Raw genomic sequence first — 142,131 nt, 5'->3', positions numbered from 1 at the left:
GTAAGCGCTCAATAAATAAAATTGAATGAATGAATGCCCACAGTGAGTTTACGGTCTTGAGGGGAGCAAGACAGAACAACTAGTAGTAAAGTGTCAGCGTAGTAAAAGAGTGTAATAAAGAGTGTAACCAGGGTGAGCCGGAATTCATTCATTTATTCAGTCGTATTTATTGAGCATTTACTGTGTGCAGAGCACTGTACTAAGCGCTTAGAGAGTACAATTTGGCAACAGATACAGTTCCTACCCAACAATGGGCTCACAGTCTAAAAGCTGTTGTGGATGGGTAGTGAATAGTGAGGGTGGCGATTTCTTTCAGGCACACGTCAGTCGGTCAGCCAGGCTGATGATGACTGCTTTTATTACCATCGTCTCCCTCTGACAGCTCTGTCTTCACTGAAGGAGCAGAGGAGCACCAGAGATGTGTCAGGATGAATCCCAAAGGAGTGGGAGTGGGATAGACACCCCACCCTAGTCAGCCAGGGGCGGCCCGGCCCCTCCCGGGCAGCGAGGGGCCACCCCCAACCCAACCAATCAATCAGTTTGCACATGGTAAATGCTTAACAAATTAACAAATGCCATCATTCATTCATTCATCATTCATTCAGTTGTACTTATTGAGCGCTTACTGCGTGCAGAGCACTGTACTAAATGCTTGATCGGCATTGTCGTCATCGTCAGTGATATTTATTAAGCACTTACTGTAGTAAATGCTTGGGAGAACGCATTACACTAATAGGTTGACGCATTCCCTGCCCATATGGAGCTGACAGTCTAGAGAGGGAGATGGGCATTAAAATAAATTATATTCTTCCAGGCACACATAATGCAAATGGCAGGGTATAAAGCTATGGCCCTGTAAGTGCTGCGGGGCGGGGGTGGCGTAAATATTAGATGCTTAAGGAAGCAGCGTGGCTTAGTGGTTAGAGCACAGGCCTGGGACAGAAGGACCTGGGTTCTCACCCCAGCTCCACCACTTGTCTGTTGTGTGACCCTGGGCAAGTCCCTTCACTTCTCTGTACCTCAGTTACCTCATCTGTAAAATAGGGATGAGGCTGCGAGCCCCACGTGGGACAGGGATTGCGTCCAACCTGTATCTACCCCAGTGCTTAGAACAGTCCTTGGCACCTAGTTAGCGATTAATAAGTACCATAATTATTATTATTATTGCTATTATTTAGGGGTCCAGTCACCTAGCAGGAAGTTGCTGCCTTGTAGGTTGGGAGCTCAGCTTCTCCCCGGGGACGAAAAAAGCCCGCCTCCAGCCTGTCTCTCTACACCCTTTTCTGGGATTTGGGTGGAGTGTCGGCCGCGGGAGCCAAACGGCTCCCGGAACGCCGGTCACGGGAGCCATGCAGCCCCAGAACGCCGGCCTCGGGAGCCGAAGAGCCCAGCTGTCGGCAGAGCCGGGCCCCATTTATCAAAGAGTCGGGTGACCTTAGAAACCATGGGCCAGGCTCCATGCGGCCCTGGGTTTCCTTCCCCTCTCTCTCTCTCTTTCTTTCACTCACTCTCTTGCTGCCTCTCTTTTTTTCTGTTCAGGCCAAAGCACATTACTGGTGATGTGCCGTGTCGGTATGAATAAATCTTTGAGATCAAATTCCACCCAAGGGCCAGTTCCCTCCCTCCTTCCTCCGGGTTTCCCTGGACCGCATCTCCTCTCCGGGGCTGCCGGACTCTAACAGGGCAGGCAGGTGGGACGAGAGGGATTTTCACGTGTCCTTGGCGGCAGGCACGCTTTGGATCTGTCCGGGTCTCTCGGGTGGGGTGAGGCGGGTCTTTCTGGCCCTCCCTTGGGGCCCCTCCAGCCCGGCGTTGGCCTGCCTGTCCTTCGCCCCCACCGAAACCCGCCCTAGGCCCTTGGCAGTAACCGTGATGGTTGGCAGTAAGATGGACTCACCCTGCACTATACTAAGCACTGGGGAGAGGACACGTTCTTTGTCCTGACGGCTCCGGGGCTGGCAGACCATATTCCCAGCCAGCTGCTTCCTGGGGCGTCTCGCCACGTTCTTTCATGTTGCATGAGCTTTCATTTCCAGATATTTTTGTTTATTGTCTTTGCATCCCTGATTGGGGTAGACGAACATTCTTCCAGTCACAAGTAAGGACGCACGTGCGTTTGAGCCGGACGGCGGGACCACATGGCTCTGGGCTCGGCCCTGCCGGTGCCCCACTGGGGCACAGGTTCCGTGGGCATTTGTGGTGCTGCCGCCACAGGGGTAACCCAAAAAGCAGCGTGATGTAGCGGTTAGGGCATAGGACAGGGAATCAGAAGGACCTGGGTTCTAATCCCAGCTCGGCCAGTTGCCTGCTGTGTGACCTTGGGCAAGTCACTTAACTTCTCTGTGCTTCAGTTGTCTCATCTGTAAAATGGGGATGAAGACTGTGAGCCCCGTGTGGGACAGGGGCTGCGTCCAACCCGATTTGCTTGTCTCTACTCCAGTGCTTGGAATAGTGCCTGACACATGGTAGGAACTTAACAAATGCCGTCATCATTACTATTATTATTATCAAAGTTGAGAACCCACCTAAAGGGCTTGGCAGCACTCACCCAGTCACTCGTTTGTACTGAGGGCCTCGGGTGTGCTGAGCACTGTACTAAGCGCTTGGGAGAGTATCAGAGAGTTAGTAGACACCGTTCCTTCCCTCAGCAGCCTACCACAGGAGACAGTCACAAAATCATATTCAAAGAGGAGGAAGAAGAGGGCCAGCAAGGATCCGGGGGGCCCCCCGGATGCCCACCCTCGTCGGGAGGCGTCAACTGTTCAGAACGCCCCCCACCACCAACCCATCTCTCCCGCACAGACCCATCTCCCCCAGATGTGTCCCCCGCAGCACGTAGGGGCCGCCTGAGTCCAGGAATCTCTGGAGTCCAGAAACCGAGCCAGAGACACCTCCTGTGGCAGCATCCTGGCCTCTGAGGGTATCATGGAAATAAGAGCATCATCCCCTGGCCCATTGCCACTCATCCATTGAGAGCTTCCAGGCTGATCATGCTGGACTAGCCAAGCCTTCCAGGCCTAAGAACCACCTGAGGGGGACGGGAGGCGGGGGAGAGGCCAACAAAAGAGGAATCGAGCTAGTCAACTGGGCCACGGAGACACAGCTTGGGGCACAGGAAATGGAGCTTGGGTCCAGGAAAGCCCCTGTGGGCCTGGATCAAGGCCACCGGCCGGCAGGGCAGCCGCCAGCATCAGGCCCGAGGAGGGAGAATCTGGTGGTCCAGAGCCGTAGCCCAGGCCCCCGCGGGGGAAGGCCAGTCATCATCATCAATCGTATTTATTGAGCACTTACTATGTGCAGAGCACGGTACTAAGCGCTTGGGAAGTACAAATTGGCAACATATAGAGACAGTCCCTACCCAACAGTGGGCTCACAGTCTAAAAGGGGGAGAAAGGCCAATCACCCAAGGCATTGGCTGCCTTTCAAGTGAAGTATTATTTTTCCCCCTGAAACAGATTTTCTCAATTTTCTTCCTGCGGACAAACTTTGAACTTTCTCTTTCTTCAGTACAGTAAATTCTCCTTCCGGTGAAAAATTATATCCTGTCTCAGTTTCTCAGGGAGCTGGGCTGAGTAGCCGCCGGGAGATTTGGCGATGTTAGTTGCAGTCATCACCGTCCTAAGATGGGCGTGTGGGTCTCAGCTCCCTCCTCCTTCGCCTCTCCCAAAACCCGCCCTAGGCCCTTGGCAGTAACCGTGACGGTTGGCAGTAAGCTGGACTCACCAGTCGCCCTGCACTTTACTAAGCACTGGGGAAAGGACGTATTCTCCGCCAGCCAAGAGCTTCCGTGCCAACAGAGAGGCAGACTTAAAAAGCTCTGCCAACAGGGTCATCCGAATAAACAGTAGACGGCACAGGTGGTCATACAGTTGATAGAAGCAGCGTGGCTCAGTGGAAAGAGCATGGGCTTTAGAGTCAGAGGTAATGGGTTCAAATCCCGGCTCCATCAATTGTCAGCTGTGTGACTTTGGCCAAGTCACTTAACTTCTCCGGGCCTCAGTTCCCTCATCAGTAAAGTGGGGATGAAGACTGTGAGCCCCCCACGGGACAACCTGATCACCTTGTATCCCCCCAGTGCTTTGAACAGTGCTTTGCACATAGTAAGTGCTTAACAAATACCATCATCATTATTATTATTATACACGTTGACCCACCTGCCAGGAGACGGAACCAATAAGTCAGGAAGAACTAGAGGCAGCCGGTGGACTGATGCTGCTGGGAGCTAATCAGGGAAGGCTTCCTGGAGAAGGTGGGATTCCAGGAGGGTTTTGAAGGTGGGGAGGGAGGGACTTGCAGGCCTTGTGGGGGCGGTTGCAGGAGAGGTATAAGGGCCCAGCTCCCCAAGAAACTGAGGCAGGATATAGTTTTTCATCAGAAGGAGAATTTACCGTACTGAAGAAAGAGAAAGTTCAGGAATAAAATGAAGAAAATCTGTTTCAGGGGGGAAAAAAAATACTTGAAAGGCAGCCAATGCCCCGGGTGATTGGCCTTCCCCAGCGAAGGCCTGGGCAGATTCTCCTTCCTCGGGCCCGGAGCTGGCGGCTGCCCTTCCAGCTGGCGGCCTTGATCCAGGCCCATAATGGGCAGGGATCACTTCTCTACGCTATTGTATTGTACTTTCCCAAACCCTTAGTACAGTACTCTTCACACAGTAAGCACTCAATAAATACCCCTGATTGATCAACCGAGGCACTCCCGGCTCAGCCCTGTGACTTTGCCCATGTGTGGCTAAGGTTGGGTGAGGGTCCACGGGCGCCTGGGGGATGTCTTACTGGCTGTTGGCTCTGCTGCAGGTGTTCCACGCCCATTACAAACCTCTGGAGTTCACCGTGGCGGACCGGGATGCCTCTCAGTGCTATGTAAAGGTGAGTGAACCCGAGGCGGCCCCTTTCCACGATCGCCCGCCGGTCGGAAGCCGGGCACAGATTTGCCTACTGGGGACCGGGTCTGCCGGGGAGAACGACGCTCCTGGAGACTAAGTCTTCCAGGGACCAAAGCCTACCAGGGATTGGGCCTGGAGCCTTCCGGGCCCAGAATTGCTGTCCAGGAACCAAGCCTTCCAGGGACCGGGCCTGGAGTCGGCCAGGTCCAGAATTGCCTGCCGAGGACCAGGTCCAGATCTTGCCCGGATTAGGCTGCCGTCGCTTCCAGCGCAGCTGTGACCGACCACCCCCCGGGACCCCATTTTTGGGGAAGATCATGCGATGGGGACGTAGGTGCGGTTCCTCCTTGTGATCCCGGCCGGGAACCATAAGGTGACAGGGATGGAGGACCCTGCCCTCCTCTCCCATTCCCAATTCATTCGTTCACTCGTATTTATTGAGCACTTGCTGTGTGTGGAGCACTGTTCTAAGCGCTTCAAAGTACAATTGAGCAATAGAGACAGTCCCTACCCACATTGGGCTTATAGTCTAGAAGGAGGAAGACAGACATGAAAACAAGCAGCCTTCCCTCATGCTCCCCGGCCACTCCCTGGCACCCATCGTGTTCCCTGGCCTCCCTCGTGCTCCTCCAGCTTTCCCTCATGTTCCCTCATGTTCCCTTCACATTCCCCAGGCTGCCCCACGCACCTTGACTTTCCATCATGCTCCCCGGCCTCCCCTCCCGCTCCCGCAGCCTTCCCTCACGCTCCCTGCCTGCTCCCCGCCCGCCTCTCACCTTACGCTCCCTGGCCTCCCTTCTCTTCCCCCCGCCCCGGCCCCATCTCGGCTTCCCGCCCGATGAAGCCCCAGAATCCCCAGGCCGCTCCGCCGTGGCTCCCTGACCCTCAAAAGGCATCTTTCAACCGGGAGCTGGGTGACGACCGCCCTGCCCTAGCCGCCGAGTGGACGTCCCCCCCCTCCCCCTCGACCCCCCATCCCTCCAGGCCCAGGGGAGCGGAGAAGCTGACCGGCGGGGTGGTGGGCTTTGCGTCAGCTAGCCTATCTGTCAGCACTCTCGAGCCCAGCGTGAATGCCGAGAGCCTCCCAAAGCCCCTCCAGGGGCCCATTCCGGCCTCCCGGCCTTCCAATCCAGGGAAGCGAGTTCCCGTTACTGCCTCGGGGCCTGCTGGCTGGTTCTTTGAGTCAGCTCCTGAGGCTCCCTCTCCCCAGCCCCTCGCCTGGCGGGGGCCGACCCACAGCTCCCCACAACTCCCCACAACTGGATGGCCAAGGCCGGCTCTCCGTCGCCAGGCTAGGGCCAGCTCCCTGCACCCCCCCGAACAGCCCCCTGACCCTCCCTCCCCTCTTTCTACCCCACCCCCCTGCAGGGCAGGTCCAAGGCAAGCCAGGTGGTCGGCCCTAAAGTCTGTCCCCCGTCAGTTCTCCCCTCCCTGGGCCCAAATGTGGGTGGGCTCCTCAAGGGGGCTTCTACCTCCCCCAGCCCCAGGCCAACTGGGACCCCATTTCTCGTCCCAACAGCTTCAAGAGGAAAGGCTGGGGTCGGGATTCTTGTCCCCATTTGACAGACAAGGACCTGGCCTCCCCCCAAACTTGGAAGGTGGCAAGCATGGGCAGAGAACGTCCCCCCTGTCAGTTAGTCAGTCTCTGTGTGTGTGTGTGTGTGTGTGTGTGTGTGTGTGTGTGTGTGTGTGTGTGTGTGTGTGTGTGTAAAATCAATTATTTCTTTATGGCATTGACTAAGCCTTTCCTATGTTTACTATTTTGTTTACTATTTACTTTGGAGTCAGAGCTCATGGGTTCAAATCCCGGCTCCGCCAACTGTCAGCTGTGTGACCCTGGGCAAGTCACTTCACTTCTCTGTGCCTCAGTTGCCTCATCTGTAAAATGGGGATCAAGACTGTGAGCCCCCCGTGGGACAACCTGATCACCTGGTAACCTCCCCAGCGCTTAGAACAGTGCTTTGCACATAGTAAGTGCTTAATAAATGCCATTATTATTATTATTGTGTGCCAAGCACTATACTAAGCATTGGGGTAGATAGAAGATGATCTGTTTGGACACAGTCCCTATCCCACATGGGGCTTGGGAATAACGTGCACTCGGATTGTGCAGCCAGCGTAAAAGGCATGTCAGCCTCCCCCAGAGGGGTCTCCTCAGGGGTCGTGAAGAGAAAGCTCCCAGACCCCTGCCCATCTTTCACACTGCCCAAGCCCCCGCTACTCATCATCATCATCATCATCAGTCGTATTTATTGAGCGCTTACTTTCTGCTGCCTGGGCACATCGGAGAATGCCAGGGGTTGTGCCCTATCCCCCTCAGGGCCTGGGTCATGAAGCATCACTCTCCCCCCGCGACCGGGCTTGGCCCCGGTTGTCTGATCAGACCCAGGGAGAGAAACGTTCACAACCCCCGTCGGGCTTTGCGTTCTCTTCGAGGCTGGCGACGAGAAACTACGGCCTCTGAGGGCTCGCCCGCCAGGCCCACCCCCGTCGGCCCGGCCCGGGCCGTGGGACCCCGGAGCCCCGCCTGCCTGCCTGCCGGCTGCTTCCGCTCGGCCCCCCGGGGGTGGCTCCCAGGAGTCCCAGCCCGGAGGAAGCAACTCGAATCAAGTTTCCCGCCCGTCTGTGTTTTCTCCCCTACCGAAGGGTCCGGCGGGCCCGGCTCTGTCCCTGATTGATGGCGGCCTTATTGTTTTCAGATGGTCTGCCTGCAGGAAAGGGACCTGAAGATTGTCGGCCTCCACTTCGTTGGCCCACATGCCGGTGAAGTGATTCAAGGATTTGCTCTCGGAATAAAGTAAGTACAAAAGAATGTCTTCGGTTTCGAAGCCTGCCTTTAAACGATCGAAAGATTCTAAAGTCGAACCGCTTAATTTTGGCACCACTACAATTGAAAGGGCTCCACGTTTTATGTTACTTTTATGTAGCATTACCCAGATTTTCAGCAAAAGCAGTTCAGGCCTTGATGAAGACAGACTGGGTTTAGTTCAAGAAGACTCCAGCTTTCTTCTCGAGCCAAAACCTTGTTGAGGCGACAAAGTCCTAGGGTTTGGGAATGGGCGGGGGCTGGCGGGGGGAGGTCGTCTACCTGCGTGCAGAGACTTCCTTCAAGGGAAGGTGGTGAGGGGCTTCCCGGGCATACCCCCTGGAGGGCAGAGGGCTGGCGTCCTCCTTCCCCGTCTGAAAACACGGCTCATCTTGAGGGACAGAAGGAGGAGAGGGGCTGGGGGAACACCCAGTTGTCCAGGGAGGAAGCCCCCTCGCATTGCGGCCCACCATGACCCGTGGACAGCATCCTTGCTGTAGTGGAAGGCGTCCAGTTGGGATCTTGTTGCATGATCTGTCGTGGCCCCCGAAGCAGGCGTCTGTGAAGACCCTTGGACCAAGGAGGGGCAGCCCCAGGGAGCAGTTTCCTGCCGTCCCCACTTTTCCTGAGCCAACTGAGCCTCCTCAGTCTTCGGTTCAGAGACCGGTTCAGCAGGCAGCCAAAGGAAGGGTCAGTGAGTAGCCCATAGTTGGTCAGAGGCCGGTAAGGATCAGTCAGTCATTTAGTCAGTGGTGTTCATTGAGTGCTGTGTGCAGAGCATTGTACTGAGCACTTGGGAGAGGACAGTACAATGGCATCGGTAGACACGATCCCTGACCTCAAGGAGCTCCCAGCTTAATGGGGTCATTGAAAGGCCAGAGAGAGGGTCAGTGGTTGGGCCATTGGGTGATTAGTGGATGGTCAAGAGAGTGGGACAGCATGGTCCTTGAGTGGCCAGAAAGCAGGTGAGCAGAAGGACCGGAGGACTGGTTGTCAGTGGGGGCTAGGCAGGCGGCCTTCTCTCCCCAGCAGGGTGGGCTCACACTGCCTATAGGGGCTTCCCTCCCTCCCCCCCCCGCCCCGCGTCTGTGGAAGGATGGCAGCGCTGGCCTCCTCGCACCCCCTCCCCCCCAGCCCCTTCCCCCTATCGAAGGCGATGTCAGCGGCTCCTTATAAACGACCTCACCGCCGAGCGATTCCGTCCTTTCTGTCAACTTCCCGCCAGGAGGGGCCGGAGCAAATGAGGAGCAGGCCTGGGTGGGGTGGGGAGCCGTGGGCTCCCCAGGGAGGGCCCCCCTGGACTGCCGGCGGGCGTGGCTTTCGCGTACATATTTGGGACATGTGTTTGCCGTGTTTGGTGGCCGGCCCCGGGCTCTGGGACACGTTCTCGCTCAGATGTCCAAAATAACCACCGCGGGGAATGGTATGAGATGGGTGGCCCCCATTCTGGGGGTGGGGTGGGGCAGAGCCCGCCGGCCGACCCAAAGCCTGAGCCCGTCTCCGCCCCAGGGCCGGTGTTGCCCCCTTGCTTTCCCGGGGACCCCTGGGTCCTCACAGACAAGGAACATGCCACCTGCAACGTGACATGGCAATCAAGTCAGTCAGTTATATTTGCTGAGCTTTCAGTCATTCATTCAGTTGAATTTACTGAGCGCTTATTGTGTGCGGACCACTGTTCAGAGCGCTTGGGAGAGCACACTATAACAATATAACAGGCATGTTCCCTGCTCGCTGTGAGCTGGGCCAGGCCCCTGGTGGGCCTCAGTGGGCCGCAGTCATCGTTAGAGTATTTGTTAGGGTGCCAAGCACTATGCCAAGCACCGGGGTAGATACAGAATAATCAGACCGATATCTGGCAGGATTCCACCCACCCCTTCCTTGGGGAGTCTGCCAGGTCTTGTGGGTGGTGGGGAGGAGGAGGAGGGGAGGGCACAGCCCCTTCACTTTTTCTAAGTCCCAACAAGCAGCCTGCCCCCGCTTGTTTCCCTCATCCGGTTGGAGAGTGGCTCGTTGGAGGCCGGCCTCAGTGTCCCCGGAGACACTTCCGGAGCCCCAACAGTCCAGTGGGAGCTTGGGGGGCAGGACCCGAGACCACCTCGTGGTCCCTCCGAACAGGAGAGAGAGGCAGATGCTGAACTGCCCTGGCTCAGCCTCAAGGCGGTTGGTGGGTTTGGGGCCACGGTAACAGCCGGTCTGTAAATGAGGACCCTCTCCCGGCTGCCTCCTCGCCGTACTGGACGCAGGCGGGGGGCCTGCAGGGTGGGCAGACCCCGGGCTGGCCGACTCACTGGGATTGGCCGTCGGCAGGTGCGGCGCAACTTACGCCCAGCTCATGCAGACGGCCGGTATCCACCCGACGTGTGCCGAGGAAGTGACTAAACTTCGCATCACCAAGCGCTCCGGGCTGGATGCCACGGTCACGGGCTGCTGAGGGTAAGCCCCCGGCCGCCCCCAGCCGAACAAGCAGAGCGCCCAGATACCACCCGTCCGCCCATCCATCCCAGTAAGTCTCCCAGTGACCGGCCACCCCATCACCAAGCGCTCCGGGTCGGACGCCACGGTCACAGGCCACCTCGGGTAATCCCGCAGCCGAGCAAGCGCACAGCATGTGGACTCTGCCCATCCATCCCAGGAAGCGGACGGGTCCCCCCATCCCCAGGCAGTTCGGGCTGGGTACCACAGTTCCGGGCTGCCGAGGGTCAGCCTCCGGCCGATCAAGCAGAGAGTACGTGTCCGCCATGTACCCGTCCGTCCATCCGTCTTTCAGTTCCAGGAAGGCCCGGGTGATGTTCCCCCACGGCTCGAGCCCCCAGTTTGGGGCAGTTGGGGCCCCTGATCTTGAGGTGCCCTTTCCCACAGTACCGCACCGTCACCCCACGGTCAGTGACCGTCCGCCGAGAATGGCCACGCTCTGACTGGAGTGGCACTCCCCTGCAGACAGGCAAGCTCGCGACCCAGGCCAAGGCCAGCCCCGGACCACCCGCGGGAAAGTGGATGCCAGAGCTGGGGGCGGAGGAACGTGTCCAGATCCTGGTGGGATGAGCCAGTCTGATCCCCGGAATGCTAACGGGGCCCAAGAGGCTCTCGGGGCTGGGAGAGGACAGGGCCCCATCTTGCCCTAGACCCGCCCCACACTGGCAGCGGGTCTGAAGCCCAGGCGATCCACCACCGTCGCCGGGGCCCCTCGGGCAGCGTCGGAGGGGGCACCGGGGCCGAGACCAGTGGCCAGCGGCCGGCGAGCAGAGAGTGGCCGTGGCCAGGAGGACCAGACGCTGGCTCTTTCCGTATTTTCCAGAAGGGGGAGGTGCTGCCTCACGGGTGGAGGCCGGGAAAGGAGCCGGACTGGAGTCCAGCGAGGTAGGGCCGGACTGGCCACGCCACGGCCTTCACGGGCTCCGGAGTTTAGAGCCCAGGGGGAGACCAGGAGGCCCCCGCTCATTCCCGTGCCATTCCGAACTTGCCCTGCGGTCTCGGCGAGGACTCTGGGAATGGGGGCCTTCCCCTCTCCGTCTGGCGACGGACGGACGGACTGCGTTTCTTCGGGTCCCCGCGGTCTCCCTCAGCGGACGTTGGGACGTGGCGGGCCGGGAGGGGAAGGGGGTGTCAGCCCCGGGATGGTGCCTTCTGTGAGGTCCTGGTGGAGCGTGCTGGGAAAAGAATCGTGCCGGGGCTGAAGGGTTCGCCCTTTCCCAGGATTTTTCAGCGTTGCGATGCCGAGGCCTCTCCCGGCTCCCCCCGAACCCACGTGTGCGCGCATGGGAATGCGGAAGGGCCGTGGAACGTGGGCGGAAACGGCTGCTTCCTGCCCCCCTCACCTGGTGCCGAGGGCCGCGGTTAGCTCCCAGTCAGGCCGCGGGTCTCGGTGTCGCTTCTCCCGGCAAGTTGCCCTCCGAACCCGGGCATGTTGGTCAAGGATGCCGCCTCGTTGCCCGCCAGGCTTGTGGTGGGGTGATGTCACTGAAGGGTGACCTCGCTAGGCGCTCCGTGGGGGTCCATCCCAGGGGGTGGGTAGGGAGGCATGACAAATTCACTTCCTTTCCGCCGTGCTCGCTTGTGCTGCTGCGGCCAGCCGCGTGCCCAGGACCGCCCTGGAAGTGGCAGAATCCACACCAGAGCGGGCCGGGAGTGGAGCCTTAATTTTCTGTGGGTTGGGTGCCCACCAACCCCGGGACTGCAGATCCCAGGCACGCTAGAGCGGGACGGGAGAGATGGGTGGCGCGGCCCCCCCGAGATGGTCCTTCCCTGGCCGACGGGCGGGCTCAGTGTGTGCGCTTCACAAGCCGACCCAGCTCGTGCCCTTGGGCCACCTGGTCTGAGCTGCGAGGTGCCCCCAGACTCGGGCGGAACTAGCTTGTGACTCGTTGGCTAGCCCAGCCAGCTCCTTGAGAAAGCCAGTTAATGACGCCTCGTCCGGAAACCCACCCAGTGGGCCGGGCGAGGCTGAGCGATCCTGGCATCCGTGAGGTTGTTTGCTGCTAATAAAGAAGAGCGTTAACAGAACCGACTCCATCTCTGGAGAGGCCTCTGCCGCCGCCACCCTCGTCCCCGGGCACCTCTGCCGTTGCTCCCTCACTTCACCCCTGATGCCACCACTGCCACCCTCTCCGGAGATCACTGGGGTTAACCTTGGGGAAGGTCCATCCCAATGTCCGTCCCACCAGCCCACTCCCTGCTTCTCACCACCTCTCCCAAATCTTTCCACCCGGAGGGCCCCTCCCCTGCTGACCGGTGGACGTGGTGAGCGAAGCCCCGGGCCCGCAAGAAAAAGGGCACGTGGCATGTCATCCTCTCCCGAGCATTTAATACCGTGCCCTGCACGCAGTAAGCGCTTGATAAATGCCGTTGATTGTTGGCGTGGGACGGGCACGGCTGGCACAGCCAACAAGCCGTAGGTGATGGAACCCACCGGATCCTGCGCTTTCTGCCCGGCCCGCCAGCTTCTGGCCATTGGCCATCTGTGCCCCTGGCATAGCTCTGCGGGCCGCCCGCCTGCTGTCCTCCGCCCCGTCAGCAGCCTCTGCCCACCGCAATCCAGAGAGTCCACGGAGCCTTCCAGCCGCCTCAGCAGTTGCCTGCTTCATCAGAAGCCTCGGCCGGTGAGACTAACAAACGCGTGCGCACACACACACAGACACCCCCCCCCGCAGACTTTCCGCACATTCTCACAAACCACACACTCACACTTCCACAAACTACACTCACACCCACTCATCATCATCATCATCAATCGTATTTATTGAGCGCTTACTATGTGCAGAGCACTGTACTAAGTGCTTGGGAAGTACAAATTGGCAACACTCACACTCATTATTATTGTTATTATCATTACCCAGGACTGGAGCCTAAAACAAGGATGAAATTGACCACATCTTCTTCAGACAGTGCGGGGCTTGTCTCTCCTGTTGGGACCTTCTAGCCTGTGAGCCCGTTGTTGGGCAGGGACCTTCTCTATATGTTGCCAACTTGTACTTCCCAAGCGCCTAGTACAGTGCTCTGCACACGGTAAGCGCTCAATAAATACGATTGAATGAATGAACCCCCCCACATTCAGAAGCAGCGTGGCTCAGTGGAAAGAGCCCGGGCTTTGGAGTCAGAGGTCACATGGGTTCAAATCCCGGCTTCACCACTTGTCAGCTGTGTGACTTTGGGCAAGTCACTTCTCTGGGCCTCAGTTACCTCATCTGGAAAATAGGGATGAAGACTGTGAGCCCCCCGTGGGACAACCTGATCACCTTGTAACCTCCCTAGCGCTTAGAACAGTACTTTGCACATAGTAAGCACTTAATAAATGCTATTATTATTATATATTATTATTATTACTTCCACAAACTACACACACACTCAGAAACCACACTCCCTCACACCCTCACACCACATGCACTTCCGGAAACCACACATATCACCCCCACGCTCACCAACCACACAGTCTCGCTTACACACTCTCGCGCCCCACTCACACTTCCACAAGCCGCCCACACCACACACAAGCTCTCACACCCTTTGCACCCACTCCCACAAGCCTCCACTCTCACACCACTCACACACCCTGGCACCACACTCTCCCAAACCATCAACCACACACACCCCCCTTCACACAAGCTCTCACGGACACACATGCGACCCCCCCCCCGCCAGGTACCACATCCTCATAAATCACACGCACCACAAACCCTCACACATCACCCACCACTTTCACCACTTCCCCTCACACGCTGTCACACACCGCACGCTCTCAGCACCTCTGGGCCCGTGCTCCCTTACGCCACGTGGATCCGCACGTGAGCTCACATGCGCGCACACGCAAGCAACTCACCCACACTCCAACCCCCACGGCCTTGTTCCGAAACGGCGCGCGGAAGATTCGGGGTAATTATTTTAATTGGTATGAGTGTTCGAGTATTCCTGTCCACTAAACGTCAGGTACCTAATTATGTTTGCATTGTGGCACTCGAAGGCAATATTGTCAGCTATTCTTCGCCTTAATCCTCCACATTGAGGTTTGATGGGCCCCGGGAAGCGGAGCCCGCCCCCCTCCCCGCGCCTGTCAGTCAGCTCTTCCTTGAGAAAGAAGCCGCCACTCACAAAAATCCCTGGCAGCCTCTGCGTCTTCTGCGGGTGCCCCCGCCACCCCTAAGCTGATATGCATTTCTCCTTAAGAAAACATCACCTACTCAGCTGGTGCTGGGTAGACGTGGATGGGATCTTACTTGTCGGGGAACAAAGGAAAATTTTTTTCACCTGATGGGAATAATGAAAGCCTTAAGACACGTCAATAGCGAAGCCTGCGAGACCCGGCGTGACTCCCTGTTACCGGGCGAAGCTCCGGCGGAGACCTGGCGCCCGGCTTTGGCGAGCCGAGCGCTGAGATTAGCCAGGCCTCATCTGGAAGGGGCAAACGCTCCAGAGAGGGCCGGGCTCGGGGTGCCAGGGCCGGGGAGCGCCGTTTGCGGCCCCCAACCTCGACCCGGCCGGACCGGGCCGCCCCGGCAAAGCCAAAGTTGCGCCTCGGAACCGCGGGCCGGAAAGAGCAAGGGGGGCCGGTCTCGAGGAGGATAATAGTTGTTGTGGTATTTGTGAAGCGTTTAGTGTGTGCCAGGCTTTGGACTAAGCCCTGGAGTGGATACAAGCAAATAGGGTTGGATACAGTCCCTGTCCCATATGGGACTCCCATTTTACAAGCAGACGAATGGCGGAGCCGGGATTAGAACCCACGACCTTCTGATTCCCAGGCCCGTGCTCTAGCCACTAGGCCATGCCGCTTCTCTCTATGCCTTGCTGCTTTGATGGCACTGATTCGGCGCTCACTAGGCACCCAGTGCGGTGCTGAGCACTGGGTCCAAGCGGGACAATCGCACAAAAGGATTTTGGAGGTGTGATCTTTAGGAGGTCTTTGAAGGTGGGAAGAGAGGGGATCTGTCGTATACGAAGGGGGACGTGGGCAAGGGGGTGGCAGCGAAATGAATGAGATCGAGGACTAGAGAGTAGGTTGGCGTTACAGGAGCGCAATGCGTGGGCTGGACTGTGAAAGGAGATGGGCGAGGAGAGGTAGGAGGGGATGAGCGGATGAACTGTGGGTCCGGTTCCTGCCGGGATGGAACGTCCATCTGGCCTCACCCTCTGAGCGGAGCCTGGGTAAGTCACCTGACCACTCTGGGGCACACACCGACTGCCCCCCACAACCTCGCCTGTGTGGGAGAGCTCCTGCGGGGCTGGGCAGTCATTCCCGGCTGGAAGATATGTTCCCAACATTGCTGATGAGATTCCAGGGTCCTGAGGGAGAACGTGCCATCCCTCTCTGGAGAGGCTGAGAGGCGGAGCACAGCCAGCTCTGCCAGAGTGGCTCGGGGAAAAGGCGGGCGTCGCGGAGAGGGGCACCAGGGGATGGCGTCATGTTGGAATGGGCTGGGGGCTGGCCTTCCTCAGGGAGATTCCCAGCCTGCCTTCCCAAGGGCCAGTGGTGCCCATGGTCCTGCCCTAAACCCCTGGGGAGCTGAGGAGAATGAAAGCCCTGGGTGGGGGGGCCCCAGGTCGGAGGATGGAGATGTGGCAGTGTGTCACCCACAGAAGGGAGAGACAGGCTGCCCTTTCCTGGTGCCAGCAGAGCCGGGGCCGGAGGGGGCGAAGGTTGGGTCTCAAGAGTTTGAGAAGTGACAGGCGCCTCTGGTGGGTTTTCCCCGGGACCAAAGCTTTCCTCCACAGAAACAAGTTTCCCTCGGAAGGAGGAGGTGGAGGGCTGAGGTGAGTCACATCCCGGGACGGTGAGGGGTGTTCCTAGAGGGTCTCGTGTCTTCACCCCAATGGGCTCCCCTCCTTCCCAATTTCCTCCCCTCCTGGGGCCCGGAGAGCAGACCCAAAGGAAAACCCAAGACCGGGCGGGCGGGTGGGTGGGTGGGCTGGCCGGCCGGGAGTTGGCCCTGCTCTCCCTCCTTGAACTCGAGCCCCTGGACCTGGCTTCCACCCAGTCCGGAGTCCACTGTTCTCCCAGCATCCGGGCCGGGAAGCACCAATGCAGCAATGGGACCTGGCATCCGGGCCTGGGAGCACTGACGTAGCCAACTTCATCAGTCTTGGAGCTGGGAGTGATTCAAGGGGGAATGTCAGAGCAGCAGTATGGACTAAGGAAAGGAGCTCAAACCTGATAGAAGACGGTGGCTTGCCCTCCTGCGGCCACCCCCAGGCGTCTACCCATCTTCCCTGGCCTGGTGCCCAGAGGGTGCCCGGTGCCCTATTCCCACTTGGTGGCCGGTACCCGGGAAACACCAGGTCAGTGTGATTCAGCTCTCTCCAGCACCCCATCCCGCGATGCCATTCCGCGGGTCCGCCCATCCGCGGGGCAGTCCTCGCGTCGCCTCCAGGACCACCCTGTGCTGCCCACAGCTCGGTCACGGGCGCCGGAGTCGGTCAACCCCATCCTCGTCACGGCCGAGGGAGAGAACGCGGTCCCCGCAGACTGTCTACCTCCCCCTGGCCGGCCCCTCTCTGGCCTTGGGATGTCATCCCCTTAACGCGAGACCCGCCGTCAAGCGTGGCGAGCCGAGGGACATGGACCCGGGGGCTCGGCCCGATGCCAGGTAGGAGGGTGAGTTCACTGACCCATCTTGGGCCCAGCCCTGGGATTTAGGGAGCTGCTGGGTGGAGGCGGCGATCCTTGGAGCAGAACCGGACAGGGCCTAGCTGAGTTCCCAGCGAGGCATAGTGGTTAGAGCTTGGGGCTGGGAATCCTAAGGACTGGATTCTAATCCCGGTTCCGCCACTTGTCTGCTGTGTGACCTTGGGCAAGTTACTTCGCTGTTCTGGGCCTCAGTTCCCTCATCTGTAAAGTGGGGATTAAGACTCTGAGCCCCACGTGGGACCAGGACTGTGTCTAACCTGATTTGCTTGTATCCACCCCAGCGCTTAGTACAGTGCCCGGCACATGGTTAAGCGCTTAACCAATACCACTATTATTATCATTCCCAGTCAAGAATGGAGAAGATTGGAAGTCGGTGGTGGGGGGCTGGTAGGAGAGACAAGAAGCGATTTGGGAAACGCCACTGTACTCTATCACATGCAGCTGGGTCCTTGGGGCAGTCCATCCCATGCTCCTGGTCCGAGCACTGAGAAGCAGCATGGGCTGGTGGTAGGAATGGGACCCCGGAAAACAGGAGGAGTAGCAGCATGGGTATTTATTAAGCTCTTTCTGTGTGTGCAGCACTGTACTTGGTGCCGGGAGAAAATACGCAGGTGAAAATTAGACCTATGGTCCCTGTCCCTTGAGAGGCTGATTATCTAAAAAGGTCCGAGTTCTAGTGCCAGTGCTGCCCCGGCCCTCTGTGTGACCTCAGACGTGTCACTTGACCTCTCTGGGCCTCTGCTTTCCCATCTGTAGGGTGGGGAGATAACCGTGCCTACTCCCAGGGATGTGGCGTGGATCAGATCGGGTCACTGAGAAGAAAACCATGTGGGAAAATCAGTCAAACCCTCTGGAAAATTCAGGGAGGCTGAAGGTGACTCCATGGGGGATGGGGCCCATCCTCTCGGTCCGAGGACCTTGGGTAGCACCCCCGATCGCCCAGCTCCTCAATGGGGCCGCAGTGCCTGAGGTCAAGGGTCACTGCCCCACAGCATTTGTGGACATATCAGTAATTTATTTATTGGTATTGATGTCTGTCTCCCCCACCCCTCACCCCGTCTTGACTGTAAGCTCGTTGTGGGCAGGGAATGTGACTATTGTTGTAGCGTAGTCTTCCAAGCACTTAGTACAGTGCTCTGCACACTGTAAGCGCTCAGTAAATACCGTTGAATGAATGAAGCTCAGTGCCCGTGCAGAGGAGAGGCTGGGGTGTTGTCCAGGCCGGAACTCCCAGGGCTCCCCTCCCCGGCTGCATCCTCGGGGTCTTGGGGGTCCATAGTGAGTTGGGCTGGTGGGATATGTTAGGGAGAGCGGTGATGGGGTGGGGTCTCCACCCATTTCCCAGTTGGCCCCCTGCTCTCAGGAGTCGAAGCCCCATGTCGGCTTCTTGCTCCGGACACCCCTCCCGGGCCTTCCTGCCTTCCCCGGCTTGGGGAGTGGGCCAGAGTCCCGGGGGACCCTCCCGTGTCGGTACCCCCGGTGAGGCTGGGGGCGGGGGTGACCTGGGGGTGGGACGAGCCTGGGGAGGGGGCGGGCGGTGGTGGCTGCGGCTTGGGGGCCCAGGGCACTGGGTCCCGGCAGCTGGAGGGAGAGATTAGGGGGAGATTACATTTCCTGAGCTGCCCCCAGCTAAAAGCTTCCCTAAGCTTGCGACACGGAAAACCAGTGGAATTGCGAGCGGCCCCCGGCCTAATCTAATCCCTCCGCGGGGCGATTGGTCACGGGGCAGGGCCGGGCGGGGCGCATTCCCGGGGGCCGCCCCGTGCCCGCACCGTGCCCGCTTTGAGCCCGCACCGCCCGACCCCCTGCAGCAACAAGAGCAGCCCCTCATCTGCCTCACTCTGTCCTCATGGCACCTCCAGGGCCTGGAGGAGCATGGGGCCTGTCCTCGGGGAGAGGAGATAGAGACTCAGAGAGGGTGCGTGCCCAGCCCAGGGGCCACCCAGCAGGCCAGTGGCTGGGCAGGATGGAAGTGGGCCCCGGGGAGTTTGGGCCGGGGTGAAGCCAAAAACCCCTCCGGTCTCCTGGCTTCCAGACCACGCTGCCGTGGGGCCATCTCTCCAATTTGCAGCCAGGAAAACTGAGGCCCGGAAGGAGGTCTGAGCTCAAGCCTGGCAGTGGGGACATCGGGGTGGCTGGGACTCAGAGTGGGGTTCAGGCCTGGACAGGGTTTCCTCAGACCGAGCCCCAGCCCTGGTGATCCGCAGGACGATGGGCAGAGGATGCGTGGACAGATATGGGTCCTTGTGAGCTTGCTGTGGTCAAGGAATATGTCTGTTGTTGTATTGTACTCTCCCAAGTGCTTAGTACAGTGCTTTGCACATAGAAAGCACTCAATAAATATGATCAAATGAATGAATGGGGTCTCCAAGGGGCAGGGAGGGGATGCTGAGTTCCCTTTCCATCCCCCCTTGCCAGCAGCTACGGCTCAGGGGACCGAAATCTCATGCTTCACGGTGCCCCCGTGCTCCCTGTCAGGAGAGCGGGGTAGAGTCAGGGGTGTGGGATGGTCCGTGCTGGGTCATTCGGGGAGCATCAGGGATGGAGACGGAAGAGTAAGCGCTTAGAACAGTGCTTTGCACATAGTAAGTGCTTAATAAATGCCATTATTATTATTATTATTATTATTATTATTATTATTATGGGGTGTGGAATGGTCCATGCTGGCTCATTAGAGTCAGGGATGAAGAGGGGAGAGAAGCAGTGTGGCCTGGTGAGAAGCAGCATGGCCTAATAATCAGAGCTGAGCAAAAGAGGAGCTTAGTCTGGGAAGATTCTTGGAGGGGGTGGGCCTTCAGTAGGGATTTGAAGGGGGGAAAATGTGATTGTCTGACGGATTTGAGGAGGGAGGGCGTTTCAGGCCAGAGTTAGGACTTGGGCCGGGGGTCGACAGCGAGACGGGTGAAAACGAAGCCCAGAGAGAAGGTTAGCGGCACCAGAGGAGCGGTGTGTGCGGGCTGGGATGGAGAAGGAGAGAAGGGAGGTGAGGTAAGAGGGGGCAAGGTGATGGAGAGCTTCGAAACCAATAGTGAGGAGTTTTTGTTTTGATAATGGAAAGAGCGCAGGCCTAGGGAGTCAGAGGACTTGGATTCTAATCCTGGCTTCAGCGTAGCTCGGTGGAAAGAGCCAGGGCTTTGGAGTCAGAGGTCATGGGTTCAAATCCCGGCTCTGCGAATTGTCAGCTCTGTGACTTCGGGCAAGTCACTTCACTTCTCTGGGCCTCAGTTACCTCATCTGGAAAATGGGGATTGATTGTGAGCCCCGCATGGGACAACCTGATCAGTTTGTATCCTCCCCAGAGCTTAGAGCAGTGCTTTGCACATAGTAAGCGCTTAACAAACACCAAAATTATTATTATTATTAAGTCAAGGCCAGGCAGAGATCCTGAGCAGGCCGAATCACCGAATGGCTTTGATTTTCCTCCAGACTCTGGGTCCCAGAGCGATCCCATCCTCACGGCTAGTGTGTGTATGTGTGGCCCCTCCGCTGTCCCAGCCGGACCACCTCCCACATCCCCCGAGGTGGGGGGAGGCCGGAATCTGAAGAGGAGAGGAGGAGGCCCAGAGAGGGTTAGGGCCTGGCCCAAGGTCACACAGCAATCCAGGACCAAAGCTGCCACTAGACCCCTCTCTCCAGGGACTTCTCGAGAGGCAGCACCCTGAGCGGTTATCACTCAATCATTGGTATTTATTGAGACCTTTCTGTGTGCAGAGCACTGTCAATCAATCAATCAATCGTATTTATTGAGCACTTACTGTGTGCAGGGCACTGTACTAAGCGCTTGGGAAGTACAAGTTGGCCTTAAGCCCCTGGAAATTCCAAGTACAATAAAGTTGGAAGGCAAGATCCTTGCCTACCAAGATCACACGGTTTACTGTCTGCTGTGTGCAGCGTCTTGTACTAAGCACTTGGGTGACAACAATAGACTTAGAAGACAGGATCTCTACCCACAAAGAGTTCATTAAAATCACTGAGTTATTCTACACATCAAAGGAAATTTACCCTAATTAGAGTGGGGGTTCTGTCAAGGGTATTTAATTTTTTAATGGTATTTGTTAAGCACTTACCGTGCACCAGGCACTGTACTAAACGCCTTAGGTAAATACAAGATAATCAGATCGGACGCAATTTGTGTCCCACATGAAGCTCACAGCTTTAATCCCCATTTTACAGATGCAGTGACTAAGGGATTTACTGAGTTCTTACCTTAATAATAATAATGATGGTATTTGTTGAGTGCTTACTATGTGCAAAGCACCCTTGGGAGAGTACAGTAGCCTAAGCAAATGTGCTCCCAGACCTCAAGGAGCCTTCCATCTAGTAGGAGAGAGAGACACTAAAATAAATTTCAGGTAAGGGAAGCATCGGAGTATTAGGATATGTGCTTAAGTGGGGTGGGGTGGGTTCATTCATTCATTGTCGTATTTATTGAGCGCTTACTGTGTGCAGAGCACTGTACTAAGCGCTTGGGAAGTACAAATTGGCAACATATAGAGACGGTCTGTGTCGCAAAGTACTTAGGGAGTGGGACCAAGTCCTTGGGGAGGAAAAGGTGGATAGTTAAAGATTAGTCAGGGAAAGCTTCCTGGAGGAGGGGTGATTTTAGGAGGGCTTTGAAGGGAGGGACGGTGATAGACTGTCAGATGAATCAATCGTATTTATTGAGTGCTTACTGTGTGCAGAGCACTGTACTAAGCGCTTGGGAAGTACAAGTTGGCAACATATAGGGACGGTCCCTACCCAACAGTGGGCTCACAGTCTAGATCAATCAATCAATCGTATTTATTGAGCACTTCCTGTGTGCAGAGCACTGTACTAAGCGCTTGGGAAGTCAAGTTGGCAACATATAGAGATGGTCCCTACCCAACAGTGGGCTCACAGTCCAGATCAATCAATCAATCAATCGTATATATTGAGCGCTTACTCTGTGCAGAGCACTGTACTAAGCGCTTGGGAAGTACAAGTTGTCAACATATAGAGACGGTCCCTACCCAACAGTGGGCTCACAGTCTAGATCAATCAATCAATCGTATTGAGCGCTTACTTTGTGCAGAGCACTGTACTAAGCGCTTGGGAAGTACAAGTTGGCAACATATATGAAGATGAAGGTCAGAGAGAGGACTTGGGCAGGAGATTGGCAGCAGGAAAGATGAGATTGGGGCACGGTGAATAGGTTGGTACTAGAGAAGCCAAGGCGGGTGGGCTGGGCTGTAGGGGGAGAGGAGAGAGGTTAGATCATCATCATCAATCGTATTTATTGAGCGCTTACTATGTGCAGAGCACTGTACTAAGCGCTTGGGAAGTACAAATTGGCAACATATAGAGACAGTCCCTACCCAACATTGGGCTCACAGTCTAAAAGGGGGAGAAAGAGAACAAAACCAAACATACTAACAAAATAAAATAAATAGAATAGATATGTACAAGTAAAATAAATAAATAGAGTAATAAATATGTACAAATATAGGTTAGATGGGGGGAGAGTTGACTGCGCTCCCTGGAGATCGGCGAAATCCCCCGGTCCCCAGTCTTGCAGCATCCCAACCCCCAAGTCTCCCAGTCCCCAAACCTTCCGTTCCCCAACCTCTCATCCCCCCTTGTAACCTCCTCCCGCGGGCTTCCCGGCCCCCAAGTCTCCGGCCTGCGGAAACCGGGCCCGCGGACTCGGAGTTGCTCCCAGGAGAGGTTGGAATGAGGAGGGGGACGGAGGAGGAGTGGGGGCCCGCAGGTGTTTGTAAATGAGCCCGAGGAAGGGCTCTGTGGTCCCCAGGGGAGAGTCCCCCACAGCAGCCGTGGGTGGTCTCCAGAAGTAGGCCTTCCCTCCTGGCTAATCCCCACGGCCCGCCAAGCCCTGACAGCCCGTCAGCGGCCCCAGCCCCTCTCCTTCTGCTCCCTCTCCATTGGCCGGGGCCCCGTGGGACCCCAGGTGAGCACACGTGGGCCCGTCCTCCCCTGGGGGTCCCCACGGTTTGGGGGGGGATGGGATGGGACCCGTCTCCTATTGTTAGCAGACGTTCCCAAGTGTTGAGTAAGCAGCTGTACACGTGTGCCCGTTTCAGCGCTCCGCGTGTAGTAGGTGCCTGCTATTGCGTTCTGCACAGAGTAGGTGTCTGGTACAGTACCCTGCACGTAGTGGCTGTCCAGTACACTGCTTTGCGCACTCCAGTGCTCAGCACATAATAAGTGCTAGTAGATGGAGCAAGGGCCTGCGAGTCAGAAGGTACTAGGTTCTAATCCCAGCTCCGCCACTTGTCTGCTGGGTGACCTTGGGCAAGTCACTTCACTTCTCTGTGCCTCAGTTACTTCATCTGTAAAATGGGGATTCAGATGGTGAGCCCCACAAGGGACAACCTGATCACCTGGTATCCTCCCCAGCGCTTAGAACACTGCTTTGCACGTAGTAAGCGCTTAACAAATGCCAAAATGATTATTATCGTTATTCTCTGTGCCTCAGTTCCCTCATCTGTAAAATGGGGATTAAGATGGTGAGCCCCACAAGAGACAACCTGATCACCTTGTATCCTCCCCAGTGCTTAGGACAGTGCTTTGCACATAGTAAGCGCTTAACAAATGCCAAAATGATTATTATCATTATTCTCTGTGCCTCAGTTACCTCATCTGTAAAATGGGGATTAAGATGGTGAGCCCCACAAGGGACGACCTGATCACCTTGTATCCTCCCCAGCGCTTTGAACAGTGCTTTGCACGCAGTAAGCGCTTAACAAATGCCAAAATGATTATTATCATTATTCTCTGTGCCTCAGTTCCCTCATCTGTAAAATGGGGATTAAGATGGTGAGCCCCACAAGGGACGACCTGATCACCTTGTATCCTCCCCAGCGCTTTGAACAGTGCTTTGCACGCAGTAAGCGCTTAACAAATGCCAAAATGATTATTATCATTATTCTCTGTGCCTCAGTTCCCTCATCTGTAAAATGGGGATTCAGATGGTGAGCCCCACAAGGGACAACCTGATCACCTTGTATCCTCCCCAGCGCTTAGGACAGTGCTTTGCACATAGTAAGCGCTTAACAAATGCCAAAATGATTATTATCATTATTCTCTGTGCCTCAGTTCCCTCATCTGTAAAATGGGGATTAAGATGGTGAGCCCCACAAGGGACAACCTGATCACCTTGTATCCTCCCCAGCGCTTAGAACAGTGCTTTGCACATAGTAAACGCTTAACAAATGCCAAAATGATTATTATCATTATTCTCTGTGCCTCAGTTCCCTCATCTGTAAAATGGGGATTAAGACTGTGAACGCTGTGTAAAACAGGGATTGTTTCCAACCTGATTATCTCGTACCTACCCCTTCACTCAGAACAGTGTCTGGCACATAAGTAAGTGCTTAACAAATACCATAATTATTCATTATTATTCTAGGTGCCCAGTACAGTGCTGTGCAAACTGTAGGTAATAATAATAATAATAATAATAATGGTATTTGTTAATCGCTTACTATGTGCAAAGCACTGTTCTAAGTGCTGGGGAGGTTACAAGGTGATCGGGTTGTCCCACGGGAGGCTCACAGTTTTAATCCCCATTTTGCAGATGAGGTAACAGGCGCAGAGAAGTGAAGTATTTTACCTGTACATATCTATTCTATTTATTTTATTAGTATGTTTGGTTTTGTTGTCTGTCTCCCCCTTTTAGACTGTGAGCCCACTGTTGGGTAGGGACCGTCTCTATATGTTGCCAGCTTGTACTTCCCAAGCGCTTAGTACAGTGCTCTGCACACAGTAAGCGCTCAATAAATACGATTGATTGATTGATAAGTGACTTGCCCAAAGTCACACAGCCGACAGTTGGAGGAGCCGGGATTTGAACCCATGACCTCTGACTCCAAAGCCCGTGCTCTTTCCACTGAGCTACGCTGCTTCTCCCACTATGGTGCTCTGTACACAACAGACCTTCAATCAGTGATGATTTTGTTAAACATTTTCTGTGTGCCAGGCACTGTACAAAGCGCTGGGCCAGATACAAACTAATCAGGTTGGGCACGGCCCCTGGCCCACATGGGGCTCACTGTCATCATCATCATCATCAATCGTACTTATTGAGTGCTTACTGTGTGCAGAGCACTGTACTGTCCTAATCCCCATTTTACAGATGAGGCAGTTGAGGCCCAGAGAAATCAATCAATCAGTCGTATTTATTGAGCGCTTACTGTGCGCAGAGCACTGTACTAAGCGCTTGGGAAGTCCAAGTTGGCAACATATAGAGACAGTCCCTACCCAACAGTGGGCTCACAGTCTAGAAATGAGGCGACTTGCCCAACGTCGCACAGCAGATAAGTGGCGGAGCCGGGATTAGAATCCGGGTCCTTCCGACTCACAGGCTTGCGCTCTGTCCAGTAGGCCAGGCTGTTCTGATGATGAAGATGGCCCACTGTTGGGTAGGGACCATCTCTATATGTTGCCAACTTGGACTTCCCAAGCGCTTAGTACAGTGCTCCGCACACAGTAAGCGCTCAATAAAAACGATTGATGATGATGATGATGGCCAAGTTGTGTCGGGAGAGGAAGGGATGTGTTTCCTTTTTGTCTGCCAGGAGCCGGTGGGAGTGTGGGGCCGGGGGTGAGTTTCCAGGTCTGAGTTCGGGGGACATTCCGTCCTCACCCCTGGGCCTCGGGGCTCCCAGGCTGCGGAAGGTGGGTGGACAGAGGCTGATTTATCCGTGCCGTCCAGTTGACTCCCGCTGTCTGTCCTTCCCCAGCTCCTCCCTCCCTGTCATGGGCCACAGATCACAAAAGCCGAGAGCACACAAAGTGTGGATGGAGCCGGACAGGGAGGAGGAGGTGAGCAGTGGGGCAGGGGAGGGGGGCTTTGGGGGTGGGGGCAGGGACCCTCTCTACATGTTGCCAACTTCATTCATTCAGTCGGATTTATTGAGCGCTTACTATGTGCAAAGCACTGCTCTAAGCCCTGGGGGGGATACAAGGGGATCAAGTTGTCCCACGTGGGGCTCACAGTCTTCATCCCCATTTTACAGATGAGGTCACTGAGGCTCAGAGAAGTGAAGCGACTTGCCCAAGGTCACACAGCAGACGTGGTGGAGCCGGGATTCGAATCCATGACATCTGACTCCAAAGCCCGGGCTCTTCCCCCTCTCCATCCCCCCCATCTTACCTCTTTCCCTTCCCCACAGCACCTGTATAAAAGTTTGTACATATTTATTACTCTATTTATTTGTTTTACTTGTACATATCTATTCTATTTATTCTATTTTGTTAGTATGTTTAGTTTCGTTCTCTGTCTCCCCCTTTTATCATCATCATCATCATCAATCATATTTATTGAGCGCTTACTGTGTGCAGAGCACTGTACTAAGCGCTTGGGAAGTACAATTTGGCAACATATAGAGACAGTCCCTACCCTACAGTGGGCTCACAGTCTAAAAGGGGGAGACAGAGAGCAAAACCAAACATACTAACAAAGTAAAATAAAATAAAATAAAATAAATAGAATAAAATAAATAATAATAATAATAATAAAATAATAAATAATAATAAACAGTAATAAATAATAATAATAAAAATAATAAAAAATAAATAAAATAGAATAGATAAGTACAAGTAAAATAAATAGATAAATAAATAGAGTAATAAATATGTACAAACATATATACATATATACAGGTGCTGTGGGGAAGGGAAGGAGGTAAGATGGGGGTATGGAGAGGGGGACGAGGGGGAGAGGAAGGAAGGGGCTCAGTCTTTTAGACTGTGAGCCCACTGTTGGGTAGGGACTGTCTCTATATGTTGCCAACATGTACTTCCCAAGCGCTTAGTACAGTGCTCTGCACACAGTAAGTGCTCAATAAATACAATGGATTGATTCCTACTGAGCCATGCTGCTTCTCTAACTTGTAATAATAATAATAATAATCCAAAGTAGAGGCCGAACTTCCCATCTCTGACTGACCATTCTGGTGCTAGTGATGCCTGTCTACTTGTTGGGTTTTGTTGTTCATTCATTCATTCAATCGTATTTATTGAGCGCTTACTGGGTGCAGAGCACTGTACTAAGCGCTTGGGAAGTCCAAGTTGGCAACATACAGAGACGGTCCCTACCCAACAGTGGGCTCACAGTCTAGAAGGGGGAGACAGAGAACAAAACAAAACATATTAATAAAATAAAATAAATAGAATAAATATGTACAAATAAAATAAATAGAGTAATAAATCCGTACAAACATATATACATATATACAGGTGCTGTGGAGAGGGGAAGGAGGTAAGGCCGGGGGGATGGAGAGAGGGAGGTGGGGGAGACTGTGAGCCCGTTGTTGGGTAGGGATTGTCTCTATCTGTTAACGAATTGTACTTTCCAAGTGCTTAGCACAGTGCTCCGCACACAGTAAGCACTCAGTAAATACAATTGAATGAGTGAATGAAGACAGGGCATGGTGGGGTGTCAGTAGCTGCAGACTCTGGGATCCAGGGAAGCCGAGACTGTACTTAGTGGTTGTGAGCCCACTCTTCTAGACTGTGAGCCCACTGTTGGGTAGGGACCGTCTCTATATGTTGCCAACTTGGACTTCCCAAGCGCTTAGTACAGTGCTCTGCACACAGTAAGCGCTCAATAAATGCGATTGATTGATTGATTGGTTGGGGGCTTCTGTAGAATCTGTCCTGCGGACCCCAGGTTGTGGGGGCTGGTGAGAGAGTGGTTAGGGAGATTGGGGGTTGGGGAGCAATGGGTGGTCCTAGATAATAATAATAATAATAATGGCGTTTAGTAAGCGCTTACTATGTGCAAAGCACTGTTCTAAGCGCTGGGGAGGTTACAAGGTGATCAGGTTGTCCCACGGGGGGCTCCCAGTCTTCATCCCCATTTTACAGATGAGGGAACTGAGGCACAGAGAAGTGAAGTGGCTTGCCCAAAGTCACACAGCTGACAGTTGGCGGAGCCGGGATTTGAGCCCATGCCCCCCACCCCACCCCCGCCATATTGTCTGGGCCAGACTCCAAGCCTTGTGCCTTCACCCCACCAATCAATCAATCAATCAATCGTATTTATTGAGCGCTTACTGGGTGCAGAGCACTGTACTAAGCGCTTGGGAGGTACAAGTTGGCAACATATAGAGACGGTCCCTACCCAACAGTGGGCTAGGCTTTCTGAGCGCCCAGAGAGACCCCAACCTGACCTGTATATCTGCATATCAAAGGCACCAAGTACTTTACTCACAGTAGGGGCCCAGTACAATGCTGTGCACAAAATAAGCACCCAGAACAGCACTCCGCATTAATTCATTCTGTCGTATTTATTGAGTGCTTACTGTGTGCAGAGCACTGTACTAAGCGCTTGGGAAGTACAAGCTGGCAACATATAGAGACAGTCCCTACCCAACAGCAGGCTCACAATCTAGAAGCACGCAGTAGATGCCCAGCACACAGCATTTTGCACACCGCAGGAGCTCAGTGCAGCACTTTAATCATCACAATGATGGTGTTTGTTAAGCGCTTACTATGTGCAAAGCACTGTTCTAAGCGCTGGGAGGTCACAAAGTGATCAGGTTGTCTCACGTGGGGCTCACAGTCTTCATCCTCCTTTTCCAGATGAGGTAACTGAGGCCCAGAGAAGTGAAGCGACTTGCCCAAAGTCACACAGCTGACAAGTGGCGGAGCAGGGATTAGAACCCACGACCTCTGACTCCCAAGCCCGGGCTCTTTCTACTGAGCCGCTCTGCTTCTCCGCGTCACTCTGCATCAGTAGGAGCCTGGCCCAGTGCTCTGCACACAGTAAGCACACAGAACAGCACGCTACACGGAGTAGATGCCCAATACAGTACTCTGCACATAGTAGGCACCTAGTACAGCCTCTCCACCCTCTCCATCCTCCCCATCTCAACTCCTTCCCTTCCCCACAGCACCTGTATATATGTATATATGTTTGTACATATTTATTTCTCTATTTATTTTACTTGTACATATCTATTCTATTTATTTTATTTTGTTAGGATGTTTGGTTTTGTTCTCTGTCTCCCCCTTTTAGACTGTGAGCCCACTGTTGGGTAGGGACTGTCTCTCTATGTTGCCAACTTGGACTTCCCAAGCGCTTAGTACAGTGCTCTGCACACAGTAAGCACTCAATAAATACGATTGATGATGGTGATAGTACAGCACTCTGCTCACAGTGGGCACCCAGCATAGTACTCTGCACACAGTTAGGAGCCCAGTATAGCACTCTGCACACAAAAAGCTGTTCAGTGCTCATGAGGAACAACGTGGCCTAATGGATAGAACCCAGGCTTGGGAGTCAGAAGAACCTGGGTCCTAATCCCCGTTCCTCTACGTGTCTGCTGTGTGACCTTGGGCAAATCACTTCACTTCTCTGGGCCTCAGATCCCTCATCTGTAAAATCGGGATTAAGTCTGTGAGCCCCATAATAATGATAATAATAATGATGGCATTTATTAAGCGCTTACTATGTGCAAAGCACTGTTCTAAGCGCTGGGGAGGTTACAAGGTGATCAGTTGTCCCACAGGGGGCTCACAGTCTTCATCCCCATTTTACAGATGAAGGAACTGAGGCCCAGAGAAGTTAAGTGACTTGCCCAAAGTCACACAGCTGACAGTTGGCAGAGCCGGGATGTAAGTGCTTAACAAGTACCACAACTAGCAATATTAAGAAGGAAGGGGAGATGATGATGAGGATGATGGCATTTGTAAAGCACTTACTATGTGCCAAGCACTGTTCTAAGAACTGGGGGAGATACAATAATAATAATAATAGTGACATTTATTAAGTGCTTACTATGGGCAAAGCACTGTTCTATGTGTTGGGGAGGTTACAAGGTGACCAGGTTGTTCCACAGGGGGCTCACAGTCTTAATCCCCATTTTACAGATGAGGGAACTGAGGCCCAGAGAAGTTAAGTGACTTACCCAAAATCACACAGCTGACAATTGGCGGAGCCAGGACTTGAACCCAGACCTCTGACTCCAAAGCCCGGGCTCTTTCCACTGAGCCACGCTGTTTCTCATGTGGCACAGGGACTGTTTCCAACCTGATTAGCTCGTATCTATGCCCGTGCTTAGTACAGTCCCAGGCACTTGGGGTGTGCTTAACAAATCCCACAAAAAGAGTGCTGCTTTGGTGGTGGCCTTTTGGGAAGGGGTTGGGGAAAGCCATGATGGTGAGCTGGAAAAGGGTCCTGCTTTGGTGGTGGCCTATTGGGATGACAACCTCATTTCCTTGTGTCCCCCCCAGCACTTAGAACAGTGCTTTGCACATAGTAAGCGCTTAACAAATACCAACATTATTATTATTATTATGGTGAGGTGCAGTTGGAGGGTCAAGCGGGGGGGAACTCATCAGAGAAAATTGTTGAGACTGAGGTAAAGTGGGAGAGGACCCCAGAGCTTCATTGCATGGCACTCAACTAATATAGGAAAGTTATTGTCTTTTGGAGGTTTTTTGTGTTTTCCATGGAGGGGTGTGGGACATGGTATCTCGGTGGGACCTTTGTCTCCAGCGCTTAGAACAGTGCCCAGCGCTTAGAACAGTGCTTTGCACATAGTAAGCGCTTAATAAATGCTATCATTATTATTACCCAGATACTGGGGAGGGGCAGGGTACCCAGGTATCAAGGCGAGGGGCCTTCCCAGACTGAGCCCCTTCCTTCCTCTCCCCCTCGTCCCCCTCTCCATCCCCCCATCTTACCTCCTTCCCTTCCCCACGGCACCTGTTTACATGTATATATGTTTGTACATATTTGTTACTCTATTTATTTTACTTGTACATATCTATTCTATTTATTTTATTTTGTTAGTATGTTTGGTTTTGTTCTCTGTCTCCCCCTTTTAGACTGTGAGCCCACTGTTGGGTAGGGACTGTCTCTATATGTTGCCAACTTGTAATTCCCAAGTGCTTAGTACAGTGCTCTGCACACAGTAAGCGCTCAATAAATACGATTGATGATGATGATGATGAGGCAGGGCATTCTGCTCTGGGGAAAGCAGGGTACTTGGTGGTTGTGGAGGAATCAGGTCACCTGCTCTCTCCCCACCAGCCTGAGAACTGGCACCCCCGGCCCAGCCTGACCCCCTCCCACTCCCCACTTTTCCGGCTGTCAAGTGGGATGGGGGGGTGGGGGCTGGCAGTTTGGGCAGCTGCTGGGAGCCAGGTGTCAGCTTTCTAATTGCTGCGGTCGGAATTCAGGGTGGGGGGCCGGCGGGGTGGGAGTGGGGGGCAGGGGGCACGACTACTGTTGATTAACTGGGGCTGGGGACTCACGGATCCCAGCTGGGAACATGTGTTCCATCCTTAAAAGCCAGGCGGGCGGGCGGCGGACCGACAGTTAGCTAGGCCGGCCTGGCCGGCCCGCGGCAGCCCATTCCCTGCCCTTCCGTTCGCGCCTCTCTGCCCCTCCTTGAGTCGGTAGCCCCCCGGTCAGTTAGCCGGCCACCCGGACGCTCCCGCCAATGGCAGTCGGCTATTGCGGTGGCGATCCTGGAGGGCACCAGTCCCTGGGGACCTCGGGCACCCGTGGGAACCGGCCAGTGGGCTGGGGGCTGAGGGGGGCACGAACGACTGACTCGGGGCCTCCTTTTACCCTGCCACGTAACCCACCCTTAGTGTGACCCCCAAACAAAAATCCCTCATCTGTGTGCACCGAAGCGAACTACGTTGTCACCACGAGAGAGGAAGTTGTCCGTCAGGCCGGTCCACCATCCTGGCCATCCCCATCCCTTCGTCCACACTGGGCTTTTGGTGCCACTGAGGCCAAGTTGTGCGTTTCGGCCTGCAGCTCCCCGGGCAGGGACCGGCCCCTGTGGGGCAGGGGTAGGGACGGGGGACGGGCCTCGGGGGCTTTCATTTCATTTCACAGTGCTCAGGAACCCCGCCGCTGCATCCATATCAGCCCTCACCCCGGCCTAATCCCGGCCCTCACGGGGTTTAACGCACTCTGGTTTCACCTAATCCCGAAACCCAAGACTGGATCGCGGGCAACCCTCGGAGCCCCCGGAGCCGACCAGCCAGGACAGGGTCCTGAGAAACCCTCAACCCCCAAGGAATGGGGGCCGGGACTGGACCCTGGGAAACTCCCAGAGCTCCCGGAGCAGACCCGCTGGGACGGGGCCTGGGAAACCCTCAAATCCCCTGGAATGGACCGGCCGGGACTAGATCCTGGGAAATTCTTGGAGCCTCCCAGAGCAGATGATCGGGACCAGGTCCTGGGAAACGAGCAGATCACCCAGAGCAGATAATAATAGTAATAATAATGATGGCATTTGTTAAGCGCTTACTATGTGCGAAGCACTGTTCTAAGCGCTGGGGAGGATACCAGGTGATCACGTTGTCCCACATGGGGCTCACAGTCTTAATCCCCATTTTACAGATGAGAGAACTGAGGCTCAGAGAAGTTAAGTGACTTGCCCAAGGTCACACCGCAGAAACGTGGCAGAGCTGGGATTCGAACCCGTGACCTCTGACTCCCAAGCCTGGGCTCTTTCCACTTAGCCATAATGCTTCCAGATCGGCCAGGCCTTTCCCAGTTCTAATCCTGACTCCGCCACTTGTCTGCTGTGTGACCTTGGGTGAGTCACTTCACTTCTCTGTGCCTCAGTTACCTTATCTGTAAAATGGGGATTAAGACTGTGAGCCCCACCTGAGACAACCTGATAACCCCGTATGTCCCCCAGTGCTTAGAACAGTGTTTGGCACATAGTAAGCACTTAACAAATACCATTATTATTATTATTATTAAATACCACAATAATCTATCCAGTCCAATCGCACCAAGGCCCCATAATGTGCCTTCTGGATCATTAGAAGCAGTGTTGCCTAGTGTCTAGAGCCCAGGCCTAGGAGTCAGAAGGTCATGGGTTCTAATCCCAACTCTTCGACTTCTCCGTCCCCCCGCCTTACCTCCTTCCCTTCCCCAGAGCACCTGTATATATGTATATATGTTTGTGTGTATTTATTACTCTATTTATTTTACTAGTACATATTGATTCTATTTATTTTATTTTGTTAATATGTTTTGTTCTCTGTCTCACCCTTCTAGACTGTGAGCCCACTGTTGGGTAGGGACCATCTCTCTATGTTGCCAACTTGGACTTCCCAAGCGCTTAATACAGTGCTTTGCACACAGTAAGTGCTTAATAAATACAATTGAATGAATGAATGAATGACTGTTTGACTCTGTGCAAGTCACTTAACGTGGTGTAGTGGATAGAGCACGGTTTTGGGCATCAGAAGATTATGGCTCCTAATCCCGGCTCTGCCACTTGTCTGCTGTGTGACCTTGATCAAGTCACTCTACTTCTCTGTGCCTCAGTTCCCTCATCTTTAAAATGAGGGTTGAGACCGTGAGCCCAACGTGGGACAGAGACTGTGTCCAACCCGATTTGCTTGTATCCACCTCAGCACTTAGTACTGTGCCTGGCACATAGTAAGATCTTAACACACGCCATAATTATTATTATTATTATTATCATCAGAGGTGAGAGCCCAACTAAAGGGCTTGGCAGCACTCACCCAGTCATTCGTTTGTACTGAGTGTCTCTGGTGTGCTGAGCACTGTGCTAAGCACTTGGGAGAGTACCGATGAGAAGAAGCGTGGCTCAGTGGAAAGAGCATGGGCTTGAGAGTCAGAGGTCATGGATTCTAATCATTCATTCAATCGTATTTATTGAGCACTTACTATGTGCAGAGCACTGTACTAAGCGCTTAACCCATGCTCCACCGCTTGTCAGCTGTGTGACCTTGGGCAAGTCACTTAACTTCTCTGGGCCTCAGTTCCCTCATCTGTAAAATGGGGATGAAGACTGTGAGCCCCATGTGGGACAACCTGATCACCTTGTACCTACCACAGTGCTTAGAACAGTGCTTGGCACATAGTAAGTGCTTAACAATCAACAACATTATTATTATTATTATTAACTTCTCTGGACCTCAGTTACCTCATCTGTAAAATGGGGATTAAGACTGTAAGCCCAATGTGGAACAACCTGATTACCTTGTATCTCCCCCAGTGCTTAGAATAGTGCTTGGCACATAGTAAGTGCTTAACAAATGCCATTATTATTATTATTACTACCTAAGAGTTAGAAGACACCACCCCGTCCCTCGGGAGCTTACAAGCTACCATAGGAGACAGACACAAAATCATTTCCAAAGAGGCGGAAGAATAGAATGGAAAGATGGATATGTTTGAAATAATGACAATACTTAGGAAGTGCTTCCTAAGACTCAAAACACTGTCCTAGGAGTTGGGCTGACTAGAGAAGCAGCACGAAAGCTTCATGGACCAGTGGATAGAGCACAGGTTGGGTGTCAAGGGTCCTGGGTTCTAATTCCAGCTCCACCACTTGTCTGCTGTGCGTCACCTTGGGCACCTCACTTCTTCCACGTCTGTTACCTCATCTAGAAAAATGGGGCTTAAATCTTACTCCCTCCTACTTGGACGTGAGCCCTATGTAGGTCAGGGACTGTGTCCAACCCAATTTGTATGTTCCCCAACACTTAGAACAGTACTTGGCACCTAGTAAGGGCTTAACAAGTACCGTTATTATCACTATTACTATTATTATTACCCACCCCAGTGCTCAGCACAGGGCTTGGCCCCTTATAAGCTTCTGATACATTATTATTGCTGGGTGAAGGCCTTGTTTCCTGGGTGGATCCCAGCCCCGGGACTTGGGCATCTCCACAGAGGGGAGGGGCTGAGCTTTCTGCTGTCTTGGAGGTGGGGGACACTGGGGACGCTCATCTGTGACAGACCCTCCCTCTTCGAGGGACCCTTCCTCTTGGGCAATAACCCTGCTAATCCATCTTCCCGGTGAATGAGCGGTGGAAGTGACTGGGGGGTTGGAGGCAGGGCAGGGAGGGAGACAAAAAGGAGGAAGAAAGGTGGAAGGGAACAAAAAGATCCCAGCCCCTCCGGCTGGCCCCTGGGCCTGTCCACCTCCAACTCCAAGGGGGGAGGCTGATACCTGCCCCCCACCTCCTGCCCCGCCTTCCTGGGGTCCCAGCCTTCGAAAGACACTCTGCTCTTAAAATGTTCAGGCCATGGTTCCCCGCTCTTCGAGAAGCTCCCGTGGTTGCCCATCCACCTCAGCGTCAAAAAGAAATTCTTCACCGTCAGTTTAAAGCCCTCAATCACCTCACCTCCTCTAACCCAACTGGCACACTTCTCTCCTCTGATCTTAACCTTCTCACCCTACCTCCATCTCGCCTATCTGCTGAGCCCTAGCCCACATCCTGCCTCTGGCCTGGGATACTCTCCCTCCTCAAATCCAACAGACAATGACTCTCACCCCCTTCAAAGCCTTACTGAAGGCCCGCAAGAAGCCTTCCCTGACAAAGTCCTCCTTTCCCCTTCTCCCACTCCCTTCTGTGTCGCCCTGACCTGCTTCCTGTATTCATCCTCCCTCCCAACCCCATAGCACTTCCGTCCACATCTATCATTTATTTATTTCTATTAATGTGCCTTTCCCCCTCTAGACTGTAAACCCATTGTGGGAAGGGAATGTGTCTGTTTATGGTTATATTGTACTCTCCCAAGTGCTTAGCACAGTGCTCTGCACACAGTGAGCGCTCAGTAAATATGACTGACCTCTCCCTCCTCCCTCCCCTCTCCCTTTTCCTTCCTCTTTAATCCATCCATCAATCAATCAATCAATCATATTTATTGAGTGCTTACTATGTGCAGAGCACTGTACTAAGCGCTTGGGAAGTACAAATTGGCAACATATAGAGACAGTCCCTACCCAACAGTGGGCTCACAGTCTAATAGGGGGAGACAGAGAACAGAACCAAACATACTAACAAAATAAATAGAATAGATATGTACAAGTAAAATAAATAGAGTAATAAATATGTACAAACATATATACATATATACAGGTGCTGTGGAGATGGGAAGGAGGTAATACCCATCAGGGGTATTTACAGTGCAGAGCACTGTAGTAAATGCTTAAGGGATTCAATCAGCTTTCCACCCTCCCCACCCTTCCTTGCTGATTTCATTCATTCAGTCGTATTTATTGAGCGCTTACTGTGTGCAGAGCACTGTACTAAGCGCTTGGGAAGTACAAGTTGGCAACATATAGAGATGGTCCCTACCCAACAGCGGGCTCACAGTCTAGAAGGGGGAGACAGACAACAAAACAAAACATATTAACAAAATAAAAGAAATAGAATAAATATGATTTCCTACTTCTGCAGCCCAACCCACACCCTTGACTCCTTTAATTCATTCCATCGTATTTATTGAGCGCTTACTGTGTGCAGAGCACTGTAGTAAGCACTTGGGAAGTACAAGTTGGCAACATATAGAGACGGTCCCTACCCAACAACGGGCTCACTTTAATGCCAACCTACTCACTGTGCCTCGATCTCCTCGCCACCACCATTCATTCATTCAATCATATTTGTTGAGCACTTACTGTGTGCAGAGCACTGTACTAAGTGCTTGGAAAGTACAATTTGGCAACAGAGACAATCCCTACCCATCAACGGGCTCACAGTCTAGAAGGGGGGAGACAGACCACCAACCCCTCACCTATCTCCACCCTTTGACCTGGAACTCTCTCCTCCTCAGAAAGTCATGGGTTCTAATCCCAGCTCTGCTACTTGTCTGCTGTATGACCTGGGGCAAGCCACTTCATTTCTCTGTGCTTCAGTTACCTCCTCTGTAAAATGGGGATGAAGACTGTGAGCCCCCCGTGGGACAACCTGATCACCTTGTAACCTCCCCAGCGCTTATAACAGTACTTTGCACATAGTAAGTGCTTAATAAATGCCATTATTATTATTACCCCAGTGCTTAAAACTGTACTTGGCACATAGCACTTAACAAATACCATCATTATTATTAACTCCTCTTGCCTCAGTTAACTCATCTGTAAAATGGGAATTAAGACTGTGAGCCCCATGTGGGACGGGGACTGTGTCCAACCTGATTTGCTTGTACCCACCCCAGTGCTTAGTAATAATAATAATAATAGCCTTTATTAAGCACTTACTATGTGCAAAGCACTGTTCTAAGCACTGGGGAGGTTACAAGGTGATCAGGTTGTCCCATGTGGTGCTCACAGTCGTAATCCCCATTTTACAGATGCGGTAACTGAGGCACCAACAAGTTAAGTGACTTGCCCAAATTCACACAGCTGACAATTGGCAGGGAGCCAGGATTTGAACCCATGACCCCTGACTCCAAAGCCATGGCTCTTTCCACTGAGCCACACAGTGCTAGCCTAATAGTAAGTACTTTACAAATATCATAATTGTTGCTTATGGCCACATAGTAGGTTGGGGCAGGACTGGGGTTCGAACCCATGTCTTTTACCTCGTAGCCCTGGTCTCACTCCCCTAGGCCGTACTAGTTCTTAAATAAGAAACTGTTTGTTTGAGAATTGTATGCCCGGGGAGGTGGGGAGACACCTTCTGAGGTTGGTAATAATAATAATAATGGTATTTGTTAAGCGCTTACTATGTGCAAAGCACTGTTCTAAGCGCTGGGGAGGTTACAAGATGATCAGGTTGTCCCGCGGGGGGCTCACAATCTTAATCCCCATTTTACAGATTAATCAATCAATCGTATTTATTGAGCGCTTACTGTGTGCAGAGCACTGTACTAAGCGCTTGGGAAGTACAAGTTGGCAACATATAGAGATGGTCCCTACCCAACAGTGGGCTCACAGTCTAGAAGGGGGAGACAGAGAACAAAACAAAACATATTAACAAAATAAAATAAATAGAATAGATATGTACAAGTAAAATAAAGAAAGAAATAGAGTAATAAATCTGTACAAACATATATACATATATACAGGTGCTGTGGGGAAGGGAAGGAGGTAAGGCTGGGGGGATGAAGAGGGGGAGGAGGGGAGAGGAATGAGGGGGTCAGTCTGGGAAGGCCTCCTGGAGAAGCTGAGCTCTCGGGCCTTGGATGAGGGAACTGAGGCACAGAGAAGTTAAGTGACTTTCCGAAAGTCACACAGTTGATAAGTGGTGGAGCCGGGATTAGAACCCACGACCTCTGACTCCCAAGCCCGTGCTCTGTGACTTAGCTAAGGTCACACAGCAGAAAAGTGGCAGAGCAGGGATTAGAACCCAGATCCTTCTCACTCCCGGGCCCATGCTCTATCCCCCAGGGCATTTTGTTTCTTTACATGCCTGCGGGGTGGGGGGTGAGGTGAATATGAAAATGCTTAAGGGGAACAGACCCAAGGGTGTGGGTGATGGACAAAGGAGGGCCAGTCGGGTGGGAAAGTGAAGGCTTCATCGGGGAAGACCTCTTGGAGGAGATTTGGTTTAGTAGGGTCTTGAAGGTGGGGAGTAGAGTAGACTGTTGGATATGAATGGGGAAGGAGTCTGAGGATGGAGGCAGCGTGGCAGCGGTGAGATGGGCCAGATCGAGGTACAGCGAGCAGGTTGGCATTACAGGAACAAAGCGTGTGGACCAGAGTGAAGAAGGAGCAAGCAAGTGCCTTAAAAGAGATTGTAAGGAGTTTCTGTTTGATGTAGAGGTGGATGGGCAACTATTGGGGGGTTCTGAGGAGCTATGAACGGAACATATTTTCAGAAAAATGATCTGGGCAGCAGAATGAAGTAGGGATTAGTGTAGGGAGAGACAGGAGGTGGGGAGATCAGCGAGGAGGCCGATAAGTGCTGGATCAGCGGGGTAGCGGTTTGGAGGAAGAGGAAAGGGCAAATTTTAGCAGGGTTGTGAAGGTAGAAAAGAACCGACAGGATCCCAAGCGCTTAGTACAGTGCTCTGCACATAGTAAGCGCTCGATAAATACGATTGATGATGATGATCCCTTGACTGAATGAATACACAGTTTGAACAAGAGGAAAAGGCAAGGATAATGCCAGGTTTACAGGCTTGTAAAACAGGAAGGATAGTGGGGTTGTCCACAGTTTTGGGAAAATCTGAGGAAGGCCAGGGTTTGATTGGGAAGATGAGGAGTTCTGTTTCGGACATGTTAAATTCGAGGTGTCAGCGAAACATACAAGTAGAGACGTTCCGGAAGCAGGAGGAAATGCGAGACTGCAGAGAAGGAGAGAGCCCGGGGCTGGAGATGGAGATTTGGGGATCACCAAATAGAGATGATAGTTGAAGCCACGGGAGCAAACGAGTTCTCTGAGGGAGTGGGTGTAGATGGAGAATAAAAGGGGACGCCAAACTGAGCCTCAAGTGACTCCCACAGATAGAGGGTGGGAGGCAGGGGAGGAGCCCGCATAAGGGACTGAGAAGAAGAACGAGGAGAAGACAGAGTCAGCGAAGCTAAAGTTGGAAGTTTCCAGGAGAAGGGGGTGGTCCGCGGTGTCGGAAGCAGCCGAGAGGTCAAGGAGGGTTAGGGTGGAATAGGGGCTGTTGGATTTGGCAAAAAGGAGGCCGTTGGTGACCTTTGAGAGGGCAGTTTCCGAGGAGTGAAGGGGACGGAAGCCAGATTGGAGGAGGTCGAGGAGAGGAAGGGGAGGTAGTGCGTGTAAACAACTCGCTTGAGGAGTTTGGAAAGGAATGGTAGGAGGGAGATGAGGTGATAACTGGAGGATTCCATGGGGTCAAAGGAAGGGGTCGATCAATCAATCAATCAGTGGCGTTTATTGAGTGCTTTCTTTGTGCAGAACACTGTACTAAGCGCTAGAAAGAGTACGGTACATTTGGTAGACTTGAGCCCCATTCATTCATTCATTCAATTGTATGTATTGAGCGCTTACTGTGTGCAGAGCACTGTACTAAGCGCTTGGGAAGTACAAGTTGACAGGTGGGACAACCTGATCACCTTGTATCCTCCCCAGAGCTTAGAACAGTGCTTTGCACATAGTAAGCACTTAATAAATGCCATCATCATCATTTGCACATAGTAGGTGCTTAACAAATGCCATTATTATTATTATTATATTCATTCAGTCAGTCGTATTTGTTGAGCGCTTACTGTGTGCAGAGCACTGGACTAAGTGTTTGGGAAGTCCAATTAGGCAACATATAGAGACGGTCCCTTCCCGACAGTGGGCTCACAGTCTAGAAGGGGGAGACAGAGAACAAAACAAAACATATTAACAAAATAAAATAAATAGAACAAATATGTACAAATAAAATAAATAAATAAATTCATTCATTCATTCATTCAATCGTTTTTATTGAGCGCGTACTGCGTGCAGAGCACTGTACTAAGCACTTGGGAAGTACAAGTTGGCAACATATAGAGACCATCTCTACCCCGGAGTGGGCTCACAGTCTATAAGAGTAATAAATAGAGTAATAAATACATACAAACATATATACATATATACAGGTGCTTTGGGGTGGGGGGGGAGGAGGTAAGGCGGGGGGGATGTTCCCTACTTGGACTTCCCAAGTGCTTATATATACATATATATGTATACTTATATATACATATATACAGATGCTAATAAATGCTATCATTATTATTATTATTTTGTTGTCTGTCTCCCCCTTCTAGACTGTGAGCCCACTGTTGGGTAGGGACCTTCTCTATATGTTGCCAACTTGGACTTCCCAAGCGCTTAGTACCGTGCTCTGCACACAGTAAGCGGGTAGGGACCGTCTCTATATGTTGCCAACTTGGACTTCCCAAGCGCTTAGTACGGTGCTCTGCACACAGTAAGCGCTCAATCAATACAATTGAATGAATAAATGAATATAATAATAATAATGGCATTTGTTAAGCGCCTACCATGTGCAAATGATGATGATGGCATTTATGATGCCATATATATATATATGTATGTATGTATGTACATATTTATTACTCTATTTATTTTATTTGTACATATCTATTCTATTTATTTTATTTTATTTTATTTTGTTAGTATGTTTGGTTTTGTTCTCTGTCTCCCCCTTTTAGACTGTGAGCCCACTGTTGGGTAGGGACTGTCTCTACATGTTGCCAATTTGTACTTCCCAAGCGCGTAGTACAGTGCTCTGCACATAGTAAGCGCTCAATAAATACGATTGATGATGATGACGCACTTACGATGTGCAAAGCACTGTTCTAAGCGCTGGGGAGGATACAAGGTGATCAGGTTGTCCCACCTGTCAACTTGTACTTCCCAAGCGCTTAGTCCAGTGCTCTGCACACAGTAACCGCTCAATAAATGCGATGGGTTGAATGAATGAATGAATAAATACGAATGAATGAATGAATGAATGAATGAATGAATGAAAAGGAGAGGGAGGGGCGGTGAGGTAGGAGTCGTGTTTGATTGGCCCCCGGGCGGGGGGTTAGGGAGGGTACTGTTAAATGATTGGTCCCCAGGCGGGGTGTTGGAGGGGCTACTGTTAAATGATTGGTCCCCAGGCGGGGTCGGCTTCCGGGACTCCCAACCGGAAGTAGGCCCATCTTTGCTCGGGGCTGCCGGCTCCCGGCAGGCACCGCGCGCGCGGCCTGTGCCGGACCTGAGGCGGCCGTGACGTGGCAACGGGTGAGGCGGCCGGGAGGTCAGGGGTCAAGGGTCAGGGGTCGGGGGGCCGGGGGTCACCCCGCCTGGACACCAGCAGCGGGGAGGGGGGCCTTAAAGCGCCAGAGCCCTCACTAACAATAATAACAACAATGACCATATTTGATAAGCTCTTACTACGTGCAAAAGCACTGTTCTGAGCGCTGGATAATAATGATGACATTTATTAAGCGCTTACTATGTGCGAAGCACCGTTCTAAGCGCTGGGGAGATTGCAAGGTGATCAGGTTGGCCCGTGGTGGGGGTTCACAGTCAATCCCCATTTTACAGATGAGGTAACTGAGGCACAGAGAAGTCAAGTGACTTGTTCTAAGCGCTGGGGAGGTTACAGGGTGATCAGGTTGTCCCTTGGGGGGGTTCACAGTCAATCCCCATTTTACAGATGAGATAACTGAGGCACAGAGAAGTCAAGTGACTTGTTCTAAGCGGTGGGGAGGTTACAAGGTGATCAGGTTGTCCCTTGGGGGGGTTCACAGTCAATCCCCATTTTATAGATGAGGTAACTGTGGCTCAGAGAAGTCAAGTGACTTGTTCTAAGCGGTGGGGAGGTTATGGGTGATCAGGTTGTCCCATGGTGGGGTTCACAGTCAATCCCCATTTTACAGATGAGGTAACTGAGGCACAGAGAAGTAAGTGACTTGTTCTAAGCGCTGGGGAGGTTACAGGGTGATCAGGTTGTCCCTTGGGGGGGTTCACAGTCAATCCCCATTTTACAGATGAGGTAACTGAGGCACAGAGAAGTCAAGTGACTTGTTCTAAGCGGTGGGGAGGTTACAAGGTGATCAGGTTGTCCCTTGGGGGGTTCACAGTCAATCCCCATTTTATAGATGAGGTAACTGAGGCACAGAGAAGTCAAGTGACTTGTTCTAAGCACTGGGGAGGTTATAAGGTGATCAGGTTGTCCCATGGGGGGAGTTCACAGTCAATCCCCGTTTTACAGATGAGGTAACTGAGGCCCAGAGACGTCAAGTGACTTGTTCTAAGCGGTGGGGAGGTTATAAGGTGATCAGGTTGTCCCATGGGGGGTATACAGTCAATCCCCATTTATCTATTCTATTTATTTTATTTTGTTAGTATGTTTGGTTTTGTTCTCCGTCTCCCCGTTTTAGACTGTGAGCCCACTGTTGGGTAGGGACTGTCTGTATATGTTGCCAATTTGTACTTCCCAAGCGCGTAGTACAGTGCTCTGCACATAGTAAGCACTCAATAAATACGATTGATGATGATGATGATGATGAGGGAACTGAGGCACAGAAAAGTCAAGTGACTTGTTCTAAGCGGTGGGGAAGTTACAAGGTGATCAGGTTGTCCCTTGTGGGGAGTTCACAGTCAATCCCCATTTTATAGATGAGGTAACTGAGGCACAGAGAAGTCAAGTGACTTGTTCTAAGCGGTGGGGAGGTTATGGGTGATCAGGTTGTCCCATGGTGGGGTTCACAGTCAATCCCCATTTTACAGATGAGGTAACTGAGGCACAGAGAAGTCAAGTGACTTGTTCTAAGCGCTGGGGAGGTTACAAGGTGATCAGGTTGTCCCCTTGGGGGGAGTTCATAGTCAATCCCCATTTTATAGATGAGGTAACTGAGGCACAGAGAAGTCAGTGACTTGTTCTAAGTGCTGGGGAGGTTATAAAGTGATCAGGTTGTCTCATGGGGGGTTTACAGTCAATCCCCATCTTACAGATGAGGTAACTGAGGCCCAGAAAAGTCAAGTGACTTGCCCAAAGTCACACAGCTGACAAGTGGCAGAGCCGGGATTTGAACCCATGATCTCTGACTCCAAATAATAATAATGATGATGGCACTTATTAAGCGCTTACTATGTGCAAAGCACTGTTCTAAGCGCTGGGGAGGTTACAAGGTGATCAGGTTGTCCCACGGGGCGCCTACAGTCACTTAACTTGTCTGGGCCTCAGTGACCTCATCTGTAAAATGGGGATGAAGACTGTGAGCCCCACATGGGACAATCTGATCACCTTGTATCCTCCTCAGTGCTTAGAACAGTGCTTTGCACATAGTAAGCACTTAACAAATGCCATTATTATTATCATTATTATTATTATTGGCCCCCATTTTCCAGATGAGGTCACTGAGGCCCAGAGAAGTGAAGTGACTTGCCCAAAGTCCCACAGCTGACAATTGGCGGAGCTGGGATTTGAACCTATGACCTCTGACTCCAAAGCCCATGCTCTTTTCCTCTGAGGCAGGCTGATGGCATTTGTGAGTAATAATAATAATAATGGCATTTATTAAGCGCTTAGTATGTGCAAAGCACTGTTCTAAGCTCTGGGGAGGATACAAGGTGATCAGGTTGTCGCACGGGGGGCTCACAGTCTTAATCCCTAGTTTTAAGCGCTTAGTACAGTGCTCTGCACACTAAGCGTTCAATAAATAAATGCGATTGAATGAATCCCCATTTTACAGATGAGGTATCTGAGGCACAGAAAAGCTAGGTGACTTGCCCAAAGTCACACAGCTGACAAGCGGCGGAGCCGGGATTAGAACCCATGACCTCTGACTCCCAAGGCCGGGCTCTTTCCACTGAGCCACGCTGCTTCCCTAATAATATTAGTGATGGCATTTGTTAAGCGCTTGCTGTGTGGCGAGCACTGTTCTAAGCGCTGGGGGAGATAGAATAGTGCTGCAGCGCTTAGAACAGTGCTTGGCACAAAATAAGCGCCTAACAAATACCATTATTATTATTACACGGTAATAGGGTTGTCCCACATGGGGCTCACAGTCTTAATCTTGAAGCAGCGTGGCTTAGTGGAAAGAACATGGGCTTTGGAGTCAGAGGTCATGGGTTCAAATCCCGCCTCCACCAATTGTCAGCTGTGGGATTTGGGGCAAGTCACTTCACTTCTCTGGGCCTCAGTTCCCTCATCTGTAAAATGGGGATGAAGACTGTGAGCCCCCCGTGGGACCACCTGATCACCTTGTAACCTCCCCAGCGCTTAGAACAGTGCTTTGCACATAGTAAGCGCTTAACAAATGCCATCATTATTATTATTAAGAGAACGGTCCTGGGAGTCAGAGGTCATTCGTTCATTCAGTCGTATTTATTAAGCGCTTACCGTGTGCAGAGCACGGTACTAAGCGCTTGGGAAGTACAAGTTAGCGACATTTAGAGACGGTCCCTACCCAACAATGGGCTCACAGTCTAGAAGGGGGAGACAGGCGACAAAACAAAACATGTGGACAGGTGTCAAGTCGTCAGAATAAATAGAATTAAAGCTAAATGCACATCATTAACAAAATAAATAGGATAGTAAATCATCATCATCACCATCAATCGTATTTATTGAGCACTTACTATGTGCAGAGCACTGTACTAAGCACTTGGGAAGTACAAATTGGCAACATATAGAGACAGTCCCTACCCAACAGTGGGCTCACAGTCTAAAAGGGGGAGACAGAGAACAAAACCAAACATACTAACAAAATAAAATAAATAGAATAGCTATGTACAAGTAAAATAAATAAATAAATAAATAAAGTAATAAATATGTACAAACATATACATATGTACAGGTGCTGTGGGGAAGGGAAGGAGGTAAGATGAGGGGATGGAGAGGGGGACGAGGGGGAGAGGAAGGAAGGGGCTGAGTGTGGGAAGGCCTCCTGGAGGAGGTGAGCTCTCAGCAGGGCCTTGAAGGGAGGAAGAGAGCTAGCTTGGCGGATGGGCAGAGGGATTGGGGCCATTCCAGGCCCGGGGGATGACGTGGGCCGGGGGTCGATGGCGGGACAGGCGAGAACGAGGTACGGTGAGGAGATTATTTGTAAACATGTACAAGTAAAATCAGTAGGGTCATTCATTCATTCATTCGTATTTATTGAGCGCTTACTGTGTGCAGAGCACTGTACTAAGCGCTTGGGAAGTACAAGTTGGCAACAGTAATAAATCTGTACTAATAAATCTGTCATGGGTTCTAATCCCGGTTCCGCTACTGGTCAGCTGTGTGACTTTGGGCAAGTCACTTGACTTCCCTGTGCCTCTTACCTCATCCGGAAAATGGGGGTTACGGCTGTGAGCCCCACGTGGGACAACCTGATTTCCTTGTGTCTACCCCAGTGCTTAGAACAGCGCTTGCCACATAGTAAGTGCTTAACGTATACCATCATTAGTATCATTATTAATCCCCATTTTGCAGAGGAGGTAACTGAGGCACGGAGAAGTTAAGCGACTTGCCCAAAGTCACACAACTGACAAGTGACAGAGGCAGGATTCGAACCCACCACCTCGGACTCACGTTGCTTCCTTCATTTCTTTGCCCCCGCTCTTTCCTCCCTCACTGCACCCACCCCCTCCTCACTGCTCCCCGCTCCCCCCCGCGGAAGCCACCCCTTCCATCGCTCCCGAGTCCCAAAGCAGATCCGCGGCTTTACAGCCTTATTGGGTTGAGAAGCAGCGTGGCTCCGTGGGAAAAGCCCGGGCTTTGGAGTCAGAGGTCATGGGTTCAAATCCCGGCTCTGCCAATTGTCAGCTGTGTGACTTTGGGCAAGTCGCTTCACTTCCCTGGGCCTCAGTTCCCTCATCTGGAAAATGGGGATGAAGACTGTGAGCCCCCCTGTGGGACAACTGATCACCTTGTAACCTCCCCAGTGCTTAGAACAGTGCTTTACACATAGTAAGCGCTTAATAAATGCCATCATTATTGTTATTATTTGAGAGTCAGAGGACTTGGGTTCTAATCCCAGCTCCACCGATTGTCAGCTGGGTGACTTTGGGCAAGTCGCTTCACTTCTCTGGGCCTCAGTTCCCTCATCTGGAAAACGGGGATTAAGACTGTGAGCCCTTCGTGGGACAACCTGATCACCTTGTAACCTCCCCAGCGCTTAGAACGGTGCTTTGCACATAGTAAGCGCTTAATAAATGCCATCATTATTATTATTATTTGAGAGTCAGAGGACTTGGGTTCTAATCGCGGCTCTACCACTTGTCTGCTGTGTGACTTTGGGCAAGTCGCTTCACTTCTCTGGGCCTCAGTTCCCTCATCTGTAAAACAGGGATTAAGACTGTGAGCCCTTCGTGGGACAACCTGATCACCTTGTAACCTCCCCAGCGCTTAGAACAGTGCCTTGCACATAGTAAGCGCTTAATAAATGCCATCATTATTATTATTATTTGAGAGTCAGAGGACTTGGGTTCTAATCCCGGCTCCACCACTTGTCCGCTGTGTGACCTTCGGCAAAGTCACCTCACTGTGCCTCGGTTACCTCATCTGGAAAATGCGGATGAAGACTGTGAGCCCTACTTGAGACAATCAATCAATCAATCGTATTTATTGAGCACTTACTGTGTGCAGAGCACTGTACTAAGCGCTTGGGAAGTACAAGTTGGCAACATATAGAGACGGTCCCTACCCAACAGTGGGCTCACAGTCTACTACCTTGTATCTCCTCCAGCGCTTAGATCGGTGCTCGGCACATAGTAAGTGCTTAATAAATACCATAATTCTTACACGTGCTCCCCCGTACCCCCAAGCCTCGGGGTTTGGACCGCCGATGGGGCGTTCAAGCAGCCACTGGTATTTTTGGAGCGCTTGCTGTGTGCAGAACACCGCATGAAAGCACTTGGAAGTAATAATAATGATGATGGTATCCGTTAAGCGCTTACTATGTGCCAGGCACCGTACCAGAGAAGCAGCGTGGCTCAGTGGAAAGAGCCGGGGCTTTGGAGTCAGAGGTCATGGGTTCAAATCCCCACTCCGCCACTTGTCAGCTGTGTGACTTTGGGCAACTCGCTTCACTTCTCTGGGCCTCAGTTCCCTCATCTGGGAAATGGAGGTGAAGACTGATCTACTACTAATGATCACCTTGTAACCTCCCCAGTGCTTTGAACAGTGCTTGGCACATAGTAAGCGCTTAATAAATACCATCATTAGGCACTGGGGTGGCAATCGGGTTGGACTCAGTCCCTGTCCCACATGGGGCTCCTCATTTTGCAGATGAGGGAACTGAGGTACAGAGAAGTGAAGCGGTTTGCCCGAGGTCACACAGCCGACAAGTGGCAGAGCCAGGATTAGAACCCATAACCTTCCAACGCCCAGGCCCGTGCTCTGTGCACTACACCATGATGAGTACAATACAGCAGAGTTGGCGGACGTGTTCCCTGCCCACAGTAAGTTTGAATTATACTTTCCAAACTCTTAGTACAGTGCTCTTCACACAGTAAGCGTTCAATAAATACCATTGAATGAATGAATGAAAGTTTACAGTCTAGAGGAAATTAAACCTCCTTCCCTTCCCCACAGCACCTGTATATATGTATATATGTTTGTACATATTTATTACTCTATTTATTTATTTATTTATTTTACTTGTACATATCTATTCTATTTATTTTATTTTGTTAGTATGTTTGGTTTTGTTCTCTGTCTCCTCCTTTTAGACTGTGAGCCTGCTGTTGGGTAGGGACTGTCTCTATATGTTGCCAATTTGTACTTCCCAAGCGCTTAGTACAGTGCTCTGCACATAGTAAGCGCTCAATAAATACGATTGATGATGATGATGATGAGCCACGCAGATTCACAACAGAGTCGGGACTAGAACCTGGGCCCCGTGACTCCTAAATCGGTCCTTTTCCCAGTAGGCCATGGTGCTTCTCTAAATACCAGAAGCAGTGTAGTCTAATGGAAAGAACACAGGCCCGAGAGTCAGGACCTGGGTTCTAATCCCAGTTCCACCACTTACGTGCCGTGCTTCAGCCCTAAAAACAGTGCTTGGCACATAGTAAGCGCTTAACAGAGAAGCAGCGTGGCTAAGTGGCAAGAGCACGGGCTTGGGACTCAGACGACGTGGGTTCTAATCCCGGCTCCGCCACCTGTCTGCTGTGTGTCCTTGGGCAAGCCACTTCTCTGTGCCTCAGTTACCTCATCGGTAAAATGGGGATTAAGACTGTGAGCCCCACGTGGGACAACCTGATTACCTTGTATCTACCCCAGTGATTAGAACATAGTAAGCGCTTAACAAATACTAACATTATTATTATTATTAATAAGTGCCATTATTATTATGTGCGGTGTGACCTTGGACAAGTCACATCACTTCTTTGTGCCTCAGTTACCTCCTCCGTACCGTGGGGATTAAATCCTAATCTCTCCTGTTTCGACTGTGAGCCCCCTGTGAGGACCAGGACTGTACTCAACATGACCGTCTATTTATTTTATTTTGTTAGTATGTTTGGTTTTGTTCTCTGTCTCCCCCTTTTAGGCTGTGAGCCCACTGTTGGGTAGGGACTGTCTCTATATGTTGCCAATTTGTACTTCCCAAGCGCTTAGTACAGTGCTCTGCACATAGTAAGCGCTCAATAAATACAGTTGATGATGATGACCGTCTCGTACCTACCCCAGTGCGTAGTGCAGTGCTTGGCACATAGTAAGTGCTTAACAAGTACTATAAGCGCCCGGCCCACGTCTTGCAACTCCGGAGCGGCCGAATGTGTTTATTGACATCCCCGCGAGTCCTCGCCATCCAAACCTACATCCCAAGCCTCAGCCTCCAAACCTCGAGTGAATGCGGGAGGGCCCGTAATGACCCCAGGAAGGGCCCCCTTGGCACGCGAGGGGCCGGCGGTGGCCGAGGGGCAGAGCCCGGCCGCGTCCCCGTGGTGCCCTAGTCACATTCCTTTCCTTCGCTTTCTCTCCGCGCAGGAGCCAAGCTTTCTCCGCTGACCTTTGCTGGGATCAGCAGCGCCGGCCTGGAGGGAGCCCTCAACACCACCTGTGCCCATCTGCCCACAGGGTTCACGTGAGTCCAAGTTTGTGTGTGTTTGTGTGCGCGGCTCCCTGCCACCCTGGGCATTTATTCAGACAGGTTGCCGTTTTGGGGGGCCCCTTCTTGCCGGGGTGAGGGAAAGAGCGGGCTGGCTGGCCCCGCGGGGCAGTGCCACCCTGCCACCTTTGAGGCTCTGGGAAACCAAGAGGGTCCAGACGCCCGAGGCCCCCGTTTGGTCGTTCACCCAGGCCCCCGCACCCCACCTGACCAGCCTCGTCAGGGCCCGGGCCCAACCCCTGTCCGTGCGGATTGTATAGCCACCCTTTTAGACTGTGAGCCCACTTTTTAGACTGTGAGCCCACTGTTGGGTAGGGACTGTCTCTATATGTTGCCAATTTGTACTTCCCAAGCGCTTAGTACAGTGCTCTGCACATAGTAAGCGCTCAATATATATGATTGATTGATTGATTGATTGATTTTAGACTGGGAGCCCACTGTTGGGTAGGGACTGTCTCTATATGTTGCCAACTTGTACTTCCCAAGCACTTAGTACAGTGCCCTGCACACAGTAAGTGCTCAATAGATATGTTTGATGATGGTGATGACGGAGAGGGCCCCGGGAAGGTGGGGGAGCAGGGCGGCCCCTCCTCCTGCTCCGTCTCTGGGCCCTGGCCTTGGGGGGCCCTCGCCGTTGGGGCCCCTCTCCCGTGGGCGTTGCCGGGTGGGCGAGCCCCTCTGGAGGCCACAGTGCCTGCCCAGGGCTGGAGGAGGAGAAGGAGCTGAAGGGTGGAGGGCTAGGGTTCTGTTGCTGGGTACAATACTCAACTCCTAAGACCTCGGTAAGTCCCTTAAGCCCTCTGTGGCTGAGAGAGTCATCTGTTAATGGCAGCGCTAATGCTCGCTGCTTACCTGCCTACCTTGCAGGGGTATTGGGGAGATTAATCTGGTAAAGTGCTTTCGGCTCCTCGTCTGAAAGGAGGCATGTCAGGATGAAGCGTGGTTTGGGTGGCGCTCGGTTAACTGCTCCAACAGCCCTGGCGGGCAGATGAGGGTCCGGGAGCCCGGCCGGAGGGGGGAGAGCAGAACCCGGGGGTGGGCTGGGCTATGAGGGAAGCAGAAGTCGACTGGCAGAGCTGGAGGCGGGCCAGGGGCTGCCATTCCCTCCCTGCGCTCATCCGGGAGCTTCCCAGAACGGCCGTCCCCTCCCCTGTCCCCCGTCCTGCCTCATCTCACCTGCTTCCCCACAGCCCACCCCCCTGCCCTCTGCACCCCGCTGAGGTCAGGGTTCAGCGGGGTTAGCCGGCAGGCATCGGGACACGGCGGTGGCCCCCACGACTGTGCCAGCGGGACTCCCAGCTCCGCCTGCCCCATGGTCTCCCCGGGGCCCGAGAGCGGGCAGGGCTGGATGGTCCGTACGGCCTTATCTCTCCGCCCTTTCCCGCTGCAGAGACGGCTGACAGGATTGTAAGCGGCTGCTTGGAAAGCTGGTCCGTATGCTTCCACACCCCAGACCGGGGATTTGAGTGCTTCACATGGGGTTGTTTGGGAGGGGGCCTCTCTCTTTCACCTGGGACAGGTCTGCCCACCTGGAGGATTTCCACTTGGCCCACTGCAACCCCTCCAGTTGGGCCCTTGTGGGACCACTTGAAGAGGAAGCTGAGATTTGTGGGCAGGGGAAGGTATGAGCTGTGGGGAAGAGAGAAGGAGGGAAGGGAGCTTTTTCCCCAGGCCCGCAGTCCCCCACAGAGCCCCTTTTCCCCCCCAAGACCGGACGTCCCTCGCCCGCATTGGGCCAGCTCTGCCTGAGCGGCCGACTGAGATTCCTGGTGCGCCGATGTGAGTGGGTTTCTCATTGCTGTCCACTCTCCCCCCCGGTGCCTCTCTCTACGCCCCAAAGGTACCACATCATGGTATCGTATCCACGCTCTCCCTGCTTCTGGGGTCCCGTGTCCACCGACTGCTGCCCCCTGCTCCAACTGCCACAGGGAGAGCTGGGTGAGGGCGGTGCCGGGAGGAAGGTGAGGGGTGCCGGCCGTGAGGAGGGGTCTCGGCATGCCGCAAGGCCTGGCCTGCGGGAAACTCGCTGACAGGGTGCCCTCCGAAAACCAGGCTGGGGGTTTGGTAAACAGGGTCGTTAAGTCCCACCAGGCTTGGGACCGCCTCTGCAGCCGAGGGGCAGAGAGATTGGAGTGGGGGAGTCTGGAGGGGCGGGCGTGAAGACGGGAGGGTGAGTGGAGTCTCCGCCGTCGGCTTTAGGTGGGCTGGGAGGCCCGTGGGGCAGGGCCAGGAGTGCCGTTTCCTGTGGCCTCACCTGACCAGTGTAATGCCCTGTGTGCGCGGCAGTGTAATGCCATTTGTGGGCCTCCTTCCTCCTCAAACACACCTGGGCCACGCTGTCTCTGCCTGCAGCGGGGGCGGGCAGGACCGCGGATGGCGGTTGATCTGTGGTCCGCACTCTCAGATGGGCTCAGGGCCCGCTTAAGTATTTGCCATGGGCAGCCACATCTTGGCTTCTTCCGACCCCCCTGCCACCTGCCAGGATGCTCCATCTCCCCTGTCCTCCACCGGTATCTCCTTGCTGTCCCGTGTCCAGGAGCTGACTCCCTTTGGTCTCCATTCCTCATAGGGGTGGGCTGCGGTCCCCGGCTTTCCGGGGTCCCAGAGGTCCTAATCTAAGAGCAACCCCTCACAGGGAGTGGGCATTTGGTGAGGGGGTTGAGGATTGACTCTTGAGAGGGAGGCCCCGGAGTGAAGCGGTTTGTCCCAGGATATGGCTGGGTGGGTAAACGCGGATTAAAATCTCTGGTCCCAGGCTGGGGTGGGAGGGGGTGACCTTCCTATAGCAGAGCCTGGAAGACGGAGGCCGGCCCCGGTCCGTCCGACCCCCGCCTCCATCGTGATCCGCCACCCGGTTTGTCTCCTCCCGTTCCCTGCCCCGTCTTCCAGTCATTCCTCCGTTAGGTCTCCTCCTCCATCACTCCGGTCCATCCCCTGTTCTGCTCCATGGTCCGTCACTCAGTCCGCCTGGATACAGTGCGGGTGGGCGGCTGGGTCTGTGGTTGAGGCGGCGGCCCCCTGGGCCCGAGGGGTGCGAGAAGCGGCGTGGCTCAGTGGAAAGAGCCCAGGCTTTGGAGTCAGAGGTCGTGGGTTCGAATCCCGGCTCTGCCACTTGGCAGCTGTGTGACTTTGGGCAAGTCACTTCACTTCCCTGGGCCTCAGCTACCTCATCTGTAAAAGGGGGATTAAGGCTGTGAACCCCCCGTGGGACAACCTGATCACCTTGTAACCTCCCCAGCGCTTAGAACAGTGCCTTGCACATAGTAAGCACTTAACAAATGCCATCATCATTATTATTATTATTATTATTCCCTGGGCCTCAGCTACCTCATCTGTAAAATGGGGATTAAGACTGTGAGCCCCCCGTGGGACAACCTGATCACCTTGTAACCTCCCCAGCGCTTAGAACAGTGCTTTGCACATAGTAAGCGCTTAATAAATGCCATCATTAGTATTATCAGCGGGCAGTGACCTCCGACGGGGGTGCCCCCTCTGCCCCACCCATGCCTTACAGGACTCGAACCCAGGTCTCTGGGCTCCCAACCTTTGTTCTGTCCATTAGGCCACGCTTCCTGTTACCCCTATTATGCAGATGGGAAAATCGAGGCCCAGAGAGAGTCTTTGACATGCCCAAGGACACATCCAACTTGTACTTCCCAAGCGTTTAGTACAGTGCTGTGCACACAGTAAGCGCTCAGTAAATACGATTGAATGAATTAATAGCAGGCCAGCAGCAGAGCTGGGACTAGAACCTGGTCCCAGGTATTTCACTGCGCTCTTGGGAGAGTGCAGTACAAAGAGTTGGATAGATGCATTCCTTGCCTACAATCAATCAGTCAATCAATCGTATTTATTGAGCGCTTACTGTGTGCAGAACACTGTACTAAGCGCTTGGGAAGTCCAAGTTGGCAACATATAGAGACGGTCCCTACCCAACAGTGGGCTTGCAGTCTAGAAGGAGACTCATCTCTGTCATTAAACCCACGTATTCAACCCGTCACCAAATCCTGTCGTTTCGCCCTTTGCAACATTGCTAAAATCGGCCCTTTCCTCTCCAGCCAAACTGCCGCCACACTGATCCAAGTGTTTATCCCAAAAAGTACGTCCCCAAAAGCATCCCGGGGGGCTGGCGAGGCCCCTTTCCCGAGGGCACGGTGGCAGCAAGGTTCCTGGCATCGGCGAGGCTGGGTGGCCTTGGACAAATCACTTAATTTTTCTGTGCCTCGGTAACCTCACTTTAAATCAGTCAATCAGTCAATCGTATTTATTGAGCGTTTACTGTGTGCAGAGCACTGTACTAAGCGCTTGGTAAGTACAAGTTGGCAACATATAGAGACAGTCCCTACCCAACAGTGGGCTCACAGTCTAAAAATGGAAATTAAGACTGTGAGCCCCAAGGGGGACGTGGGCAGTGTCCAGGTTAATTAGCTTGAATCTAACCCAGCGTTTAGAGAAGCAGCATGGCTCAGTGGAAGGAGCCCGGGCTTATGAGTCAGAGGTCATGGGTTCTAAACCCGGCTCCACCGCTTGTCAGCTGTGTGACTTTGGGCAAGTCACTTCACTTCTCTGAGAAGTTAAGTGAGTTAACTGAGAAGCAGCATGGCTCAGTGGAAAGAGCCCGGATTGGGAGCCAGAGATGGTGGGTTCAAATCCCGGCCCTGCCACTTGTCAGCTGTGTGACTTTGGGCAAGTCACTTCACTTCTCTGGGCCTCAGTGACCTCATCTGGAAAGTGGGGGTGAAGACTGTGAGCTCCACGGGGTACAACCTGATCACCTTCTATCCTCCCCAGCGCTTAGAACAGTGCTTGGCACATAGTAAGCGCTTAAATGCCATAATTATTATTATTATTCTCTGAGTCCCAGTTACCTCATCTGTCAAATGGGGATTAAGACTGTGAGCCCCACGGGGGACAACCTGATCACCTTGTATCCTCCCCAGTGCTTAGAACAGTGCTTGGCACATAGTAAGTGCTTAACAAATGCCATTATTCTTATTATTATTATTATTTCCCACTGTGATTACCGCACTGCCTCCTCTCTGCCTCCCGTCTCTCCCGACTCCTGCCCATAGTTCACGCAGCTGCCGAGGTGGTTTTTCTATAAAAACGTTCAGTCCACATCTCCCCACTCAAGACCCTGCAGTGGTGGCCCGTCCACCTCCGCATCAAACAGAAAGTCTTTTCTTTAAAGCACTCACCTTGTCCCCTCCTACCTGGCTGATCTGCCACAACCCAGCACTCATTCATTCATTCAATCGTATTTATTGAGTGCCTGCTGTGTGCAGAGCACTGGACTAAGCGCTTGGGAAGTACAATTTGGCAACATATAGAGACGCTCCCTACCCAACAGTGGGCTCACAGTCTAGCACTCTCCTCTAATGCCAAACTACTCAGTGTACCTCCATCTCGTCCAATTCTCCGTCACCCTCTCGCGACATCTTACCTCTGGCCTGATACTCCCTCCCTCTTCAGCGCTTAGTACAGTGCTCTGCACATAGTAAGCGCTCAGTAAATACGATTGATATCCACCAGACGATCACTCGCCCCACCTTCAAAGCCTTATTAAAATCCCATCCCCTCCAAGCGGCCTTCCCCCATTAAACCTTCATTCCCCCTACACCCTCTCTTCTGCATCCTCCTCGCCCTTGGATTTGTACCCTTTATTCACCCTTCTTCAGCCCCACAACACTTACGTACATTTCTGTAATTTATTTTAATATCTGTCACCCTCTAGATGGTAAACTCCTGGTGGACAAGGAACATCAATGCCAATTCTGTTATAGCGTACACTCCCAAGCGCTTACTAGAGTGCTCTGCACACAGTTGGTGCTCAATAAATAGGATTGATTCCATAAGCACTTAGTACAGTGCTCTGCACACAGCAAGAGCTCATTAAATACAATTGAATGAATGAATGAATTTGAAGTTTATTTTACTATCTGTTTTCCTAATAATGATAATAATTATGCTACTTGTTAAGCTCTTAAGTGTCAAGCACTCTTCTAAGCACTGGGTGGATACAGGATAATCAGGTTGGACACAGTCCCTGCTCCATATTGGGTTCACTCTAAGTGGGAGAGACTAGGATTTAATCCCTATTTTACAGAAGAATAAACTGAGGCACAGAGAACCATTGTTGGGTAGGGACCGTCTCTATATGTTGCCAACTTGTACTTCCCAAGCGCTCAGTACAGTGCTCTGCACACAGTAAGCACTCAATAAATACGATTGAGTGAGAAGTTAAATGACTTCCCCAGGGTCACAGGGCAGACCAGTGTGAGAAGCAGCGTGGTTCAGTGGAAAGAGCCCGGGCTTTGGAGTCAGAGGTCATGGGTTCAAATCCCGGCTCTGCCACCTGTCAGCTGTGTGACTTTGGGCAAGTCACCTAACTTCTCTGGGCCTCAGTTACCTCGTCTGGAAAATGGGGATTAAGACTGTGAGCCCCCCATGGGACAACCTGATGACATTGCAACTCCCCAGTGCTTAGAACAGTGCTTTGCACATAGTAAGCGCTTAATAAATGCTATCATTATTATTATTATTATTACAAGTTGGCACTTACTATGGGTCAAGCACTGTTCTAAGCACTGGAGCGCTGATCTTTGATCGTATTGAAATTTTAATTGAATTGTATTTTCCAGGCGCCTAGTACAGTGCTCTGCATACAGTAAGCGCCCAGTAAATACGATTGAATAAATACAGATTGAATGAAATGATCATTGGAGCCGTGAGCCAGGCTGAGGTTTGGCCAGCCTCAGCCGGGCCCTGCGGCTACCGAGCGGGGCCGGAGGAAGGAGAGGACGGACGGCGGTCATTCCGTGTAGCCGGCCCTGGCGTTTGCCTCGTCACCACGGCCTCCTGTGCCAAAATAGTTTCCTAAGAAGATGCCCCTGCCAGCTGGCTGGTTGACTGGTTGGCAGGGAGGGAGGAGAGGGGTGGCTCGGTCCCGACGGAGTCAGTCCATATTGCCAAGAAAGCCCAGCGTGCCAGCGGCGGGACCTGTTCCGTCTTGCGAGCGGCAGTGGAAGGCGGCGAGCTCGCCTTTCCGCCGTCGGGCGCTTCCCCCACGGCCCCGAGTGCCCATCCCTGACCCACGCCCAATCCCGGAGCCCCCTCACCTCCCGCTTCCTGGGCGGTGGGCAGGACAGGCGGGCCCATGGCACGAGGGGAACAGCTCGGAAGCGGGCGGGGGCCAGAAGTCGCACTCGGATGATGGCTCGGTCCCTGGCCCAGTGGGCCGGCGGACCCGGGTGGCATCCTGGGGGTAGAGCCGGGAACTCTCCCCCATCCTTGGGGCTCCAGGCTGATTCCCAGAATCCCGGGCACCTCAGCCCAGCTCCCGACCTCGACACGTCCGTGTTTCATTCCCACCCTCGCACGAGTGTCTTTCTTCATTCTGCTGCTCCGTCCTGACCCTCTGACCCCCGGCTGTCGTCCCTGTGACTTATCCTCGTTTTCCCAACCGCTCCCATTGGTGGCCAGTGACTCCTGCCCGCCTGGCACTGGCAGCGCCAATCCACCCACCGATGCCAGGCCCTGCACCTTGGCAACGTGGCTCAGTGGAAAGAGCCCGGGCTTTGGAGTCAGAGGTCAGGGGTTCGAATCCCGGCTCCGCCACATGTCTGCTGTGTGACCTTGGGCAAGTCACTTCACTTCTCTGAGCCTCAGTTACCTCATCTGTAAAATGGGGATTAAGACTGTGAGCCCCACGTGGGACAACCTGATCACTTTGTATCCCCCCCCAGCGCTTAGAACAGTGCTTTGCACATAGTAAGTGCTTAACAAATGCCAACATTATTATTATTATTATTAGTGTCCTCTCCCAAACTTTCAGTTCCTTGCCTATCACTAGACTGGTGGATCGTTTGATTCTCTTCCCGATCCATTTCCCACAGTCTCTTTTCCCCGTCCACCTCAGCTCCCGCTCTTCGCTCCTCACAGGGCACCGTGCCCACTCGGCCTCATTCTCAGCTCTCAAATCACTGGTAGAATAAATGAATGAATGATTCTCACCCAAGCCCCACAGCACTTATATGCCTATCCTTATACTCTCTCTTTTCCCCCTGTCTGTAATTTATTATAATGCTTGATGTCTGCTTGATGTCTCCTTGTGGGCAGGTATCTTATCTACCAAGTCAACTGTATTATCCTCCTAAGTTCTTAGTAAAGTGTTCTTCACTCAGAAAACACTTAATACCACTGATTGATTTGGCTATCTCTAGTGGAATGTCTAATTCTTTGAATTTATTTATAGTTAGCCTTCCTGACGGCAGCCTTTGTTGAACCATTATATATGTATATATGTTTGCATGTATTTATTACTCGATTTTATTTGTACATATTTATTCTATTTATTTTATTTTGTTAATATGTTTTGTTCTCTGCCTCCCCCTTCTAGACCGTGAGCCCACTGTTGGGTTGGGACCATCTCCATATGTTGCCAACTTGGACTTCCCAAGTGCTTAGTACAGTGCTCTGCACACAGTAAGCGCTCAATAAATATGATTGAATGAATGAATTTATAGTTAGCCTTCATGACAGCAGCCTTTGAACCATTATATATGTATATATGCTTGTATGTATTTATTACTCTATTTTATTTGTACATATTTATTCTATTTATTTTATTTTGTTAATATGTTTAGTTTTGTTCTCTGCCTCCCCCTTCTACACTGTGAGCCCACTGTTGGGTAGGGACCATCTCTATATGTTGCCAACTTGGACTTCCCAAGCGCTTAGTACAGTGCTCTGCACACAGTAAGCGCTCAATAAATACGATTGTATGAATGAATGAATTTATAGTTAGCCTTCATGACAGCAGCGTTTGTTGAACCATTATGTATGTATATATGTTTGTATGTATTTATTACTCTATTTTATTTGTACATATTTATTGTATTTATTTTATTTTGTTAATATGTTTTGTGTTGTTCTCTGTCTCCCCCTTCTAGACTGTGAGCCCACTGTTGGGTAGGGACCGTCTCTATATGTTGCCAACTTGTACTTCCCAAGCGCTCTGCATACAGTAAGCGCTCAATAAATACGGTTGAATGAATGAATGACTGAATACTGTATGCAGAGCACTGTACTAAACACTGGGGAGAGGACATTGCAACACAAGGAACTGCCTCTGGCCTGGGACACCCTCCCTCTTCGTATCTGACAGACAATGACTCAACCACCAAATCCTTACTGAAGGCTTATCTCCCCCGAGAGGCCTTCCCTGACTTAATCCTCATTTCCTCTTCTCCACTTCCTTCTGCATCGCCCTTGCACTTGGATTTGCTCCCTTTACTCACCCCTCCCTCAGCCCTGCAGCACTTATGTACATATCCATAATTTATATAAACGTCCATCTCCACATTTAGACTGTCAGCTTGTTGTGGGCAGGGAACATGTCTACCAACTCTATTGTAGTGTATGCACCCCAACGCTCTGGCGTGTAGTAAGTGCATAACAAATACCATAATTATTATTATTACTTGTCTTCCCAGCACGTAGTACGGTGCTGTGCACTCAGTAAGCCCTCAATAAATGTGATTGATTTGAAGGAGCTTATAGTCTAGAGGGGGAGATAACGATGATGGCATTTATTAAGCGCTTACTTTGTGCAAAGCACTGTTCCAAGCGCTGAGGAGGTTACAAGGTGATCAGGTTGTTCCACAGGGGGCTCTCAGTCTTCATCCCCATTTTACAGATGAGGGAACTGAGGTCCAGAGAAGTCAAGTGACGTGCCCAAAGTCACACAGCTGACAATTGGCCGAGCTGGGATTTGAACGCATGACCTCTGGCTCCAAAGCCCAGGCTCTTTCCACTGAGCCACGTTGCTTCTAAAAAGATAGACTTTTTATTGTCAGTATTACTAATAACAATAGTAATAATTATTGTGGTTTTTGTTAAAGCACTACATCACGCACTGTACTAAGCGCTGGGAAAGACACAGGCTAGTCAAATTGGACACAGTCCATGTCCCACGTGGGGCTGAGAGTCTTAATACCCATTTGACAGATGAGGTAACTGAGACATAGAGAAGCGAAGTGACTTTCCCTAGGTCACACAGCAGCCGAGTGGTGGAGCCGGGATTCGAACCCAGGTCCTCTGGACTCCCAAGCCCGTGCTCCATCCACTAGGCCACACGGCTTCTCAAATAAAATAAATTCAAATATGTGATGGGTATGGACATCAGTGTGGGGCTGAGGATAGGGTGAATAAAGGCCACACACTTCCCGCCGCTGGCCTCCTGCTTAATACTTAATACAGCTTCCCTTCACATCCAACAGGCCATTCCTCTCCCAGTCTTCACAGCCCTTGTGGAATTTCCCCTCAACCAGGAGGCCTGCCCGGATTAATTTTTCCTCTGACCAGGACATATCCCAAGGATATGTGTTGTAGTGGATAGAGCACGGGTCTAAGAGTCAGAAGACCTAGCTTCTCATCCCGGCTCTACCACTTGTCTGCTGTGTGACCTTGGACAAGTCACTTCCAGTGCTTCTGGGCCCGTCACCCTCCCATTCATTCATTCAGTCGTACTTATTGAGCGCTTACTGTGCGCAGAGCACTGTACAAAGCGCCTTTTTAGACCATCATACATCCCTCTCTTCATTCTCTTCTTTCTCCTCTTTGTAATTCATTTTAGGACCATTTGCCGGGTGGAACCGTCAGCTCCTTGAAGGCAGGCATCATTTCTCCTGTTTCTGCTCTCCTCTCCCCAATCAATCAATCAATCAATCAATCGTATTTATTGAGCGCTTACTGTGTGCAGAGCACTGTACTAAGCGCTTGGGAAGTCCAAGTTGGCAACATATAGAGACAGTCCCTACCCAACAGTGGGCTCACAGTCTACAAGGGGGAGACCGAGAACAAAACCAAACGTATTAACAAAATAAAATAAATGGAATAGATATGTACAAGTAAAATAAATAAATAAATAGAGTAATACATATGCACAAACACATATACATATATACTGGTGCTGTGGGGAAGGGAAGGAGGTAAGACGGGGATGGAGAGGGCCTTGGCAGGGCCTTGAAGGGAACGAATGAATGAATCAATCAATCAATCGTATTTATTGAGCGCTTACTTTGTGCAGAGCACTGTACTAAGCGCTTGGGGAGTACAAGTTGGCAACATATAGAGACAGTCCCTACCCAACAGTGGGCTCACAGTCTAGAAGGGGGAGACAGGGAACAAAACCAAACATATTAACAAAATAAAATGAATAGATATGTACAAGTAAAATAAATAGAGTAGTAACTATGTACAAACGTATACAGGTGCTGTGGGGAAGGAATAAATAGAGTAATAAATCTGTACAAACATATGTACATATATACAGGTGCTGTGGGGAAGGGAAGGAGGTAAGACGGGGGGATGGAGAGGCAGAAGGCAGGGCCTTGAAGGGAATGAATCATTTCTCCTGTTTCTGCTCTCCTCTCCCCAGTGCTCAGCACAGTGCTGTTCACCCAAACTTTCACTCAGGACGGGGAGGGCCACCCCGAGCCGATACAGCAGTGAGCATCCCCTTCAGCCAGGGGCCTGGCAGGGGCTAGCAGAGAGGGGTCTGAGAGGAAGTTTCCGACAAGAAGCCCCTTACCATCTGCCTTAAATCACTCACTTGGCTCTCCCACTCTTACCTCATTTCACTGATCTCATATTCCAACTCAGCCCCTGTAGCGCCAACCTCATTCATTCATTCATTCAGTCGTATTTAGTGAGCGCTTCCTGTGTGCTGAGCACTGTACTAAGCGCTTGGGAAGTCCAAGTTGGCAACCTATAGAGACAGTCCCTAGCCAGCAGCGGGTTCACAGTCTGGAAGGGGGAAGACAGACAACAAAACAAAACATATTAACAAAATAAAGTAGATAGAATAAATATGTATAGCATAAATATGTACAAGTAAAATAAATAGAGTAATAAATATGTACAAACATATACACAGGTATACATAGTCGTATATGTAACACACACCCAAATATATATATATATATATAATTATTATATATATTAAATATGAGCTACAGGGAAAGAGGGGGAGGAGAGAGAGAGAGAGAGAGAGAGAGAGTGTGTGTGTGTGTGTGTGTGTGTGTGTGTGTGTGTGTGTGTGTGTGTGTGCGGGGTTATTCCCACTCCCCACAACTGTCCCATGTGCCTGCAGCAGAAGCAAGGTGTGTATGATAATATTGGTATTTATTAAGTACTTTCTTTGCACCTAAAAGCTGCACCAAGCCTGGACAAGATAGAAGATTTCCCTCTGCTTCACACTTGCACTTGGATTTGCACCCTTTATTCACCCCTCCCTCAGTCCCACAGCACTTATGCACGTATCCGGAATTTATTGATTTATATTAATGTCTGTCTCCCCATCTACACTGTAAAGTCCTTGTGGCCAGGGACCGTGTCTAGCAACTCTGTTCTATTGTCCTCTCCCAAATGCTTAGTACAGTGTATATATATATATGTATATATATATATATATATATATATATATATTTGGGTGTGTGTTACATATATGACTCTATGTATACCTGTACATATATACACATTCATTCTCTTCACTGTACCTCCTTCTTGTCTATCTCGCTGCTGACCCCTCGCCCATGACCTCCCTTTGGCCTGCAGCTTCCTCCCTCTTTCTATCTGGCAGACCACCCCTCTTCCCCAGTCCTGCCAGGTGAAGACTTGATTAGTCCAGTAAAACACTCCCTTACACTCCCACACACTCATATGCACGTGTGCTCCCCTGGACTCCTGCACGTTGCCATGACCAGGGTATTTATTGAGTGCCAGCCACTCTGCCTGACCTCTGATCCCTCTAGACTGTAAGCTCCTTGTGGGCAGGAAACGAGTCTGCCAACTCTGCTATATAGTCCTCTCTCAAGCGCTTAGTTCAGTGCTGAGCCCCCTCTTTTCTCTCGCCCCCGGCCCTACCTCCTTCCCCTCCCCACAGCACCTGTATATATGTTTGTACAGATTTATTACTCTATTTATTTTACTTGTACATATTTACTATTCTATTTATTTTGTTAATGATGTGCATCTAGCTTTACTTTTATTTATTCTGATGACTTGACACCTGTCCACATGTTTTTTTTTGTTGTCTGTCTCCCCCTTTCTAGACAGTGAGCCCATTGTTGGGTAGGAACCGTCTCTAGATGTTGCCAACTTGTACTTCCCAAGCGCTTAGTCCAGTGCTCTGCACACAGTAAGTGCTCAATAAATACGATTGAATGAATGAATGCTGTGCATATAGTACGCACTCAGTGAATACCGTTGATTGAGGTAGATCCAGAGAATCCAGTCAGACACAGTCCCCGTCCCATGTGAAGCTCACCATCTAAGGTGGGGGGAGAAGGGGGTATTTCATCCTCATCTTCCCATCTTACAGGAGGGAAACTGAAGCCCAGAGAAGTGAAGTGACTGGGCCAAGGTCACCCAGCAGACAAGCGACTGAGCCGGCACTAGAACCCCGGTCTCCTGAGCCTTCCCTGTTGGCCGCACCCCCTCTCGAGTGGCAGTGAGCCGTGGCTGTCGTGACCTCCGTCACGCAGACAGGAGTCATTCCCTTGAAAGGGACGTTTCTCTCAGGTCTTTCCTTCCAACCCCTGGCTCCCCTAGGGCAGAAAGCTGGATAGAAAAGGCAGCGGCCGGGTTGGGGGAATAGGGGGATATATCGGCGGGGGTCATGAGGTTCCGCATGACAGGAAACCTAGGGGACAGGTATCTTCATTCATTCATTCAGTCGTATTTATTGAGCGCTTACTGTGTGCAGAGCGCTGGACTAAGCGCTTGGGAAGTCCAAGTTGGCATCATATAGAGACGGTCAATCAATCAATCATATTTATTGAGCACTTACTGTGTGCAGAGCACTGGACTAAGCGCTTGGGAAGTCCAAGTTGGCATCATATAGAGACGGTCCCTACCCAACAGTGGGCTCACAGTCTAGAAGGGGGAGGCAGAGAACAAAACATAACATAACATAACGTTTCTTGGCCAACGATTCCCCGGAGGGCTTTTCGTGAGGGTCCCAGAGGGTCTTGATGAGGGGCCTGGGACCCTGCTGGCTATGTCTGTTCCCTGCCCGAGTCTCTCCTGCTCCGTACTGACCCTGACCGTAAGCTCTGGGGCAGGCGGGACACCATTCATTCATTCATTCATTCATTCAATCGTATTTATTGAGCGCTTATTGGGTGCAGAGCACTGTACTAAGCGCTTGGGAAGTCCAAGTTGGCAACCTATAGAGACGGTCCCTACCCAACAGCGGGCTCACAGTCTAGAAGGGGGAGGCAGAGAACAAAACAAAACATATTAACAAGCTAAAATAAGTAGAATAGATATGTACAAGTAAAATAAATAGAGTAATAAATACGTACAAACATATATACAGGTGCGTGGGGAAGGGAAGGAGGTAAGGTCGGGGGTATGAAGAGGGGGAGGAGGGGGAGAGGAAGGAGGGGGCTCAGTGTGGGAAGGCCTCCTGGAGGAGGTGAGCTCTCAGTAGGGCCTTGAAGGGAGGAAGAGAGCTAGCTTGGCGGATGTGGGGAGGGAGGGAGGCAATCAGGTTGTCCCACGTGGGGCTCACAATCTTAATCCCCATTTTACAGATGAGGTCACTGAAGCCCAGAGAAGTGAAGTGACTTGCCCAAAGTCACACAGCTGACAAGTGGCGGAGCCGGGATTTGAACCCATGACCTCTGACTCCCAAGCCCGGGCTCTTTCCACTGAGCCACACTGCTTCTCCACTGCTTCACCAGCGGATTCTCACCTGCTCCACTGCCCATGAAGCCCCCATCCACCACCCAGGGAAGCAGCGTGGCTCAGTGGAAAGAGCACGGGCTTGGGAGTCAGAGGAAATGGGTTCTAATCCAGGCTACACCACTTGTCTCCTGTGTGACCTCAGGCAAGCCGCTTAACTTCTCTGTGCCTCAATTACCTCATCTGTAAAATGGGGATTAAAACTGTGAGCCCCATGTGGGACAACGTGATTACTCTGTAACTCCCCCAGGGCTTGGAACAGGGGTTGGCAGAGAGTAAGCACTTAACAAATTACCATCATCATCAGGGACATGTGGGGCCGAGCTCTGACACGGTGCTCTGGCTGACCTATTTGGGCATCCCGGTGCCGTCCGCCCTCCTCTTGGGAAACCACTGGCAGAGCACAGCAGCATTGTAGTCAGCCTTGTCTGAGTGCCGGGGGTTGGCGGCAGCCCGGACCCCGAGGTGCCCCCACCCTGCCTCCAGATGCCGGGGAGGCTCGTGGGACTCCCTTGGGGCGCACCAAGGCACGGTCTGGTGTCAGTCCGGTCCAGGCCACCACGGACAGGCTGGCCTGCCCCCGGGCGACAGAGGCCTGCGGCTCGCCGGGAGGTTCTGTGCCAGGCTGGTGCCACGCTGTCTGCCGGTCTCCCACACCACGTGCGACGCTACCGGGCAGCTGCAGCGGGCGGGGTGGCTGCCGCCCGGGAATCAAGCCGAGCTGATGAGCCATCGCTCCCGCGTCGCCCGCCTCTGGGGCCTTGACAGTCAGGTTAGTCTTATCAGGGGCTGGCTCGGGGGTGACTCTCTCCCTGGCATGGTTGAGGGCCCATTGGGGCACCCTCTCTAGCTGCCTCAGTGTAGCCACAGGAACACAGTTCCCTTTTACCAGACGCCCAGGGCCCATGGGGGCTTTGGGACAAGGTAATAGAAAGGACGGGATAGGCTTCAGAGCACCATCATCTGGGGGCTTTCCAGTCGACCAGAATCCCTCAGGTGATGTGAGAGGCCCGGTCTGAGCGAGGCCCGGTGACCCGCCCTGAGAGCTGTGGGGGCCCCCCTTCCTCCTCCCCACCGAGGACCAGGTGCCTTGGGCAGGGCTCAAGCATAATCCGAAGTGGCTAAAGGCATTCTCCTGTCAGAGGCGAGGCTGCTTAGGGCTAATAATCCTTCAGGAGAGAGGGTCTTGGTGGGGAAGGGTGGAGGGGCCTACGGAGGGTCATACAGGGGCCTGGCCTGAGAGAGGATTGGGGGGATATAGCCGGGGGTCGGGTGGAAAACAGGCAATTTGGCTCGCTGGCCGGCTCCGGGCTCAGCAAAGCACGGGGACTCTGTTGTCACACCACTGGTTTCAGCACTGGCCAAATGTGTAGAGAAGCAGCATGGCTCAGTGGAAATCAATCAATCAATCAATCGTATTTATTGAGCGCTTACTGTGTGCAGAGCACTGTACTAAGAGCTTGGGAAGTACAAGTTGGCAACATATAGAGACGGTCCCTACCCAACAGTGGGCTCACAGTCTAGAAGGGGGAGACAGAGAACAAAACATATTAACAAAATAAAATAAATAGAATAGATATGTACAAGTAAAATAAATAAATAGAGTAATAAATACATACAAACATATATACATATATACAGGAACGAGCACGGGCTTTGGAGTTAGAGGTCATGGGATCAAATCCCGGCTCCACCAACTGTCAGCTGTGTGACTTTGGGCAAGTCACTTCACTTCTCTGGGCCTCAGTTACCTCATCTGGAAAATGGGGATTAAAACTGTGAGCCCCCTGTGGGACAACCTGATCACCTTGTAACCTCCCCAGCTCTTAGAACAGTGCTTTGCATATAGTAAGTGCTTAACAAATGACATCATTATTATTATTATGTGATAACCCAACACCCACACTCCCAAAGAGAACATGGCCCACCCTCCACCCTTGGGTCCCAGGAGTCCAAGCCTGGATCAGTTGCCCTGCCTGAAAAGGGATGAGGGGGAAGATCACGGCCCAGTGGCTGGGGAGGGAGCAAAGGTTAATATTAGAGGGCCATTCCATGCCCAAATGCCCACCTAAGCCCCCTCACTAATCTCCGCACACTGCAACGCCCCTCCTCGCGCCCCCACCACACCCCCAGGGCACCCTCCATGTCCTCACCCAAATGCTCTTTACCACACTGACCCAAAGGAGACTGTTAGGGGTGTTAGGTGATCTGCTCTGGGTCGAGTGTGATGAAAAATGGTCTACCTGTAACTCTAAGGAGCAGTATCACAAAGGACATTTCTCCAAGCATCCAGGATCTGGGTGTTTTCTGTTTTATCTTGTTTTTCTTTAAAGGCATTTGTTAAGGTATTATGAGGTCCCAACCACTGTACTAAGCGCTGGGTAGACACAAAATAATCAGAGTGGACATAGTCCATGTCCCACACGGGACTCACGGTCTTAGTCCCCATTTTACGGGTGAGGTAACTGACGCCCAGAGAAGTGAAGTGACTTGCCCAGAGTCACACAGCAGACAAGTGAGAGAGCTGGGATTAGAACCCAAGTCTTATGACTCCCAAGACCCTGCTGCCTTTCACCAGTTAGATTGCCTTCATCTGTCTGATAAGAGATAGAGGGGGGAAAGAGGAGAAAGGGTTATGTTGATGACATGAGTGAGTGAGTGTTGAAATAGTAGCCTTTGTACATCTATCTAAATATACATAGGGCCAGGCCGCGTGTGTGTACTCAATAGGTAAAAGAGTAAGGGAGTGGATACAAATGATGTCAAAGAATATTATATATGTATATAGGGTGTATGTGGATGTAGATATGTTGGTGTCTTTTGTGCTTGAAGAAGACACCGCTAGTGGTGAAACTCACTTGAGAGAGAGAGACAGACAGATAGAGAGAAAGGGAAGGAAGAAAGAAAGGGAGGAAGAAAAGAAAAAAGAAAGGCCATGTCCCGTTGTGCTGTTGGATGATTTCCGCGCCCGGTACTGTTTTCGCTTTTGCCTCCTCGTCTCTGGTTCCTTCCGAAGCTTCTGCGCAAGGAGAGCCCCTCCTTTCTCAATGGCAGCTCGCCACGCTGGTCTATTCTCAGCAATTGACTCAGCGATTGACAGCAATTGTCTGAGGCTTTGTCCGACCGGGTCCTTAAGCTCTCGGTCGGCCCTCCTGGCTTTATGTTTCCCAATTTCAGATCTCCACCCGGCAGCCGCCCGGGCCTCCTGCTCGTTCTCCTCACATGTCCCGCCCGGCATAGCTTGTACCGAGGGAAGCGGGGCTTCGATGCTCAGAGGCTGACATCATTCCAGAACTTCACTGTACATGATCTTTCCTCGCCATCGGATGTTGAGTCCGGCACCCCAGCAAACAGCTGAAGGAGCCAGGTGTGACATCTGGGTGGGGTCTAGCCCTCACCCAGAGAGGAGGTTGGACCTCACTCCAACTCTTTAGTCCATCATCCGGGTCAGGAGCCCAGTCCCTCGTTGCCACCTCACTCTGTCTGACCGCCCTGCCAGCGGTTGGGCCGGCCTTCCCCATTCGCTCTTCTCCTTCCTTGCCAGTCACTGCATCGTTGGGCATCGTACCGCCCGGGTAACAGAATGCTCTGACGGCGTGCAGCTCTGGGTTTCCAGTATAGGTCGTGTGAACAGTTTCCCCAATGCCAAATGAGACAGTATCTCCGTTTTTTCCGGGCATATTGTTATCCCAAAGCACCTGGCTAATTCGGGGGGAACAGTTTAGAATCATTTGCATGTGTTCGTGGGGGTGAGGCTGTAGGGTGCAATCACCTGTGAATGCAATTCTAAATTGTCCGTCTCCAGGACTTTTTTTTCCTGCGGTATTTAAGTGCTTACTATGTGCCAGGCCCCCTACTAAACCCTGGAATAGATACAAGCAAATCAGGTTAGACACTGTCCACGTCTCATGAGGATCTCACAGTCTAAATTTCCATGTTGCAGGTGAGGGAACTCAACAGACAAGTTGGGGAGTAGGGATTAGAACCCAGGTCCTTCCGACTCCCAGAATTCCAGAAAACGCCATAGAATCTGCTCTGCAGCTCAAAGTAATAGTGGTTGTGTTAAGTGCTCAATAAATACCCTTGATTGACTGACTGATTTACTCGGCCCTTCCTCTGTGCCAAGCACTGTACTGAGCACTGGACTCGAGAGAGGACAATGAAATCAGATCCAGTCCCTGCCCCACACAAGACTCCCGGACCAAGGAGGAGGCAGAGCTGGGATCTTATCCATAATTTACGGAAGTGGACACTGAGCCCAGAGCGGTTAAGTGATTTGCCCAGGGTCATTCAGCAGACTGTTTTGACTAGATTAGAGTGGAAATCGGAGCTCGTGACCGCCAAGCCCAGGCTTTCTCCGCTCTGTCCGCCTGCCTCCCCGGACCAAAACCTCAGGGGACTGCTTCCTCTCTGCCCATCCCTCCGGAGGTAGGCCTCCCTTAATTCAGAGGCTCGGCCTTGCTGGCCAAAGGCTATTTATTGCGTGGGAGTTATGAGGGTAGCCACCATCTCAATCACCTCCTCCTTCACAGATTTCTGTCCGTCTGTTGGGAAATACATGTCTGAAAACCGATGCAGCCCCCGTCCCTGGCAGGCACGGACCCCTCCTGGAAACCCTTTCTTCCGCCCACCCTCCTCACCCTGTCCACTCTCGCCCCCCGCCCCGTGGCCCCGCGTTTATCTCCCTGCCTGTCCCCCGCGTCCTTCCTCGCATCCATTCCTGCCTGCTAACGGGCCCCCGCCTCCTGCCATCCTCTGGTACCTGCAGTTCGGCTCACTAGCTCCCTGAGCCACCCTGCTCCCTCCTCTCCCGTTCTGCTTTCCCACCCGCCAAAACTTCCTCTCGGGAGCCTTCCCCGATCGCCAGGAAAGTGTGGATGCAGACACAGCCCCATCGTGTCTTGGCCTTGGTTCTCCTCTGTCTGAATGATTTCCAGGACTACCTCCTCCACTACACTGTAACCTCTTTGAGGGAAGGGCTCGCTCCAGCTTTGATTGATTGATTGATTGATTGCCGATCGAGCCTCAAATCTGCCCGTGCCTGCCCAGGGAGGGGGAGCCGCCCCAACTGTGGAGTTGAGGGCTTGTCTCGGCCAGCACAGGAGCAGCGTGGGCCCAACTCATTTCTGGGTTGTGAAGAGTTCCTGTCGCCCCAACTGTTAGACGGCTCTGTAACCTAGGCCAGGTCCTGAGGAAAGGCATGCCAAGAGAACCCATGCAAAGTGAACCTGGACCCGCCTGCGCACGCACACGCAAACACACAAACACACACGCACGCACATACATCCCAAAACCTAGCCAGGGGGGCCTGGAAAACCCCTGGAAGATCTGGTGGCCATAGGGGAGAAGATGACCCGGCCAGCTTCCAGGCCCAGCCAGCTAGGGAGCTCATGTAATTCTGCCCCAAAACCAGAGTCTTTCCTCAATCGATCCGTCATTCCGTGACACTGATTGAGCACTTACTGTGTGCAGAGTCCTGGACTAAGCACTGGAGAGCAGGCACTACAATTGAGAAGCAGTGTGGCTCAGTGGAAAGAGCCCGGGCTTTGGAGTCTGAGGTCACGGGTTCAAATGCCGGCTCCGCCAATTGTCAGCTGTGTGACTTTGAGCAAGTCACTTCACTTCTCTGGGCCTGTAAAATGGGGATTAAGACTGTGAGCCCCCTGTGGGACAACCTGATCACCTTGTAACCTCCCCAGCGCTTAGAACAGTGCTCTACACATAGTAAGCGCTTAATAAATGCCATCATTATTATTATTAGTAGTAGTAGTAGTAGGAAGCATGCAGGCTTGGGAATCAGAGGACCTGGATTCTAATCCTGACCCCGCCACTTGTCCGTTTTGTGACCTGAGAAGTCACCTAACTTCTGCGCCTCAGTTTTCTCATCAGTACCATGGGGGCTCAATACCTGTGTACTCTCTTAAACCGTGAGCCCCATGTAGGACCTGATTATCTTCTCTGTACCGTTGGACTTAGGACATTGCTTGTCACATAGAACGTGCTTAGCAAATGCCATTATTTTTACGATGATGATTGTGATAGAGTCAGTAGATTACATCCATAATTTTTTGATTTATGTTAATGGCTGTCTCCCCCTCTAGGCTGTAAGCTTGTTGTGGGCAGGGAAATATCTACCAACTCTTGTTATACTGTACTCTCCCAAGCACTTCTTGCAGTGGTCTGCACACAGTAAGTGCTCACTAAATACGATTGAATGAATGAATGAATGGTCTGCACCCAGTAAGCGCTCACTAAATACAATTGATGGGTCCGGTCCCTGCCCACAGGGAGTTTACACTACCTCCCCCCTTTCCCCATCAGTTTGGTAGTCAGGAGTGACTTTGTGACAATCCAGCGGCGAGGTGGCCAGTCCCGGGTTGATGACTTGCCTCCTCCATTCGGGGATTTGTGGGAGAATAGTCTGTTGAAGGAGGGGCCGGGGAGGGGAGGAGGGAAAAGAGAGGCGGAGGAGAGGAAGAGGAGGAGTTGGGCAGTTCTCTGGAGAGACTCTTGGGATGGGCTGTGACCTTTGCTCCCTGTAGTCGCTCTGCTTTGGCTTTCTGACCTTTGCTGCCCTTGCCTACCTGTTTTAAGAGCGGAGGTTCCACAGGGCCCTGCCCCGAAGAGCCATCTGGCTGGAGCCCACTGTTGGGTAGGGACCGTCTCTATATGTTGCCAGCTTGTACTTCCCAAGCGCTTAGTACAGTTCTCTACACCCAGTAAGCGCTCAATAAATACGATTGAATGAATGAAAGAATGCCCGGCTCCCCCCACCCGCTCCTAGCCCTCCCCCAGGGGCTTCCCTTGGAGCAGTCACGACCACAGTCCTGCCGGTCCCTGTCCCGGCCTGCACTGTTGGGGGAATCCAGCCACGGCGGAGGTGGGGGAAATGCCCCAGGAGCCCCCCACTCTGCTGGGAAGCCCAGTCATCATCATCATCATCAATCGTATTTATTGAGCACTTACTGTGTGCAGAGCACTGTACTAAGCGCTTGGGAAGTACAAGTCATGGTCCTGGCATCCGTCTCCAGTGGTGGAGGACGGGGTTTCGGGGGGCGTGGGCCCAGAAGGCAACCTTTCCGACCGGATCCAGGCCGGGCATGGCGGGCACCGGGCGCCCCGACCCCGGTCGGATGCCCGTGGCCAGCGGTCCTGGAGTGCGGGTACCGCCGGCAGCCCCCCGGGGCGCGGACAGTCCCCGGGGGCCTCTCTCGGGGGCATCTGTGAGGCCGGGGCTCCAATTACGGACCGGGCTCTGCCCGCAGTGGATACTGATGGAAGAGTCAATGAAATCGAAGGTCTCCAGGCAGGAGGCGCTGAGAGATGCCTGGCCACGATACGATTTCTGATTTAATAATGCGAAGGAGAGGCTAGCCCTTTGTAATAATTAGGACTAATTACTGAGGAGGTGTTGACAGACAGCGAAGAGGAAACAAACTGCCTTTATCCCGTGGCTTAGAGTCAGATTACGAGTCTTGTGTTATCTGTTTCTCAGAGAGTCGAAGCTTCAATCATTCACCAAGTCTTCAAAGGCAGGGGGACCCTAACAATATGCAGGATTTGGAGAGGAGCTATGAAATGCGGCTTTGACTGGAGAGAGCCAAATTAATCCCCTTTCCATAAATTATCGTTAATTTTTCAGTTTGAATTACCGGAGAGGAATCTGCTTCTCATTCTGGGAGATAAATTGATGAAATAGCAGGGGCTGCGCATGGTCGGGTTACCGGTCCCCGCCGCCTCCATCTTTCCCCCGCCGTCCTAGGGCTCCTGGGCTCGGGTTCCCTGACTGGGGTCGGGGGCTGTCGGGGGGCAGGGCAGGGAACGTTGCCGGGAGGCCGGGCGGCCACCATCTCCCTCCATCTCACTCAGGGAGAGGGAGGACGGGAGCGGGCCGGTCCCGCCGACCACCGGGCTTCCGTTCCCCAGATCCGCCCGACACCCCATCAACTCCACTAAACCAACCTTGCACGGTTCGGTCCCAGGTCACAAAAGCCCCCCATCCCCTCACCTTCCCCCCTCCACCACTTTGGCTCCCCTTTTTGCTCATCTCATCGGCACTTGGGTACACACATTGGTTCGGTGGTGGATTTGGACGGCTCTGTCTGTGGACCCTGTCTCCCATTCTAGAGTCAGTTGTATTTATTGAGCACTTACTGTGTGCTGAGCACTGTACTGAGCGCTTGGGAGAGTACACTATAGCCATGTAACAGATCCATTCCATGTCCACAGCGAGCTTACAATCTAGAGGGAGGAGGTGCCCTGCGGGCACTTGGTTTCTTGGGCTTCCCAAGTGGCTCACGCAGCGCCTGGCCCCCTGAGGTCACCGAGTCACAGCCCTGCCAGCGTCGCAAAGTCGTTGCCCCTGGTGCCACTGCAGCGTGGCACCAGGCCGGGGTCAGCCCGCGGACAGTGCTTAGTACAGTGCTCTGCACACAGTAAGCGCTCAATAAATACGATTGATGATGATGACAGTGCAGGGGTGCAACGGCCCTGGGGGAGGACTCTCTCCTCCGACCCGGTCGCCCCTTGGCGTCATGGGGCCACAGCCAGTGATCCAGCGCCTGGCCCGGGGGATCACGGGCAGTCTGCCATCATGATGCCCACCAAGGTGTCTAGGGATCAAATGTTGGGGCAGAGATGGTTCGGATGGGCACAACTGGGCATCTTGCCGGTGTTGACCCTGCCCTCCTTCGATCGAGGGCTGGCAGGGGGTGCGGGAAGCACCGGGTGAGGGCCGCTCGGGATCCGAGCTCGCGGTGAATTATTGATCGTTCACCCAAAGTCCATGCTTCAATTAGGGTTTAAATATTTATCAGAGTTTTGTTGGGCTTTTACGACCAGCCTCCTTTGATGTCAGCTTCCCAGTTTGAGTGGACGGGGGCCCGGGAAAGTCTCTCTCTAATGAATTTGGTCAGCGAGCGGTCCGGTCTGATTGGCCGCTGAAAGACCGGCACTTGGGCTCCCGCCAGCCCCGAGGGGCAGCACAAAGGGGCTGTTGAGGAGGGGGTCTGAGGCTGGGCTTCAAGGTCGGGCAGCGCAGACGATCGGGGCGGTGGGGTGGGAGGGAGTTTCCCATGTCAAGGCTCCTGCTAGAGTCGGGCTGGAAGCGGCTGGTGCCCTGGGAGTGGGGGAAACCAGCTGGGGGGTGGAGGGGGCCAGTCCATCCGGGGAGCAGCCAGGGACGGGCAGCGGGCAGCCATGAGCCCACTGTTGGTAGGGACTGTCTCTATATATTGCCAATTTGTACTTCCCAAGCGCTTAGTACAGTGCTCTGCACATAGTAAGCACTCAATAAATACGATTGATGATGACGATCCCTCCTCCCTCACAGTGTTGGGAAACGAACAGCCCCCCCCGTGAATCTGGCCGTGCCTGGGCAGCCTTGCCACCCCCACGGATCGGCCCTGGGGGCTCCCGTGGCCGGCCCGGGCCTGTCTAGGCTATGGGCAGCACTGGCCCAGTGAACAGCTGGGGCCCGGCCCGGGCCCCCGAGGGCGACAGGGATGGAGGAAAGAGGCAGAAGCCTTGCCCGCAGGCCTCGCCGGGCTGGGAACGGTTCCCGTTCTGTGCGGCCTGGGCACGGTCCCATCGCCCCCCGACATACAGGTCCAGAGGGCCCAGGAAGAGCACACTGGCATAACTCGGGGGCCCTGCGGTGCCAGCTGGGAGGGAGAGAGGGAGGGAGAGCCCAGGAGGGCATAGGGGCTCCAGCTCCTCCAAATCCCAACATTTCGAGTGGCCGTCCCAGCCAGCCAGCGCCGACAAACAGCCGGCGTTCCTCGCCGCGGGTCAGAGGGCCTGCGAGTGCGATGTCTAAAGCCTCCAATGGATTTCGTTTTTGGGGGTCCCGGGTGCTTCAGTTTGACATTTTGAAGAACTAAAAATAAAGGAGTTATCCGGTGCGGCTTAGGTTTCATGTTCCTGCGCGCTGTGGGAGGGGAAGACAAGCTATGGAACAGACAAATAAATAAACCTGCGGTGGAAACTGTGGCTCGCCGGGCGGGCAGCCGCGGCGCAAGCAGCCCGCCGTCAACGCCGGCCTCGCTCGCGGCGCCCGCGCCAATAAGATAGTCGGACCCGATTACGTGAAATTAGATTAATAAAGAGTAATTAGACATCGTAAATCAAGCCAGCCGAGGGTATTGTCATGGGAAAACTATGCAGCTAGAATTAATTAGTTTCCAAATCAAGTCTTTATTTTAATTGCCTAGAATGATGGAGGCCTTAATTACCCGTGCATCATTTTGGCCCGCGCGCTCCGGTGCTGCAACAACTGGAGAGGTTGGGTCTCTGGAATTTGGGGATCCCCAGGGGGAGAGTGTGCTTTGGCCCCAGATCCGGATGTCCACTCCCGGGCCCTGGGCTTTTCCAAGGGCGAGGCCGGGCCGTGGGAAGGACTCCAGGTGAGGAGGAAGGTAGCCTGACCTGCCCGGGTCCACCCGGTCACGCCGGATGGCGGTCGTTTCCCCCTGGCGTGAGGTGAGACGGGCCCGGCCACTCCCTCGGCACCGCGGCTTGGCCGGCGTTGGTTCTGCCTGGGAGCGGTTGTGTGAGCGGGCCTGGGCGTTTCTGTGGCAATGGCCGGGCTGCGGAGCGGGTTCATCCCCGCCTACCCCCAGCCCGCCCTACCGGGGGTCCCCAACACGTTTCTGTAGGAGTAGCGGTGGCGGTGGGCCCACGAGGTCAGCCCGTTGAGAGGGGCTGTCTCAATGGGGAAATCATAGCCATCCGTCCGTTTCCACAGGAGCCATCGGGACACCATTTGCCGGCCTGTTCCAAGCCGGGATAGATACCCACGGAGGAGGCGGGGGGAGAGGCCCTCAGTGCCGGGTCCCAGGATCCCAGTATCCCCATCCTTCTTCGGCAAGGCCGGAGGAGAGCGCGTCCTCCATCAGAGACGCTCCACGGCCCCCTCATCAATCAATCAATCAACCAATCGTATTTATTGTGCGCTTACTGTGTGCAGAGCACTGTACTAAGCACTTGGGAAGTACAAGTTGGCAACATATAGAGACGGTCCTTACCCAACAGTGGGCTCACAGTCTAGAAGGGGGAGTATGGAGGACAGGAGGCGCGCTCTTTCGTTAGAGCCGTACCAAGCCCCCCGGACCTCACCCCTAAACACTGATTGCGGATGCCGGGGACACCAAGATGGTTCAAAGACCTCCCTGCCCGCCTTGCCAGTTCCACGGAGGAAGCGAGGACTGTAGTGGGGAAAGGCTGGAGGCAGGGAAGCCCGGCAGGAGACTGGTACAGTTGGCAGGCTGTGGTGTGCGTGTATGTCTGGGGTGGGGGGGTTAGCGTGGCTGCGTGCATGGTGCGTGTGTGTCCACACCAGGTTTCTAGCCCTTGGGCTCACCTTGTCCCAGGCCGACCCGGGTTGGCCCAGGTTTGCCCGTTTAACTCAGCTCCTGGGCGAAGGTGGCAGGACCAGGGAGGGATGGGGAAGGGAGCACAGGGGAGGGACAGGGCACCGCACCCTATGCGTGTCGGGCAGCCCGGAGGGGCGGGCACTTGAGCGGGCTGAAGACTTAGGGTCAGCGGCCTCGGGGGCCCGGGAAGGTGCTCAGGCTGTCCATCTTGGAACAGGTGCCCGCGTCGGCCCGGAAGACACAATGGCCCCACCCCCACCAGACCCCCAGTTTGTGCTCCGAGGGGCAAACTCTGCCATCAACGCTCTTCATTTCTGCCAGCGAGACCCCCACGGCCCCCCTGCTCTATTCTCGGGGTGAGTAAAAACCTGGCAGCCTAAGTTCATTCCCCACTGTCTCCACCACTCATTCATTCATTCATTCATTCAGTCGTATTTATTGAGCGCTTACTGTGTGCTGAGCACCGGACTAAGCGCTTGAGAAGTCCAAGTTGGCAACATCTAGAGACAGTCCCTATCCAACAGCGGGCTCACAGTCTAGAAGGGGGAGACAGACAACAAAACAAAACATACTAACAAAATAAAGTAAATAGAATAAGTATGTACAAATAAAATAGAGTAATAAATATGTACAAACATATATATATATATATATGTATACAGGTACTGTGGGGAGGGGAAGGAGGTAAGGCGAGGGGGAGGAAGGGGAGAGGAAGGAGGGGGACAGGCATCCACTGGAAATTCTGAAGAGTTGGGTGACATGTCCAGAATGGTTTTAATAATGATAATAATAATAATAATAATAATGTTGGTATTTGGTTAGGCGCTTACTATGTGCCAAGCACTGTTCTAAGCACTGGGGGGGATACAAGGTTATCAGGGTTGTCCCACATGGGGCTCACAGTCTTCATCCCCATTTTACAGTTGAGGGAACTGAGGCCCAGAGAAGTGAAGCGACTTGCCCAAAGTCACACAGCTGACATCTTCACTGGCCACAGTCCCCACTGCCACGCCTTCCCTCCCTGGTGGTCTCTACCATCCCCCCTTACCCCAGGGCTCACCGCAGCCTCCCTCTCAAGCGTGGTCCCCAAATCTCCCCTCCCAGCCCCTCCTCAGTTCCACCCATCCCCGCCTTCAGATCGTCAGCCAAGGAATTTCTCCCCACTCCCCCCAACTCGTGCCTCGGTTTCGTCTGCAGGTCTTTGAGCGGGCTGGTCCACGTCTGGAACCTGGAGACCCGGCGGGTGGACGCCATCCTGGATGGCCACGACGGGAAGTCTGTGCAGTGGCTGGAGACACTGGGCGGAAAGAATCTGCTCCTCAGGTAAGGGGCAAGGGAAAGTTGGGACACTGGGCCTGCCGGTGGTCGGAGCAGAGCGCCGGGAAGTGGGAGCCCTGGGCTTGGCCCCAGCTCACCTGATCTCTCTGGGCCTCAGTTTCCTCCTCTGAAAAATGGGGATCAGAGACCATAGGCCCTCAGATTTAGTGCCAAGTGCTTGGGAGAACCCAACCTTGGCATATAGAATAATAATAATAATAATAATAATAATAATAATAATAATGGCATTTATTAAGTGCTTACTATGTGCAAAGCACTGTTCTAAGCGCTGGGGAGGTTACAAGGTGATCAGGTTGTCCCACGGGGGGCTCACAGTCTTCATCTCCATTTTCCAGATGAGGTAACTGAGGCCCAGAGAAGTCAAGTGACTTGCCCAGAGTCACACAGCTGACAAGTGGCGGAGCCGGCATTTGAACCCATGACCTCCGACTCAAAAGCCCAGGCTCTTTTCCACTGAGCCACGCTGCATGGTTCAGTGGAAAGAGCGCGGGCTTGAGAGTCAGAGGTCATGGGTTCTAATCCCGGCTCCCCCACACGTCTGCCTTGTGATCTTGGGCAAGTCATTCATTTCTCTGAGCCTCAGTTACCTCATCGGTAAAATGGGGATTAAGACTGTGAGCCCCACGTGGGACAACGTGATCACCCTGTATCCTCCCCATCACTTAGAACAGTGCTTCGCACATAGTAAGCGCTTGACAAATGCCATTATTATTATTATTTTGGGTACTTTCATCCTGTCCCCAGCACTTGCACAGAAGTGCAAGCTTTAGTTGATGATGGTGATTGATGATGATGAAGATGGTAACTGTGGGATTTATCATGCGCTTACTTCTGTGTCAAGCACTGTACTCAGCGCAGAGAGAGATGCAAGATAAACAAGTCCTACCTAGGGGGGACTACAGGTATTGAACCCCCATTTTACAGGTGAAACTGAGGCATGGAAAAGTTAAGTGACTCACTCAAGGTCATTACAGCCAGACTAGTGGCTGAGCTGGGACTAGAATCCCAGGCCCATGCTCTTTCCACCAGGTCACGCTGCTTCTCGACTGACTGATTTATGTGTCATTTATGTAGTTTTCTGTGCAATCTGTGATCTAATAATTTTGGTACTTGTTAAGTGCTTACTAAGTGCCAAGCACTGTTCTAAGCATTAGGGAAGATACAAATTAATCAGGTTGATTTGACACCTGTCTATATGTTTTGTTTTGCCATCTGTCTCCCCCTTCTAGACTGTGAGCCCGTTGTTGGGTAGGGACCGTCTCTATATGTTGCCGACTTGGACTTCCCAAATGCTTAGTACAGTGCTCTGCACACAGTAAGCGCTCAATAAATACGACTGAATGAATGAAAGAATGAAAAGGTTGGGCACATTCCCCTGTCCCACATGGAACTCATGGAATAATTAGGAGGGATTTAATCCCCATTTGACAAATGAAGTAACTGAGGCCCAGGGAAGTGAAGTGACTTGTCCAGAGTCACACAGCAGACATGTTGCAGAGGTAGGTTTAGAATCCAGGTCCTCTGACTCTCAGGCTCTTTCTGCTAGGCCTCAATGCTCCTGTCAGTTCAGCTGTTTGGTCCTGATGGTTGTGCGTGAGCAGCTTCCTGCTTTATCCTTGCTCCTCCTCTGGTTTTCACTGCCTGGACATCATTTCTGTCTGTGTGTCCATCTGCCCAATTAGACGGGGAACTCCTTGAGGGCAGAGGATGTGGATTTTGCCTCCATAAATCTGAAGGACAGGGCCCAGCACGACTACCTGGGTTGGGGGGACGCATTGGAGGGTGGAAGGAGGCTAACTGAGGCCCGCTTCCCAGCTCCCCCGCTCTCCTGCCCGCCCACCCTCCATCACCTCCAGTGTTTGATGTCCCGAGTCCTTGGCAGCAGCTGGATCTCGGCTCCGTCGCGGGCGCGGAGAGGGAGGGGGCGTCGGGCTGCTGAGCCCGGGCTCCCCCGCCTCATTTGCCTACAGCTTCTGCCCCAAGATAACACCGCCGATATCAGCGACAAGGGCCTCGTTAAAGACTGACGCCTGAATGGATTCTGTAGTTGCTCTTACCAGGTGATGAGTTGAGGGCGAGCAGCCCCCGGCCACTTCCCCGCGTCTGTCACGCGCCCATTGTCTCGACCCGGAGCGCGGCGGCCCCTGGACGGGCCCTCTCACCTGCCCTGAGCTGCGTCCGCCTTATATCCCCCACCTACCCATCCATCAGTCTACCCAATCTCCTTTTATAGTCAGACGAGGTGTTTGGAGAAGTACAACAGAGACAGTGGGCACGATCCCCATCTTAAAGGAGGTTCTGAGATGGTGGGGATAGAGGCAGGAGAGACGTGGGGATGAGAAGCAGAGTGGCCTAGTGGAGAGATCATGAGCCTGGGCCCACTGCTTACCAGTTGTGTGACCTTGGTCGAGTCACTTAACTTCTCTACGTCTCACTTTCCTCAACTATACGATGAGGATTCGATACCTGTTCTCTCTCATAATTAGATTTTGGGCCCTTGGAGGGACGTGATTATGTCAGGCTGGCGAAGGAGAGGCAGTGGGTTAGGGGTGGGGTGTGGGTTGGTCCATGTTGGGTCACTAGGAAAGAATCAGGGATGGAGAAGAGTGAAGCAGGGCTATTGGACGGTCCGTGCTGGGTTTCTGGGGGAGAGTCAAGGGTGGTGGATGGGTCCATGCAGGGTCATCGGGGGAGAGACAGGGATGGAGAGGGCAGAGTCAGAGGGTGTTGAATGGTCAGTGCTGGGTCACTGGGGGAGAGTTAGGATCAGCGATGGAGAGGTCAGGGTGTAGGATGGTCCATCTGCAATCACGAGGGTAGGTGACCTCGAGGGCCATCAGCATGTGGTTTCTCCCAGCATCCCAGCAGGCCTGTTGTTGAAGGAGCTGTAGGCCTGTTGGACTTCGGCTCTCATTCTCCCCGTCTTCAAAACCCTTCTGACCTCCCTTCAGGCGGTCCTGCCGGGCCAACTGCTCGTCTCCCCACCCCGTTTCCCCCCAGATCACCACCCAGCGCGTTGTGTCCCCTAAACACCCACATATTCCCCCCTCCCCGCCAGACCACATAAGTACAGACCTGTTAAACTCTTTTCCTTCCCTCTATTTAGAATTTATCTTCATGTCCATTTCCCCTGTTGGGATGGAAGTTGTTTGAGGGCAGGGTTTGGGTCTGTGCACTTTCTTGTCCTCTCCCAAGTGCCTAGTTTTTTTTTTCCCATTTGTTTTTTTCGTGGTATTTCTTAAGCGCTTACTAAGTGCCAGGTACTGTTCTGAGAGTGTGGCTTAGTGGAAAGAGCACGGACTTGGGAGTCAGAGGACATGTGTTCTAATCCCGCCTCCGCCACTTGTCCGCTGTGTGACCTTGGGCAAGTCACTTAGCTTCTCTGTGCCTCAGTTACCTCATCTGTAAAATGGGGATTAAAAGTGTGAGCCCCACTTGGGACCACCTGATTACCCTGTATCTACCCCAGCACTTAGAATAGTGCTTAGCGCATAGTAAGCGCTTAACAAGTACCATAATTAGTCATTATTCTTATTAAAAGTAATCAGGTTGGACACTATCCATATTCCCAATGGGGCTCACAGCCTTAATCCCCATTTTACAGATGAGGTAACTGAGGCACAGAGAAGTGAAGTAACTTGCCCAAGTTCACCCAGCAGTCAAGTGACGGAGCCGGGATTAAAACACAGGCCCTTCCGACACCCACACCACGCTGCTTCTGCTCTGCACACAGTAGGTTCTCGATACATATGATTGATTGATTGGGAAGCAATATGGCTTTACTGGAAAAAACACAGGACTGAGAGTCAGGAGTCCTGGGTTCTAGCCCCATCTCTTCCCAAATCCGCTGTGTGACCTTGGGTCAGTCACCCTCTCTGGGTTTCAGTTTTTGCTTTGTACAGTGAGGCTCTGATTCCTGGTCTCTCTCCCTCCCTCCCTCCGAGGCTGTGAGCGCCACGGGGGTCGGCGCTGCGCCCGATCCAGTGACCCCACCGTAGCTCAGCGACGGCCGTCCGAGTCATCGCCGCCATCCGGGCGTGGTTGAACGGTCGCTCACTTGTCCAGCCAGGGACGCGGCCTGCGGATCTGCCTGTGGGACCTGGCGGAAGGGAGGAACACGGTGGTCGATTCCTGGTCCTCGGAAAGCGTGGGCTTCTGCAAGTGTTCGCTGCTAGCCGGGGACGCCGGACGCTGGCTGCTGGCCGTGCCGGGGAAGGACATGGAGGAGGTGGGTGCTAATCGGGCCTCCCCTGCTGTGGGGGATGGTGCCCTTTTGGGGTTTGAGTCGGCTTCCCGTGCTGGCATCCGGGAGCCCTGGGGTGAGGCCAGGCGGAGTCCTGGAAGCCCAGGAGCAGCTGGGGCCAGACGTGGGGGTCTGCAGCCTAGTGGGTGGGGGCGGGCAGGGGTGGGCTTGGACACCTGGAAGGAGGAAGGCTGAGAGTCACCAAGCACTCAGCATAATGCTGCACACACAGCAGGCACCCAGTACAGTGTGCTGCTCACATCAGCTTCCTGGTACAGCACTCTGCTCACATTAGACACCTAGTACGGCGCTCTGCACATAGTTGGCACCCGGCAGACACCACCATTTGATTGATTGATTGTCAAATTCTACCCGGGCTAACTCGCCCTTCTGGCTGTTAAGTTCATTTCCCAATCAGTCAATCAATGCAGTCAGTTCACCCCCCCACCCCCCGATTCCCACCCCATTTCCTCTGGACCCGCCACTCACCATCTCCTCGCCGGCAGACCCACCACGATAAGGGGTCGGGGATGCCATCCATCCCGCCGAGCTTCCCCCACCCTGATGTCCCGAGTGCCCGAGTGAGGTGGGCACGTGCGCTCGTGACTGTGGGTGAGCACAGCAGTCACTGGCCACCGACCAGGGGAGTGGTCTCGTCTTGCAGCAGGCCCGGGCCCTGTAGATTGGGATCCCAAGGGGTGTCTGTTGGCAATCGCATTTTAAATCGCCACCCTGGAGTTCCACACACTCCTCCTGCCGATATGCCAGCAACATGTTGTGAGGCACATTAATGCGGGGAAGGGAAAGGGCGGGTTTCCTCTCTGCCCTCTGGAACCACCGGGAACACCCGTCACCTCGGGCACTGACAACCTCTTCCTCCCAAGCCGGGGCCCCGGGGCCTCCCTCCCTCCCGCTCTCCCCCCGCGGGCCGTCCCAGCCAGGCTTTTCGCGGCCCCGCTCACACGCCCCGGGTGGCGGGGTGGATCTGGGGGAGGTCACAGCGGAGCGGCAGTGTCCTTCTACGGGCACCGGGCCTCTGTCGTTTCATCCGCCCTGGAACCAGGCAGGCAGGGGTGCCCTTTGTTACAGGGCTCTGCCGCGGGGAAAAAGCGATGGCTCGATAGATCGGTCAGTCGGTGAAAGGCTTCCCGGACTCGGAGTACGCAGCCAGAGCTCCCCCCAACCTTCCCCCCGGGGTTCCGTGCACCGGGGAGGCTGACGGCGCGTCTGGAGCCCCGAGTGCCGGAGTCAGCCGCGGAGGTTGGCGTGACAGTCGGTCCAGCCCCGAAATCCGCAGCATACACCGGTTCCGGCAATCCGGGAGGCCACGGGCACTGGGGGCCGTGTGCCGCGGAGCCCCGCCGCGCGCTGCCTCAAGGCGTGTTCCGTCCTCGGACGCCACAAGCCCACGCTCGCTTATCCACGCGGTGCGTTACCTGCAGGTCCGGGCAGCGCGGGAAGGTGGAAAATCGGGCCCCGCGTGGTGGGCCGGGGGCGGGGCCGCCCTTCAGTCGACGGTCGCTTGCCGGGTGCAGGGTGTTCGCTATACCGAGCGCCGGCCGGGAGGACTGTCCAGTTGGTCAGCACGACCCCTGGCCTCAAGGGGCTTCCGGACCAGCAATGGACCCTGAAGCAATTGACAGCGTGGAGCCAAGGAGGTGGACCGTCCAGCGGTCCTCTGTGGCGGGCCACTGGGGGGGCCACTCAGCATGTCAGACAAAGTGGTCTGCCCCCCGCCAGCCTCACTGCTCCCCCCGCCCCGATCCATTTCCCCCCCCCCGCTCCCCTCAGGGGCCGGGGTAGGTCTAATTACGGGATTCCGTTCCAAGACTCCCTCGGAGTCAATAGAGGGGAGCTTGTCCCAACCCCTGCTAATCATCTTAAAACACTCTTGTTTGTACAGCAGACGCTGGGCTGGCGCCCGGCCAGCTAACTTGTTTTCCCAATGTCAGGTTCAGGTCCTGGATCTGCCCTCCAAGACGTCAGTCTGTACCTTGAAGCCAGCGGTGGGTGCCAAGCTAGGCGTGCCCATGTGCCTGAAGCTATGGCAGGTAAGGCCCCCAGCCTGCTAATTGTGAAACCCTCACCTCCCTCCTCCTTGTTCCCCGCCCCCTGTTCTCTCCCACCACCGCCATCTTCTTCCCCTCCTCCTCCTCCTCCTCCTCCTCCTCCTCCTCCTCATCCACCTCCTCCTCCACCACTCCAGTAGCCCGTGAATCACCGTCTGGAGAAACACAGGGCACACATGGGCACCTGCACGGGCACACACACAAAAGCCGATATGCACACAGATGCTGCCCCCGCACGTACTCTCGTGTGCATATCCAAGTCTTTTCCCGTCTTTTCCGAAATATTACTCCCTGGCCTCCACTCTCTGGACCTCCGCTGGTCCGACTTTAGTCTTTCAGCCCCTGCTGGTCCGGCTTCCCCGGCCCCGGCCGGCTGCGCTTCGTTCATGTGGTCTCTGCTGGCCGGGCCTCTGCTTTCCCGGCCCCCACTGTCCCAGCGGCCGAGGAAGCTGTTTGGAAGGTGGGTGGGGAATATGGAGGGCACAGCGTGGCGTAGTGGACAGACAGTTAGGAGGACCTGGGTTCTAATCCTGGCTCTGCCACGTGTCTGCTTTGTGACCTCGGGCAAGCCACTTCACTTCTCTGTACCTCAGTTACCTCATCTATCAAATGGGGATTAAGACGGAGCCCCATACGGGACAGGGACTGTGTCCAAACTGATTAGCTTATATCTAACCCATGCTTGATACCAAGTAAGTGCTTAGCAGATACCATAATTATTATTATTATTTTTACCAGAGAGGCTGCTTGCTCTTTTCCTTTTCCTTGACCCAAACCCAGGCCGCCACCGGAGCTGGGGACTAACCGTCCCTCTCCCCGGGAGTCCTCCTGAGCTCCCCAGAGAGTCGCCACTTAAGATGGGGGGGCCCTTTCCCCACACGCTTTCCCACGCAAGTGGCAGCTACAGACAGCCGTGGGTATCGCCCAGTTAACTTGTAATTCCCCCAGTGCTTAGCACAGTGTTTCATGCATAGTAAGCGCTTAATACCATTAAAAAAAGGACAGTCCAGGGCCTAAGGTGGATCAGTCCAGCAGGAGAAGCAGCATGGCCTAACGGATAGTGCCTGTGCCTGGGAGTCCTGGGTTCTGGGTTCTAATCCACTGCTTGTCTGCTCTGCAACCTTGGGCAAGTCACTTAACCTCTCTGTGCCTCCGTTACCTACCTCATCTGTAAAATGGGGATTCATACCGTGAGCCCCATGTGGTACATGGACTGTGGCCCACCTGATTAGTTTGTATCAGAGAAGCAGCGTGGCTCAGTGGAAAGAGCATGGGCTTTGGAGTCAGGGGTCATGGGTTTGAAACCCGGCTCTGCCAGTTGTCAGCTGTGTGACTTTGGGCAAGTCACTTCACTTCTCTGGGCCTCAGTTCCCTCATCTGTAAAATGGGGATTAAGACTGTGAGGCCCCCGTGTGACAACCTGATCTCCTTGTAACCTCCCCAGCGCTTAGAACAGTGCTTTGCACATAGTAAGCGCTTTATAATAATAATAATAATAATGACATTTATTAAGCGCTTTATGGCTTTATAAATGCCAACATCATTATTATTATTATTATTACAGTACCTGGTACATAGCAAATTCTTAACAAATACCATTAAAAAAATCCACCTTAGGGAGGTGGTCCCAGCCAGCATGTTATACCCCCACCACCACTGGTCCTGAGGGCATTTAACAACCCTGGAGAATCAATATTGTTGTGCTGGGTGTCTGCTGAGGGCAGAACAGTGTGCTGGGTGGTTACTGTGTGCAGGATGCAGTACTGGACGCATGCTGAATGCAGAGCAGCTGCTGTGTGCGAGGAACTCTGCTGAGCAATAACTGGAGGGCACTGTGCTGGGCGTTTACTGTGTTCAGGGTGCCTGGCTCTCTGCCACTCATGCCCACCGCGCCTGGGACAGCCGGAGATGCGCCGCTCCCTGGCAGTGGTGGTTGGACGGTCTCCCCTTGTTCTGCTGATATGCTGGCATCATCCCCAGCTGCCCAGCAGAGCCGACTTGGGGCTCACCGCTGCCTCTTCCCAGGCGGAACCCGAACCAGTTCTCACTGGGCTCCAGACCGTCAGGGGAAACGGACCCCCATCGTGGCTTCCTCCGGATAGTGCTCTGCACACAGTGGGTACCGGGGGGACCTGGTACGGCATTCTTCACCAGCAGGTGCCCAATACAGTGCTCTGCACACAGTTGGCACTCAGTACCATCCTTTGCACTCAGTACATACTTGGTGTAGTACTCTGCACACAGTGGGTACCATCTGAACCCAATACAGTGCTCTGCAGCAGTCAGGCTCCCCTTAGCGCTCCACAGATCCGTCGTCCCTAAGGTTACCAGTGATCTCCTTTTTGCCAAATTCAACGACCCTTACTCTATCCTAATCCTCTTTTGACCTCTCAGCTGTCTTGGGCACTATCAACCACCCCCTTCTCCTAGAAACATCCAACCTCAGCTTCACTGGCCCTGTCCTCTCCTGGTTTTCCTATCTCTCCGACCACTCCTTCTCGATCTCTTCTGTGGGCTCCTCCTCTGCCTCCCACTTTTTTTACTGTGGGAGTCCCTCAGAGCTCAGTTTGGACTCTCCTTTTATTCTCCTACTCCTTCGGAGAACTCATTCACTTCCACAGCTTCCAACCACCGTCTCTGTGCAGATGATTCTCCATCACCCTCTCCAGCCGTGGTCTCTCTTTCTCTGCATTTTTGTATTTCCTCCTGCCTTCAGGACATCACTACTAGGATGATCCGCCAACACCTCGAATCTACCAATTTAAAACAGAACTCAACTTCCCACCCAAATCCTGTCTTCCAGATTTCCCCATCACTGTAGACACCGCTAACATCCGCCATCCCACAAGCACTTAATCTTGTCATTACCTCAACTCATCTTTGTCAACCCACACGTTCAATCTGTCGCCAAGTCCTGTCAGTTCTACTTCATTGAATCGTATTTATTGAGCGCTTACTGTGTGCAGAGCACTGCACTAAGCCCTTAGCACTGTACTGTCTTCACAGCATCTCTAGAATCAACCTCTCCTTCCAAACTGCTATCCTGGTCCAGCCCTCTCCCCTCCATCCTGCTTTTTCCCCTTTCTTTTCCCTTTCCTTCTCTCCCCTCCCCAGCTTCCCCTCGTCTCCCCTTCATTCCTCATCCTGCTCCTCCCAAGGTCCTCACCCGCTATCCCGCCAGAGCTGGAACCTCTGGCTAATCCCCTCCCTCTCTCCCTGCCCCCTCCCATATCCGTCCCGTCCAGTGGTTGGAGAAGTGTGGGGGCCCGGCCCGGGAGTGCGGTGCGGTCAGTGGGGCGAGGGCCCGGCGGGGGCGGGCCAGTGGGTATCCCCAAAGAGGAGCCCCCATGAGAATCTGACTTCTCTTCCACCTTCTCCTCTTCCTTTTCCTCCTGCACTCGCCCCCACCTCCCCTCCATCCAGCTTCACCCAGGCCCCAGGGCCATCGCAGGGACCGCCCCTCCTGAGGGTCAGCGCTCTCCACGCTGAAGGAATGATGGATATATTCCTCGAGTGTGACACGTAACCCAGGAACGCTCTCCTCCCCGAGTTATTTCAGAGGCTTAAATAAATTAGGTGTGTGCCCAGGGTGCAGTGGCCTTTGGCCCGGGCCCCCATCCATCACAATCTCCCGCGATTGGTTCCAGGGGGTTCCGCCGCTTAACCCTTGTGGTGCCCCCGGGCCGTAGCTCCCGCGGGGAGGGAGCGAGCCAAGATGGCAGCAGTGGCCACCACAGCCGTCCTGAGGTGCCACCGTCCCTTCCCTTGGGAGGAACCGTGGGGCAGGGACCACGACCCTGGGCAGAGTCCGGGGTGGGAGACGGGGTGCAGGAACGAGAAAGGTGACGATAACGATCATCGTGGTCATTGTTCAGCGCTTGCCGAGCGCCGTGCGAAGCACTGGGGGAGATACCAGAAAAGAGGATGAGGCATGGTCTCTGTCCCACTCGGGGCTCATAGTCTAAGGGAAAGGAAAGCAGACCTGTAATCCCCATGGAACTGTGGCGGAAACTGAAGGACAGAGACGTCAAGTGAAATGCCCAAGGTCACCTGGCCAACAAGCAGCGGGTAGCGAAGCTGGAGAAAAAGCCCTCACCCTGGGCACTCCCGGGAGTGCCGAGCGTCCTCTGGGGCGTCTTCTGGTCAGGGGCCCAGGCTGGTGACGGCGTTGGGGGGCTCCTCTGTGTTGCGCAGGCCGCGGGGGCCGACCCGCTCCTCCTGGCCGGGTACGAGGACGGGTCAGTGGTGCTGTGGAGCGTGGCGGAGAGGAGGGTGCTGAGCTGCCTCCGCAGCCACCGCGAGCCGGTCATCAGCCTTGACTTTGACTCGGAGAAGGCCAAGGGGGTGTCGAGCTCTTCAGAGAAGACCCTCAACGTCTGGAGCCTGGACGGACAGCAGACTTTAAAGGTCAGGAGGAGCACCCCCCCGGGTCATTCATCCTGCTTTGCACTAACAGTCTGATAGGCTGAAAAAATATTTAGTCATGAAGAGGAGTTGTTGCAGGTCCCCGGCTAATTAATCACAGGGCGGGGGGCGGGGGGGCCGCCGCCACGCCTGGCTGAGACGGAGCGAGGGCTCCGTTTAACCTTTCACACGGCTGGGATTTGGGAACGCTCCGGTGAGCCCCGGGCACATCTTGTCCGGATAAAGAGGTCCGCCCGGACCCCTCGACTCCTCGGTCCGGCCTCCCTTCCCCCTCCCTCCCGGAATACTGCGGGGGCCGCTTTCCCCGACCCCCGGAGTTGGGGGCTAGGGGAAGGGGAGTGCTTCTCCGACATGTTGGCTCAGATCAGAGAGGATGCGGGGATCACCGTCTCCGGGCGCTGGGCGGGAGGGAAGGGCCAAGGAATCCCGGTAATGACCATGAAAAATGGGGATTAAGACCGTGAGCCCCCCGTGGGACAACCTGATCACCCTGTAACCTCCCCAGCGCTTAGAACAGTGCTTGGCACATAGTAAGTGCTTAAGAAATGCCATCATTATTATTATTATGACTTGAACAGCGCCATCGCCTTGGGTTAATTGGCCTTGGCTCCTCACATGTGCTCACCACACGCTGCTCCTCGCGCACACCCCTCACACATGCTCACCACACACTGCTCACAACCTCGAACGTTTTCCTCATACATGCTCCCAACCTCCTCTTACGCCCGCCTCGCGCGCTCCCGACCTCCTCACGCTCACTCGCCACACACGGCTTCCACACGCCTCCTCACGCAGTCTTCACACAGTGTCTCACCATACATTGCCTCCGTATTCCTCACCCACTTCCTCGTGTGTTCCACTGCGACTGAGCTAGCGTCCAGGCCCCGTGGGAAGGAGTAGAGAAACGGCCGTGTCCACCCTCGCCGCCAAGTTGTCCTTCCTTGTTAAATGAGGGACAGGCAGGATTGATTTTCCCAAAGTCCCGAGTTTGGGAGCCAGGGCAGAGGCTTCTCTGGGAGTGGGGCTCCAGAATTGCTGAGGCGGGTCCCCCCTCCCCCCGGCACGGGCCGGTCTATCACCCGACGCGGGCCTGCCTGGTTTAGGGGAGCATCTGTGGTGACTTACGACTTTCATTTATCCGTGACTTCCCAGCCCGTCTGAAGGGTTCGTATTAATGAATTTCAAAGTTGAAACAGCAGAGGAGGCGGCGGCCCATTGGGGGCCGGCTGTCGGGGGGTGGGGCGGGGAGCACCACGCTTGGCCGGCATTAGTGGGGAAGGCGGCGTCCAAGGTGCGTAAGTGAGGCACCTGGGCAGAGGGACCACTGTCCCCCGTCCCCCCGACAAACACACACTCACCAACCTGGCCCCATCCGCGCCAGAGTCCTGTTGTCACGTCAGACCCCAAGGCGACCCGGCTGCTCCAACCTGAGGACCGAGATCCCCTCCCACCCACCGTGCCCCTCTGCCTTGGTGTTGGTCGCCCACAGCCCCAGCGAGCCCGCCCGGGAGTCCCGTCACCCCCGGGTGCCCCCCGCTCTCCTCCCCACGAGCCCAGGGAGCGGTGCGAGAGGAGAGCGGTGTCCGGGGTTCTCTCCTGCGAGTGCGCGCTAACCGGAACCAGATGGCGGCCGCCTCTCCCCGCGCATTCCGGGCCCCTGAGGTAATGGCGGGGTCGGCCGAGCCCCTTGGTGGCCGGGGACGTTGGCCACGGACTGGGCGCCACCGCGGCCAAGGGCCGGCCCCGGGATCCCTGTCTAGGCTCAGGGCGCTGCGGGTGGGATGCAGACGGCATCCAGGTGCGTGGGTCCAGGTGAGAGCACCCCGGGGGTCCTCGGTATCCATGGGGGACTCCCGAACCCCCTGGCTGGCACATCGGATGCCTCGGGCGGGGCTCCGCTGTCCCAGGAACGGGGAGGTGGAGAGACCCAGGCCGCGGATGACCAGGTGGCTAGCAGATCCGTCTCCCCGCTTCCAGCCTGGGCCACAGCTGTGGCCAGTCTGGTGGATAAAATGCTGATTTATAGGCAGACATGCTCAGTTTGGGCCCAAGAAACCCTCTGCGAAGCAAAGATTCCCTCCCCTTCCCTGACTTCCCCTCTCCCCAAGTAGAAAGAGACCACTCGGGACTGGAATAGGGGGTGGGCATGGAACCGGCCCACCTCCGGCTTGAGGGGGAGCCCAGGCCTTTATTTCCCTATCTGTAGAATGGGACCTAGGTCCCCACCCTCCCGAGTCTCCCAGGACCCTCTCCCTATAGCCAAGCCTCTCGGAGTCCAAACCGGAGGCTACTTCCTTCCTCTCTTTCTTCCCAGGAGCAGTCAGGTGGGGCCGAGGGTAGGCAGAGGACAGGAATGGGAAGGGCCAAGGCCAACCAGGAGGCAGCAAAGTCCCTCTCTGGGCCCCACTCCACTCCGCAGCCTGGTGTGAGCATCATGGTGCTGGGAGCCAGAAGGACCTGGGTTCTAATCCCAACTCCGCCGCACGCCTGCCGTGTCACCTTGGGCAAGTCATGTCACTTCTCTGGGCCTCAGTTCCCTCATCTGTAAAACGGGGATTAAGAACGTGAGCCCCACGTGGGACGGGAACTGTGTCCAACCTGTCTCTTCCCCAGCACTAGAACAGTGCTTGGAACATAGTAAGCGTGTAACAAGTGCCATATTTTTTTTTTCTCCCACAGGCTTCCCACACCCAGGAGCTCCCCAATCCCGGGGTGGCCGACGTGGTGCTGCGGCAGGATCGGAAGATCCTGGCCACGGCCGGCTGGGACCACCGCATCCGCCTCTTCGCCTGGAAGAAGCTGAAGCCGCTGGCCGTGCTGGACTACCATAGTGCCGCGGTTCACTGCCTGGCCTTCTCGGCCCCCGGGGGGCCCGGCCGGCAGCTCCTGGCCGCGGGCTCCAAAGACCAGCGCATCAGCATCTGGTCCATCTACAACCAGACGTGAGAAACCCCACCGGCCCCCGCCTCCCGGTCCCCACCCGGGCTCCCGGGGGCAGCGGGGTCTCGGCGGATTCCGGCCCAGTCTACCTCAGCCGGCCTCTGGCCCGTGCCCGGGCTTACCCTCTACTAGAGTTGGCCACCTCAGGATTCCCATCCCTAGTCCTGTCACATCTGGTCTCGGTGATCCACTGTCCTGACTCCTCTGGCCTCGGTGGTCCATTGTCCTGGCCCCTCTGTTTTCAGTGGGCCACTGTCCTGACCCCTCTGGGCTTGGCAATCTGCCGCCCTGGTCTTACTAGTCTTGCCTATTGAGTTATGGAAACCAAAATAAAACCATTCCAGAAGTGTCCATTTAAGATTCATGAACACCTGGGTGGTATCAGCCAGCACCCCCCTCCACCCAAAAAAAATATGGCACTTGTTACACACTTAGTATGTTCCAAGCACTGTTCTAGTGCTGGGGAAGAGACAGGCTAGACACAGTCCCTGTCCCACGTGGGGCTCACATTCTTAATAATGATGGCATTTATTAAGCGCTTACTATGTGCAAATCACTGTTCTAAGCGCACTGTTCTAAGGCAGGCCTGACCTTGTGGGGCGCAGTAAAGATGGCAGCTTTGGGAGGGGCGGCACCCCCATCGCAGATTTAAACACAAGCCACCGTGGCCATGTGCGACCAGGCATCCTTGCCCGTCCCAAGTGAAGTCCTCCCTGTGCCGTGCCCCTGCCGGCCGGCTTCCAGGTATTGACTAGTTGTGTCTCCTCGCCCCCCGCTCAGATAATAATAATAATAATAATGGCATTTGTTAAGCGCTATGTGCAAAGCACTGTTCTAAGCGCTGGGGAGTTTACAAGGTGATCAGGCCATCCCATGGGGTCTCACGGTTTTAATCTCCATTTTACAGATGAGGTAACAGGCACAGAGAAGTGAACTGACTTGCCCAAAGTCACACAGCTGACAGTTGGCGGAGCCGGGATTTGGACCCATGACCTCTGACTCCAAAGCCCGGGTTCTTTCCACTGAGCCACGCTGCTTCTGATGTAGGGGTCTCCCTGAGTAGGAACTAGCCCACCCTGTCGCCCCGTGGGCCCTTGAAATGGCGGCCACAGTAGGGGGTGACAGTAGGGGGTGAATTGGAGGTGGTGGCGGGGCCGGTCCCTTTATTCGTCAAGCATGCCTTACGGTTTCGTTAGCCAGGCGAGGTGTTTGCGTGGCCATTGACGACAATTCCAGGTTCCTCCGTCCGCGGGGCAGAATCCTGCCCCCGACCGCTGGCCCCTGGGCCCGGGGTGGCAGCTGAAACCGCTCTGATAAACCAACCCTGTCTGTTCTCTCCCAAACTCTCAATACAGTGTTCTCTGCACATAGTAAGCGCCTTGTAAGTCTGATTGATTTGATTGAGGGATCCATCAGGCAGGAACTGAGCCACAGGTGTACAGGCTTCCCGGATGTGTCCAGCCCCGCCTCCCGGCCAACTCCAGGCCGTCAGCGGAGATGGGCCCCTCCGTTGAGCGAGGATCATTCCCCGGGAGCGCAGTCCATCTGAGACGCCCTCGTTGGACGGTGTAGTCTGCAGCAGGTGGTCTCTGTCCGTTTCTCTTCGGGTACGTGCGGGCTCAGAAGAACTCCCACCAACTAACCCAGGGTCGAGCGCACAGCACGGCTTGTGTCCCGTCCCCCGGCCCGTCCTCCTCAAGTTCCCGGGCCGCCTTGGCGGGGTGGGGTGTCAGACGTCTGAAGCCAGCCCTGCCCCTCCCAAAATCTACCAGGGCATGGGGAGGCCTGAGCACCTTCGGGGCCCAGAGACTGTGCTGAACGCTTGGGAGAGTACCAAGCAGCATGGCATACCCTGGCGTAGTGGCACCAAGCAGCACGGCATATTGGATAGAGCACGGGCCCCGGAGTCAGCCGGCCGTGGGCTGGCTCCACCGCTTGTCTGCCGTGTGACCTTGGACAAGTCACTTAGCACGGCGTGGTGGATAGGGCATGGGCTTGGGAGTGAGAAGGTCGTAATTCCGGCTCCGCCACTTATGATGGCTTTTGTTAAGTGCTTCCTATGTGCAAATCAGTCAATCAATCAATCAATCGTATTTATTGAGCGCTTACTATGTGCAGAGCACTGTACTAAGCGCTTGGGAAGTACAAATTGGCATCACATAGAGACAGTCCCTACCCAACAGTTGGCTCACAGTCTAAAAGGGGGAGACAGAGAACAGAACCAAACATACCAACAAAATAAAATAAGTAGGATAGAAATGTAAAAGTAAAATAAATAAATAAATAGAGTAATAAATATGTACAACCATATATACATATATACAGGTGCTGTGGGGAAGGGAAGGAGGTAAGACGGGGGGATGGAGATGGGGACGAGGGGGAGAGGAAAGAAGGGGCTCAGTCTGGGAAGGCCTCCTGGAGGAGGGGAGCTCTCAGCAGGGCCTTGAAGGGAGGAAGAGAGCTAGCTTGGCGGATGGGCAGAGGGAGGGCATTCCAGGCCCGGGGGATGACGTGGGCCGGGGGTCGATGGCGGGACAGGCGAGAGCGAGGTACAGTGAGGAGATGAGTGGTGGAGGAGCGGAGGGTGCGGGCTGGGCAGTAGAAGGAGAGAATGGAGGTGAGGTAGGAGGGGGCGAGGTGATGGAGAGCCTTGAAGCCCAGGGTGAGGAGTTTCTGCCTGATGCGCAGATTGATCGGTAGCCATTGGAGGTTTTTGAGGAGGGGAGTGATATGTCCAGAGCGTTTCTGGACAAAGATAATCCGGGCAGCAGCATGAAGTATGGATTGAAGTGGAGAGAGACACGAGGATGGGAGATCAGAGAGAAGGCTAGTGCAGTAGTCCAGACGGGATAGGATGAGAGCTTGAATTAGCAGGGTAGCGGTTTGGATGGAGAGGAAAGGGCAGATCTTGGCAATGTTGCGGAGCTGAGACCGGCAGGTTTTGGTGACGGCTTGGATGTGAGGGGTGAATGAGAGAGCGGAGTCGAGGATGACACCAAGGTTGCGGGCTTGTGAGACGGGAAGGATGCTAGTGCCGTCAACAGAGATGGGAAAGTCAGGGAGAGGACAAGGTTTGGGAGGGAAGACAAGGAGCTCAGTCTTCGACATGTTGAGCTTTAGGTGGCGGGCGGACATCCAGATGGAGATGTCCTGAGCACTGTTCTAAGCGCTGGGGAGGATACAAGGTGATCAGGTTGTCCCACGTGAGGCTCCCAGTCTTAGTCCCCATTTTACAGATGAGGGAACTGAGGCCCAGAGAAGTTAAGTGACTTGCCCAAAGTCACACAGCTGAGAAGTGGTGGAGCCGGGATTTGAACCCATGACCTCTGATTCCCAAGCCCATGCTTTTTCCACTGAGCCACGCTGCTTCACTTGTCTGCAGTGTGACCTTGATTAAATCAGTTCACTTCTTCTCGGCCTCCGTTACCTCATCTGTAAAATGGGGGTTAGGACTGTGAGCCCCATATGGGATGGGGACTGTGTCCAAACCAGTTTGCTTGTATCCACCCCAGCGCTTAGTACAGTGCCAAGCACATAGGAAGCGCTTAACAAATGCCATGATTATTATTATGAGTATTACCATAGGAGGGGGGAAACAGACAGCAATGACTCAAATAGTGGGAGTGGGGGAAGGATTGAGGCCGAAATTGCTCAGTTGGGAGCGTGTTGGATTGGAGAATGTAAGGTCCCGAGTTCATTGGAGATCTGAAAAAGTCCATTCTCTGAACACTAGGCAAACCGTTCCTGCTTGTTTTGCCCCTCGACTTTTTTATGGCATTTATTAAGCACTTATTATGTGCCACACACTGTACTGAGCACTGGGGTAGATAATCGGGTTGGATACAGTCTGTGTGCCACATAAGGCTCCCAGTCTTAATCTTCATTTTACAGATGAGGTAACTGAGGCAGAGGGAAATGAAGTGACTTGCCCAAGGTCACACAGCAGACAAATGGTGGAACCAGGATTAGACCCTCGTCTTCTGGCTCTCAGGCCTGAGCTCTTTCCACTAGACTTAATGTACAAATCAGCGTGGCTCAGTGGAAAGAGCCCGGTCTTTGGAGTCAGAGGTCATGGGTTCAAATCCAGGCTCCACCGATTGTCAGCTGTGTGACTTTGGGCAAGTCACTTGACTTCTCTGTGCCTTAGTTACCTCATCTGTAAAATGGGGATGAAGACTGTGAGCCCACCGGGACAACCTGATCACCTTGTAACTTCCCCAGTGCTTAGAACGGTGCTTTGCACGTAGTAAGTGCTTAATAAATGCCATTATTATTATTATTGTAACCTCCCCAGGCTTAGAACAGTGATTTGCACATAGTAAGCGCTAAATAAATGCCATCATTATTATTATACCGTGTTGGGGGATGGGGAGGGGATTGTTGTCTTCGCATTGGGAGACGTTGCCATTGAATCCTGGCGCTGAGGGCGGGATTAAGGGCACAGGTGCCAATGTCACTCTGTCCCCCTGCTGTTGAGTTGGCACCCACGTGGGTGTGGTAAATTGCTTTTTCGGTGCGATACCAAGCGTGGTGACGTGAAGGTCGAGGGAGTTTTTTCGACTTGCCAAAACCAGGAGAGAGAAAATAACAAAATATACCCCTCAAATCGCAGCAGCGAAAACCCGGTGTCCTTGGCCCTCCCAGCCGGGCCGGAGCGGAGGGTCAGAGCCCTTCCGGGTCACTGAGTTTCTGCCACTGTGCCCGTTTGGAAGGCCTGACTGACCCGTTGTGAATTACTTCCTATCTCCCGCATTGGACTTTAAGCACCCTGAGGGCAGGAAAAGTGACAGCTGATGCCTGCTGCACCTGTGTTCAGCACAGTGCCTCGCGCTCAGCATAGTGCCTAGACAGTCAGCTTGTTATGGGCAGGGAATGTGTCTGTTTATTGTTACAGTGTACTCTCCCAAGCGCTCAGTAGGGTGCTCGGCACCCAGTAAGCGCCCAATAAATACAATGAACTGACTGAATGCTGCTCACCAAGAGCTCAGGACAGTGGTAAGCATCAGCAGGAACGCAGCACAGCAATCTGGCGCTTAGTACAGTGCCTAGCACTCAGCAGACGCCCGGTAATCGGTCCTCCCGCCTGCCCCTTCACGTCACCCTTCCATCCGCACCCCTGCACACGGGCGCGGCGGCCGGCACACACGGGCGTGCTGTTTGCACACCGGAGAAAAATTTCCTCCAGGGGATTCTTTTGACGCACTTGACGCTCAACTAGCTATAACTTCTTCCCAAATCCCCGCGTTAGAGACTATCAATCGGGCTGAGCTCCGCGGGCCCTGGTGGTGTTTGCCACGCACCTGTGCGCCAGGCATAGCGGGTAGAGCGAGGCGAGCCAGAGCCGCTGACTTTGGGGAGGGGTCCCGCCCCCAGCACCCCTCACCCCTTTGGGCTGCCCTATCTGTCCCCCGGCTCCCTAGCCCAGCTCAGCCAGCCCTTAGTGACCGTCCGCCGATGGCTAGACAGTTTCTGCGAGGGAGGGCCAGCTGGTGTCTCAGCTCTGGGTCACAAAGAGAACACCGAGGCCCAGAGAGGGCAGGTGGCTTACCCGAGGTTGCACAGCAGACCAGCGGCAGAGCTAGAAATGGCAGCACCGAGCTCTCTGCCCAAGGCCAATGCTTCCTCCGCCGTTTGCGGGGGTGAGCGATGTCCCCGGGGCCGATCCGGGCACAGTCTGAGCTTTGCCCTCCCTCCCAGCCCCATCCAGAATAGGGGGCGGAGGGGGGAGCTCATTCTCCTCTGTCAAATGGGGATTGACTGAGAGCCCCCCATGGGACAACCTGATCACCTTGTAACCTCCCCAGTGCTTAGAACAGTGTTAATATGCTTTGTTGTCTGTCTCCCCCTTCTAGACTGTGAGCCTGCTGTTGGCAGCAGGTGGCTAAACAGAGAAGCAGCGTGGCTCAGTGGAAATAAATACTATTTATTTATTTATTTTACGTGTACATATTTATTCTACTTATTTTGTTAATACGTTTTGTTTTGTTCTCTGTCTCCCCCTTCTAGACTGTGAGCCCGCTGTCGGGTAGGGACCGTCTCTATATGTTGCCAGCTTGGACTTCCCAAGCGCTCTGCACACAGTAAGCGCTCAGTATATACGATTGAATGAACGAATGAATGCTTGGCACGTAGTAAGCGCTTAATAAATGCCATCATAATAATTGGGGTTGGTGGGCCAGAGAGACGACTCTTATAGGCTGGTGTTTGCCGGTCTTTCTAACCTGTTTCCCCACCAGCTGCTCCCCGACGGTGATGGGGTATCGGAGCTGCTCCAGTGCCCGTCGGCCGGGCGGGCTTCTCCCCTGCCCACGGGCAGGCCAGGCTCGGGAGCCCCCAGACGGCCCCCAGACAGGGCTGAGCACTGGGGCACCTATGGGAGGCCAACAGCCTAATTGTGGCAGGGTGAGAGACTCCATCTGAGACTGGACTAGGTCTGGGCGGGGACAAGCTGGGACTGAGCCTGGCCTGACAGTGGGCAGGAGCTAAGGCTGGGCAAGAGTTTAGTACAGCGCTGGGTACAGAGTGAGCGCCTAACAAATGCTGGTTCTTATGTTGGTAACTACTGGGGCTGGGGTGATGTCCATTTCCAGGGAAAGAGGAATCATCAATCGTATTTATTGAGTGCTTACTGTGTGCAGAGCACTGTACTAAGCGCTTGGGAAGTATAAATTGGCAACATATAGAGACAGTCCCTACCCAACAGTGGGCTCACAGTCTAAAAGGGGGAGTGCCAACGTTGAGACCAAAGACCACCCAGGATATGGCACCCAGAGGGGGTAAGGCTGTTGCAGGGGTCCAGGAGGTGGGGGGATTGGTTTAGTGGCTCGGCGTGGGGGTGGGCATGTTTTATCCAGGCTGCATCCTGGTGCAGATTGCCCATATCCATTGTGTGTGTGCCAGTGCCCTGATCTCCAAGCGCTTAGTACAGTGCTCTGCACACAGTAAACGCTCAATAAATACGATTGATTGATTGATCTCCACCCCATCTCCGGGGCTGGTAGCCACGAGGGGAGTAAGTGACACTGCCAGGGGACAACCAGGAGATGGGAGGCACTCAGGGCCGCTGTTTCAACCACCCTGCAGTGGCTCGCCACTCTCCCTCCCCAGCAATACCACCTCCTCCTCCTCCTCTTCCTCTTTTTTTTTTTCAGTGGTATTTGCTATGCACTTACTGTATGCCAGGCACTGTTCTAAGTGCTGAGGTAGATGTAAGGTAATCCGATTGGACACAGTCCATGTCCCACGAGTCTTAATCCCCGTTTTACAGCTGAAATAATAGAGGCACAGAGCAGTGAAGTGACTCACCCAAGGTCACACAGCAGGCGGAAGCAGGGCTAGAACTCAGGTCTTTCTGACTCTCAGGCCTGGGCTGTATCCACTAGCTGCTTCTCATTCCCAGCCTCTTCTTCCTCCTCCTCGTTATCGTAATAACAGTGGAATTAGTTTCCTCATTTGTAAAATGGGGGTTCAACGCTCGTTTTTCTTACTTAGACCATGAACCTCATGTTGGACAGTGACTGTGTCTGACCTGATTATATCTGCCCTAGTGCTTAGTACAGTGCTTGACACATAGTAAGCACTTAACATATGTAATAGTAATAATAATATTTGTTAAGCACTTATTTTGTGCCACACACTCTGTTAAACAGATCAGAACAGATCTGATCTGATCTGTAAGCGCTTACTAAATACCATAAAAAAAGAAACCAAAAAAAGAAAACTCTGTCGTACTCTCCCAAGAATTTAGTACAGTACAGATTTGAAGCCATGACCTCCTGACTCCCAGCCCCGTGCTCTATGCACTAAGCCATGCTGCTTCTCTGTCTGACTGGTTCACAGTCACAGGGGGTAGAGAACAGGTATCGAATCCCCGCTTTACAGATAAAGGCACAGAGAAGTTGAGTGATTTGTCCAAGGTCACACAGCATATAAATGGTGTGCCGGATTAGCTCCCAGGTCTCCTTAATTTTTTTTTATGGTACTTATTTTGCGCTTACTGTGTGTTAAGCACTATTCTAAACCGGGATAGATACAAGTTCATTCATTCAATCGTATTTATTGAGCGCTTACTGTGTGCAGAGCACTGTACTAAGCGCTTGGGAAGTACAAGTTAGCAACATATAGAGACGGTCCCTACCCAACAGTGGGCTCACAGGCTAGAAGAGTGGGCTCACAGTCAAGTTGGACACTTTCCCTGTCCCACATGGAGCTTTCAGTAGGCTCAAGTAGGAAACTGAGGCACAGAGAACTTAAGTGATTTGCCCAAGGTCACACAACTGGCAAGCGGTGGAGCTGGGATTAGAGCCCAGGTCCTCTAGCTCCCAAGCCCATGCCTGATCCACTAGGCCGTGCTGCTTCCTTGAATTCCAATCTTGAGCGCTTTCCACACTGTCCTGTGGTAATACTGGGTGCTCCAATCAATTAATGGTATTAATTGAGAGTTTATTGTGTGCAAAGCACTGTACAGAGTGCTCTGTGAGTACAATACAACAGAGCTGGTGGACACGTTCCCTGTCCACAAGGAGTTCACAGTCTAGAGGGGGAGGCGGATATTAGAATCAATTACAGATATGTCCTTAAGTGCTTTGGGGCTGAAAGTGGGGTGTATCAAGTGCTTAAAGAGTACTTATCCAAGTGCGTAGAAATTGCAGAAGTTGGGGAAAATGAGGGCTCAGTCAGGGAAGGCCTCTGAGAGGAGATGTGATTTTGGGAGGGCTTTAAATATGGGGAGAATGGTGGTCTGTCGGATATGAAGAGGGAGGGAGTTCCAAGGCCAGAGGGAGGACGTGGGCGAGGGGTTGATGGCGAGATAGATGAGACCACGCTACCGTGAGCAGGTTTGTGTCAGCGGAGTGGAGTCGGTGGGCTGGGTTGGAGTTGGAAGTCAGGGAGCGGGGATAGCGCGGATGAAGTGCTGTGAAGCCAATGTTGAGGTGGACGGGCAACCACTGGAGGTTTTGCGGAGAAGGGAGATGGGGACTGAATGTTTTTTGAGGGGAAAATGACCTGGGCAGCAGAGTGACGTAAGGACTGGATTGGGGAGAGACAGGAGGTAGCGGGGTCAGTGAGAAGGCCGATGCAGTAATCCAGGCAGGATGATGATAATAATGATATTTGTGAAGTGCTTACTGTGCGCACTGGGGTAGGTACAAGATAAGAGCATGGACACAGTCCCTGTCCTACACAGGGCTCACACTCTTAACCCCCATTTTACAAATGGGGGAACTGAGGCACAGAGAAGTTGAGGGACTTGCCCCAGGTCACACAGCAGACAAGGAGCCGGGATAAGTGCACAGATTAATGTGGTAGCAGTTTGGATGGAGAGGAAAGGGTGGAGCCAAGATAGAACCGACAGAATTTGGTGACTGAATACATGGATTGGGGTTGGCGGAGCAGAGACAGGGCCAACCGAGTCCTCTCACCCCAGCTCTGCTTGTGCGTCTTCCTCGTTACCTGGGGTAGATACAAGATAATCAGGCCGAAGTCGAGCGGCACCTTGGGATTCAATATGATTATGGTATTTGTTAAGTGCTTACTATGTGCAAGGCAATGTATAGAGAAGCAGGGTGGCCTAATGGAAAGGGCCAGGGCTAGAAGCAGCGTGGCTCAGTGGAAAGAGCCCGGGCTTTGGAGTCAGAGGTCATGGGTTCAAATCCCTGCTCCGCCAACTGTCAGCTGTGTGACTTTGGGCAGGCGGCCCCCCGTACGTATCGGGATGACGATGCGGTCTGTCTCCCGGGATTGACCGTTGGAGGGGCAGTGTGGGGGTGTCATCTGCGACCTGGGAGGGCAGGTCCCACACCCTGGGCCGGATGGCGGGGGGGGTCCCATCCCTGACACTGGGGCAAGAAGCGGAGCCAGCTTTGGGCCAACCTCTCTTGAGGTGCACCTCCTCCCTAGGACGTCCTCCATATCTGGGGGAGGGGTTCCCAAATGAATCCCACTGAAGGGATCACCTTAGAGCCAATGCGGCTTCTTCCTTGCCAGCCGTGCCCCAGATGGAGGCCGGCCCCTTCCCCCTCGCTGCTGCCCCATTAAGAGTGCAGGATTGGGGGCCCCCCGACCCCATTGATCAAACCCCAGGGGGACGAGGAGGGGAGATGAAGCTCCGGGGAATTAAAAGCTCATTTCGTGGTGATCCTCAATTCCCCCCGCCCACCTGACCTGCGGGACCCGAGAAGGGGGATCTCCTGGGGGGAAGAGGAGGTCGAGAGGAGGAGGGAGGAATGAAGATTAGTCTGGGGCAGTGGGGGTTCATATGCTAAAATCTGGGGCTAATGGGTGGATGACGGGGGATAGAAGGGGATGTGGGGATGGGTGCTCCCCAGTTCTGGCTGTGGGGTGATAGGGCCAGTGCCCCAGGGTTCCAGCTGTTAGGTGAAATGCTGTTATTTTAATTAATTTAATTGAGGTATTTATTAAGTGCCTGTCATGTGCCAAGCACTGTACTAAATACTGAGGTGTGTATAAGATAATCAGGTAGGACACAGTCCCTGTCCCACATGGGGCTCACAGTAGGAGGGAGTAGGATTGAACTCCCATATTACAGATGAGGCAACTGGAGCACAGGGAATTTAAGTAGCTGGCCCAAGGACACATAGCGGACAAGTGGCAGAGCTGGGATTAGAACCCAGATCCTCCGACTCCCAGACTGGGCCTTTTCCCATTAGACCAGTCTAATAATAATAATAATAATAATAATAATAATATTCAGACCAGACTCAGCAGCTTCCTAGCTGCTGCAAAGATCCCAAATTGAGGATCTGACCCTCTCGCTCCGAAGCCGGCCTTAATAATAATGATGATCGTATTTGTTAAGCGCTTACTATGTGCCAAGCACTGTTCTAAGTGGTGGGGTAGATACAGCGTAATCAAGTTGTCCCACGTGGGGCTCACAGTCTTAATCCCCATTTCACAGATGAGGTAACTGAGGCCCAGAGAAGTGAAGTGACTTGCCTAAAGTCACACAGCTGACAAGTGGCGGAACTGGGATTTGAACCCGCGACCTCTGACTCCCGATAATAATAATAATAATGATGGTATTTGTTAAGCGCTTACTATGTGCAAAGCACTGTTCTAAGCACTGGGGAGGTTACAAGGTGATCAGGTTGTCCCACCCGGGCCTCACAGTTTTAATCCCCATTTTACAGGTGAGGTAACTGAGGCCCAAAGAAGTGAAGTGACTTGCCCAAAGTTACACAGCTGACAGTTGGCGGAGCAGGGATTTGAACCCATGACCTCTGAATCCAAAGCCCGGGATCTTTCCACTGAGCCACACTGCTTCTAGCCTGGGCTCTTTCCACTAGGCCACCCTGCTTCTCTATACATTGCCTTGCACATAGTAAGCCCTTAACAAATACCATAATCATATTGAATCCCGAGGTGCTGCTCGACCTAGGCCTGATTATCTTGTATCTACCCCAGCACTTAGTACAGTGCTTGGCTCATAGTAAGCTCTTAACAAATACCATAATAATAATAACAACAGTTATTATTTGTTGGTATTCTATGTTGGTACATAGAACCACTTAACAAATACCATTATTATTGTTATGTGTGGGAGCCTGTGGCTAACTCTCCCCCGGGTCGTGGGGGGCTGAACTAGCCTGGGACCTGGGGAAGAAGAGAGGGTGTGGGCCAAACGAGTGACATTTGGGGTGTAGGCGGAGAGGGCGTTCAGCAGGATGCTTGACCTCGGATCCGGCCTTCCATCCTGCCTCCCGCTCGCTCAGTGCGAAGCGAGCCGAATTCCCCGCTCTGATCGGGCCAAGGGGTGCCCCAAAGAGACGAGATCCCACCTCCATCCCGCACCCTCTGGCCTCGAGGGCCGCTTTTCAGTATCGGGATGGGATGTGGATGGGTGGGCTGCAGAATGGACCACTCTGGAAGGCCTCGGGTCTAATCCAAGCCCCCGGGAGCGAGGCTGGAGTCCGGCCTAGCCAGCTGTGGCTTCACCCCCACAGCCGGGATCCGGGGGCACCATCCCCATCACCCCCACAGCCGATTCCAGGGGGTCCCAGCCGCATCGCCCCCACAGCCGGAACCCGAGCTCGTGGTGGTCAGGGAACGTGCTTAACTCCCAAACGCTTAGTACAGTGCTCTGCATAGAGTAAGCGCTTAGTAAATACTTTTAATTGATGGACTGACACCCTCCCCATTGCCTCACAGCAGGGATGAGGGGGACAGCTGGTTTGAGTCCCCCTATCCCCCACATAGGGCTGGAGGGGTAATTATAATTATTATGGTATTTGTTAAGCGTTTACTATGTACTAAGCTTTGGGATGTGAAGGGACGCCCAGGGGCAGGAGGGGCGGGGACCAGGTTGGGGGACAGGGGATCTGGGTCACAGCGCGGGTGTCGGGGAGGGGGTCCCATCCTCGCCTTTTGGCGGGTCAGGCTAGGCTGAGAGTCTTCCCGGGGAATCCCGGGACAGGAGGCTGCTGGAGAAAGAGCAGGAAAAAAAAAAATCACCCAGGAAACGGTTTGTAAACGTCCATGGCCTAAGTTTTCTCGATTGAACAGCAACGAGGTTATCTACACGTTTATCTACAAATATCTACAAATATCTACAACATCTGCAGACAGGACTCTTCGAGGTCTTCCCTTCTTCCCTACACAGAAACTACCAGGGGGGCGGGCCGGGCGACGGGGGGGGGGGGGAGACGGGAGAGGGGAGGCTTTTGCATAATCTCTGGCAGAAAAAAAAAATAAATATAACTTCATTAAACATTTGACCGAAGGGTTTGGCACTAATGGGCGAGGAGGGACGCGGCCGGCCCGGGTCAGGGGGCGGAGGGGAGGGGTCAGGAGCAGTCCAATCCACAATCCACTGCAAACGTCCAAACAAACCAACGCGAAGAAAAGCTGGAGGGGGCGGTCCGGGATGGGACTGGGCCTAAAGCCGTCGTAGTGGCTGGCTGGCGTCCAAAGAGGAGGCCGAGGTGAGGTCGGAGGCCCGGTGGGGAGGGTCTAGGCCCCCTCCACCGCCCCCCGAGGGGCCCTTGGTGGGTGGGTGGGAGGCCCGGCCTGGAGAGTGAGCCACAGGTGAGAGGGGGGTGATGGTTTGGGGGCGAGCTGGAGGTTCAGGGGGGCTGGGGGAGGAGAAGGAAGGAGGGTCAGACTGTCTATATGTTGCCAAATTGTACTTCCCAAGCGCTTAGTCCAGTGCTCTGCACACAGCAAGCGCTCAATAAATACGATTGATGATGAGGGTCAGCCGGGGGATGGAGCCGGGAAGTGTAAAGAGTTGGGGGGGCCTCGTTCGGGGTGGGAGAGGGGAGTTGAGAGGGAGGGTCTGCCGTCGGGGCGGCGGGTCATCTGAGGGGGATTCGGGGGCCGTTGGGCCTGTCGGTAGGCCGCGGTGGCTCCCTCGAAGGCCGGTCCCGGAGGGGTGAGGGGTGGGCGGGCCGCCCCGACGGGGGTCCCGGCCCGCTATCGAGGCCCGTAGTCGTAGCCGGGCGGGCCCCCCGCGGGCGAGTACATGTTGGCGGCGGGGCTGGGGTGCGGGTACCCGTGCCCCCGCAGGCCCGGCAGCGGGTAAGGCGTCGGCCGGCTCTTCACCCCGAGGTAGTGGTCGTAGGCGGCGGCGGCGGCGGCGGCGGCCGCGACGGCGACCCCCGGGTATTTGTAGGGGTGATGCAGGGGCTCCGGGCCCGCGGGGGGCTCCAGCCGCAAGTCGGGGTGCGGGGGGGCTGGGCCGCCCGGCCAGGGGGCCCAGCCCGCCCGGGACCGGCAGGGCCCCCGGGCTCAGCCCCCGGGCCAGGAGCTGCTGCGGCCCGGGGGGCGGCGGCGGGGGCGGGGGGACGGGGGCCGGTGGGTGGGCGGGGGGCGGCGGCGGGTGGGCGTCTCCGTGCAGGGGGGGCCCTTCAAACTCGCGCCGGCCGTCGGTCGCCTCTGCGGGGGACGGGGAGGGACAGGCTCAGGACTCTCCTCTCCCCCCGGACATCCGTGTGAGCCCACTGTTGGGTAGGGACTGGCTCTATATGTTGCCAACTTGGACTTCCCAAGCGCTTAGTACAGTGCTCTGCACACAGTAAGCGCTCAGTAAATACGATTGATTGAGTCATCCACTCAGTCGTGTTTGGTCATTAATGAGGACATTTGTTAAGCGCTCACTATGTGCGGAGCACTCTTCTAAGCGCCGTGGGGCGGGGGGGGGTACGAACCTGCAAAGCCCTACTAGTACTTCCCAAGCGCTTAATACAGTGCTCTTCCCACAGTAAGCGCTCAATAAATACGATTGATTGATTGACTGAGTCATCCACTCAGTCGTGTTCCGTGGTCATGAATGAGGACGTTTGTTAAGCGCTCACTATGTGCGGAGCACTCTTCTAAGTACCGGGCGGGAGGATACGGGCCTGTAAAGCCCTACTAGTACTTCCCAAGCGCATAGTACAGTGCTCTGCACGCAGTAAGCGCTCAATAGATACGATTGATTGACTGAGTCATCCACTCAGTCGTGTTCCGTGGTCATTAATGAGGACATTTGTTAAACGCTCACTATATGCGAAGCACTCTTCTAAGCACGGGGTGGGGGGGGGGGATACGAGCCTGCAAAGCCCTACTAGTACTTCCCAAGCGCTTAGTACAGTGCTCTGCACACAGTAAGCGCTCAATAAATACGATTGATTGAGTCATCCACTCAGTCGTGTTTGGTGGTCATTAATGAGGACATTTGTTAAGCGCTCACTATGTGCGAAGCACTCTTCTAAGCGCCGGGGGGCGGTGGGGGGGGATACGAGCCTGCAAAGCCCTGCTAGTACTTCCCAAGCGCTTAGTACAGTGCTCTGCACACAGTAAGCACTCAGTAAATACGATTGATTGATTGACAGTCATCCACTCAGTCGTGTTTCGTGGACATTAATGAGGACATTTGTTAAACGCTCACTATGTGCGAAGCACAATTCTAAGCGCCGTAGGGGGGGGTACGAGCCTGCAAAGCCCTACTAGTACCTCCCAAGCGCTTAGTACAGTGCTCTGCACGCAGTAAGCGCTCAATAAATACGATTGATTGATTACTAAGAGCTCACCTCCTCCAGGAGGCCTTCCCAGACTGAGCCCCCTCCTTCCTCCCGGCTCCACCAATTGTCAGCTGGGTGACTTTGGCCAAGTCATTTCACTTCTGTAGGCCTCAGTTCCCTCATCTGGAAAATGAGGATTGACTGTGAGCCCCCGCTGGGACAACCTGATCACCTTGTATCCTCCCCAGCGCTTAGAACAGTGCTTCTAGACTGTGAGCCCACTGTTGGGTAGGGACCGTCTCTATATGTAGCCAACTTGTACTTCCCAAGCGCTTAGTACAGTGCTCTGCACACAGTAAGTGCTCAATAAATACGATTGATTGATTGATTTGCACAGAGTAAGTGCTTAGTAAATGCCATTATTTTTATTATTCCTCTCCCCCTCCTCCCCTTCCCCATCCCCCCCGCCTTACCTCCTTCCCCTCCCCGCAGCACCTGTATATGTTTGTACATATTTATTATTCTATTTATTTTACTTGTACATATGTATTCTATTTATTTTATTTTGTTAATATGTTTTGTTTTGTTGTCTGTCTCCCCCTTCTAGACTGTGATCCCACTGTTGGGTAGGGACCGTCTCTATATGTTGCCAACCTGTACTTCCCAAGCGCTTAGTACAGTGCTCTGCACACAATAAGCGCTCAATAAATACGATTGAATGAATGAATACGAGGTGATCAGGTTGTCCCACGCGGGGCTCACAGTTTTAATCCCCATTTTACAGATGAGGTCACTGAGGCCCAGAGAAGTTAAGTGACTTGCCCCAAGTCACCCAGCTGACAAGTGGCAGAACTAGAACTCATGACCTCTGGCTCCTAAGCCCGTGCTCTTTCCACTGAGCCACGCTGCTCATGATCATCAATTAATTAATGATGGCATTTGTTAAGCGCTCACTATGCACCAAGCACTGTTCTAAGCGCTGGATACAGAGAAGCAGTGTGGCACACAGAAAAAGCTTAACAAATCACTTTTAAAAAAATCATCACTTATTGAAGGTCTGTTGTGTACAGAGCACCATACTGGGAGAAGCATCGTGGCTCAGTGGAAAGAGCCCGGGCTTGGGAGTCAGAGGTCATGGGTTCTAATCCCGGCTCTGCCATTGTCAGCTGTGTGACTCTGAGCAAGTCACTTCACTTCTCTGGACCTCAGTTCCCTCATCTGTAAAATGGGGATTAAGACTGTGAGCCCCCCGTGGGACAACCTGATCACCTTGTAACCTCCCCAGCGCTTAGAACAGTGCTTTGCACCTAGTAAGCGCTCACATAAATACCATTAAAATTATTATTATTCATTCAATCGTATTTATTGAGCGCTTACTGTGTGCAGAGCACTGTACTGAGCGCTTGGGAGGTACAAATTGGCAAAATATAAAGACAGCCCCTACCCAACAACGAGCTCACAGTATGTGTCAAGCACTGTTCTAAGCGCTGGGGGGGGTGGATACGGGGTAATCAGGTTGTCGCACGTGGGGCTCATAGTCTTAATCCCCATTTTACAGATGAGGCACAGAGAAGTTAAGTGATTTGCCCAAAATCACACAGCTGACAATTGGCGGAGCAGGGATTAGAACCCATGACCTCCGACTCCCAAGCCCTGTGCTCTTTCCACTGAGCCACGCTGCTTCTATGAGCAGCCCATTGTTGGGTAGGGACCGTCTCTATACGTTGCCAACTTGTACTTCCCAAGCGCTTAGTACAGTGCTCTGCACACAGTAAGCCCTCAATAAATACGATTGAATGAATGAATGAATGTTACCGATTTGTACTTCCCAAGCGCTTAGTCCAGTGCTCTGCACACAGTAAGCGCTCAATAAGTACGATTTGAATGAATGGAGTGAATGAATGAATGAAAGAGGGTTTACTGTGTGCAGAGCACTGTACTAAGCGCTTGGGAAGTACAAACGGGCAACATGTAGAGACGGTCCCTACCCCACAACGGGCTCACAATCCTCCTGCAGACCCTCCAGATCTTCACAAACACGCAAACGCACGAGTCCGCCGATTTCCACCAATCGTGCACACCCACAACTACAGACACACGCACACGCACAAGTCCACCGATTTTCACCAATCGTGCACACCCACAACTACAAACACACGCCCGAGCCCACCGATTTCTTTCAACCGTGCACACCCACAACTACAAACACACGCCCGAGCCCACCGATCTCCACCAGTCGTGCACACCCCCAACTACAAACACACGCACGCACACACGCGAGCTCACGGATTTCCAACAGTCGCGTGCACGCACACGGTCACAAACACACGCCTCCACGAACGCACCAGAAAGCGCGCAGGGATTTTTCACAACACGTGCATGCATGCAGGTGTCTAGAGCCAGCAACACCCACGCGTGGATTCCCAGCAGCGTACAAACGCAAACCCACACACGCACTCACACACAAACCCACACAAGCACTCACACACAAACCCCCACACGCACACACACAAACTCACACACGCACACACACACAGAAACCCACACCCCCAGAGGAGAGCACGGATTACCAACTACGGCCCTGCACACACATACACAAAACACACACATACACAAAACACACACATACACACACACACTCCCCCGACTTTCCCCGTCGTTCCGACCCACGCGCCCCGTTCCCCTCTCCCCAGCGACCCCGGCCCGAGGCCTCTTACAGGCCGGTCCTAATTCCCGACCTCCCAAGTAATCAGTCAATCACTAGTATTTATTGAGCGCTTACTGTGTGCACAGCACTGTCCTAAGCGCTTGGCTCCTCGGCCCCTGATCGTCCCAGAGACCCCACGAGGTATTTATTGAGCGCTTACTATGTGCACAGCACTGTCCTAAGCGCTTGGCTCCTCGGCCCCTGATCGTCCCAGAGACCCCACGGGGTATTTATTATTATTAATAATAATAATAATGATGGCATTTGTTAAGCGCTTACTAAGTGCAAAGCGCTGTTCTAAGCGCTGGGGGGATACAGTGTGATCAAGTTGTCCCACGTGGGGCTCACAGTCTTAATCCCCATTTTTACAGATGAGGTAACTGAGACTCAGAGAAGTGAAGTGACTTGCCCAAGGTCACACAGCAGACTTGTGGTGGATCTGTTGAGCACTTAATATGTGCACAGCACTGTCCTAAGCGCTTGGCTCCTCGGCCCCTGATCGTCCTAGAGACCCCACGAGGTATTTATTGAGCGCTTACTGTGTGCCCAGCGCTGTCCTAAGCGCTTGGCTCCTCGGCCCCTGATCGCCCCAGAGACCCCACGGGGTATTTATTGAGCGCTTACTGTGTGCCCAGCACTGTCCTAAGCGCTTGGCTCCTCGGCCCCTGATCGCCCCAGAGACACCATGGGGTATTTATTGAGCGCTTACTGTGTGCACAGCACTGTCCTAAGCGCTTGGCTCCTCGGCCCCTGATCGTCCCAGAGACCCCACGGGGTATTTATTGAGCGCTTACTGTGTGCACAGCACTGTCCTAAGCGCTTGGCTTCTCGTCCCCTGATCGCCCCAGAGACACCATGGGGTATTTATTGAGCGCTTACTGTGTGCACAACACTGTCCTAAGCGCTTGGCTCCTCGGCCCCTGATCGTCCCAGAGACCCCACGGGATATTTATTGAGCGCTTACTGTGTGCACAGCACTGTCCTAAGCGCTTGGCTCCTCGTCCCCTGATCGCCCCAGAGACCCCACGGGGTATTTATTGAGCGCTTACTATGTGCACAGCACTGTCCTAGATCGTCCCAGAGACCCCCACGGGGTTGGGGCGAATTCCGAGCGCCTGGGTCCCCCCTCCGCCCCCGGAATCCCGCCAAAGGGGGCTCGCCCCGAAACCCCCACCCCAAAACGCGTCGACCCCGCTCCCTACTCACCCTTGTCGGGGATGCTGTGCTGCATAGGAGACGCCCCCGGGGGCCGGGAGCGGGCAAAGGCGCTCATGAGGGGCAGGGCTCCGGGTCGATGGTTTCGGGGCCTGCAGCGAGGGAGGGGGGAGGGGGTGGGGGGCCAGTCCGGGGGAGCCCCCTTCTCCCCCCTCCCCCTCCCCCCTCCCGGGGACCCCCCCCCCTCACCAGTCCTCGGGGTCACAGTCCCGGAAACCTTTGGCGAACGGATTGCTGGCGATCTTGAGCTGAGTAATCTGGGGGTGGGGGGAAAAGGGGGGGGGGGGGGTCCTGAGTCATTCATTCATTCACTCATTCATTCATTCAATCGTATTTATTGAGCGCTTACTGTGTGCAGAGCACTGGACTAAGCGCTTGGGAAGTCCAAGTTGGCAACATAAGAGAGACGGTCCCTACCCAACAGCGGGCTCATAGTCTAGAAGATTATAATAATGGCATTTATTAATCAATCAATCAATCGTATTTATTGAGCGCTTACTGTGTGCAGGGCACTGTACTAAGCGCTTGGGAAGTACAAGTTGGCAACATATAGAGACAGTCCCTACCCAACAGTGGGCAAAGCACTGTTCCAGGGGGACCCCTCTCTACCCCCCCCCCCAACTCGGATCCCGCGGCTCCCCCGAGGTGGGGGGCGGGAGGAGGGTCCCCGGGAGGGGAAAGGCGCAGGAGCAGGGTGGGATCCAGGGAAGAGCCAGACTGGGAGAGGAAAACCTTCAAGGCCCTGCTGAGAGCTCACCTCCTCCAGGAGGCCTTCCCAGACTGAGCCCCTTCCCTCCTCTCCCCCTCGTCCCCCTCTCCATCCCCCCCATCTTACCTCCTTCCCTTCCCCACAGCACCTGTATATATGTATATATGGTTGTACATATTTATTACTCTATTTATTTTACTTGTACATATCTATCCTATTTATTTTATTTTGTTAGTATGTTTAGTTTTGTTCTCTGTCACCCCCTTTTAGACTGTGAGCCCACTGTTGGGTAGGGACTGTCTCTATATGTTGCCAATTTGTACTTCCCAAGCGCTTAGTACAGTGCTCTGCACATAGTAAGCGCTCAATAAATACGATTGAAGAAGAAGAAGAAGAAAACCGGGCCGGGGGCTGGAGGGGGGTGGGCGGGCAGGAGAAGCAAACTTTGAGGTCGCCCTGGCAGCCCCAAATTGGGGGCTGGGCTGGGATGGGGCCCAGTCTTGTCACTTTGGGCAAGTCACTTAACTTCTCTGGGCCTCAGTTCCCTCATCTGTAAAATGGGGATGAAGACTGTGAGCCCCACGTGGGACAACCCAGCGCTTAAAACAGTGCTTTGCACATAGTAAGCACTTAACAAATACCGACATTGTTATTATTCTAGACTGTGAGCCCACTGTTGGGTAGGGACCGTCTCTATATGTTGCCAACTTGGACTTCCCAAGCGCTTAGTACAGTGCTCTGCACACAGTAAGCGCTCAATAAATACGATTGAATGAATGGGGCTGCGGTCCGATGCGCTGAAAGGCCAGAGACCTTGGGCCGCAGATTGGGGTCCCTACGGGCCGAAAACGGGGGGCTGGGCGAGGTGGGGGCTTTGGGGGAGGGGAAAACCTCATCCCGAGGGAGAGGGCGGGGGTCCCAGCCTGGGATCAGGCTTGGCCAAACAGAAGAGAAGCGCTTAGAACAGTGCTTGGCACGTAGCAAGCGCTTAACAAATGCCATCATTATTATTAGTATATCATGTTTGTACATATTTATTATTCATTCATTCAATCGTATTTATTGAGCGCTTACTGTGTGCAGAGCACTGGACTAAGCGCTTGGGAAGTCCAAGTTGGCAACGTATAGAGACGGTCCCTACCCAACAGTGGGCTCACAGTCTAGAAGGGGGAGACAGACAACAAAACAAAACATATTAACAAAATAAAATAAGTAGAATAAATATGTGCAAGTAAAATAAATAGAGTAATAAATCCGTACAAACATATATACATATATACAGGTGTTGTGGGGAAGGGAAGGAGGTAAGGCGGGGGGGATGGAGAGGAGGAGGAGGGGGAGAGGAAGGAGGAAGGAATATTACTCTATTTTACTTGTACATATTTGTTCTATTTATTTTATTTTGTTAATATGTTTTGTTTTGTTGTCCGTCTCCCCCTTCTAGACTGTGAGCCCGTTGTTGGGTAGGGACCGTCTCTAGATGTTGCCAACTTGTACTTTCCAAGCGCTTAGTCCAGTGCTCTGCACACAGTAAGCGCTCAACAAATACGATCGAATGAATGAATGAATTAGTTGTCCAGTGCTCTGCACACAGTAAGCGCTCGATAAATACGATTGATCGTATTTATACGATACGAGAAACAGCGTGGCTCAGTGGAAAGAGCCATGGCTTTGGAGTCATAGGTCATGGGTTCAAATCCCGTCTCCACCAACTGTCAGCTGTGTGATTTTGGGCAAGTCACTTAACTTCTCTGTGCCTCAGTTACTGTATCTGTTTATATATACATATATGTTTGTACATATTTATTACTCTTTATTTTACTTGTACATATCTATTCTATTTATTTTATTTTGTTAGTATGTTTGATTTTGTTCTCTGTCTCCCCCTTTTAGACTGTGAGCCCACTGCTGGGTAGGGACTGTCTCTATATGTTGCCAACCTGTACTTCCCAAGCGCTTAGTCCAGTGCTCTGCACACAGTAAGCGCTCAATAAATACGACTGATGATGATGATGATGATGATGATGATGATGCATCTGTCAAATGGGGATTAAGACTGTGAGCCCCACGTGGGACAACCTGATCACCTTGTAAACTCCCCAGCGCTTAGAACAGTGTTTTGCACATAGTAAGCGCTTAATAAATGCCATCATTATTATTATTATGATTGAGTGAATGAGGCGGTGGGCGGGGAGGTCTCGACTTTGAGGGGAAAGCTTCGCCCGGGACTGAGCCGAGATTTTCTTTATGTCTTCCTTTCCGTGGGCGGGGAAGGGGGAGACCCACTCTTCTAGACTGTGAGCCCACTGTTGGGTAGGGACCGTCTCTGTATGTTGCCAGCTTGTACTTCCCAAGCGTTCAGTACAGTGCTCTGCACACAGTAAGCACTCAATAGATACGATTGGTTGATTGATTGACCGTTTGGGGGAAATTAAAGCCAAAAGGTTTCGGCTGGGGTTTTTGGCTTTTTCTCCAGGGCGGAGGGTCCCGGCCTTGGTTCCTCCCCCCCCCCCCCCCATCCCCAGCCGGGTCTCCTCCGTCCTGGGCCCGGTCCCCCGCCCCTCACCCGGTGGTTTTGGTAGGCCGTGACGGCGGTGAAGCGCGTCTCCTCGAAGACGAAGGTTTTGAAGTTTTCCTCCGCGTATTTCTCGCTGTCCTTGCGCGGGTCCACGTAGACCACGTGGAAGCGGGGTTGGTATCTGTGCATGGAGTTCAAAATGATCTGTGACAAAACGGGGGGGGGGCGGTCAGAACCGGGGGACACGGGCCGGGGGAAGGACAAAGCCAGGGGGCCCAGCGATGGGCGGGTGGAAGGATTGCTGCTTAGGCCCTGGGAATAATAATAATAATAATAATAATAATAGCATTTACTAAGCGCTTACTATATGCAAAGCACTGTTCTAAGAGCTGGGGAGGTTAACAAGGTGATCCTTCCTCCTTCCCTTCCCCACAGCACTTGTATATATGTATATATGTTTGTACATATTTATTACTCTATTTATTTATTTTACTTGTACATATCTATTCTATTTATTTTATTTTGTTAGTGTGTTTGGTTTTGTTCTCTGTCTCCCCCTTTTAGACTGTGAGCCCACTGTTGGGTAGGGACTGGCTCTATATGTTGCCAATTTGTACTTCCCAAGCGCTTGGTACAGTGCTCTGCACACAGTAAGCGCTCAATAAATATGATTGATTGATTGATTGATTCCCTTCTTACCTCCTTCCCTTCCCCACAGCACCTGTATATGTTTGTACATATTTATTACTCTATTTATTCATTTATTTATTTTACTTGTACCTATCTATTCTATTTGTTTTATTTTGTTAGTATGTTTGGTTTTGTTCTCTTGTCTCCCACTTCTAGACTGTGAGCCCACTGTTGGGTAGGGACTGTTTCTATATGTTGCCAGCTTGTACTTCCCAAGCGCTTAGTACAGTGCTCTGCACACAGTAAGTGCTCAATAAATACGATTGATTGATTGATCAGGTTGTCCCACGAGGGGGCCTCACAGTCTTCATCCCCATTTTCCAGTTGAGGTAACTGAGACCCAAAGAAGAGAAGTGACTTGCCCAAAGTCACACAGCTGAGAAGTGGGGGAGCCGGGATTTGAACCCATGACCTCTGACTCGTCCTCCCCTGTGCTTAGAGCAGTGCTTTGCACATAGTAAGCGCTTGATAAATGCTAGTATTATTATTATGTGTCAAGCACTGTTCTATGCATTGGGGTAGATACAAGATAATCGGGTTGGACACAGTCACAAAACATTTTAGGCAGATACACGCCCCCACATCACCTGTATATGTGTATATATGTTTGTACGTATTTATTACTCTATTGTATTTGTACATATTCTATTTATTTTATTTAGTTAATATGTTTTGTTTTGTTGTCTATCTCCTCCTTCTAGACTGTGAGCCCGCTGTTGGGTAGGGACCGTCTCTATATGTTGCCAACTTGGACTTCCCAAGCGCTTAGTACAGTGTTCTGCACACAGTAAGCGCTCAATAAATACGATTGAATGAATGAATGAATGAGTCCAAAGCCCGGGCTCTTTCTGCTGAGCCACGCTGCTTCTGCAGCGTGGAGAGGGAGGCACGATAGGGGTTATGGGGGAAAAGAACCGGAATTTTTTTTAATGGCATTTGATTAAGCGCTTACTATGTGCAAAGCACTGTTCTAAGCGCTGGGCATTTGGGAGCCTCATCTACGCTCCCAGCCCAATTAAAGTGAGTGCTTAACAAATACTATGGTGGTGATGAAGCCATGTGCGTGAATTTGCCTAATAATAATCACCACTACCATAGTATTTAAGCGCTCACTATGTGCCAGGCACTGTACTAAGTGCTGGGGTGGGCACAAGCAAATCGGGTTGGACACAGTCCCTGTCCCACATGAGACAGTCTTCTAGACTGTGAGCCCTTTGTTGGGTAGGGACCGTCTCTATATGTCACCAAGTTGTAATTCCCAAGCGCTTAGTGCAGTCCTCTGCGCACAGTAAGCGCTCAATAAATACGATTGAATGAATGAATGAAAGGATGAATGATTGGGGCTTACCGTCTCGATCCTCATTTTACAGATGAGGGAACTGAGGCCCAGAGAGGTGAAGTGACTTGTCCAAGGTCACACAGCAGGCACGTCGTGGAACTGGGATTAGAACCCAGGACCTTCTGGCTCCCAAGCCCGAGCTGTAGCCACTGCACCATGCTGCTTCTTTCCTTAGGTTCACATATAGAGAAGCAGCGTGGCTCAGTGGAAAGAGCCCGGGCTTTGGAGTCAGAGGTCATGGGTTCAAATTCCGACTCCACCACTTGTCAGCTGTGTGACTTTGGGCAAGTCACTTCACTTCTCTGGGCCTCAGTTACCTCATCTGGAAAATGGGGATGAAGACTTTGAGCCCCCCGTGGGACAACCTGATCACCTTGTAACCTCCCCAACGCTGAGAACAGTGCTTTGCACATAGTAAGCGCTTAATAAATGCTATTAAAAAAAAGCGCATGGGCTTTGGACTCAGAGGTCATGGGTTCATATCCCAGCTCTGCCAATTGTCAGCTGTGTGACTTTGGGCAAGTCACTTCACTTCTCTGGGCCTCAGTTACCTCATCTGGAATATGGGGATGAAGACTGTGAACCCCCCGATCATCCTGTAACCTCCCCAGTGCTTAAACAGTGCTTTGCACAGAGTAAGTGCTTAAGAAATGCCATTATTATTATTATTATTATATCCCACAGCCCCATCCCCTTAGGTCCTTGGAACCTCTGGGTTCAGAACTGGCCCGAGGACTTTCCACCCTAAAATGCGCGAGGGGCCTTTGGCCTTCTTAGGGTCAGCGGGAAGGCTCGGCCTTGGCCCACCATCCTGGTTGCCCACCCCCACTCCCTCTGAGACTCCCTGCTCTCTGTCCAGGCTTCTCCTATTCCTACACGCTGGGAGAAGCAGCGTGGTTCAGTGGAAAGAGCCTGGGCTTTGGAGCCAGAGGTCATGGGTTCAAATCCCGCCTCCTCCAACTGGCAGCTGTGTGACTTTGGGCAAGTCACTTAACTTCTCAGTGCTTCAGTTCCCTCATCTGTAAAATGGGGATTAAAACTGTGAGCCCCACGTGGGACAGCCTGATCACCTTGTAACCTCCCCAGTGCTTAGAACAGTGATTTGCACATAGTAAGTGCTTAACAAATACTATTATTATCATTATTACAGTTGGTCTGTTATATCCGTCCTTCCATCCGTCAGGCAGAGGGACAGATGTACCTCTAAGTTCCCCAGGGCTGGGACCTTGTCTCTAGTTTTATTGTATTTTCTCAAGTTCCCAGTACAGCGCTCTGCGCACAGCGGGCTCCCAATACAGAGCCACGCACACAGTAGGCTCCCATAGAGCACTCTGCACTCCCTCTTCTAGACTGTGAGCCCGTGGTTGGGTAGGGACCGTCTCTGTTGCCGATTTGTACTTCCCAAGCGCTTAGTACAGTGCTCTGCACACAGTAAGCGCTCAATAAACACGATTGAATAATAATAATAATGATGGCATTTATTAAACGCTTACTATGTGCAAAGCACTGTTCTAAGCGCTGGGGTAGATACAAGGTAATCAAGTTGTCCCACGTGGGGCTCGCAGACTTAATCCCCATTTTCCAGATGAGGAAACTGAGGCCCAGAGAAGTGAAGTGACTTGCCCAAAGTCACACAGCTGACAAGTGGCAGAGCCGGGATTTGAACCCATGACCTCTGACTCCAAAGCCCGGGCTCTTTCTACTGAGCCACGCTGCTTCTCTGAATGCACATTCAATTCAATGTGCATTGCATGAATGCACATGACAGAAAGCATGGGTTCTGATCCTGCCTCTGCCGCTTGTCTGCTATGGGCCTGGGAGTCAGAAAGAACTGGGTTCTAATCCTACTCTGACACCTGTCTGCTCAGTGCTAAGCGCTCAGTACAGTGCTTTGCACACAGTAAGTGCTCAATTGAGCGCTTACAAACTTGCAAATATGATGCCAACTTGTACTTCCCAAGCGCCTAGTACAGTGCTCTGCACACAGTAAGCGCTCAATAAATACGATTGAGTGAATGAATGATTGAATGAATGAATATGTGACCAGGGACAAGTTACTTAACTTCTCTGTGCCTCAGTTACCTCATCTGTAAAAAAAAAAAAAAATGGGGATTAAGACTGTGAGCCCCACGTGGGACAGGCACAGTGTCCAACTTGATTAACTTTTATCTATCCTAGTGCTTACCACATTGTCTGGCAGATAGAAAGCGTTTATCAAACACCATAAAGTGGGGGCCCATACTGTCTCCTGTGTGACCTTGGGCAAGTCACTTAAATTCTCTGTGCCTCAGTTTCCTCGTCTGTAAAAAAAATGGGGATTAAGACTGTGAGCCCCTTGTGGGACAACCTGATTACCTTGTATCTACCCCAGCACTTAGAACAGTGTTTGGCACATAGTAAGAGCTTAATAAATACCATTATTATTATTATTATTATTGACTAAAGTGATGATGATGATGGTGCCGACAAAGACACAGTTAAGGTCCCAAGGGCCCGTGTCACTCCAGGGCAGGATCTGTGCCCCACTGAGTCCATGACCCCGAGGATCTGTGCCCCTGAGGTCCATGACCCCGGGGGTCTGGGACCCCAAGAATCCGTGCCCCCGAACTCAGTGCCCTCGAGGTTGAGAGGGGGCAGGGAGGCGAGCACCCTTCTTTCCTTCTTACAGACGTCCCAGCCCCTCTTCACTCCACCATCCTGGACCACCCTTCCCGGATAATTACGCTAAAAACCCGCTTCGCCTGCACGGATTCTGGGCCGTATTTATTGAGCGCTTACTGTATGCAGAGCACTGTCCTAAGCGCTTGCTTAGTGAGAAGCAGCGTGGCTCAGTGGAAAGAGCACGGGCTTTGGAGTCAGAGGTCATGGGTTCAAATCCCGGCTCCGCCAAACTGTCAGCTGTGTGACTTTTAACTTCTCCGTGCCTCAGTTCCCTCATCTGTAAAATGGGGATGAAGACTGTGAGCCCCCCCTCCCCCACCCCGCCCCATGGGACAACCTGATCTAATCTGGGTTCTAATCCCGGCTCTGTCAACTGTGTGACTTTGGGCAAGTCACTTCACTTCTCTATTCCTCAGTTACCTCATCTGTAAAATGGGGATTAAGACTGCGAGCCCCCCGTGGGACAACCTGATCACTTTGTAACCTCCCCAGTGCTTAGAACAGTGCTTTGCACATAGTAAGCGCTTAAGAAAGCAATCAATCGTATTTATTGAGCGCTTACTGTGTGCAGAGCACTGTACTAAGCGCTTGGGAAGTACAAGTTGACGACATAATGCCAGAAATGCCATTATTATTATTATTTTTATTTCTAAGTACTGTACTAAGCGTCTTCTCTTGGCTCTCGTGCCCTTCCCCGCGTCCTCTGCTCTCCTGGTGGCTGCCACTCGTGGGGCTGCCAGTCTGTCCGTCTATCTCTCCGCCTGCCCTCCTGTCCGTCCGTCTGAGGCGGCGGGCCGGCCGAGGGGGAGGAGGAGGGGGTCACTCACGTGGCCGTTGTCGTCCAGCAAGTTGTTGGTCAGCTTGAGCTTGTCGAAGGACACGATCTGCTTCATCCACTGCGCGCCCTTGGCCGGCGAGTCCGGGTGGTAGTGGACGCGGCCGGGGGTGGCGGGGTCCGCCTTTCCCGCCACCAGCCACGAAGAGCTGTGGAAGGCGTATCTGGGGATGGGGAGAGGGGGGCAAAGTCAGGGCCCGGAGAGACCCCCTCCCCACGTCCCATCCGCTCTGGGGGCGCGGACACACACCCAGGCCCACGTACAGAATACACGCACGGGGACTCCTCTTAACTCACAAACACAGGCACAGAGTAAGTACACACATTCATTCATTCAATTGCATTTATTGAGCGCTTACTGTGTGCAGACCACTGTACTAAGCGCTTGGGAAGTACAAGTTGGCAACACAAAGAGACGGTCCCTACCCAACAGCGGGCTCACAGTCTAAATGAGGCCCTATGCTCAGCACTGAGATAAAAACAACAGATTGGATGCATACTTTATATTAATGGCTCCCTCCCCCTCTAGACTGTAAGCTCGTTCATTCGTTCATTCAATCGTTTTTATTGAGCGCTTACTGTGTGCAGAGCACCGTACTTAGCGCTTGGGAAGTACAAGTTGGCACACACACACACGCACACGCTCTCAAAGAACACAAAAAGGCACCCACAGAATACCAATTCCCACGCATAGAATATGCACCCAGGCCCACGTACAGAATACACGCACGGGGACTCCTCAGAACTCACAAACACAGTCACAGAATATGTACACACACGCACAGGCTCTCAGAGAACACAAAAAGGCACCCACAGAATACCAATTCCCACGCATAGAATACGCACCCTCGTTCGCACAGAATTCATTCAGCTCCCTCCCCGAAAAGTGACATACGCACAGAAATATGCACCCAGACACGCTCAGAAAACGAGCAGAATACGCTGGCACACAAAGAGTAATCAACGACACACACAGAATACACAGAGACAAATGGAAACACGACGAACACAGGCACATGTGCACACTGACACTATCATGAGAAAATAGGAGAACGAGGCCCGGGGAGGGGTAAAGAGTTGAAGGGGGACGGGGGACATTATGTTTGTACGTATTTATTGCTCTATTTATTTATTTATTTTACTTGTACATATCTATTCTACTTATTTTATTTTGTTAATATGTTTTGTTTTGTTCTCTGTCTCCCCCTTCTAGACTGTGAGCCCACTGTTGGGTAGGGACCGTCTCTATATGTTGCCAACTTGTACTTCCCAAGCGCTCAGTACAGTGCTCTGCACACAGTAAGCGCTCAATAAATACGATTGATTGATTGACATTCCCTGGTCTCCTCCCTCCGGAGTGCGTGATCGTGTGTGTACCCACATGGGTTGGAATGATTTTGGGGGTGAATGAGTGTGGGTAGATTGGTGTGAACAGGGATTGTGAGACCGTCGTGACAGAAACTGCGAGCAAATCGAGACGTGGGCTTTGTGTTTCAGGGCGTGTGTGTGTTGCGGAGACGGGAAGGAGAAATTGTGAGTAGTCGTGAATCCAGATTGGTCCAAACGGGTGCGAATTCGAGGGTTTAAAACGTGCGAGTCTGTGTTTATGTCCGATCTTATCTTTCAATGGTATTTATTGGGCGCTTACTGTGTGCTTGGGTCTGTTTCTGGGTGAGTCTGTGTGTCTCCGTGAGTGTTCCGCGTGTGTCTAACTCTGTGTCTGTTTATCCTTGCCTTGGTGCGTCCCCAGTCCACCCGGACGGGCCGGGAATATTTCCGGGTGCTCCCTCCACGGTTTTCCCAGTATTCCCTCCCTTCCTTTCGTCCCTCCCTCCGCTCCCTGTCCCATGCAGCCCGACTCTCGCGCCGTGCCCTCGCGTTCGGGGGGCACAACCGGGTAACCGGGCAGTTGAGGGGGCCCTGCTATCCACCCGTTCCCGCCCGGGACTCGCCGGTAGCGCTTGTCATCCACCGGCACGAAGTCCATGAGCAGCATGTAATCGGCCACGGGATCCATCCCGAACAGCTTCACCTGGAAAGTGGGGAACATCCGCCTGCGGGGAAGGGGGACGGTCAGCCGGGGGGAGGGGGTGGTCGGCTGCGGAGAAGGGGACGGTCAGTTGGGGGAGGGAATGGTCAGCTGGAGGAGGGAACGGTCAGCTGGGGAAGGGGATGGTCGGTTGGGGAGAGGGGGACGGTCAGCTGGGGGGAGGCAGCGGTCAGCCAGGGAGAAGGCGACGGTCAGCTGGGGAAGGGAAGTATATATGTTTGTACATATTTATTACTCTATTTATATTTTACTTGTACATATCTATTCTATATATTTTATTTTGTTAGTATGGTTTTGTTCTCTGTCTCCCCCTTTTAGACTGTGGGCCCACTGTTGGGTGATTGTCTCTAGATGTTGCCAACTTGTACTTCCCAAGCGCTTAGTACAGTGCTCTGCACACAGTAAGCGCTCAGTAAATACGATTGATTGATTGATTGAAGGGGGTGGTCAGCTGTGGAGGGGGGGACGGTCAGCTGAGGGGAGGTGGCGGCCGGCTAGGAGGAGGCGACGATCAGCTAGGGATGGTCAGTTAGGGAGAGGGGGACGGTCAGCTGGGGGAGGGACAGCTGGGGAGAGGAGGATGGTCAGCTGGGGGGGACGGTCAGCTGGGGGACGGGGTGGTCAGCTGGAGAGAGGGTGATGGTCAATCTATTCTATTAATTTTATTTAGTTAGTATGTTTGGTTTTGTTCTCTGTCTCCCCCTTCTAGACTGTGAGCCCACTGTTGGGTAGGGACTGTCTCTATATGTTGCCAGCTTGTACTTCCCAAGCGCTTAGTACAGTGCTCTGCACACAGTAAGCGCTCAATAAATACGATTGATTGACTGATTGATTGATCTGGTTGGAGGGGAGCGGTGAGCCGAGAGCTGGGGACGGGGGGGACGGGGCCTCGGGAAAGGGGTCGGAGGGACGGGGTTCGGACCCGGCCGAGGTCTTTGATAACGGCCAACTTGTTGCCAACACGTTTATGTTGCCAACTTGGACTTCCCAAGCGCTTAGTACAGTGCTCTGCACACAGTAAGCGCTCAATAAATACGGTTGAATGAATGAACGGCAAACAGTATTTCTCGAGGGTGGGGGTCCGGCGGGCCCGGGAGGGAGAGACGCTGGGGCCGGGGCTGGCTCGGCCGGGAAAGAGGGATCCACCGGGCGGGCAGGAGGAGGGTCGGAATGGACTGTGAGCCCGTTGTTGGGTAGGGACCGTCTCTATCTGTTGCCGAATTGTACTTTCCAAGCGTTTAGTATGGTGCTCTGCACACAGTAAGCGCTCAATAAATACGATAGAATGAATGCATGAATAAGGAGAGGGGCCCAGGCTGGACCCCCGGGAAAAAAGCCCAGCGCGGGGGTCGCCCCGGCTCTGACTGTGGCTCTCCGCGCTCGGTCTCTGTCTTTCCTCCGTTGGCCTCTCAGATTCTTTGTTTCTGTCTCTTCGCCCCTCGATCTCTGTCTTTCCTCCGTTGGCCTCTCGCATTCTGTCTCTGCCTCTGTCTCCCCGCCGCTCCGTCTCTGTCTTTTAGCAGCGTGGCTCAGTGGAAAGAGCCCGGGCTTTGGAGTCAGAGGTCATGGGTTTAAATCCCGGCTCCGCCAATTGTCAGCTGTGTGACTCTGGGCAAATCACTTAACTTCTCTGTGCCTCGGTTCCCTCATCTGGAAAATGGGGATTAAGATTGAGCCCCCCGTGGGACAATCTGATCACCTTGTATCTCCCCAGCTTTTACAACAGTGCTTTGCACGTAGTAGGCGCTTAATAAATAACATTATTATTATTTCTTCCGTGGGTCTCTCAGATTCTTTGTCTCTGTCTCTGTCCCTCAGTCTCTGTCTTTCCTCCGTGAGTCTCTCGGATTATTTATCTCTGTCTGTAGCTCCGTCTCTGTCTCTGGGGCGCTCAGCCTCTGCCTGTCCTCCGTTGGTCTCTCGGATTCTGTCTCCAGCTCTGTCTCTCCGCCTCTCCGTCCCTGTCTTTCCTCCGTGGGTCTTTCGGATTCCTTGTCTCCAGCTGTGTCTCCGTCTCCCCGCCTCTCCTCCGTGGGTCTCTCGGATTCCTGGTCCCCGTCTCTCGATCTCTCCGTCGCCGGTCTCCCCTGTCTCTTTGTGTCTCTGCTTCTGTTTCTCCTTCGCTCTGTCTCTCTCTCTTTCTCCCCACCGCCTCCAACTTCGCGCCCCTCATGGAGACCCCCCACCCTCCCAGGGGACGGATTGGAGGTCGGGGCTCCCCGGGCTCCACGGAGCCCGGGGGCGGCCCGGTGGAGGCGGCCCGCGGCTCTCGGCCGGCGGACCCGGGTTTCCGACCACGCGGAATTCCCGCGCCCACCGACCGGCCGCCCAACGGCGGCTTTCTGGAGGGCGGTTCGCACCCTGCTCGCCCCTCTGGGCCTACAGCTCCGCGGCTCGGTTCTCCCCGGGGAAACCGGGAGTAGGAGCGGAATAGATTTATAGGATATCCTGGGAAAAATCCGTCCAAACCGAAGCCCCGTCCGCCGAGGGGACTAGGCCGGAGCGCGCTTTCCTCCTCGTCCCCGCTTCGCCCTCCATTACCCGGTTTTAAAATATGGTCCATTTTTCCCGATCCTGAATCTTCCGGAAAATTGCCTCGATTTTCCACTCCGAGTGCCCTGTACAGTTCTCGGCGGCGTTTGAAAACGCGCGGAGGGTTGGTGGGGGGCGTACGGGAGGCCCAGCCCCCGGTCCCGAAGAGTCAGGGCTTCGCGGGACCCTCGGACTCGGGGTCCGTTTCGCCCAGATCATCATCATCATCATCAGTCGTATTTATTGAGCGCTTACTATGTGCAGAGCACTGTACGAAGCGCTTGGGAAGTACAAATTGGCAACATATAGAGACAGTCCCTACCCAACGGTGGGCTCACAGTCTAAAAGGGGGAGACAGAGAACAAAACCAAACATACTAACAAAATAAAATAAATAGAATAGCTATGTACAATGACACCCTGCTTCTCGGCCATCGCGGTTTGTTTTAGGCCTTGAATTTCTGCCCTGGGCTGCGCTTCGGCTGGGGAAGGCCCGGACACCCGAGCCGGGCCGCCCCAACCTCTGGCCCACCATCCCGGGAAAATAAAATCTTGCGGAAGAATTCGGTTTGTTTGTTTTCTGAAAGGCGGCGGGCAGGGTCAGTCCCGGGGCCTCAGGGACCGGCGGTGGACGGGAGAGAGTGTGTGTGTTTGTGTGTGTCTGTGTGTGTGTGCGGGCGCGCGCACCGTGTTTGTTTCTCCTGAACGGGTGTGTGAGCATGAATAGGTGTGTGAATTTATGGGAGCCCGCGTATGCACGAATGTGGGACCCTGGTGTTTGTTCGGCGGATTGTGAGTGTGTGAGAATGTGTTTACAGAAGGGTGTGTATGCATGCGAGTGTACGAGTGAGGGAGTCCTGTGTGTGTGAGTGTGTACCCTGTGCTCGCTTTTTCAATGGAAAACAAACCACCGTAACGCCTCGACCGCCCCTTCTCGCCCGGGCCGCGGCCCCCGACTTGAAAATCCGGGATTGGCGCAGTGGGAGGCGGATTCGCTCCTCTCGTCTCCGGGTCCCGACCCGTCCGGAGAGGGGTCGGTTTGGATGCGGACAGCGCGGCCGGACCAGGCCTGGCTCTCCGAGTTGTAGGGCGCCCAACCCGGAATCCTGCCCGCGCGTCTACTACACCCTAATCCGACCCCTCCGCCTTTGTCCCCCGATCGCGCGGCCACCCTCCGCGGACCCCCCTGTCTCTCCCGTCTCTGTCCGTCTGTCCGTCCCGTCCCCTCCGCCACCGTCCGTCTCTCCCGCCGCTTGGTTTCTGTTTGTCCGTCCCTGCCTCGGTTTCCCCCGTGCCTGTCCGCCGCTCCGGTCCGTCCGTCCGTCCGTCCTTGCAGCCGGGGGCCCTCGGGGCTTAGTACAGCGCTCTGCACACAGTAAGCGCTCAATAAATGCGATTTAATGGAGGGAAGGGCGCCGTTTCCCGGTCCCGGGCGCTCCTCCTCCGTCCCTCCGGCCCCGCTGGGGGATTTCGGGGCCGCAATTCCCGGTGGGAGCCCCGCCTTTCGCGCTAGGCCCGGCCCGCGGGGGAAAGCGAAACTTGGTCCCCGGAGTTGGGAGCGGGTCCCCGGGCCTCCTGACCCCCCCTGTCCGGAGGACAGGGACCGAGTGGGGGGCGCGGAAGGGATCCAGGGGTCCCCCCCGCCAGCCGAGCGCACGCGGGCTGGTTTCCGAGGGGAAGGGGCCGCGCTTGGAGAGGTGGGGCCGGGGGGAGCGCCTGACCTGCCGGCTTTGGTGACGATCATCTCGGTCCCCAGCTGGTTGAACTCGTCCCACAGCGAGCTCATCTCCAGCTGCACCGCCACGCCGCCCACCTTGGGGTTCTTCTTCACCGGCGCCTTGGGGGCGGCCGCCCCGGCGCAGCGGGGGCCCGGGGCTTCGCGCTCGGCCGCCCCGGGCTGCGCGGGGCCCGGGAAGGGGTATCCGTGCGGGGCCGGAGGAGGGGCGGCCGGAGGGGCGGGGGCGGCCGCCGCCTGGCCGGCGGGGCAGGGGTCGTACAGCGAAGGCGGCGGCGGCGGCGGCGGCGCTTCATGGTGGGCGTAGGGGTCCGCCGCCGGGGGGGAGAGGTGGTAGCCCCCCGCGCCGCTCAGGCTGCTCAGGCTGCTGGCCGTGAAAGCTGCAACGTCGCAGAAGCGGGACAGCTGCGTGAGCCACGGGCTGGAGATGGCCGAGATCATGCCCGGGCCGGGGGCCGGCCGCGCTCCCTTCCTTCCTCCCTTCCTTCCCTCCCTCCCTCCCTCCCTCCCTCGGTCCGTCAGCTCCCGCTCCTCCGCCCGCAGCGCTCCCTGCCTCCCGCCCAGACTCCTCTCGCCGCCCCCGCCCCCCGCGCCCCGCCTCCCGCCCCCTCCTCCCCCTCCGCCCTTTCTCCTCCCCCTCCCCGTCCCCTGCGCCCGGACCGGCTCCCCCGACCCCCGCACCGGGCCCGGCCCTCGCCGCCGCCGCCAGCCCGGACCCCCCGGGGGGGTGGGGGGTCGGTCCATTCAGTGGAGGGCAAGAGGAAGGAGCCCTGGTCTTCTAGACTGTGAGCCCACTGTTGGGTAGGGACCGTCTCTAGATGTTGCCAACTTGGACTTCCCCAGCGCTTAGTACAGTGCTCTGCACACAGTAAGCGCTCAGTAAATACGATTGAATTGAATTGAGCCCGGCCCGGTTTGCCCCGCCACCGGGGCCGCTCTGAGCTCTGCGCCTCGTTTGGTTTCCGCCTTGTTTCGTTTGTCTTCTCTTGCCCGCTTCCCCATCCGTCCCTTCTCTCCCTGGCTCTCTTTCTCTCCCATCTTCATTTGTTCTTCTCCCCGTTTCTTTCTCCCTTTCGTTTCTCTCCGTCTCCCTCACGACCCCTTCTTCTGTCGCTCCCGGTGGCCTATTCTTTCCCTCCATCACCCCCCCACCCCCAGGAAAAAAATCCCTCCACCCTAGTTCCTTGCCTCGATTTCACTTTTCCCTTTTTTTCCCTCTCCCACTCGTTTCTTTTTCCATTTCTCCGTCTCTCTCCGTCTTTTCCCTCTCCCGTCTCTCCTTTTCTTGTCCCCTTCCTTCCTCCTGTCTGTCCCTTTCGTTTCTGTTGTTTCCCCCCCCCTCTCCGGTTTGTTTTCCCTTCCTTTTTGTTTGCGTTTCCTACTTCTCTCTCCATCTCTCTGATTTCCCCGTCCCGTCTTCTGCCTTCCGACTCCCCTTCGGCCCTCTGCCTGTCTTCTCATTCATTCAGTCGTGTTTATCGAGCGCTCACTGTGTGCAGAGCACTGTACTAAGCGCTTGGGCAGTACAAGTCGGCAACGTATAGAGACGGTCCCTACCCAACAACGGGTTCACAGTCTAGGAGTCCGTCAGTTGACCGATCTATCGGCCCTTTCTCTCCGCAGCTCCCGTTCCCTGCGCTCATCCGCCCGGCCCAGAGACTTTCCCCTTCCCCTCCTCACGCCCCGGCCACGGGTCGCAGCCAATTCGGGTGTCCGCAGGCCGGAGGGAAGCGGTCAGGCGGCTGGGCCCGGTGGGTTTCGAGGGAAACCAGGGGCGCTTCCCCAAATAGGGACCGCTTGCGGCCTGCTCGGCTCTCCTCGTCGCTCGACCCCGGCTCCCGGGCCTGGGCGGGACGTTCAGAGGAGATCCGACCGGAGCTGGACCCCTGGGGCAGCGCTTAGAACAGTGTTTTGTACCTAGTAAGCGCTTAACAAATGCCATTATTATTATTAAGGCCCACTCGGGGAGGGAGCCGAACGGGCTCGGGGTTGGCGAGAGTTCTCTTCGTCCCTGAGGCCGCGTCTATACGGCCCCGCCGCAAGTTGGGCCTGGACCGTGATCTGGATATTTCCAGCCCCAACCCGCTCCGCTTTTCTGCCCCCTCCCCCCGTCCTTTTTCCCCCCACTCCCGCCCCACCCAGAAGCCGCAGAAAAAGTCACTTTTTGCGCCTTTCTGCCCTTCGCCGGCCCCCGCCCCCGACTCTGTGCCCCCTCTGATCCGCCCTCTGGCCCTCGCCCGCGTCTCCTGGGCCCCTGTGGGCTGCTGGCCGCACCTGCGTGGGGTCCCCCGCACCGCCCCCGGCCCGCCGTACCTTCCATGTCCCTGGTAACGGCGCTGAAATGCATCCTCGGGAGGCCGCTGCCCAGCGCGCAGGGCTTGGCCAGGCCGCCGGCCGCCGGCCCCTCGGCGAGCGCTCCCCGGCCGGCGCGCTGGGCGGCCGCTGCGATCAGAGAGGCGATGCTGAACGCGTTGGCCTTGGGCGACAGCGGGCTGGGCTCGTCCATAGGGGCCGAGCCCCCGCCGCGGCCGCCCGACTGCGCCCCGCACCGCGCCGCGGCCGGAGGGGCGGGGGGCAGGCAGCTCGGGGAGGGCCGGGGGAGGGGACCCGGGGGAGAGGGGAGGGGGGGCGAGGGGGCGAGGGGACGGGACGGGCCGGGAGGAGGGGGCCGGACGGAAGTGCCGCTCAAACCCAGGGGAGTCGCACGCAGGCCGGGGGGCGGGGGGTCCACGGATCGATGGATTGATTGATTGGCTTGTTTGTTTTCCTGGCGTAAGTGTCTCCGTTCAAAGCGCCTCCTCCCCTTCCGCCCCCCGCTCCCCCCTTTCCCCCCGTCCCCCTCCTCCTCGGAGTCCGCGGCTGCTGCCGGGACGCCGGGCCCTGACCCGCCGTGGCCTCACACGCGCTCACACTCATCCTCACGCCTCGGCCTTCCCACGCGCAAACCCACCAGCAGACCCGCCCCCGCAGTCCGCCCTCCCACCCCCCGGGGCCCACGCACTGACCCGCTAACCCGGACCCCCCGCGAGCCCCGCAGCCTCCCACCCGAGGGTCCCCCCCTGGCTCCCGTCGGGCCGGAGGGCCGCCCTCCGTCCTCGGGCTACCTCAGGGCCTCAATCAATCAATCGTATTTATTGAGCGCTTACTGTGTGCAGAGCACTGGACTAAGCGCTTGGGAAGTCCAAGTTGGCAACATAGAGAGACAGTCCCTACCCAACAGTGGGCTCACAGTCTAAAAGACGGCTCCGGGCCCGACCACCCCCGGGTAACCCCAGCCCCCCGGCCGCAGCAGGGCTGGGGAAGCCACCCGGGCCGCGGCCGTCGGGGCGGACAGAGGCCCGGTCCAGCCGGGGAGACCCCCATCGTCGCCCCCTTCTCTCCTGGGGACGGGGAGGACACGCGGGAAAACCAGACCGGCGGAGCCCTGACCGGTTCGGCCCGGAGACCCTTCCCTGCGGCGGGAGGGCGGCCCCGGGGGGAGGGAAGGGGCGCCTGGGTCCTCATGCTTGTGTCCGACCGAGTCCGTGAGTCCGGGCGTCCGTGTGGACGAGGTGGGTTTGTCCGTCGGGGTTGTGGCCGGACTGGCCGGCATCTCCGACCAGACGCGGGGACGTGGGAAATGGGCTGGGCCTGCGGCCTGGTTATATGTGTGTGATATCCGTGGGCCGCCCGTGGGACTGTCCGTGGACCGCGTGTGCGAGTCTGTGTCTGCGTGCCACGTGTGTCTCTGTGTGCCCTGTGCCTGTGGGAGTGGGTGCCCGTCTGCGAGCCATGTGTGTGTCTGGTGGCCATTCCGAGTGTGTCTGGCCGGGCCTCGCGTGTGCGTATGTGTGTCCAAGTGCGCTGTGTGAGCTTTTCGTGTGCGTCCTTGTGGCTTAGCGTGTGCATCTCCGTGTGCCAGGGTGAGTGTCCGTGGGGTGTGTGAGTGTATGTGTACATGTGTGTGTTGGTGTGCGCGCGCGCGCGCACTCACTGTGACCCCTCTTTAAGCTCCATCGGCGCTGGGAGTTGGGAAAAGCCGAACCTAACCGGGGTGGCGAGATGCTGAGGTGCCGGGGGGCGGGCGGGTGGATTTGGGGGGCCGAGGGGAGGGGGCTGGGTGGGGTGGGGAGGGGGCGGGGCCTCTGGAGCGAAGCACCGCTTCTCTTCCTTCGCCCACGGGCCTGGAGCCGCTGGGCCCGGCCGGAGCCGAGCTCCAGGGGACCAGGCCCGCCCCTCCCCATCACTCCTCGGGAGAATAGATGCTCCCGGGCTCCCAGTGCTCAGCGTGGAGCAAAGCGGGACGGGGAGGGGATTCGCTTCTCGTCGGTTTTCCCGGACAGGCCGCTAGATCCCTTCCCTCTCCCCTTCCTCTTTCTTTTCCGCTCGCCCCAGTCCGCGGCCCGTCTCCGTCCCGTCGTGGCCCCTCAGCCCCGGCTCCAGCCCCCTCGGGGCCGCCCCCTCCGCCCCCACACCGCACGGATCCGACCCCGAGAGCTTTCCCCGTCCCGCGGTGGCGCGGACACTCACAGCTCCGGCCGCGGAACATCCGCGGGGCCGTCCGTCGGGCCGTCCGTCCGTCCGTCCGGGGCGCGCTCCGGGAGGAGCCGGCTAGAGGCCGCCCCGGGCTCCCGGCCCGGGCCCCATGGGCTCCCGCGCCCGCCGCCGGAGGTCGGGGGAGGGCACCGGCGGCTCCGAGCGGAACCGAACCGGCAGCCGGACCCGCAGTGCGGAGTCCCGGCCCGGAGCTGCCTCTCCCGCCCCCCCCCCCACCCCGCACCTCCCGCCTCGCCCGGCCCCGCCTCCCCCCTCCCGTGGGCCGGGGCGGACCCCTCCTCCTCCTCCTCCCGCTCCTCCGCAGCCCGGGCACTTCCTGCTCCCGCCCCGCCCCGCTCACCGGCCTCTCCGGGGCCTTGTACCCCCAAACCCGCGTCCCCCATCCGTGCCCCTCCACGGACACTCACGCCAACACACACACACACAACACACTCACAGATGAGGAGAGAGAAAGGTTGTGTGTGCGCGCCTGGGTGACGCATTTGCCTTTTCAGCCACCTAGGGCCCACGGGTGAATTTCTCATCAGCGGAATTTCCGAGTACGAAGGACGGTAACGTGTGTGGCTTTAGAGATACACACCAACACTCCCCACTCAGATTTACGAATTTACAACCACGCAAAAGGCAGCGCGGGAATTCATAGGCCTGCCCTTTTAGACTGTGAGCCCACTGTTGGGTAGGGACTGTCTCTATATGTTGCCAATTTGTACTTCCCAAGCGCCTAGTACAGTGCTCTGCACATAGTAAGCGCTCAATAAATACGATTGATGATGATGATGATGCCCCGACTGACCCCCGTTCCCAGGCAGGCCGGCACCCACTTTGGCAGGGTCACACCAACTCGGTCTTGATAAAATGCAATCGCTCCTTGAAATGCCATTGCTGCTGCTACTGTTACCGCGGCTGCGGCCACCACTACTATCGTCTTGCTGCTACTACTACCGCTACTATTAATACTCTTACTAACTACTACTACTGGGCAAAGTCAGGCCCGCTTGCGAATCCGTTCCGAACACCCCCTCTGCACTTGGTGGCGAGTGGGGACGGAGTAGGTGGGCCCCGGGTTCCGGAGAGGAGGGTGTAAGAAGCGAGACGGGCGAATCTTGTAGGCCCTCTCCTACTCGATTCGGCTCCAAAGACCGGAATCCGGGAATCTCCCGCCCGATCCGATCCGGTCCGATCCCGGGACGCTGCGGGAAACGCTAAACCCGGGAACAAGGGGCTCCGAGTTCTCGTGTTCCAGCCGGTTCGGCCCGGCCCGGCGACACTGCGGGACGGGGAATCTCCCGCACCGTGACAGTCGTTGGTCACGAACTTTGGAAAGAGCCAGGGCTCGGGAGTCAGAGGTCATGGGTTCTAATCCCGGCTCTGCCAATTGTCAGCTGTGTGACTTTGGGCAGGTCACTTAACTTGTCTGCGCCTCAGTTACCTCATCTGTAAAATGGGGATGAAGACTGTGAACCCCCTGTGGGACAACCTGATCACCTTGTAACCCAGCGCTTAGAACAGTGCTTTGCACATAGTAAGCGCTTAATAAAAGGCATCATCATTATTATTAGTATTCTCTGGGCCTCAGTAACCTCATCTGTAAAGTGGGGATGAAGACTGTGAGCCCCCCGTGGGACAACCTGATCACTTTGTAACGGTGCTTTGCACATAGTAAGCGCTTAATAAATGCTATTTTTTTAAAAAAAACTTTCACGTTCGCACTCTTGCACACCCATTTTCACCCACGCACACTTACACGCAGGCACGTAGATTTACCCGCAATCAAACCCACTCGCACCCCCACCCCCGCACCCACAGCCGCACATCGAAAATCTCGCAACGGCTCACACATCCGTACTGCCATGCCCGCACCATCGCGTGCACTCCATCACGCCCTCTCCATCACGCACATGAGAACCCGGGCAGTTAATAATAATAATAATGATTATGATGGTATTTGTTAAGCGCTTACTATGTGTCACGCACTGATCAAGACGGTGAGACCCGAAATCACTCCCAGGTCCAGCGGGTCGGGTGGGTCGGGTTTCTCTCTTTTCCCCGGATCGGATCAGGACCCGGGGGTGATAAGCGAGGACTGAGCACCAACAAGTCAACCCCCTGTAGACAGAATCCCCCCACTCCCACCCCTCCAACCGACTCTTTTTCCCCCCGGCAGGCCGCGGGCTGGAATTGGCGGGAGCCAGGGCCGGTCTCCCCTTGACCCTCCCCTCCCTCCCCCGACCCGCGTAGACGCCGCCGTCCCCAGCCCTCGACCCCGGCCTGCGTAGACTCTGCTCCCGCCCTCGGGCTCCGCGGCCGAGGTGAATCCCGTTGCCCAGACGCGGAGGAGCATCGATCGATTCCCCCGAAGGAGAGCGCGTCTCCACCCTGGAAGCCAAGGATCCGGGTAATTCACTCCCTCTCCCGTCCCCACCGCGAACCACAGTGGAGATTCGCACTTCGAAGGAGCCGGGGAAAAGGGGCTCGACTTCTCATTTCGTTGGAGCGGAGGCCCGGCTCTCTTCGGGGTCCTACCCCCCCCCTCCCCAGCAAGCCCCGGCCCATGGGCCGCGTCTACACTTGCAGAGCAATGGTGGGGCTGGTCGGCAGGATTCGAGGCACCCCGCGTTCCCCGGCCTTCCCTCCCCTCCTCGCTGACATTTTCCGGGTAGCAGAGAGAAAGGGGGTCTGCACCGTGTCCCCCTCCCCTCTGCCCGAGTAGACCGGGCCCCGCGCTTTCCCGAGCCCTCCCCGGATCATAGGAGAGGAAGGATGTTCGAATCTGAGCTTCGGCTGGGGATTTCGGAGGAGCGGAGGTCGGGGGTTGGGCCGCCCCCTCCCCATGCCCCCGTGTCCCGCCTGCAGCCCCCTGCCCAGGTCCCTGGCTCGGCCCCGTCAGCTGCCACAACGAAGGAGAGCCCCTCGGGGGACTACGGGATGCAGTTCTCGGGTCCTCGGCCCGGCCCGGCCCGGTTCCTCCGCCCCCCACCTTCGGCCGCGACTCTCGAGGCGGGGACAACCGTATATGACCGTGGGCAAACTTTTCGGGAGTCCCCCACCTCCCCAGGTAAGAGACACGACGCCCCGCCGCCCCCATCCCGAGGCCGAGGAGCCCCCTCGGACACTGCGACCCGGCTCCGTTAGGACTCGGTGTCTCTCCCTCCCTCTCCTCTCCCTCCCTGCCTCCCTCTAACTCTCTTTTTGATCTCTCTATCTCTGCCCGTCTCTCTTTTTCATCCTGCCACTGCCTATGTCTCTTTTTAGTTCCTCTGCCTATATCTCTTCTAAATCCGTCTCTCTTCCTTTTCTCCCTCTCTGTCCCTGCTTTTCATTGTTCTAAATCCTTCTCTCTTCCTTTTTCTCCCTCTCTATCTGTTTTTCATTCTCTTTTCTATTTATCTACCCAAAGCTCCCGCGGAAACGTCCCTGTTCTGTGACTTTTCTCTCCCTTTCCCTTAGCTCTTCCTTCCTTCCTCCTTTTCTCTCTTCCTTCATCTTTTTCTCCGGTTCGTTTTCTTCCCTTGGCTCTTCCTTTCTGTTTTTTCTTCTTTCTCCATCTCTGCCCCGCCGGGTATTCGTGTGTGTCCCCAACTCCCCTCCCAGCCCCCCCGTCTCTCAGTTTCTGTCCCTCTCTCTTGGTCTCTCTCCATCCTCAACATTTCGATTTCACCCCTGCACCCTTACACTTTCCCGTCCGATCGATCGGGACCAAAGATTCGTTGATTAGAAAACAGACGTTCGGCGGGAGCGGGAGTGTGTGAGTGTATGTGCGTGCACACGGGAGGGTGTCTGGGCGGGGGTGAGGTTGTGTGTAAGTGTGGGTGTGATTGAGTGTCTGTCCGCGTCGGGATGGTTCGCCTCGGGGACATGCGATCAGCGAGGACGAGAGAAAGCTTCGGGAATCCGCGTTTTATGAGTTCTGGGAAGCGACCTCGTTAAACGGCTCCTCCCTCCGCCTCTGCCCTCGGCTCCGGTTCACGGCCCGGGGCTGCCTAGGGGAAGCTGGGGAGGGGGATCTGCCCCTCTCCCCTCCCCGCCCTGGTTCCGACCCCCGACTCCCGGAGCGGACGGACCCCAGAGGTGGAAGAGGACCGAGGCCTTCGGCTCGCCCTCTCCCCGCCCGCCGGTCCGAGGCCGGGAGCCGTCGGGTCGGCGTCGGGCTGGCCCCGATCCCAGCCCCCGGGGTCACCGCTGCCGCCCCCCACCACTGCCCCGGGATCCGTGGGCTCAGGGAGGGGGTGGCGAGGAGGATGGTCGCGGGCCCAGGCCAACGCCCCCCGACCCAGCCCGGCAGCTGTCTCCACTCCCCCCGCTGGCTCCCGCCCAGATCCGGCCGCCAGAGGACACAGCGAAGGACGAGAACCGGGTGTGGAGTGTCGGAGGTAGGACAGGGCGGGGCAGGGGAGAGGAAGCCTAGTGGCAAGAACACGGGCTTTGGAGTCAGAGGTCGTGGATGCGAATCCCGGCTCCGCCACTTGTCAGCTGTGTGACTTTAGACAAATCGCTTCACGTCTCTGGGCCTCAGTTATCTCTTGGCTGTGAACCCCACGTGGGACAACCTGATAACCTTGTATCTACCCCAGCGCCTAGAACAGTGCTTGGCACATAGTAAGCGCTTAACGAGTATCATTATTATTATTATTATTATTATTAAGGGAGAGGAGAGGACGTGGACCGACTCGCCCCCTGGCTGCCCCGCCTCGCTGTCTCTTCCCCTCCGGCCCCCCGGTCCGGCTCCGGGGGCGGGGCAGGGTGGGGGTCCGCGTCCCTGGGGCCGAGCTGCGCCTTCCCCCCTCCCCCCAACCCCTGGGCTCGGCCTCTCCTTGGTTGTCCCCATCCCCGTCCAACTGTCTGGGTCCCGGGCTCAAGTTGGGCGTCTCTGCAGGAATCTCTCAAAGTGTCTCTCTCTGGGGGTCTTTCGAGCGGTCTCCAAGCCTTTCCCCTTCCTCTCCTTTTCCCCCTCTTCCTCCCGCAGACTCAGCGACAATCCCCGCATCCACCACCACCGCAATCACAGTCATCCAGTCACAAACACCATAACCACACCACCGCCGTCACACGCCCTACAACCTCCCTCATCTGAATTTATGCTGTTCTTTCTTCATCTTCCGACCTCCCTTCCTCATCCCGCCCCTGGCGAAGAGGGTAGGGTTCTAAATCCCCAGCATTTTCCAGAAGGGAGGCAGAGGCCCAGAGAGAGTGAGTGACTTCTTCAAAGTCACGCAGCAGATCGGGCAGAGTGGGGACTAGATCGGGTGTGGCCCTCCGACCTCCGACCTCTGAGCCGGGTTGAGGAGGGAGGGGAAGGAGGTCCGCGGTGTTCGGGGAGCAGAGCTGAGGGGGGTAGGAGGGGTGTCATCCCGTCCCCTCGGAACCCACAATCCGTTTTAAACTCAATTCGGGCCGGAAGGAGCGTCCTCCTCCCCCACCCCCCTCGCCATCTGAAAAAATCTGAAGGTCCCCCCCACCACTGGTCCTTGCCCGTCCACCTCACTCGGAGGGCTTCTCGGGGGTGGCGGCTTGGAAAGCCGGAAGGGAGACCGGGAGATGGGAAACTGAGGACTCGAGGAGACGGGGCGGGGCGGGGCGGCTTTCTGGAGGGGGCGACCCCAATGGAGGACGAGCCAAATCGGACGAATCCTTCGACGCTGCTGCGTCCCCCCTCCCCGGTTCGGGTCAGTTCTTCTTCCCGCCGGGAGGCCGGAGTGGCCCCTGGAGCGCCGCCCTTCCTCCCCTCGCCCACATTCCTCCCCTTCCCCCTCCGTCCTCTCCATCCCCCCGCCCTCTTCACCCCCTCCATCCCCCAGCCGCTCTCCGCCCCCAACCCTCATCCCCCTCCCTTCCACACCGCCCTTCCATTCCGGTCCTCCATCTCTCCCAGAACCTCTACTCTGCGCTCTCCATCCCACTCCATCCCCCACCTCCTCCGCACCGCTTCCGTGCTCCTCCCTCCATCCCTTTCCCCCTCCTCCCAGGCTCCCAGCCCTCTCCATCCCCCAACTCCCACCCCCCACTATCGGCCCCCTTTCAGCCCCCCGCCCCCTCCTTCCCCATCCCCATTTCCTCGTTCGGCGCCGGAGGCCGGGAAGCCGGGAGGAAACCCAGCGCGCCAGCCTTAGGCTCCTGGGACCCCCCCCCGAGGGTCGGGGGGAGGGGGCTTGGCAGACCCCCCGGAGAAGGGGACAGGACCAGTGGGAGGAAATAGGGACACAAATACCACTGTTATTATTCCAGCGCTTAGAACAGTGCTTTGCACATAGTAAGCGCTTAACAAATACCACTGTTATTATTCCAGCGTTTAGAACAGTGCTTTGCACATAGTAAGCGCTTAACAAATACCAACATCATTATTATTATATTCCAGGTTCTGAGTTCCTATTCCGAGATGGTCCCCGCCCCCCCCTTCTCCCCGGCAGCTCTCTTTCAGCTGAGTTTCTGACCAGAACCGAGCAGCCCTCGGATCCATTTTACAGACGGGGTAACTGAGGCCCAGAGGGGCTGAGCATCGTCTCGGCCCCGCCCACCCATAGGTCGGGAGCGGGACCAGACCGGAGTAAAACCCAGGTGTCCCTAATCCTAATTTCAAGGAGTGCGGGTCGGAGCGGGCCCTGGCAAAGGCGCAGAAGCAGCGAGGTCGTAATTCCACTGAGTTTAGTCCCTCGCCAGAAAGGGCAACCGAGTCTGGAGACGGGGGAAGCTGAGGGCAGAGCGATGGTGGGGGCGACCCCCGAGAAGTATAATAATAATAATGATATTTGTTAAGCGTTTACTATGTGCTTGACCTCTTTTAAGCGCTGGGGTAGGTAATAATAATAATAATGGTATTTATTAAGCGTTTACTGTGTTCAAAGCACTGTTCTAAGCAGGGGGTGTGTGATACAAGGTGATCAGGTTGTCCCACGTGGGGCTCGTTTTGCAGATGAGGTAACTGAGGCTCATAGGAGTTAAGTGACTTGCCCAAGGTCACACAGCAGACATGTGGCGGAGTCGGGATTAGAACCCATGACTTCTGACTCCCAAATCCGTGCTCTTTCCACTGAGCCACGCTGCTAATCAGTTTTGTCCCACGTGTGGAGCTCACGGTCTTCATCCCCATTTTACAGATGAGGTAACTGAGGTACAGCGAAGTGAAGTGGCTTGCCTGAGGGCTCACAGCAGACAAGTGGCGGAGTCGGGATTAGAACTCACGTCTTCTAAATCCCAAACCCGGACTCTTTCCGTGTAACCAAGCGAAATAATCGGGTTCTAAGAGTCCAGAGGCCGACACGCCCCCCTCAACCTCCAGCCCCACCCCAGCCCCGGCCGGCCGCGGGATGGTGGGTTCGCGCCCGCACAGCGCTCACCCGAGACCGCTCCTCTCCCTCTAAATCTCAATCAGTCAGAGGTCATGGGTTCAAATCCCACTCCGCCAATTGTCAGCTGTGTGACTTTGGGTAAGTCACTTAACTTCTCTGTGCCTCAGTTCCCTCATCTGTAAAATGGGGATGAAGACTGTGAGCCCCACGCGGGACAACCTGATCATCTTGTAACCTCCCCAGCGCTTAGAACAGTGCTTTGCACATAGTAAGCGCTTAATAAATGCCATCATTATTATTATCTCGCTCCGTTCCCTCGGGTTTGAAGCCGCTCCCGCGGCATCATAAGCACTAGGAGAATCAATCAATCGTATTTATTGAGCGCTTACTGGGTGCAGAGCACTGTACTAAGCGCTCGGGAAAGTCCAAAAGAACAGATACATTTCCTGCCCCAAACCAGCTTACAGTCTAGAGGGGAAGACAGATATTCATGTAAATAGTCAATCAATCATATTTATTGAGAGCTTACTGGGTACCGAGTACTGTACTAAGCGCTTGGAAGAGCTTTGTTGTCTGTCTCCCCTTTCTAGACTGTGAGCCCGTTGTTGGGTAGGGACCGTCTCTATACGTTGCCGAATTGTACTTTCCAAGCGCTTAGTACAGTGCTCTGCACCGAGTAAGCGCTCAATAAATACGATCGAATGAATGAACAATATAACAGACACATTCCCTCACCACAACAAGGTTATAGTCTAGAGGGGAAGACAGACATTAATAGAGACAATCAATCGTATTTATTGAGGGTTTACTGGGTGCCGAGCACTGGATTAAGAGCTTGGGAGAGTCCAATAGAACAAAAGAAAAGCAGAGAAGCAGCGTGGCTCAGTGGAAGGAGCCCGGGCCTTGGAGTCAGAGGTCGTGGGTTCAAATCCCGGCTCCGACAACTGTCAGCTGTGTGACTTTGGGCAAGTCACTTCACTTCTCTGGGCCTCAGTTCCCTCATCTTTAAAATGGGGATGAAGACTGTGAGCCCCCCGTGGGACAACCTGATCACCTTGTAAACCCCCAGCGCTTAGAACAGTGCTTTGCACATAGTAAGCGCTTAATAAATGCTATAAAAAAAAAGAACAGACACATTCCCTGCGCACAACGGGCTTCCAGCCTAGAGGGTGAAAACGTTTCCTTTTGTTCGTCCGCTGCGGATACTCTTAATGTTTGCCAAAGAAGAGGAGACCCCCTGTGCCCACCTGCGCCCACCCATGCCCAGCCCCCCCAGCCCGCCCAGAAAGAGTTGTGACGTTGTGGGCGAACGACAACGGGCTTGCCAAATTTCCCCGAGTTGGGAGAAAATCAGAGCTGATAATAATAATAATAACGGTATTCGTTAAGCGCTTACTATGTGCCACGCACTGTTCTAAGTGCTGGGGGAATACAAGGTGATCAGGTTGTCCCACGTGGAGCTCACAGTCTTCATCCCCATATTACAAATGAGGTAACTGAGGCACAGAGAAGTTGTGACTCGCCCAAAGTTACACAACAGACAAGTGGTGGAGACGGGATTAGAACCCATGACCTCTGACTCCCAAGCCACTGAGCCACGCTGCTTCTTCTGATGGCAGGGGGTCTGTGCGGAAGGTGGGACACAGAAGCAGCGTGGTTTAGTGGAAAAAGCACGGGCTTGTCTGCTGTGTCACCTTGGGCGAGTCACTTAACTTCTCTGTGCCTCAGTTACCTCATCTGTAAAATGGGGATGAAGACTGTGAGCCCTATGCGGGACAACCTGAATAGCTTGTATCTACCCCAGCGCTTAGAGCAGTGCTTGGCACATAGTATATATGTTTGTACGTATTTATTACTCTATTTTATTTGTACATATTTATTCTATTTATTTTATTTTGTTAATATGTGTTGTTTTGTTGTCTGTCTCCCCCTTCTAGACTGTGAGCCCGCTGTTGGGTAGGGGCCGTCTCTATATGTTACCAACTTGTACTTCCCAAGCGCTTAGTACAGTGCGATGGACACAGTAAGCGCTCAATAAATACGATTGAACGAATGAATGAATGCTTCTCATTCCGTTTTTTTCATTCCGTTTTCCAAATTAATATTGGAAGCAGCATGGAGTAATGGATTAGAGCCCGGGCCTCGGAGTCCGAAGGTCATGGGTTCTAATCCCGACTCCTCCTCTTGTCTGCTGTGTGGCCTTGGGCAAGTCACTTCACTTCTCTGTGCCTCAGGTACCTCGTCTGTAAAATGGAGATTGAGACTGTGAGCCACTCGTGGGACAGGGACTGCGTCCAACCCGATTTGCTTGTATCCACCCCAGTGCTTAGTAGAGTCCCTGGCACATAGTAAGCGCTTAACAAATACCAATGTTATTATTATTCCAGCGCTTAGAACAGTGCTTTGCACATAGTAAGCGCTTAACAAATACCACTGTTATTATTCCAGCGCTTAGAACAGTGCTTTGCACATAATAAGCGCTTAACAAATACCATCAACATTATCATTATATTCCAGGTTCCGAGTTCCTATTCCGAGACGGGTTTCCCACGAGCGGAACGAGAGCAGGTGAAATTCCCGCTCTCCCGGTTAAGCCCGGGCATGCCGGGGAGCTCAGGACAGAGTCAGCAGAGAGGTCGGTCTCTCCGGACTGCGGAGAGTTTGGAATGTCTGGAAGTGGGGGTCGTGCTCCGGGAATCCGAGAGCAAATCCAGACCCACGCGGCTCTTTTCCTGCCCGCGCCGTGATGCTTCCTCGACGGTGCAGATGATGGATGGTATTTATTCCGCCCCTACCCTGTGCTAAGCACTGGGGTGGATACAAGACGACCGGATCGGACACAGTCCCTGTCCCACACGGGGCTCCCCATCGAATAAACTGAGGCAACGGAAAGGTTAAATGACTTGACCAAGGTCACCCAGCGGGCCAGTTCTAGAAAGTCCAGGCTGAGATCATGAGACCTTTTGGGAGCATCCGAGGAAATCAATCAATCAATCAATCGTATTTATTGAGCGCTTACTATGTGCAGAGCACTGTACTAAGCGCTTGGGAGGTATAAATTGGCAACACATACAGACAGTCCCTACCCAACAGTGGGCTCACAGTCTAAAAGGGGGAGACAGAGAACAGAACCAAACATACCAACAAAATAAAATAAATAGGATAGAAATGTACAAGTAAAATAAATAAATAAATAAATAAATAAATAGAGTAATAAATATGTACAACCATATATACATATATACAGGTGCTGTGGGGAAGGGAAGGAGGTAAGATGGGGGGATGGAGAGGGGGACGAGGGGGAGAGGAAGGAAGGGGAAAATAATGATGGCATTTATTAATAGCTTACTATGTGCAAAGCACTGTTCTAAGCGTCGGGGGAGTTACAGTGTGATCAGGTTGTCCCACGGGAGGGCTCACAGTCAATCCCCATTTTACAGATGAGGTTACTGAGGCACAGAGAAGTTGTGACTTGCCCCAAGTCACACAGCTGAGAATTGGCAGAGCCGGGATTTGAACCCATGACCACTGACTCCTAAGCCCGTGCTTTTTCCACGGAGCCATGGTTACGCCCTTCCACCTTGGTGCTCCTTGATGGAAAATACTCAGAGCCAGAGCTTGGGGCTCTGCGGCGTCTTCACTGCCCCAAAGCGATGCGCTTCCCGCGCTCTCATTGACCCTACATGAGTAGGGTGGTGGGGAAGGGGCGGGAAGAGTCTCCACATTTTACAGATGCGGCAACTGAGTGTCATCGTCCTTGTGCCCCGGGGGGAGGGCCGCCTTGGCCGTCGCCACACTCAGGCCACGGGCCGGGGCTGGGACTCCAACCGGACTCCATCCCAGCTGCCCAGCTGCTTCGGGAGAGAGGCGGTGTCTACGCGGATCAAACGGAGCCCCCCCCCTCCCTCCTGCTATTTGGGGAGCGGGGGGGGGGGTCTCCACGGGAGGAGAAGGATCGGGTAGAGCTGGGGTAGAGATGCCCCCCTCCTGGGTCTCGGGGACAGGGGGTCGTCCGCCCTCCAGGGAGTTATTTGCCAGAGGGAAACAGTGGACTTGCCCAAAGTCACACAGCTGATACTTGTCAGAGCCGGGATTTGAACCCATGACCACCGACTCCCAAGCCCGTGCTCTTTCCAAGGAGCCACGCTCACGCCCTTCAGCCTTGGTGACTCCTTGATGGAAAATACGCAGGGCTTTTATTAAGCGCTTACTATGTGCAGAGCACTGTTCTAAACGTTGGGGAGGTTACAAGGTGATCAGGTTGTCCCACAGTCTTAATCCCCATTTTACAGATGAGGTAACTGAGGCCCAGAGAAGTGAAGTGAGTTGCCCAAAGTCACACAGCTGACACTTGGCAGAGTAGGGATTTGAACCCAAGACCTCTGACTCCAAAGCCCGAGCTCTTTCCACTGAGTCACGGTGCTTTTCTGTAAAATGGTGATGAAGACTGTGAGCCCCACGTGGGAAAACCTGATGACCTTGTATCCACCCCAGCGCTGTGAGCCCCACGTGGGATAATCCCAGCGTTTAGAACAGTGATTGGCTCATAGTAAGCGCTTAACAAATACCGTCATGATTTTAGACTGTGAGCCCACTGTTGGGTAGGGACTGTCTCTATATGTTGCCAACTTGTACTTCCCAAGCGCTTAGTACAGTGCTCTGCACATAGTAAGCGCTCAATAAATACGATTGATTGATTGATTGATTATTAAACGAGGTCCAGGCCGCAGCCACCCATCCATGAGCCATGAGCCCGGCCGGACCCTCAGTCTATGGGCTGGTACACGTGCCCTCCCTCCCCCTTGTAAGCAGTGTGGCTCAGTGGAAAGAGCACGGGCTTTGGAGTCAGAGGTCATGGGTTCAACTGTCAGCTGTGTGACTTTGGGCGAGTCACTTAACCTCTCTGGGCCTCAGTTGCCTCGTCTGTAAAATGGAGATGAAGACTGTGAGCCCCCCGTGGGACAACCTGATCACCTTGTAACCTCCCCAGCGCTTAGAACAGAGCTTTGCACATAGTAAGCGCTTAATAAATGCCATTATGATGATGATGTAAGGGCCGTGGGGTGCCACGCAGGGAGGGGCCGGAAGGGTTTGGGTAGCAGCGTGACTCAGTGGAAAGAGCCTGGGCTTGGGAGTCAGAGGTCTTAGGTTCAAATCCCGGCTCCGCCAATTGTCAGCTGGGTGACCTTGGGCAAGTCACTTAACTTCTCTGGGCCTCAGTTACCTCATCTGTAAAATGGGGGTTAAGACTGTGAGCCCCATGTGGGACAACCTGATCACCTTGTATCCTCCCCAGCGCTTAGAACAGTGCTTTGCACATAGTAAGCGCTTAACAAATGCCATCATTATTATTATTATTATTATTATTTGGGTCTGCAGAGGTTCGGGATGAGGGGTTCCTCCACCCATGGGTGGGGTCTCGAGCGGCAGAACCCGGCTCCTGCAGGGGGCGCGCGTAGCCAGGGAAGCCGGCGGGGCCACCGCGGTCCTCAGAAGCCAGGAGACCCCCACTCCCAGCTAACGTTATTAATAATAATAATAATAATGACATTTATTAAGCGCATACTAGGTGCAAAGCACCGTTCCAAGCGCTGGGGAAGTTACGAGGTGATCAGGTTGTCCCACCGGGGGCTCACAGTCTTCATCCCCATTTGACAGATGAGGGAACTGAGGCACAGGGAAGTGAAGTGACTTGCCCAAAGTCATACAGCAGACAAGTGGCAGAGCCAGGATTTGAACCCATGATCTCTGACTCCAAAGCCCGGGCTCTTTCCACTGAGCCACGCTGCTTCCCGTAATATTTAGCCGCCTCTCCCCCTGCCCTCGGCTTGGGGCGGGGGTCGATGCCGTCCCATGGGGTGGTATTTTATTTATTTATTTATGTATTTATTATTATTTGCCGTCCCACGGGGTGGTATTTTATTTATTTATTTATTTATTTATTTATTTATTTATTTATTTATTTATTTATTATCTATTTATTTTACTTGCACATATTTACATTCTATTCATTTTGTTGATGATGTGCATTTACCTTTAATTCTATTTGTTCTGACGACTTGACACCTGTCCACATGTTTTGTTTTGTCGTCCAGAAGTCTCCCCCTTCTAGACTGTGAGCCCGTTGTTGGGTAGGGACCGTCTCTATACGTTGCCGACTTGTACTTCCCAAGTGCTTAGTATAGTGCGATGGACACAGTAA

General features: G+C 54.1%; 3 protein-coding genes across 4 annotated transcripts in view; 2 read left to right on the top strand and 1 right to left on the bottom strand.

Moving 5' to 3' along the window:
* The window catches only part of TXNRD2 (thioredoxin reductase 2), a 108,677-nt gene extending 96,725 nt beyond the window's left edge, over nt 1-11,952 (top strand). The window contains exons 15-17 of the mRNA XM_038763269.1: nt 4,794-4,865; nt 7,582-7,679; nt 9,996-11,952. Of these exons, the coding sequence (XP_038619197.1) occupies nt 4,794-4,865; nt 7,582-7,679; nt 9,996-10,119 (294 nt within the window). The 3' untranslated portion in view covers nt 10,120-11,952. The remainder of the gene's footprint in view (nt 1-4,793; nt 4,866-7,581; nt 7,680-9,995) is intronic.
* Nucleotides 11,953-41,146: 29,194 nt separating this feature from the next.
* GNB1L (G protein subunit beta 1 like) lies at nt 41,147-90,633 on the top strand. 2 transcript variants are annotated; one of them, XM_038763080.1, is made up of 8 exons: nt 41,147-41,214; nt 48,902-48,998; nt 75,363-75,501; nt 76,343-76,468; nt 80,549-80,711; nt 82,679-82,777; nt 86,990-87,202; nt 89,900-90,633. In XM_038763080.1, the coding sequence occupies exons 3-8, from the start codon at nt 75,389-75,391 to the stop codon at nt 90,164-90,166; spliced, it is 981 nt and encodes a 326-aa protein (XP_038619008.1). In that variant the 5' UTR covers nt 41,147-41,214; nt 48,902-48,998; nt 75,363-75,388; the 3' UTR covers nt 90,167-90,633. The 2 variants fall into 2 exon arrangements, with proteins under 2 accessions (XP_038619008.1, XP_038619009.1); XM_038763081.1 differs by lacking the exons at nt 41,147-41,214; nt 48,902-48,998 and adding an exon at nt 67,079-67,140.
* A 12,958-nt stretch (nt 90,634-103,591) lies between these two features.
* Nucleotides 103,592-126,457, bottom strand: TBX1 (T-box transcription factor 1). Its single transcript, XM_038763677.1, is given in 9 exon segments — nt 103,592-103,859; nt 103,861-104,053; nt 109,034-109,134; nt 109,232-109,299; nt 112,318-112,473; nt 117,787-117,958; nt 119,747-119,848; nt 124,097-124,490; nt 126,424-126,457. Coding segments are annotated over 9 exon segments (1,488 nt in total).
* Between the last annotated feature and the right edge of the window lie 15,674 nt (nt 126,458-142,131).

Source organism: Tachyglossus aculeatus, chromosome 21 (assembly GCF_015852505.1).
Source record: "Tachyglossus aculeatus isolate mTacAcu1 chromosome 21, mTacAcu1.pri, whole genome shotgun sequence".
NCBI lineage: Eukaryota > Metazoa > Chordata > Mammalia > Monotremata > Tachyglossidae > Tachyglossus > Tachyglossus aculeatus.
The sequence above is the reverse complement of the archived record's forward strand: the minus strand, read 5'-3'. Positions and strand labels throughout refer to the sequence as shown.

Excerpts from the sequence above, each read along its gene's own strand:
- GNB1L (XM_038763080.1), top strand. The coding sequence starts at position 75,389 with ATGGCCCCACCCCCACCAGACCCCCAGTTTGTGCTCCGAGGGGCAAAC. Across the intron at positions 75,502-76,342 it reads CCCCCTGCTCTATTCTCGGG|GTCTTTGAGCGGGCTGGTCC; the intron begins GTGAGTAAAAAC and ends TTTCGTCTGCAG. Across the intron at positions 76,469-80,548 it reads GGAAAGAATCTGCTCCTCAG|CCAGGGACGCGGCCTGCGGA; the intron begins GTAAGGGGCAAG and ends TCACTTGTCCAG.